The following is a 133,378-nucleotide window of genomic DNA, read 5'->3' as shown; positions in this document are numbered from 1 at the left end:
CCGCGGGGGGCCGGTCCTGGCCCGGGGCCGCCTCCTTCTCCGGCTCTGCTGGAGAGGAGGACCTCGCCTTTCCCTTTCGCTCCCCGGCTCCATCGCCAGGATGTCCCCACCCACCGACCCCCACCTCTTCCTATCAGGATCCGTCCGCCCCACCCTCCCCCGATTCGGGGTGTGTTTCTGCCCCCCCCCCCCCCACGCCCCTCGCGAGCTTCGAAGGGAAAAGCGAGCACGAGCTCTTTTGTCTCCGGCCCCGGGAAGCGGAGAGGCGGGCGAGAGCGAGCTCCACCTCCTCCTCGCGGGGAAACCCTCCTTCCTGCCCTGCCAGGTCGTCCTGCCGCCGCCTCCTGCAGGTGTAGCCGCGCCAGGGACCAGCGGGACGGACCCCCCGGACCCCCCGCGCTTCGCACACCGCCGGCAGTCGGCAGGTGGGTACGTATCGCGCCCGGATCGCTTTCTGCCTGGGCTCTCTCCTCCCGCGGAGCCTCCTCCCCACCAGCGGCGCCTGCAGTCCCTGCGCGCGCGCTCCCGCCCCCCGCCCCGAAAGGGCGCAGCCTCCTCCCCGGGAAGCCTGCGGCGGCCCCGGCGTCACCCTGGGAACAGCCGTGATAGCATCATCACTTCGTGGCAACTCTGAATACTGGAAGTACGTGTGTTTGTGTGTGTGTGGGGGGGGGGGCAATTTCTGCAGCCCCCCCCCCCGCCGCTCAGGAATGTCCTGGATCTGGACGAGATTCCCAACTGATTTGCGCCCCCCAGCCCCCAAAGGGCTCTTCTCCCTTGGGTGCTAGTCATTATGTTTGGACTGTATATTTTGCGCGACGCGTCCGAAAGGCGGCCTTATTTCCTTTGCTCGGGACTTGGCAAAACCCGTCCGCGCTTCCTCCTTCCTGCTGATATTTGATTTCAGCACTCTCCACCCCCCCCGCCCCCAAATACCCACCCACTTACAGGTGCGGCAGTCGCCTTCTCTGCAATCCATAAGCAAGCATGTGGATGGACGGTATGTTCAGGCTGCCGCTGCAAGCCCGTGCGCACCGAGTCCCTCCGCCCCTCTAAGCTTCTCCCCTTCCCTGCTCCAGTATCTCTATCAGGCTGCAGCAATTGATGCTGCTTGGACAGCATCATTCAGCCATATTCACTACTTGGGTGCGGTGGGGTGGCGGGGGGAGTTCTACCTGCTTGGGGACACTCCCCAGCCTGGATTCCTAACCCTTTCCCTGACATGACGGTTGCCGAATGCCGTTTAAGTGAAGCCCCACGTTTTTAAACGCCTAGGCAGCATCCCCCTTTCGTTTCAGCCCCATAGAATATAAGAGCTCTCCCTCTTATCACAACCCCTCAAAACATCAGATGTCTCTGGATGTCTCTCGTTTTACATTTTTGCATCCCGGCAGCCCTAGGTGGTGATTATTTTAATGGTTCTGCAATAACAACAACAACAACAACAACAACAACAACGTGATTTCAGCTGTTTCTTTGGGGGATGGGTAGACCGGCTAGTGACAGAGACAAAGCTATGTGGATGTTATTGTTTCACTAGCAAAATGCCCATGGTTATGACAGCTGGTGTGTGTGCTGTGGGAAAGCTTGTATTGCAAGGAGACATGTTGCATACTGCAGGCTTCTCTCCATGAGTGTCAAGCTCCCCAGTGCCTAGAATGGGCGAAGGAAGGTTTTGCTTTCCTTGCAGCAGAGTCTCCCAAGTTCAGACATGTTACTTTTGCCCAAAGGAGTGAATGACAACCATTTTCCTTCTAAGCAAGAAAGTAAAGGGATGCCTTTGGGGGTACAAATGGACTGGTGGCTAAATGTGCCACAGATTGCCACAGATAATGGTATGCACTCTTATCTGCATAGGATGTATCTGGCTACAGAGAGTGGCATAGTCAAGCATTTTCCAGGGATCCAGAGACTGGCGAAAGGACGCAGAAGTCAAGCAGCATGGGAGAATTCTCAGTTCTCTGCTGGGGGTGGGGGGCAAGGGGGTTACTCTGGGGCTTCCAAAGTGTTGGAGCCAGTTTCTTGGTTACACTTGCATTCTGGCACCCTCCTGATGTGTTGGGACTCCAACTCCCATGCCTATAGTGTGATGCAATATCGGGAACTGGATTCATTCATACAGTCACAATGTATTTACATGGTGTACTCTATGTACATGGCACTTTACAAAGAATGAGAGGGCAGGTCCCTGCTTCAAGGGAATCTAGGGGAAAGAAAGACATAAGAGAGACAACAGAAGAAGGGGCAGGAAATGGAACTATGACTTAACAGCAGAAGAACATGTGATTATTGCGGTTGATTTTTATTAAAAAGCACTGTGTGTGGGTTGATACGAAAGTTCTATCTGTGATGGCCAATTCACACAGGAAAGGCATCAGTAAGTGCTATGGTCAATGACATGGGGTGGGAAATGTTCCATTTCCAAAAATGCATTGTTTCATAAAATTAAGTAGTAACATAAGGAATGAATACAATACCAGTCAAACTGGGTAGTTTAAAAGTTGTCAGTCACTTCTTTTAGGTGGCCATTCCTAGGACATATGCAAGTGTATATAACAAATAAAAATCCACAGTTCTTTGGGCATACTAAAATTACAGGGAATCCTATACATGTCTACACAGAATTAAGTCCCACTCAGCTCAACAGGGCTTACTCCCAGGTAAGTGGGTATAAGACAGCAGCATCTGTACATTAATAGATTTCAGTGCTTTCATTTTTTTCCTTAAAATTTAAACAATGTACAGAAAGTGCATACTGTTAAATCACTATGTCCTAAAAATATGTGCAAGTATTCCAATAAAAATAATTTCCAAGTAAAGTTTTGAAGTTGCTTGAATACGACATTTAAATCACAGGAAATCTGCTTTATTGATCCCCTGCCCCCCTCAGTTCTACACTTTTGGTTACTGGAAAATAACTGTTAAGAATAACATTCCAATCCCATATTACTGGCTGCAGTCATCAAGTGATAAACATACATGTATAAACCAGCTTTAGTGTACAGTAATCAAAAGTGCAGAAATCACATTTATATGCATGTGTGAACCAGCCCAAAGCCTCTCACTCAAACCTGCATTTTAGACCTGTCAAAAGCAGATCACAAAAGCATCACTGGCTACCGATCTCTTTCCAGGCACAATTCAAAGTGCTACTTATGACTTATAAAGCCCTATATTACTTGGGACTGGGCTGTTTGAAAGGCTGCAGTCTCCCTTATGAGCCTGCCTGGGTTTTAAGATCCTCGGAAGAGGTCCTTCTCTCTATCCCACCACCATCAGAGGCACATTTGGTGGGAAGACAGGGCCTTCTGTGTGGCTGCTCCCAGGGTCTGGAACTCCCTCCCTTGCCTTCTATCGGCAGGCAAAAACATTTGTATTCAGCCAGGCTTTGGGCTGTTAAGCTAAGAAAGAAAGAAAAAAAGAAAGAGCTCTTTACCCCCCTACAACAGTCTTTTTTGCCCTTTTTTGGCTGTCTGGTGAAATTACTGGAGATAATGATAATACCCAGGGAGAATGAAGCTGAATGGTAGGAGATTCAATCAGGACAGATAAATGGAAGTACTTCTTCACACAGCACATAACAGCACATAGTTAAACTATGGAATTCATTACCACAAGGTGTAGTGATGGTTGTCAGTTTGGATGGCTTTAAAAGAGTATTATACAAATTCATGGAGGAAAAGGCTATAAAGGTGCCTACAGTGTAGGCATTTACCCTCTTACATCAGTCTTCACTCACTCCAAGCCATGCCCTGTACTGCATCTTCTAAAAATGAGTAACCCTTCAACTGAAGGGTTCAGCTGCCCCTGTTCACTCCCAATCCTCAGTATCCAGCCTTCCCCAGTCCCAGCCATGATTCCAGAGCATCTGAGTCATTTCATATGCTATAACTTCAAAAGTTGTCCATATCTGGAGGCCATATCACCCTGCAGCCCTGAGATTAGCTGAATTATAGAGCCAAAGCTTGGTGGTGGAATGAGGCACATTTTCACTGGTTGGTTTTGCTTGTACCTTTGGATAAACAGGGAAATTAAGCAGGGAGCATATCTGAAGGGCTGTAGCACAGTGACAGAACACATGGTTTGTATGCAGAAAGTCCCAGGTTCAATCCCTTGCATCTCCAGGGAGGACTGGCAAAAAAACCTCCTGTCTGAAAACCTGGAGAGCTGCTGCCAGTCTGTGTAGAGAGTACTGAGCTAGATGGACCGATAACGTGACTCAGCAAATTATTATTATTTCTATTTCTATACCGCCCCATAGCCAAAGTTCTGTGGGCGGCTTACAGAAGTTATCTGGCAAGTTCTTATGCTCTTAATTGCCAGTTTTTAGCGCCACCCAGCCTTTCTTCCTCTCCTGCGAATGCGAATTTTCCACATTATCACTTGACTGCTCAATCCTATGGATGTTTACTCAGAAGTAAGTCCCACTAAATTCAATGGGGCTTACTCCCCGAGTGAATGCACGTAGGATAGCAGCCTGGGAGCTGGGCAGATGCATATACACCTATCCACATTTTCATCCCTGGCACTCTCGTTGCTTAGGTCACTACCCTGTTTGTGGTACCCTTCTTCTTATCTTGCTACCTGTGAAGGTCTAAGATGCTAGTTAGCTCAGATCTAAGGCCTCGCAAGTAAAACTAGGATCTTGCTGGAGATGCCTACCTCAAAATGTAAAAAGTGACTTTCATCTTGAAGGGCAGCAGTATGCAGCACCTTCATGCTTTTGTGTTTTGCATACAGGTAAAAAAGGATCCAGGTGAAGGCAAGCAGCAACATATGTAGCATAGAGGAAAGGGGTGTGGCCAAGAAAGGGCACATGGACTTCTGGGGAACCCCAGGGGGCCAGATTTGGCCCATGGGTGTGAGGTTACCCACCCCTGCGACACAGCCTAAATGTCAGTCTTGGATTTTCCAACCGCTGGTGCACATGGGTGCTTGCTGCATTGATTGGTTGCGGCATATCTAAGATATTGTAACTAACATGTTGTCCTCTGTTAAGCAGGCTGGGAGCGAAGTGTGACCTTCAGTAAAACTCCATATATGCTGCAGTACTTGGATGCTTCAAGGTGAGTTTAGTCCTTAACGGTGAACTTCCTGACACTTGATAATGGATACAAATCAAACAAATACTGGAGCTATTTCACAAAGGGTTGATGTGTGGCAGTCTTCCCCAACCGGTCACCTTCCAGATGTGTTGGAATATGAGCGCCATCATCCCCAGGGCTGGGGATGATGAGAGCTGTAGTCCAACACATCTGGAGGGCAGCAGGTTGGGGCGAGCTGATGTATGGAGTTTGTTGGGACTTTGAGTAGGTATGGGACTTCTGCTGACTGCCATGTTTTGCTGTCCCTGTACACCCCAATCCAACTAGAGTTAGTCACGAGTAAAACTCATTTAAATCAATGCAACTATGACTATATTAAGTCTTATTGCTTTCGATGGGACTTAGTTATGACCAACTTCAGCTGGATTGGAGCCACAGTCTGCTACCCTCAATGTTGTAGTATGTCATTTTACTCCTTACTACACTGCAAAAAAATTCAAAACAAGCACATTTTTCAATTGCGATAAAATATTGAGATGAAGCCAATGTCATCGAGTAGATGAGGTTGTGCCAGATGTGCAAAATTCAAAGCACAAAATGTGGTGCTTCTTGGTATAGCATTCGGGGTGTTTTAGTGTGGAGAGCTGAAGTCCTCTTGGCCATAGCCATGAATAAAGTCATCATCAGCTGCATCTTTTTTTGCAACTAAAATCCATTAGTCATATCTGTAACTTGTTCTTCTTTGCCCTCCATTTCTTCTCTTCTATTGTTATCCTTGGTGATGTCTATGAAGGGGTGGGATTCTCACTTTCTGTTCCAAGGACAGCAGTTAGAATTGGCAGATATCATTTTATTTTTTAAAGCCTGCTTTATAAAGAAAGTGTCACCATGTGAATGGCTGATTAACAGGTCTTCTGAAACTATTCTTTAACTCCCAAAAGTCCTGAAACTTGTGTGTTTGAACTAGACTCTCAAATTTGGAATCACCCCAATATTTGTGTAGAACACAGCTATTCAGGTGATCAGACCATCCCTTTAAGTGCAGAGGCAGTGAAATATAAGCCACCTCCCGGCTGAGTCTAGTATCAATACACTATTCGTTAAGGAAAATATACAATAATAGGGCTTAATTTGTGCCAGAGCTCAGCCATCCAATCTGTTTTTCAACAACAGGGCTCATTCCTAGGACATATGAAATAAGAATAGATGAAAGTGCCCCTGAACAGATTCAGAATGCACTTCCCTCACCACTGAGGAACAGGACACATCAGGGATTAGGGGAAATGAGATGGTGGGGTTTCCAGATAGCATTGAGTGAGCAATCTCTGCATATTAAGCACTATACAATAGTGGAGAAATACTTCAGGAAGTGTAAAGAGGGCCTAAAATTACATAAATCCTATGCTTACCTGAACCTGTATAGGTCATCAAATCAAAAAGAGCTTCCAACAACAGCCCGGTGCCCTTTAAAATGCAGATTGGAAAGATTATCTGTTGTCATGGTTATGTGGTCAGGTGGCCAGCTATGGTCTAGTCTAGAAATGCATGCAAGGATCAATAGACCATCCTCTAAACAGACGTATATGTCCTATGTGGACAATATGAACAGGGCTGATCTCCCAATTCAGAGGCTTAATTGGGCTGACTTGGGGGTGGGTGTACTTTCAAAGAATTGTCATTCTGAAGTGGTACAGTCATATGAGGGGGCTGTTCCTTGTCAGCAGCTGCATATTTTTGAATCGGTAATTCTTTCATGCTGCTGTCCCTTTTTGCCTGATAGTCCTGAACTTAAAAGGAATGGGGGTGAAATCCAAGCCAACTGGGATTCTGGTTGGAAACTGTTACTGGTTGGGTAGAATAATCTGTGTGCTGCACCTGGGTCCCTCTCTATTATGGCATGTTCTAGGATGGACCTGAAAAGGTATATGCAAAGATCCTGTAAAGATATGCCTAAGGTGGGTTAGTCCCTGCATTAGGCCTCTGTGATTATGCCCCAGAGAGGATTCCAAACCGTTTTCTGGATTCTACATTCTGCTCCAGAGTTTTGTCAGAGCAGAATCCATTCGTTCTAGGAACTGCTAAATCACCGAGTAGTGCTGCTTATCCCTTCCTAGGACAAAAACCCCGGCGCCTGACGTGCCCAAAATGGGTCAGTGGCCCACATGCAGCCAGCCAATGTTTTGCAGATTGCCCGGCCTCTACCTGCCTGTTCTTGCTTCAAGCACTGTAACTGTTAACGCTATAACATTAACTCATGTGCCCGCGCAACTCATGTGCCCGCGCAAGAGTTCGTTTGTCAAATGGAATATTTTGGAATATTTACGGAGCAGAATTAAGCTTGAAGTCCTGATCACTAGCTCGAAGCTGCAAAGTGAGCTCTGCCAGCTAGTAATCCTGGCGTAATCAGTTGCCCTGATTCTCTTGACAATCCATCTGACATGAGACATTTGCTAACACATCCAAGGAGAGCCCTGTGGTTAAGAGTGGAGCCAAAGATGTGTGTGCAGTGACATACCTGTTACCCTTCTATACGTTCTTGTTTCTATGCTGCAGTGGGTGTGCCTCCAAACATTGGTACTGTTTGGCTGCTGAATTTGTCACTGCTGCTTGTCAGGGCTTCAGCATCTTGCTATGGAATGGTCCCCGGCTTGCTGGATGTGAAAGGAAGCAACTTGTTTATAAGGCAGGTGCTGCTGATGGAACACCACAGAGGGATGCTCAAAGTCTGTCCTGTCCTAGTAGGCAGCCCCTGCACTTGTGCTAATGTATTATAAGGTGACTTTTTGCATGTTGTCACATCATGTGATAAAGCATTTCCTAGAGACTTCCGAGTGTTGGGTGTGTATGTGTCACATTTTGAATGCTAGCCCACAAATAAAAGGCCCTGCATGCAGAATGCTAGTATGTAAGAGAGAAGGGGCTCTTCTCCCTGACATGCTGGTTTTCTAAGCATAGGGAGAGGTAGGTATGTGTATGTATGAAGAGCATTCAAATGTGCAATCTGCCACCTCTAACCTAAAGTACATCCTGCTTGCTAGTCAGGTTTATTCTGGCCTGTTCGGAGACGGGCGGGGGATAGTTTAGTGGGAGGGGTTGTAGCTCAGTGTCAGAGCACGTGCTTGGCATGCAGAAGGTCCTGGGTTCAATCCCCAGCATCTCCAGGTAGGGCTAGGAAAGAACCTGGCCTGAAACCTTGGAGAGCCACTGCCAGTCACTGTCGACAGTACTGGGCTGGATGGACCAATGGTCTGGCTCAGTATAAACCCCCAGTTAAGGAACATGAATGTCACCAATTAAAAGTGTTTAATGTTAAAGAGAACGAATATTAAAAACCATGTAAGAGAGACGTATGTGTCAACATCTACAATTAAAACTTAAATATATAAAACCTAAATGCTGAAATGCGGTAACAATATAAAGAAGGCACATATGACAATACATAAAAGTTAAAAGCAGAATATATAAAACTTTAAAAACTACACATGGGCCAAACATGCTTCAGCATCCATCTTTGTCAGTGGCCTACAAGAAACAATTTGGTCTAAACTCTAATTGAAAAATCTTCCATCGGAGGATCGAATGAATCCATCCATTTATCTTGAACAAATCTTCATTCGAGGTAAACAGTTGCTTGATAATATGATCATCAGAATAAGTAAGCAAAAGCTAAACAATGTAGATGGAAAATAACAACTTATCTTTGTTATCTTAAAACCCTTTCAAGGCCAAGTGTGAGTAATGGGTTACTCAATTTTAAACAGTTTTAATTGATGACATTCATATCAGTTTTTTCTGACTCTTTACATTGTTAAGGACCGTTTTTGCTTTGTTGTTATTGTATCTGACTCAGAATAAGGCAGCTTCCTATGTTCCTATATCAGCACCCCCTTGATGGCCTTTATCTGGCTGGAAGCCCCTGAGCAGTAGGAAAAAGGGGTTGGAAGGAGGCAGCCTCAGCCCTCCCCATTTTGTAAAATGGCATGCCTGATGCTTTGTGATGGCTGACAGAGAGGGTAGATTTCCGGGAGAGTTACTGCCAAGCCAAAGTAGACTTGCTCATACCTGCCCAGCAAATTCCCCCCAATTGCCAAGTTGCTGGGACCTGAACACCTTGCTGCCTCCACTCCTCTACCATCCAGTCACATTGGCTGAGAAGCAGGGCTGACTCTCTCCAGCTGGAACTCTTTTGTTGCCAGTCAGCCGGCTGCATAGCTTCTGCCATCTGAGATCTCATGGTTGCCACTTTTGTACCTGGACCCTGCTGCATAGCCCTCTGGGAGGGGAGGCTCTGGCAGCACTGATGCCCATATGGACAGGCTTGGAACAAGACATTTTGCTGCCTCAGGCGAAGGACAAGATGGCATCCCCTCCCCATTATTCCTACAGAAGTCAACTGGACTGGCAGTTCACAGGATAGTATCCTCAACCACACCTAAGGCAGAAAAATAGTTTAATATTACCAGAACAGGCCATGGAGCATATGTAGTTCTGCTCTCCAACAGATGGGCATGGCTGGGGGGCTCAAGAGGAACAGCTGTGGGGGGTGCAGGATGCCATTGGCCATGCAAGCTGGAAATGAAGGGTGTTGCAACCCAACACATTGGGAGGCATGGGGAAACCTGCATCACACCTTTGTTCTGGGAAAATTCAAGCACCCCCTTCTATTCGTAAGCCCCCCACCCCCGGTTGTTCCTTGGGGATTGATACTAAAACCATCAATGTTTTTGATCTGGACCTCAGGCAGTATTTTGGGCCCTCTAGTGCTCATCAGCTGTAATTGCACAGACCATACTGTTAAATATGCTTTTAACGTTCAGCAACCTAATCATGTTTGCGTAGGGGTACGTCGCATTGATTCAGTGGGACTTGCTTCCTAGGATTTCTTTTTTAATTATTGTTATGGATTTATCATGTAGTTTCCACTACTTCAAAGAACTCTTCCGAAGTTTTACTACTGGTATATCCTGCCGGTTTACATGTTTCAGTTGCTCAGCCTACACTACCTTACAAGCTCGTTGTACTCGTCTGGGCAACTCCCATTTATGCTAGCCTGGCTTCATTAAGGGAAGGGTGATGAAGATGATTCCTTAGATGCCTTTTGCAAAAGAGACACAAGGCGACTTACAACAAAATTAAAACATACACAATTTAAAACTGCTAAAACAATTCACTAAAATACACCCCCCCCAAAAAACAACTAAAACATCAGTGACAGCCATAAACAATTCAACACATGCATTAGAAAGACCATCATATGCCATCAAATGGGATGAGATACAGATGTGATAGACAAATAAATCCAGTCCATTGTGAGATGAAACATGGGTTGCTTCCACTAGGATCTTTTAGTGGTAGCTAGTCATTGGTTTTTTGCAGTCAGCTGTATATGTAACTAAAACTGAGGTTCTGCATGGCAGTAGATGTGTGTGGACAAAAAGATGTGTGTGGACATTTCTACATCTAGAAATGTCTGTCCATTGTCCTGGTTTTTGAAAGAAACTCATTACTAACACACTACTTTCAGAAGCCAGGGCAAAGTGAATCGATAGCGTACAGCAGGCAGAGAAAAGTGTGACGGGGGTGTGACAGCTCAGGCCATGATTGTGAGTGTGAGAACAGGTGTTTACACAAGAGTGACCCTATTTTCATATGTGAAAACCAGTAGCTACCTTAAGGCTGTTGGCCAAAATGTTGGAGGGTATCATGTGGGAAACCCATATCATGCTATGAGAAGGACATTTTTGTGAGAAGTACCTACAAACAGAAGATGTATCTGGATTTTTCCATTTCAGACTGCGGGTTGGGACTTGAATGAATGAAATTTTCATTCATTCTCCTTCATTTAAAACTTTCTACATGTAGAAAAGTAGATGTCAGCAGCTGGAGTTCTAACCAAGTCTTCTTCCCATCATACTAGCTTTCTCTGTGTAGGGAACAATTTTTGGGAAGTAGCAGTTAATCATGTGTGCTCCCCCCTGACACACACCTGCAGTCTAAATTGGCAAAGTACAGACACAGGCTGACCAACTTGTTTGCGGTTTGTGAGGTCTAGGCCTGGGTGATGAGGATAACCACTGCTGATCAGATCTTAATGCGTTACCAAGGCAACGTGGACCCAGGCCAAGGGATAAAGCTTTTTCAGCAGCTACAACATTGCCTTGGCAACTCATGAAGGATTACGTCTCAGTCAGGACACTGTGGCGTAGAAGTTGTTTTCTTGGCCTGTAAAAGGCACTAAGTAAAAACAGGCTTGTTCTGCTTGATGACTGAAATTGCCCTCCTCTCCTGCCCCAATTCAGAGGCCTATTGTTTGGGGATCTAAAACACCTTTCTTGCGTGAATTTTTCTTGTTTCCACATTGTGTCGTCCATCTCTCCTGCCAACCCCCTTCCCCGCGCCTCAGTATTCAGGACGGGAAGCGGGGTACAAGGAGCAGGAGGCCATCAACTGGCTCCTGCCTCAGGTTAAACTTCACTCCCACATAGGCCCAGAAAAGAGCTGGTGAGGTGGTGTGCCATTTCTAGCCTTCCACACTTGAAGACGCTTCAGGGCCTCCCAGCCTGAACACAGACAGATGGTGGAGAGTGCTAAAGAGAAAGGGGCCCACCCACAGAGCCAAGGAGCAGCCACTGAGGCACGGAAGGGTGATGTGGCACCATCAGGGCCTCGACTGAAGAGGCGGCCGGGCTCATGTCTTCCATGTGAGTCTACCCCACAACTCATGCTGTGGTCCTGATGTGGTGCCCTCATCATAGGTTCCTTTCCCCTGGTCACCACCCAGACATCATGATCCCAGGAGTCATACAAAAGAACCACGTTAAGGTGTCCTTTGTACACGACAGTGGCAATGTATAAATGCTCAGCCGCTCTGTGAGACTGTGCTGAAGAGTGGCATATACATTCCATAACAAAAAAAACTCCATAAGAAAGAAAGAAAATTCCATGATGCCATTATAGATTAACAGCAGCAACGTGGGAGCTGATTTTCCCTGGCGTCATCCCACAGAGTTGATGAAATATTTAAAGCTGTGGTGCCACATTCGGGGCAAGCTGAGGGGCAATCAGATAGGTCATTCCCATGCAGTGGTTTCCTGGCTAAGATCTGGTGGGGATGACCTATGCCATTGGGCCTGTCCATGTGGTGCCTTTAAACCAAGGAAGTTGTGGTCCCCCAGATGTTTTGGCCCTCCAGATGATCAGCCCTAGTGAGCATAGCCAAAGGTGAGAGATTATGGGAGTTGTAGGCCAAAACATTTGGAGGGCCACAAGTTGCCTAACTGCTGCTTTAAATGTTACAGCAGCACTGTTGAGTGAAGTGAAGCAGCTCCTACACTGCTGCTTTACGTCTAGAACTGAAATCAGTGTAGAATAACAGGTTTGCATTTCCAAGATATGAACATTTGGGGCAGACCTAGCTACGGTTTCTTTTTTCACCACAAGAGGAAAAATCTAACATTTTTACTATGAAATTTGGTTCCTTTATGTGGCTTTTTGCGAAGGAAGTCATGTTTTTCTATGCATGCCCTGAACAAAATTGCTCACAAGAAAATGGGTTGGCAAGTTTAATTGTCATTTGCTTACTCAGAAGCTTGAACAACTGCAGACGTGTGGCAATTAATTGAAAGCAGTGCAGAAGCGGAAGGGATAGAGGAAGAGAAACGTATGGGGAAGGCAATTGCTCATTTCAGTACTAATGAACTTTTTACCCTAGGGTCTAACGGTGTCTACTGGTGAGACTCTCTCCTTGGGAGCATACGCAACATAATATGGTTTCTTTTAGTTACCTCCTTTACCTGTTCCTTTCTAGTGCTTCTTTGGATGCTCTTTCCTCTTAGAATTCTCCCTGGGGAGATACCATGAACAAGCCTCAGGCAGGTCTCCCCCCACCCACCCGCTGCGAACCCATGTGGAGAAATTAATACTTGAACTGGGAGATTCTGGAGTTATTTGAATGCAGGATTGGCCCTAACTTTGGACAGTTAAATCCTCTAGGGGACAAGGATATGTATGGTGTTACTGCTATAAGCTACATATACCCAGTCACAGCCATGTACTCGGTGTTAATAATAATTGGAGTGGTTCCGCACCCATTTCACTGAAACATATGCTGAAAGGATTCAATAGATTCTTTATCACTCTTTAGCCCAGTCTTGAATTAGCCTGGTAGCCATGGGCAATGAGGAATTACACACAGGTTAGTGAATGGGCTGGCAGAGGAGGGATGGAGCACTCTGATTTCCTGGTACGCCCAGCATAGAAATCAAGTGGGCTTCCAGAGGAGAGAAGCCTGTTCCTCCCAGCATAGAAATGCAGCAGGCTTCTGTGTCTTGCTGTATTGGCCCCAGGAGCGTAGCCAAGTCATTTGTAGTGTTAGAGTGGCCTAGAGATCTATACTGCTTGCTTAAGTTCATTATTGGTGCAATTCCCATGCTAGTAAGCCTCTGAGCATGTGCAGATGAGTCAAAAGGCCGATAACACCCTTCTCAGTGCATTTCTGACTAATGAGTCGAAAGCCTTATCAAGCTCTTTGCCTGGGAAGCGAAGTTTGTTTACAGGGGGCTGTGCTTGAGAACCAAACTAGCCTATGCGGGGAATGAACACTAGGGGTGCTTGCTAGTGTCGTGCTGCCTTATTGCTAACCTGTAGAGTATAAGACCCATTGTACCCCATGGCTCGTGGTTCAGAGAAGCTGTCTGATCCAACCACTGGGTACGCCTGTGCGCTGTAAGTTACCCAATAAAGTACTCCTTGTAAGCAAACCTTTGAGTCTGATTTATCACTGTCTTGGCACTTCTAACCTAAGAGTTCAGCTCCCACGGCCAGGGCAAGACACATTTGATGCAGCGAGCAGGGTGCCAAAAATACTGCTATGTTCAGATTCAAAAGGAAGGAGGATCGGGAGGCTGGCGTGTTAAACTGATTCCCAGGCTGGCCACAGGATGGCCTGTGGGGTCCAGCCGCAAAGCAATTGGCGGTCCTGAGTGGCCCGATTGCATAGCCAGAGGTCGAAGAGGACTGCACCCCAGTGGATCTGGAAACTGCGTTAGAATCTCTGCAGCTGGGAAAGTGGTCCTCTAAAGAGAAGCAGCGTGCAGGACCTCCAGCATGGTTATTGCTGACAGCTTTAGGAGCTGTCAGGCAGAAGGATTCAGAATGGAGAGGAAACCGCAGCAAAGCTCAAGACTGAGCTGAAAGAAGAAGATCTGAGGCTGTTAATGAGAGAAATGTTGCAGGACAGCTTGGCCTCTAACAAGGCATGGGAGCGTGAAGCCGAAGAAATAGCCATTAGCCTGGTACACGGGGGGCGGGGGGATTGCCCACAGCATCCCGGGGTGTGCAACCTCATCACCTCGCCTTATTGGGATGAAATCTCTAAGAAGTGGAAATTGAAAATGAAGAACCAGAAGATGAAGACACGGAATGGAATAAAGGTGAAGAATCAGCACGCCCAGAGCACGGGCTAGACCCCTCTTAGAGTGGGAAGTGCGCCAGAGGACGGTCCCAAGGCCGAATGAAGCAGAAAGACCACGTTGAAGATCTCTGTCAAGGTAACTGTGTTTAACTTTGAACTGTTCTCGAATTGCATAGAGCCTGTAGCTACTGACCATCAGCTATATGATTTCTGAAGAGTGTAACCATTAAGCTTTTGCTGTGGGATTCCCTGCAATGAAGGAATCTCACTGATTTGGGTGTCCATTGTTGGACTGCCTGAGTGTGTGTGCTGAAGAGTTCGAGAAAATGTTACTACCATGCTCCTGGAAGCTGCAAACAAACTGTAAGCTGGGAGACCGAACCTGATTGGGAAGGAAAAGAAGATACCGTAGTAGCTGTCTCCAAAGACACAGGGATCTGTGTAGCCAGCTGGCTGATGCTGTCAGTGATGTTAAAATTGTAAACTAAGACTGTTTTCCTGTTTCCCCAGCGAAAAAAGCTGACCTGAGTCATTTGTTGCCTCTGACAAGGCAAAGATTTGACTGCCCTGTATCTTATCGTGTCTTGTTTTGAATTTGGGATTTACAAATACAAATTTACTTTCAAGTCCTGCAAATCACCCCGCCGCCGCCTCCTAAAGAAGAGGAGGCTACATAAGCCTGTTAATCTTAATGGCTACATAAAGAATGCAAGTATGAAGTGACCCCCCCCCCACTTCGGCCCTTTGTTGCTGTGTGCCTGGTTAAGGGAGAAGAAAAAGAGTGTATGTGTGTCATGTTGTGAATCCCTGGCTAGCCTGTCTAGTGACTGATAGCCCCAAAAGCTTAGTCCTTGTTTGATGATGATATTACCCATTCAGTCGTGTCCAACTTTTGGCGATTCTATGGATCATCTCTCTCCAGTGTTTAAAAGCACAATTCTTGTTCTGTTGTTGTTAAGTGTTATGAGAGCGAACATAATGTAAAGGCCCAGCTTCAGCAATGTAGTAAGGCCTTGTATGTTATAGCCATGATTTGATTAGAAGTAGCCTAGAAGAGTTTAGGCCTATTCAGTTTTTAGAATGTCAGAGTCTGCGTGAGTTTATCTCTGTCAGTGTTCTCAGAGCAGAGCCAGGGGGAGTCACCCAACTCCCTGTCCGCCGCTGGTCTAGCCTTGGCAGGCAGGGAGGCTGGAAGATGTCTGTGAGAATCTGACAGAGGCAGAGTGAGATTTGCAGAAGTGTCGCCCAGGTTGAAGCGTCACAGCTGGAAAGCTGAGCAGTGCTGCTCTGTTTAGACAGAAGCCTTGCTGAAAGGCTAAAGGCCCTTGTCTGTCGAGGGATCTGGAAGGGGTGTACGGTCATACCTTCTCCCCTTTGAACTGATGCAAAGGCAGGGAGCCTTTGCTAGAAACATCTCATCTTCATTGCCCAAAGCCTCCTCTGTTTGGATCCATCATCATCTGAGCTTTTCAGAGGCACTCTGCACATGGACTGGAACTTTAGATTGTTAAAGACTTGCCATAGAAAGTACTGTGAGGCTTTTCATAGACTCGAACTCTCGTTGCTGGATTGTGTGTCTGTGCTTGTTGTCAGCTCAGTGTACAGCAGGCTGAGTTTGATCTATGGCTTTTGGACTTCCCTCTGCCAGAAATCATGCAGCATGGAGTTGCCGAAGCAAAAGCAGTGGCCTAGGACTCTTTGCATTTGTGGGTATGCCTGTCCCTTGATTTTGATGGGCCCTGCCCATGCAGCCTGGAGGAGCAGTATGATTGCTGGATCTGCTCCATCATGCCTCACCATGCAAGAAGTGTTTTCCAGTCGTGGTGTTAGATTTCAATGAAAGTTTGTTGTGTATATTTTATGATTTGTTAAATACTATGTAGTATTTGCAAACGTCTTTACTGCACTTACAACTCCAAATGACAGGGCAAAGACAAGAGAGAAGGGAAAAGCAGAGGACAAAAGGAAAGAAAAAGAGGGGGTGCCAGACCCCCTGGAAAAGCGTGGCTGTGGTTGCCCCCAGGGTGAATTGGAAGCAGCTGATTATGCCTGGAGCTTATTACCTGGGAGTGGAGTAGCCACAATAATGTAAGAGTTCATTAAGATGAGAAAGTGTGACTAGAAGGTGAAAAAGAGCCTATCCCAAATATGCATCATTGGGACTAGTGTAAAGCAGAAAGGTTTAAGTAAGTGAGTTTCTGTTAAGACGAAGGCAAACAGCCTAATTTGCAGAGAAAACAAAAAAGGGTTAAAGCTGGTGCATAGAGCAGAGAGTTTTATGTAGAAAAGTTGAAACATGATCTGCAGAACAGGCAGGTCAGAAAGAGAGAGAGAGAGATTTCTCTTTCCCAAGGGAGGGGGGGTAATAGCCCACCTCTGGGCTGTTACATACAAGCAAAGTGAGAAAATACATCACCTAGAAGAGGAGTTCCTCTTCAAACCAATTTCAGACTGGTTTCAAGGAATTGGGGGGTGGGGAGCAAGTGGTTGCAATAATTCTGACTGTTATTGGCAGCTTTTTAGCTTTGTGTGCTTGCTTATATGGCTATCACATTTAAAGTATACATTGAAGTAGATGTCAGCTCCCTGGTGATCAAGTGGCAAGGCAGACTGTTATCGGCCTTTGATCATCTGAGGGTGGAATGTATTGGCCGCAGGAGCATAGCCAAGTCATTTGTAGTGTTAGAGGGGCCTAGAGATCCATAATGCTTGCTTAAGTTCACTATTGATGCAATTCCCATGCTAGTAAGCCTCTGAGCATGTGCAGATGAGTCAAAAGGCCGATAACAGCCTTCTCAGTGCATTCCTTACTAATGAGTCGAAAGCCTTATCAAGCACTCTGCCTGGGAAGTAAAGTTTGTTTACAGGGGGCTGTGCTTGAGAACCAAACACTTCTAGCCTATGCGGGGAATGAAACGCTAGGGGTGCTTGCTAGTGTCGTGCTGCCTCATTGCTGACATGTAAAGTATAAGACCCATTGTACCCGGTGGCTCATGGTTCAGAGAAGCTGTCTGATCCAACCACTGGGTACGCCTGTGTGCTGTAAGTTACTCAATAAAGTCTCCTTGTAAGCAAACCTTTGAGTCTGATTTATCACTATCTTGGCACTTCTAACCTAAGAGTTCAATGCCCACGGCCGGGGCGATACACTTGCCACATCAAGAATTATGATGTACTATAAATCTTATCATTTTAGATAGAGTGGTCAACCTTATTAGCAGATGGTAAACATGGTTTGTTCTTAATAGCTTTGTTGAGTTTTTAAATAATTTTTATTTAAATCAAAGCTTTGTATTGGGAAAGGTTTCTTTCATTTTAACATTTTTTAACACTGTGAAGGCTTATGGCTATATACAATAAAGTCTGAAAATTGGAACTGTAAAAGGCATGGAGCTTTCCACCCCTTCTCTAGTAAACATTTTTGAAGGTGTGTAACTTTTGTGGGCTTATTTACAAGGCTGCTTAGGCACCCAGCCATATAACAGTCAAAATTGTAAAAGATGTTAAAGGTTAACTAATTCTTTGGTTATGTCAGAGCTAACCCAAACCCTTTTGATGACTGAAAACCCAAGTGGCACCTCCCTCTAAGTTAATATTAGGCTTTCATGCCTATTGGTCTTGAATCGCTGTTACTTTATATGGGTGATGAGGAGGGGTGTCTTTGTTCATCACTGTACAAAGACAATCTTTGGCTGTAGTAGTTAATGTGTAGGATTCATCAAGAACTGAATTTGCATGTGTCAGTTTACCTTTAATCACGGCCTTACTCAAGGCTGGCCCTAGGATAAACTACACCCTGGGCAAGGAGTGCTGTTGGTGCCCCCGCCCCGATCAGCTTTGCAGGGCCACCCAGAAGGTTTCTGTGGCCTGGTGGAGGTATGATGTTGGGGGCCCTGCTGCTGCCTCCTACAAGGACCCATGCACATATGTACAAGCTGAGAGCCACATGCAAGAATAATTGCATGCATAGACTACATCTGAGAATCCTCACCTGCAGTTCCTCCTTGCCCTGGGATCGAGCAGAATGATAGATATGCTTCATTTTGTCTTACACAGGGATAAGGGAATAGGGGATTGGTTTGTGCTTCTCCTGAGTACTCCTCCAAATTCCAAAAGCCTTCTGGCAAACTTCTTTCTGCTTCCTGGGGCTCAGTCTCACAGGTCTTCTGGTTGTAATCTGCTGCTGGCCTTCACTACTCAGGAAGGAAAGATTCCTCCCTTAAGGCCTGGCCTCATGCCACTCCTATGCCTTTCCCTGTGGTAACTGCCCCAGAAAATTACTCTCCAGTGGCATCTTGCCTGGAAATTGTCGGTTGCACTCACTCACTCACTCACTCACTCACTCACTCTTTGAACTCTTTCCCTGGCGGGCATGGAATTCTTTCTGTGACAATAACAGACCACCTGCTCTGCCACAGAATCCCTCCTGAAAGCCTTCCCTGTTCCTTCTCTCCTTACAGCCAACTGGGGCTACTTGTCCTGGACCAAACATAAGCCTGCCTGACCAGTCTTATCTCTATTGCTGCTCAGACATAAAGGAAGATTTTACCTTGCTGATGGGTTTAGACTCCCATACATCTGGGCTGCAGCCTTAGCTAATAAGCAGGCCCCTCCCTTCCAGCCTCCCAAAGATACATTTTACAGCCAGCTTAAGCCTCAGATTAGCATCTATTCTGTTTCAGGCACAACTATGTAAAATATGTACTTCATCATTTCTGGGGAGTGGTTCCATTGACTGGGATCTCATGACACAACAACCCATTGTGGGTAACAAGCCACAAAGCGTTGTCATGTCATCGGAACCCAGACCACTTCCTGCAGGGTGGCTTATTTTGGGGCAACAAGCCACCTTGATAATCCATGGCTTATTCTAGGGGTTGTTCTACCCACAATGGGTTGGTGTGTCATCTGAACCCGGCTAGCCAACCCATTGTGGATTGCGGTGATCAGGTACAGAATCAGGCAAGAGTGGCAAAAACTCCTGCCACTCTTCCCAATTGCACCTGCCCATACTGCCTCAAGCCTCCGTTGCCAGTGACTGCCCCCCCCAACAATGCCGAAACGACACTTTGGGGTGGCTGTCACTCGTTCATCAACCCTGTTTTTAAAATTATTTTTCAGTCCCCAGAATTTGCGCAAATGTGTTCATAATTATTATTATTTTTGGTCAGTCTTGCAGAGGTGCGCAAGTGCAGACTTACAGCTGTAAAAAATATATATCCTTGCCTTGTCAATGTCCTTGTATGTTTCAGCTGTCAGAGTATACTAGGAAACATGCAAGGAAATTGTATGGAAAAGGTATCCAGCTTAGTGCTTTATTTTATTATTATTTATATAGTGCTTATAGTGTTTACAGTATTTGAAGTGCTAAGTGCTCAGTAACATTGCCTCAAAGTAAAGCTGTGCTCCACTAGAGCAAATGACATCAAAGTGGAAATTGAAAAAGAAACATACTTTAAAGCTCATTGAAGGAAGATCATTTTTGTAGTTAGTACTGAAACAACCTGTAGAACTTTGGGAAAAAACGGTTACAGACACTTGACTTTTGTCACTGTACCACACTACAGACAGTACATTAAGGGTGCAATGCTATTCAGATAGGCGGCCGCCTCCGAACTCGGAGGCGACCGCCTATCCAATGCAGGGCAGGAGAAGCATAGAGGGGATCATTCCCTCTGTGCTTCTCTTGCCCTGCATTTTCAGCTAGACAGTCAATTGTGGCTGTCTAGCTGTGGGAGGATGGAGCAGGGGAGGAGGCTGCTGTACGACACATTGGATGTGTTGTACAGGCATTTCTGCCCTCCCCACCCTGGAACGCCCCCAGACACACCCCTTTTTGGCCACTTCATGCTCCTCTCACAAGCGCGGTGGATGGTGCTGTTCTGTGCTGCCTCCGAGGCAGCGTGGAAGTGGGGGGAGGTCAGTTCTCCATGAACTGACCTCGGAGTATGGGCTCTGAGATTGGTTCCCAGAAAAACAGATATCTTATGGCCGTCTAGCCACTGTCTAGGAGCCATAGGATTGCTTCCTAAAAAACACAGCCAGTGAGTTCAGCTCGGCGCCTCCCTCAGTTCAGCTCGACACCCACCTCAGCTCAGTGCCCTGGGCGACTGCCCAGTCCACCCATCCCTAAGACTGGCCCTGGTCTTATTTTGATTCCTAGCTTGCTCTTTTTCTGTGTTTGTGGGAAGAGAATGAATGATAGTAGTATCTGGTGTGAAAAGATTCTGTGGATATTAGTTTAGCTAGAATAAAGCTCAAGAATTCTTGGAAACCAGTTAAGAAGCTGATATGGATTCCCCCCCCCCCCGAAAATAGTCACAATGGTAAGAATGGAAAGTGCTGCATATCCCAAACTAGGTAGAAGTGGTTAAATTGCTGCAGTCTTGAGGGATGGCATTTAGCCTTTCCTGCATGGTGCTAAACTAAAATCCAGCACAGGCAAAGATTTCTTACAAGGAAGCTAGACGTGTAGAGAAATCAACTTTTGTCCCTGCTGGCATGTTTCCTGGTGCTTGAGTGACAGCTTCTTTTAACTTTATTTATGAGTTTGGAGGCTTCAAGGATTGGGGTCCCATTGCAGGGAACTGTAGGAGAGCTGTTTCCCAGAAAGTCCTCCATCTTGCATATTTGAGAACAAGCTTGAAAATTGCACTGAGAAATCTCAAACTCTGTGCTCATGATAAATCCTGCCAATGAGCCAAATCATTCACATATAAAATACAGGGGTAAGTCACCATCTCTTTGCATGCTTCTTTACCAGTATTTTTCCAGAATGTCGACATCTTCTGGCAGGGAGCTTTGTATGAAAAAATGCAGTTGGTGTAGATCAGGCCAAAACATAGGCCAATCTACTTGGCTTTATAAACATACAATCTATTATGATTTACGTGAAATATACTTTGAGTATTGAATCAATCACTTGTGTTAGGGCAGATTTCAGCCATAATCTGAGGCCATGAGGGTTGCCAACTGGATTTTATGGGTTTGGTGTACAATAAAAGAGCCACTGTAGTGTAGTGGTTAGAGCGTTGGACTAAGACTCAGGTGATTCAGGTTCTAGTCTCTACTCAGCCATGAAGCTCATTGGGTGACTTTGGTCCAGTCACTGACTCTTAGCCTAACCTACCTCACAGGGTTGTTGTGAGGATAAAATTGAGAAGTGGATCATATAAGCCACCTCGCAAGAGGAAAAAAGGCGGGATATAAATGAAATAAATAAATAAATGAATAAATGTGAGGAAGCTCCCATGAGAACCCATCTGGGCTCCGCAACAGTGGATTCACTTTTACTGTCCATATATGCTTCTCCAGGCATTTCACAGGACATTTTTGGAGGCTATGCAGAGTGGAAGGCTTGTATTTAAAGCGATCATTTTAAGGATAGGCATCAAGGAAGCAATCAGCCATTCACCTGCTTGCCGGCGTCTAACAGTATGAATACAAAAGAAACAGCATCTCCTCTCTCCTTTTGGAGGCTATAAAATTGTCATGATGGCATGTGAAGGTGTAACACAGAGGTTGCACCTTCACTATTTCCTCGTTAAGGCTGGGTGAAATGAAATAGTAGACCTTGCCCCAAATGTTCTTTTCAAAAAGGGTCATGTGACCAGCATCTCCTTAATTACCTTTTGCAGGTTGCCATGCTTTCCGAATCCAGCGTGCAGTGGGGGTGGCTTCTCACCCACCCCACAACCTGTACTGCAAGCCATAGGTTGTAGGGTGGGTAAGAAACCCCACTTCTTCTTAGAAGAAGTGCATCTCCACTGCACCCCAGGTTCAAACAACATGGCAACCTGCAATGCAGTGTGGGTAATTAGGGAAATGCTGGTTGTGCGACCAGCATGTGTGGGGGTGGGGGAGACAACCTATACTACATTATTTCCACTGCTGATTGTCCAAACCCAGTCACTGTGTCCAGTTCTGGACACCAGACTTTAAGAAGGATTCAGATAAACTGGAACAAGTTCAGAGAAGGGCAACAAAGATGATCAGGGGACTAGAAACTAAGTCCTACAAGGAAAGATTGAAGGAACTGGGTATGTTTAGCCTGGAGAAGAGCAGACTGAGGGAGTATATAATATCACTTTTCAAGTACCTAAAGGGTTGTCACAAAGAAGAGGGCCACAGCCTACCATTCAAACCGTAGGATATAAAATAATGGCCTTAAGTTACAGGAAGGCAGATTTCAGCTGAACATTAGGAAAAACATCCTAATGGTCAGATCAGTCAGACAATGGAACCAACTGTCTGGGGAGCTGGTGGGCTCTCCATAGCTGGAGATATTCAGGCAAAGCCTGGACAGCCATCTGTCAGGAATGCTCAAGACGGGGGTCCTGTACTCAGCAGGGGTTGGACTCAATAGCCTAAATGGCCCCTTCGAACTCTATGATTGTATGATAAGAATATTCCTGATGAATATTCTTGATTTTATTCTTGATTTTCTACTAGTGTTTCTAAAGTTTTTAGCCTTTTTTGTTCTTTTTGGCAAGAACTGTAACGATAGTTAAAGTTGCTTAGGATACAATCCTATGCATGTTTAGACAGAAGAAAATCCTACAGCTCTCAGCATTCCCCAGCCAGCTGGGGTGGCTGGGGAATGCCGGGAGTTGTGGAACTTTCTTCTGTCTAAACATGCATAGGATAGCACCCTTAGTTAATTTTTTTTTAATGTAAATTGCAGTATGGCTGCAAAATAAGGGTTAAATAAAACAGTTTATAGTTTTGTCTTAAAAAGGCCTGCAGACCAGCCAAAACTGCCCCCTGCTACGCCCCCCCCCCGAACATTTAGGCTTGCTACAGGTCTGCTAGGTGGGCAGATGGAGAGGTAGATGTGGTCAGAGTGGTAGCTTGGATGTAGCTTGGACAGGCTTGGATGTGGGAAACCTGGGTTCAAATCCTCGATTGGCCATCAAGGTCACTGGGTGACCTTAGCCCAGTCACTCTTAGCCTAACTTACCACACAGTGTCCTGAGGATAAACAGAATGAGCCTCATATAGCGGCTTGGAGGAAAGGCAGGTTTCAAATGGGATAAATAATAATACATTTGCAAGTTGGGTGAAGGGTATCACCAGCTATCTTGTATATGCAGAGCACATTGTATATCTGCTCTCTGTCTGAGATAAGGAAGGACTACTAGTTCTCAGCTAATACTTCATTGTCTCTCCCTGCCCCTTGCTTTGTTTTACTCCTGTTTTCTTTGTTTTTTTCAGGCATGGATGGGAAGAAATGCAGTGTATGGATGTTCTTACCTCTTGTGTTGACACTGTTTACCTCAGCAGGACTGTGGATTGTGTAAGTGAGCTTTGTAGGGTTTTTTTTTTAATGGTTTCTGGAAAGACTCATTCTTTGACACAACACAATGCAAGGAGTCTCAGTGTGCTTCAAGATGAAATAGCCCTTCGCCAGAGGAACAGTGTTGTGATCAAAAATCTTTCTTGAATTGCTCCATTCCTTTCAGCAGAAAACTCTTGGAAATGCCTCAAAAATATCTATACGCAGAAAAGGAATATATGCATACACACACAAGTAGGACCTACAGGTCTGACTCATTTTAAGTATGGAGTGCTCGTGTTCACTGTTCCAGTCAGCCGGCCATGCCCTGCTCCAGAATACTTCATTCTGTTTTTCCTCCCACCTGGTTTTCCCCACAACAGTTGGTCATCATTCTGACCATTGAACATATTCAGTCTTCTTTGGGCTGTTTTGCCCCTCGACCTCACTTTAGGGTTTTTTTCCCCTCAAGAGATTTTGTACTTTTGTAAATCTTGAGGTTCCTCTAAGCCTTCAGATGCTTCCCCCTTGTGTTTGTGTTATTTTAGCTATATAAGCAACAGCACTCATGCCTGATCATCTGAAAACACACACTGCATTAAAAAAAACCCAAACTGCACACAGACAATCCAAATTCTATGAAGAAGCGAATTAGTGATCTGTATAATTATGTAAATGGAGCAAATCTGTACACTCTACCCTATTCTGCATTATTTAGTTTGCAATTTTTACTTCTTGGAATATTTTGTTCTACTTTGGGAAATCATGAGAAAGCGCAAGAAACCAGGCAAGACTCACTTGGCACCACTTGAAATCTTATTCAGGCACCTTTGAAATTTCAGCAGGTGTTGCCCACACATTTTCCAAGTATATCTTTGCAGCCATAAGGGCCAGAAGCTTAAGCTGAAAAGAAAAACAAAGAGGAAGTTGAGATTCTCAGGGAACTGAATTTTATCTCCAGTACCACATCCTGCACTGTTTATGTGCTCTTGCAGAATTGTAGCATATGGACAGCCCTGAATATATACAGATCCTGTTGGAGTTTGTAAAGGAAGATTTTCAGTCACAGTAATATTCCTCTGATGAAGGAATAATTGAACAATTCTATCCTGTGCCCCTTTGAATTTTTATTTATTTTTGATTGCTAGAGTTTATTTTGTTTATTACATTTCTTTACTTCCCCATAGCCTAAGTTGGATTTTTGGCAGCCATTCCACCTTTCTCCTCTCCATCTCCCTTTGGGAGGCGCCATGGCTCAGTGGCAGAGGATATGCATAACATGAAGAAGTTTGGCTGGGGATATTAGGAATTGTAGAGCTTTCCTACACGAGGCTGTTAATCTGCTGTATCTACTTTTCGTTTTGTTGCAGAATTGAGTTCTCACCTCTACACAAAGAACTTTTCCTTTCCTGCTTTTCTACTACATAACCTCTAGGTGGTGCTGTGCTATAGCAGAGATGTCCAAATACACAAGTGGGAAACTCCCTTTTCTTTCGCTTTCAGAAATAATACCCCATTTTCCTTGCTCTTAAAAAACCCAGGAAAGTGCTCTTAAAAGGCAGAAGCGAAACTGGAGGCTCATCACATTGTCTAAAGAACCCATAAACAACCGTGAGTAAGGAGTCATGAGCACACAATAAATGCATCATGTAGAAAAGCTCATAATCCAACACATCTGGAGGGTTGGGGAAGGCTGCCATAAGACACCAGCAGAAGAAACTACTGCGGCTGATCTCTGCTGCACTGCCAGAACATGTACTGCCCAGTGGGGAACAGGTGACATGAAGAGCCAATAAGAGCCCATCTGGCATGATAAAACTGACTCTGGACTAGCTGCTTATTTATTTTTATTTATTTATTGCATTTATACCCCGCCTTTTTTCCTCTTGCAAGGAACCCAAGGTGGCTTACATTATCCTCCTCCTCTCCATTTTATCCTCACAACAACAACCCTGTGAGGTGGGTTGGGCTGAGAGTCTGTGACTGGCCCAAAGTCACTCAGTGAGCTTCCATGGCCGAGTGGGGACTAGAACCCGGATCTCCCAGCTCCTAGTCCAACACTCTTGCCACTACACCATACTGGCTACTTAGTCTGAGATGCTCATAGGCAGACTTCTTGCTCGATTCCCTGCTGAGCTGGTTCCTTATCTGTCTGCTAAACAACCTGCCTGTTTCCAAGCCTCCAGCCATGACACTTACCTTCTCCCTCCACCACACCCCAAGATAGTTCTATTAACGTTGCCTAAGCTTCTCCTTTCTTGTTTTGGCAGATATTTTATAGCAGTAGAAGACAACAAAATTATCCCGCTAAATGTGCTAGACAGGTAAAATGATTTCTTAAAATCTAAGTATTTTCTAGTGACATGGTCCTTATTATCTGTCTGTCTGTCTGTCTGTCTATCTATCTATCTATCTATCTATCTATCTATCTATCACTGTTGAGAGCTCTGCTCCATTGATATCTGTGATGAAACAGAATTAGTTTCCCTCAAGCCTGGAATGCAGTATATGGGCTTTGAAAATTTATTCTATGCCCCAGGGTACACACAAATGCTCTCCACTAATAGCCCTGTGTCCAGGGATAGCCTTAGCCTTAGGAGAGGCATTCCAAGCTTTCCTAACTGGGGTGGGGGGGGCAGACTGCACAAAACCCGGCAAACCACCAAATGATTGGTGGTTGGGTGAAGGGGGTGGGCCATTTGGGGAACCACAGAGAACTGGATTGGGACCCTAGGTCAACCCGATTTGGCCCATAGGCCTGAGGTTCAACACCCCTGGTGTAAGCCACATGTGTGAGGTGATGAAAGAAATGAGAGAATTTAATTATGGAAAATTATTCAGTAGTGGTCTGCATGCTTTTGCAGTTTGCTACGAGCATCTTGCTACTAGGGCATTTTTAAGCCCTAAAGCAAAGGCTGGGACAGGCTTGAGTGAGCTTCCTTTTTTCCTCCCCCCCACTCTTTTTTTTGACCAGAGCTCTGAGGTCCATTGCAATATGGAGGCACTGAAGGCAGAGCCAATCTTAATTTTCTGTTTTAGAAAACAGCCTTCCCCAACATGGCGTCCTCCAGATATGTTGGGACTGCAACTCCCATAATTCCCAGCCAGCATGGCCATTGGCTGGCTGGGAATGTGGGGAGTTGCAGTCTCAACACATCTGGAGGGTGTCAGATTGGAGAAAGCATACACTGGCCTGTACAGGTGTACATGGGCCTCCCATCCAAAGGGTTACTAATGCCCAAGTGTTGAGACTATTGCATAAATATGACAGCTAAAACAGAAGATATAGAAACCTGAGGAGAATGAGGACTAGGGGAAATGCAAATATGTTAAACCAGAACCTGGGGAATAAATTAGCAGTTTCTGGCATGCCTGGGGATGCCACCTAACAATACAATTCAAATATTATATCAAGCCTGCACAGATTATAACACAATTTAGACAACTGTGCCACAACCAGAAAGCAGGCATTTCATTTCATTTATTACGTTTCTATACCACCCAATAGCCAAAGCTCTCTTGGCACTTTATAAATATTAAAACCTTAAAAATACATTTTAAAAACTATTTACATACAAACAGACAGCACACACAGAGACACACATATATCTAAAACAATGTTAAACAATTAACAACAAGAAAGATCCAGGAGCTGATTAAAACCTCAGCATATGCTGCCAAATGCCTGAGAGAAGAGGAAGGTCTTAACCCGGCACTGAAAAGATAATAATGTTGGCGCCAAGCAGGCCTTGTTGGGGAGATCATTCCACAACTGGGGGGCCACCACTGAGAAGACACTCTCCCTTGTTGCTACCTTCTGAGCCTCCCTTAGAGGAGGCACCTGGAGGAGGGCCTTAAAAGAGGAACGTAGTGTGCGGGTAGGTTCATGCCAGAATGAAGGGGATACTTGTGGAGTAGGTAGTTCAAAGAACTGAGTGAAAGCACAAGACAACTCATGTAGAAGAAAGTCTAGAAAGCATTTACCCTTTTTACAGATGGGAAATGCCAAGGCTGAGACAAGCCCAAGGCAGTCTGTGAAGCCATGGCAGACAGGCTCCAGTACAAACACAGACACCCATTTAGCTTTATTATTAGTCCTCTTTTGCAACAGACAGACTCAGAAATGTATGTATGCATTTATGACACTTGTATGCTGCCCAATAACATAAAGTTCTCTGGGTGGCTTACAATAAACAAACAAAACAATTTAAATCCAAAATAGAACATAAAACCATAACATCTTCACCAGACCACCTCTCTGGGAGACCAAGGTTGCTGAGTGCATGTACTGGAGGTTGGGCCTGAAGGGCAGTCTGGGGATTCTGCTCATGTACCGTCCACCCTGCTGCATGACTGACTCCCTGGCCGAGGTGCTAGAGGTGGTCTCTGATGTGCGTGTGCAGTCCCCTAACTTATTGGTGTTGGGGGACTTCAATGTACATTCAGAGGCCATCATCACGGGGGCACCTTGGGACTTCATGGAAACCATGGCTTCCTGGGAGCTGTACCGTATTCTAACTGGGCCCACCCATGTAGCCAGTCATGCACTAGACCTTGTGTTTGTTTCTGGAGAAGCACTGGAGAAGCGGGGAGTGATCTGGAAATTGGGGGTATATCCACCACCCCCTTGTCATGGTCAGATCACTATCTGGTGACGTTGGACTTCTCGGTTCCACAACCCCTCCACAGGGATGGAGGACCCATTAAAATGGTCCGCCCCAGGCATCTTATGGATCCGAATGGATTTCTGAACACGCTTGGGAATTCTCTGGAGCACGCAAATGGCCACTCGGTTGAGACCCTGGTGGGTGGGTGGAATGCTGCAATCACTAGGGCATTAGATCAGGTGGCTCCGAAACACCCTCTCCCCCTGAACAGGGTTTGAACTGCACCATGGTCCAATCCGCAGTTATGAGCCCTGAAAAGGGAGGTGAGATGGCTGGAGTGCCAGTGGCGGAAGTCTGGCTCCAAAGGCGATCAGACATAGGCTAGAGCTGTATCTTCAGCCTATCATGTGGCGATGAAGGCAGCAAAAAAGGAGTACTATGCTGCCTCTATCGCGTCCGCAGAGTGCTGTCCCAGGCGGCTGTTCCAAGTGGTCCGAAGCCTGGTTGGTCCAGTGGCTCCGGAACTGCTGGAGCATTCTAAGGCCTCCTGTGAGGCCTTAGCAAGGCACTTTGCAGATAAAATTGATTGGATCAGGAGTGTTATTCCGTGTGCCGTGGATACAGTTAGCGAGTGAGAGGTGGCCTGTGGCAAACTGGTTTTGTGGGATCAGTTCCAGCTTCTTCCTTCTGATGAAGTGGACAAGGTGCTTTCATCTGTAAAGCTGACCACCTGCTTACTTGATCCTTGCCTGTCTTGGCTCATTGTAGGCTGCAGAGAGAGACAGGGTGAGGGGATCAGGGCGGTGGTGAATGCCTCCCTTGAGGAGGGAGTGATGCCATCAGCCCTCAAGGAGGCAATGATAAGACCGCTCTTAAAGAAGCCCTCCTTGGATCCCCAAGTTCTGAACAACTTTCGCCCAGTCTTGAATCTGCCATTTTTGGGCAAGATCATTGAGCAGGTGGTGGTGATGCAGTTGAAGGCACACTTGGAAGAAGCCGATTATCTAGACCCATTTCAATTGGGCTTCAGGCCTGGGCATGGGACAGAAACGGTCTTGGTTGCTTTGGTGGATGATATGAGGAGGGCTTTGGATAGAGGTGAATGCTCCTTCCTTGTTCTCCTCGACCTCTTAGTGGCTTTTGATACCGTTGACCACGGTATCCTCCTGGACTGCCTGGAGAGGATGGGCACTGGAGACATCGTATTACGGTGGTTCTGGTCCTTTCTGTCTGGCAAGTACCAGAGGGTAGCACTGGGAGAGGAGGTGTTGGACCTGTGGCCGCTCACGTGTGGGGTGCTACAGGGTTCCATCCTCTCCCCGATGCTATTTAACATCTATGTGAAGCTGCTGGGGGCTATCATCAGGAGGTTTGGGGTGCAGTGTCATCAATATGCAGATGACACGCAGCTCTACCTCTTGTTCAAATCTTCACCAGGGTTGGCCATGGAATCCCTGTCTAAATGTCTGGAGACGGTGAGTGGCTGGATGGGGAGGAATAAGCTGAAGCTGAACCCTGACAAGACCGAGGTACTTCTGGTGGGAGACAAGAGGAGGGTGGGGGATGTTGACCTGATGTTGCATGGGGTACGGCTACCCTTGAAAGACCAGGTCCGCAGCCTGGGGGTCATTTTGGACTCCCAGCTGTCCATGGAGGCTCAGGTGTCAGCTGTGAGCCAGACAGCGTTGTACCAACTCCATCTGATACGGTGGCTGCGCCCCTACCTTCCTGACCATTTGCTCCCGTCGGTAGTACATGCCCTGTCTCCTCTTGTCTTGACTACTGTAATGTGCTCTACATCGGGTTACCCTTGAAGATGGTTCAGAAGCTGCAGCTGGTGCAGAACATGGTGGCTTGCCTGATTAAAGGCAGCCGCCGGTGTGATCACATCACTCCGGTGCTGAAGGAGTTGCACTAGTTACCAGTTGTTTTCCAGGCCAAATTCAAGGTGTTGGTTTTGACCTTTAAAACCCTATACGGTTCCAGCCCAGCCTATCTCAAGGAACACCTCCAGCAACACCAAACAGGCAGCTCAACAAGATCAGCCTCGGATGGCCTTCTCTCTGTCCCATCAGCCAGGACAGATAGGCTGCTGAGGACGAGGGAGAGGGCCTTCTCCGTGGTGGCCCCCACTCTGTGGAACTCCCTCCCTAGGGAACTCTGCCATTCCCCCTCTTTAATGAGCTTCCGCCACACACTGAAAACCTGGTTATTCAGGCAGGCATTTGGGGTGGGTTAGGGTATTTTTAAATAATGTTTTAATGTATAATTTTACTGTTTTAAATTGTACTGTTGTACATCACCCAGTGTGGCTGGGTGACTGGCCAGATAGGCGATTAAGAAATCTAATAAATCAAAAAATCAAAAAATCAAAAGCAACATAAAATGCAGCAATAAAACTTAACAGCACCCCAGAGCCAGACTACATGACTAATTTAAAAGGCTTGGGTGGACAGAGAGGTTCACAAAAACCACAGGGATAGCACCAGAAGAACCTCTTTGGGAGGGTGGTTTCATCACTGGGGTGCCACCACTGAAAAGTGTTTAGGCATCAGGACAGATGGAGAAAACAAGAGAAAGACAAATTGAAACAGAAGGAGGAGGAGACACCAGGGTGTTGGAGGAGGGAGAGAAAGCAAAATCGCATGGAGTAAGAACAGCAAGCAAGCAGAAGGAGGGGTCAAAGACAAGATGAAAGAGGCATTTCAGTCCCTAGCCTAATTCCTGCAGCTGTTAGTGCCTTGGGAAGACGAACAAGAGCCATCAGAGGCTGGAAAGAGGTCAGAGAGAAAGGGGTGGAGAAACCTATACTTTCCTGGCAGGAAGAAACAGAGCCCAGGGGTGCAGGCGAAAGGATACTTAGCAGAAGAACTTGCTCATCTCCAGATTGGGCAAGCTATGGGGAAAAAGACACAGGCACCTCCTGCCACAATCCTGTGGAAGATGACTATCTGGGTCCTCCGTGGAGGTGGGAGGTTGTTGTTAAAAATTCCTGTCTCAAGGAACAGCACCAGGGTGAGGTCAAGGAGAAGGAACTCCTGGCCCAGAGCTAATTTTCCCAACAGTCCTGGAAGACAGAGAGACAGAAGGAGCTTATCTGAGTGCAAGCCAAGTCTCACAACCTTAAAAAGGATTTTGTTATAAGGAACTTCTCTGAAGCATTTCTGGAGCATTTCTCTAGTTTGGGGGTTTATACTTTATTTTGTGTTGGCTGTCAGTGATGTAACTTAACACCTTTTGAGTAATAAATAGAAGGTGCAGAGTTGGTGGTCATGTGATCTATGGAAGTAAGTGAAAAAGTGGGATTTGATATGCCTCTTCCAATGGACCTGCTGACATCATCACCATCCGCCTCCATTATTTCTATGCCGCCCAATAGCTGAAGCTCTCTGGGCGGTTCATAGAAAATGCAAGCCACAAATGCAACATAATAAACGCATAATATAAAATCTATAAGATACAACATTTAAAAACAATTTAAAACAGCTAAAAACAGTTACAGCAAGATACTGGGCCTGATAAAAACTGACATAAATGCCCCATCATATGCCATCAAATGCCTGGGAGTAGAGGACAGTCTTAACCTGGTGCTGGAATGGTGCGGACCTCATTGGGGAGAGCATTCCAGAATCAGTGGGCCACAACAGAGATGGCCCTCCATATTGTCACTCAACCCAGAATCTACTGGTAGATCGTACTCAATATTCTTTGCATCCTTGCCTTAATGCACAGCACTTGTTTAAAGGTGGTTACATCTAAGCTAAACATAACGTGTCAAGTTCTATAACATCAAATAACCAAGGCTGTAATTCTGACTTGTATGTGATTGGTGTTTTTTTTTTATTTTCTTAGGAAATCAAGTCCCCTAAAGCCACCTTATATAAGGTAAAAAGGTCACTTTCTATTCTTTTGTTTTCTTTTGTTTTCTTCTTTCAACAAGGCCCATTTTTACCAATGGACTTTTTATCGATTTATTTATCTTTGTTGCAGGCTTAGTAGAGTTACAATGATACGCATTATATTTTTGAAGTATTGCAGGTGATGCCCCTCCTGCAAGCTGTGTGTTTAGCCAAGTCATGAACATGGCAGCATTTCTAGGTAGGCGTTGCATGAAGATTGTCTGGCTTCTTTTTTGTCTCTTCTATTTCACATTAGACAATCACCAGATTCAGACCAGTAAATGTTGTCAAGGTCAGGCTCTAGAGATCCAGTGAGCTGCAGCCACTATGGCATAGTTCTCACTGAGGTGGTAAGCCTATGTTTGGGCAGTACAGCTTAAGACTGTAGGTAGGAATCCACATGGCTGATAGCTCTTCCATATAAAAAAAGTTCATGCACATAGAAAATTAGCATGTCAAGGAAAAGGCTAGGCTAGATCCTTTCCCCCTGACATACTAGTTTTCTGTGTTCAGGGATTTTTTTTTTTTTTGTATGGAGGAGCTCAGTGATGTGAGCCCTTACTTGTAGTCTAAAGTTCTTCAGCATAGGCACAGATTTTAGGCCTGGCATCAGCATCTTTGCATTGATGCCTGCCCTGGGACTGAACCTGTCCCCCCCACTACAGGTTAAGGTTTACTAGCAGCAGAAGATGGTTGTTAGTTAGTTTAAAAACTGTTTTAAATTTCCCACGATGCCCTGGAGCAACACTACATCGGGGCATTGTGGGTAAGTAAGAGGGTGGGAAGATCACAGCCGCATGTTGCAGATCACGCTGCTGCCTGCCACTGCCACTGCTCGAAAGCTTGCTACAGGGGCAGAGGAGGCGGCAATAACGTTGGGAAGGGAGATTAGGTTACACTTTGCCAGGAGTCCTCTGAAACCTGGAGCTGGCCATGACAGATTTACTACCTGAGTGAGAACTAGGCCTCTGAAATAACATGTGAAAGATTTGTAAAATAAACAGATACTGAAACATTAAAGCCACCTTGTTAAAATTTGTTCAGTTTTTTTCTTTAGAAAAATCGTCTCATCTTAGCCATTATTTTTGCTTTGCATGACACTTTTACTGGTTTCTACTGCTTTAAAATCTTGCATGCGCGTGCACATTACACAAAAGCGATTATGCGTATAATGATGATAATGTACCATTCATATGTAACTTGTTTACAATCCTTGTCTTGGATATAGATCGCTATTCCCACATTAATAGACAGCAACTGGTGCGTTGTCGATTTACAAAGCAAGCATGCGTACTCAGGGCCCCTTAAGAGTTAAGGCATAGCTAAGCTGTGTGACCCTGAGTATGTAACCCACAGGTATATACAGCCAGTCATGTGCTTGGTTCCTCGGGTCACCTGGTCTACTGGGGTCGAAAAGGCTGTAGAACAGCTTTCCCCAACCTGGCGTCCTCTGGGTGTTTTGGACTTCAACACCCATCAGCCCCAGCCAGTATGGCCAATGGTCAAGAATGCTGGGAGCTGTAGCCCAAAACATCTGGGGGGAACTAAGTTGGGGAAAGCTGCTGTTGAACAATCCCTGGCCAGCACAGTAAAGGTGCTGCAGTGCAGCACTGATCAGGCTGGAAGCAATCTTTGCCCTAAAGCTGCTCCAGGGGCACAGGGAATAAGGTGCCTGGGCCTGGCTGCCAGAATCCCCAGTTCAACATCCCTGGCGGCTGGCAAGGATCAGGCCAAGATCCACAGGGTCCGTCATCCATTGCGAGATTCCCCACAACCAGCAGAATACGGCGTTGTGCTAAATTTGTGGTGTACTTGGTGCCTTCCCTTGCTTTAGCTGATCATGTAGGGCAGCCTTCCCCAACTGGGTGTCCTCCAGATGTGTTGGACTGCAACTCCCAGCATGCTCCAGCCAGCATGGCTGGCTGGGGCATGCTGGGAATTGCAGTCCAATGCATCTGGAGGGCACCAGGTTGGGAGAGGCTGGTGTAGGGAAAGCCTTACAAGAGAGTTTGCCACAAATGACTCATGTAGGGATAGCTGGCCAGGCTGGCTAGTAAAAATGTGCATTGGCTTTTAACTTCTGTGGGCTTATCTGCAAGGCTACCATGTGGTGAAACCACAACTACGACGAGATCTGGATCCAGTTTCAAGGCTAGTTGTGTCTTATTCACTGGACCATCTAAATTCTGATATAATAAGAATTGTGCATAGTTCTGTTTTTTCCCCTCATCCTGATTAAAATTCTTCCAAGGTAATTGTGATTCTGCATGATCCCCATGCTGTGATGTGTAGATATTATGCAAATGAAGCAAATCTGCACATATTTCATATTTTGCAACATGCACTCTGCTTCTGCAAAGAGCCATGCAGAGCACAGATGGCTGTCTGTGCTCATTCCATAAGAAATCCTGCTTAGCCCTTTTACCGCTCTCACCCATCCCAGAGTTCCTGAGATTTCACCTGCTATTTCCTAAGAGCTTTTATTTTTTATTTTTAAAGGGTTTTTTTAATCACAGAGTTGTGATTTTAAAGTACAAAACTAATAACAACAAAATCTGTAAATACAAAGAACACAGCAAAACCAAGCCAATCTCAGTGTACCATTTCACATAAAAATAACATCCGCAGTTGTTCCAACTTTGAACGAAAAAGACACTGAAGCAGGAACTCCGAAAATACAGATAAAGGAGTTCAGATTAAGATAGTTTGCAATCTTAACAGCAGGAAACTTGTTTAAACAACAAACTGAGAGGATGCTTTGTTTTGCACACAGTGCCAAATTCTGTACTAACCCATGATAGTCACAGAATACACACAGCCTTGAATATATGACATTTACACTTTTACAAATTCAGTAATTTAGGGCACAATCCTATGTGTGTTTAGATAGAAAAAGAAGTCCCACAATTCCCAGCATTCCCCAGCCAAGTGTTCAAATGAAACCAGTGCAAAAATGATGGCCCCTCGAGCCACTGCCACGGTAGCTTTACCTCCGCAGTGGGAGAAGGTGCAGGGCAGGTGAATCAGCCTTGCTGAGGTCAGTGGGTGTGGCCATGCCCCCTTTGATCTGTGGATCCCACCCAATTTTGGTTTCCCACCCCTGCCTTAGGCCGACCAAGAAATAAGCCATGTTACGCCGCAGCAGGGAGTGCGTACAGACCTGTCCCGTCCTGTGTCACTCTCGATATAGATAATGGGGCCCTGATACATTTGGACCGCTTAGTGTGGCAGCTCATTCAGCCAGAAACCACAGCACTGAAAGAGAGTGGAAACATTTGGACTGCTCAAGTTCTGCCAGTATTTTCCTGGTGGCAGGCTGTGGAGGGTGCTTTTGTAAAAGTGGCTTCTAGACTTCCACTTGGATGTATAATGGTATGTATATTTGGAGTGATAATTGCATGCCTGTGTCACCTTGTCTTTCCCCATTTCAGCGCTGGTCGTGGCTGTCCTCCGCTTTATTCAGCTAAAGCCAAAGGTCCTGAACCCCTGGCTCAATGTGAGTGGCCTGGTGGCGCTATGCTTGGCCTCCTTCGGAATGACTTTGCTGGGCAACTTCCAGGTACCTTTCGGTCTCTCCCTCCTTCCCTTCCCAGTTAATCAAGGACCGATCCACTTGTAAGCTGCCTTATATTGACTCCATCACTAAGCCTGAAGTCTGTCTACTCGCAGGGTGTTGAACACCTTTCAGCCCAAAGGCTGAATTCCATTTTGGAGAAACTCGGGGGGGGGGGGGCGCATTCCAGTGGCGAGCAGAGGCAAAAGGGGCAGGGCCAAATGCAAATGAGCGGGGCCAAACTGCCCCAAATACCAGCCTATTTTAGCTTAAAACTCTTACTACTAGTCACTAAGCTTTAGGGGAAGCACTTCAGCATTTCAGAATGGAGAAAAGGCTGCACAAAAGCTGGGGAACCACCAACGATTGGTGGTCAGGAGGGAAGGGTGGAGCCATCTGGGGAACCCTGGAGGGCTGGATTGGGACCCCAGGTGAGGCAGAATTGACCCCTGAACCTGAGGTTTTGCACTCCTGGTTTACCCTGACTGGCAGTGCCTCTCTAGGGACTCTGGCAGAAGCCTTTCCCACACCTGCTTCCAGATCCTTTTGGCTAGCGATGCCAGGGCTTGACCCAGGCACCTCTTGCAGGCAAAGCATGTGCTGTTCCACAAAGCTAGGGCCCACCAAGTGTACAAATGCATGCCTTTATTAAGGTATCTAAGCCATTTTTCTTTGAAAGCAGGGTGGAAACGTATAAAATCACATTTTGCTGTTACTTGTTGTAAGCTTCGCTAGCTATACAGAATACTGTAGTCAGTTTCACTTTATTTGTTTCACCCATTTGCCATAACAAGTTATGTCAGCTACATATGGCAGCCTTCCCCAACCTGGTGCCCTCCAGATGTGTTGTGGGGGTGCAGCTCCTTTCATTCCCCAGCCAACATGGCAAAAATTTCGACAGAAAGGTATCCCTTATACATGGAGACAGAGGGCAATCAAAAAATAGGGTCACAGATTCTCAGCTTGGTTCTCAGTTTACAACCCCCTCCCCCTTGCTCAAAGGAAAGGGGGGAATAAAAAGAAGAAGAAGAAGAGGAAAAAGAGGAGGATGAGGATGAGGAGGGAGTGCGTGACTGCAAGGCTTGCCGCTGCTTGTTCTTGTAATGACAAACCACGGTTTTGTTTGTTACTATTTAACACAGAAACAAATACAGTTTGTCATTATGTCTGAACTGGGCCATTGTCCTATTATCTAATAATCCTGTAGTATGTTAGTAATAATTAACAATCAATTTTGAGACCATAAATGGCTGGGATGCCTCTCCTTCTGTTTCCTCCTTCTCTCTCGCACTCTACTCTTAATTCCACTTCCTTAGCTGACTCTCCTAACCGTGCTGTAGTGCTCTTGTCTATCACATGCAGCTCCTGACCCATTTTCTAAGGGGGCGAGGGCCTTACATGTGCTATCAGCCTGGAGGCTGATGTGAATCCTACTTCCTTGTCTTAAAATGATCTCTTGCCTATGTTCGTCTGGCCACGAGAGGGCAGTTTATGGAAGCCTGGTGTTTTATATAGCAGCTTTGTTTCAGGCTTTCTGATTCATACTATAATCTGTCGGCTGTGCTTGCTTTATACGAGCCTTCCTCAACCCGGTTCCACCCAGAGGTGTTGGACTACAACTCCCAGCATCCCCTGGCCAGCATGACTGCCTGGGGATACTGGGAGTTGTAGTCCAACACCTCTGGAAGGAAATGGGTTTGTGAAGGCTGCTTTATACTTTCAAGTGAGTGGATAGCTGGTATTGTGAGCCAGTAAGAACTGACTTGAAAGCAGAGAGAGGTCCCACATGCCCCATCATTTGCTCATCCCTGGGGGGTTATAGATGAAAATTGGTTTTGTTGAGGCAAGCTGTGATTTGGAAATTGCTGAAAGAAGGCAGGAGACATTGTCCCCTTTGGACAAATACCTCCCCAGAAATCAGTAGGTTTCTGCCACCACAGACAGGGTTTTTGGTGGGGGGGGGGGGGAGAGATTCCATTAAAAAAAATATTTTATTTGTATTAAGATTATTTAATAAAATAGCATACACTGCAACATAATAGATTGCTTGTATACATATTTTTCATAATTTGCCCTTATTTAAGATATACTCTCTATCTTCTTGTCTCTCTCTCTCATTAAACTTGTTTTTAAATTATTACAGTAGATGTATCCAAATAGTTCTGCAACTCCAATCATGCTTTAAAAATATAGAGACGTATCAATACTGTAAGACTATATCTATAATAGTAATATTGAATAAATATATATCTTATAAATGTATATGTTTAAACAACATTAAATCATACCCAGCAATACATATGGATCAATAATATCCTGGACCTTAATATTTCAAAAGGAGGTGAACAGACCCCATTTTTCTGTAAACTTATTTCCCTGTTCACCACTAATGGTTTTGATATTGAGCTACTGAATCAACTGGGGAAATACGTCTTGTGCCGTCTGGTTGTATCTAAGATCAGAAATCAAGTACCTGGCTCCCTCACCACTGCCGTTGTGGGCCTGGTCCTATTTATACTACTCTGGGAGGAAGAATAGAATAAAAATATAACAATCCACAAAAGGGAAGGATCACCCACAAATATTTTTTTAAAAGATTCTTACAGAAACAGGAGGGTTGTTGTGCTCTCCCAAAATCCCTACCTACCCCCTTGGCTGTGGATCTGCTTTCTGTTTATATTGTGCAAGCGTGGAATATAGTCTTAGGTACAGAACTGTGCATCCTGAGAAAAACAGCTTTCCTTTAATTTTTAAAAAAAGTTTCTAGTCCTTAAGTCTGCAAAGTTTGGGTTGGGCAGTGCCTGACAAAGCTGGAGCTTGAGCAGAATGATTATCTGCAGTTCCGGTTGGGCATGAGCACTTGCTCTTTCCTGTGACAAGCAGATGTCGAATAAAGGATGTATGTAAATATGCTAACTTCTGCTTTTTTTGGCACAGAATTGTGGGAGGCAATGTATATGGCTCTTCCTTTAGACAAGGGCTCTTCCTTTAAACATTCCTCAATGTTTTTTGGCCTGATTTTGAGTTTTAAAAAAAGTGTTGTGGCTGTGATCAGAAAATGGCTACTGTGGGAGGAATGGCTAGTCTGAAAATGTTGAGAGTGCTTCTTGCTCTCTGAATGTGTGTGTCTATGAGCTTCTTCACATGGGGCTTATATTTTGTGATCAAGATTGGTTGCTCACGGAAGTTTGTGGGTCCTTTACACAATGTCGTCAACCTCCAGGGCCTCTCCCACAGTTTATGTTCTTTATCCCACTTTTAAAAAGATCGGCGATAATGTGAAAGGGGTGTTGATCTGATCTGACGGCTGTGTGTAATGACAGCATTGCACTATAATCACAGCACCATCTAGTGAATGTAAAATGAAACATAGAAACATCTAGAACTTGCTGAGAAAGGAAGTCCTTGATTCAAAGCATGTGTGTGCCTGTGTAAAAGAGCCGATGTTAATCCCGCAAAGTATCTGGAAACAGAAAGCCCCGGTAAAGAAGCGGAATTTCAGCCTCGTGTGATGAACCGCTATGTGTACTTCCCCTGTTTTCTCTCTGAGAAAACAGAGAGAGAAAGGGAGAACACACACACACACACAGCATTCTCCCACCCTCCCCCTGCTATGCATGTCAATGAAGTGATGTCTCCACTGACTTGCGTGGGGACGAGGGGGAGCTATGCCCTGAAAATGCCACTCCAACACAAATGACCCTGTTGCCCCAAGAATGGGGCAGAGTGGGAGAGAGTGGGCTATCCACCCCCCATGCAAATTTTGGAAGTGCAGAAATAACCTTCCCCCCTGTTCCCATCTACAGTATTATGAAGTACTTTTGAAACTCTTCCAGTTTTCATAAGCTGCCTGTCCTTAAGCTTTGTGGAAGGAGGACGAGATCTGTTGGGCATACGCAGCTAGCTGCACAGTTCTCTGGACTGTGTTCAAGCTGCCCGCAGGTCACTGCATAAACATCATCAGTGTTTGCGTGGGCCAAAATCTCGACTCTCCTGATGCCATAAAAGCCTAGCCTAGATGCTATTCAGCGTCGGATCCCTGGTGCTCCAGGTGGTGGAGATTATTCTTTGGCAGTAGGGGATGGTGATACCTCCATAAAAGGAATAGGAGACTCTGAGGCAGGAGTGATGCATTGACAAGAGAACAGTGCTGAGGCACGCTGAACTTACCAGGACCTCTCCATTCCTATAAATCCCAAATCCAGTTATTGTGGTCCGAATGTAAGTGGCATGTAGATTAATTTTTCTCAGTAGATTAGCATAGGGATGGGCAACTGGAGGCCCGTTAGCAGTATCAGGCTTGCCAGCCCCAACAACCTGTTCTTACTGCTCACCGGGCTTGGAGTAGAGGAGGGGATGTGAGGGCGAAGTACCTTGGCTGTTTGTTCGATCCACTACAGAAAGGGAGGGAAGCATATCAGCGTCCTCTTCTGCCCTGGCATTCAAGAGCCATCAGGCTTGGAGGCCAGGGGAGGGTGAGGAGAAAGCTGGTTGGAAGAGGAAGGCAAAGTCCTCCAGCCCCTCATGGTATTCTCCACTGTGTACCGAGTTTGGCAATGAGATCAATGCTTTTTTCACAAGACATGGTCAAGGTGTGTGTGTGGGGTGGGGTGGGGGTGGGCAATGGGCACATTTGTGCTCCCCCATGCCTTGATTGTGCATATTATTATGCACACAGTGCTATAGTTTCCATGGTATTTATTCACATAAATTATTTTGAATGCAAAATCTGGATTGCCTGTGTACAACATACCTGCGGCTGGGGAACACGAGCAGGAGGGGGCTGTTGCACTCGTATCCTACTTGGCTGGTTGGCTGCTGTGTGAACAGAATGCTGGATTAGAGGCAGGGCCGGCCCAAGACGTTTGGCTGCCTGAGGCAAAGAACGAGATGGCGCCTCTCCCATTCCACGTACAGAAGCCAACTGGGCTGTGTCTTCAACACTGACGACGGGGAAGCATCTCCACCACACCTGAAGGCAGCAGGCTAGCACGGGGGCACAGGGCACGCAGTTCTCTCCTTCAAGACCTTGCTGCTGACTCCCAGCATCTGCTGCCTGAAGCGACTGCCTCACTTTGCTTAATGGTAGGGCCGGCCCTGACTAGATGGGCCCTTGGTTTGGTTCAGCATGGTCCCACTTAGCTTGTTATCAATGACCAGGGGCTGGATCCAGATTCTGCCTTCTGTGAACAAAAGGGCTCCACTCGCAGAAGGTGCCTCTGACCAATTTTCAGGGATTTCCTGTTTCATCCCGCATCACAGCTCATCCCATTCGGCAGGGTCCCCTGGTTTCAAGGGGATGGAGGGGCTGCCATCGAGTGTGTGTGTGTGTGTTGTCATTTGTTTCCGCCGGCCCAAGTGCATGCACCTAAATCTGGATCCAACCCCTGGTATTCTCTGGACAACATAAAGGAGAATCATCAGGTGCTTTGAGGCAAGTGTTTTTTCCAGTGGTTGTATTGAGGAAGGTCACCAGTTCTGTTTTCTGTGTAGCTTTCCAATGATGAAGAAATACATAATGTTGGCACATCCCTGACTTTTGGTTTTGGCACCCTGGCTTGCTGGATTCAGTCTGCACTAACACTCAAAATAAACTTGAAGAATGAAGGAAGAAAAGCAGGAATCCCACGAGTTGTCTTGTCAGCAGCGATAACCCTCTGCGTGGTCCTTTGTATCCTTTAATTCTATACATTTCTCCCAAATACAACCTTCTGATTTCAAAAGTGGAAAGCTTGCAATGTGAATTTTAAGAAAGCAAACTATTTGGATGAAACTTGGATGAAATTTGTCCCTGAAATGGGAGCGTTGGCTCATGGGCCATGAACCAAAGTCTTAATGTTTAAGGTTTTAAGCGTCCATGAGCCAGATGGGCAACCTCTGCTGGCCAGATTAGCCCCATGGGCCTGAGGTTGCCCACCCAGGTCTTATTGTCAAAACCGAAAATTCACTCAAATAGGTATTTCTGAAACTAAAAATTACTTTAAAATTAAGTCTGCTAAGTTTAATGCTGACATTGGTTGTATTCAAAGCATTACATTTTGGATTTTCAGTGCAATTCTATAAATTACTCAGTTAGTCCCACTGTGTTCAGTGAAGCTTACTCTCGGATATGTGTGTATAGGATTGGAGCCTTAGGCCACAATCTATACCCACTAACCTGTGAGTAAGCCCCATTGAAATTAATGGGATTATTTTTGAGTATACATGCATAGATTGCACTATTATGCTGCAATCCTGTACACACTTACCTGGGAGTAAATCCCATTGAACTCAGTGAGGCTTACTTCTGAGTAAGTATTGACACTGCATGAGTTGCAAACAAGTAACCTTATTTAAAAAAAAAAATTTCCAAAGCAAGGCTGTATAATATCAATATGTTGCTTTAGTAGAGTTCTGTTTTCTCCAACTATACCTGGCCTACAGAATTTGTGATGCATCAAGCCAAAGGTATTCCACCACATGAGTATTCTGGCCTACCAGGAGCTTGGTAACTGCATGTGCAATCAACATGTGGAGGGGGGGAGCAGGATCATGGTCACTAGCCCTCCCCTCAGCCTCTTTACATTGATTTGGAACTTGTAGACAGTGTCTATGTATGCCTGCTTTCTTCACAGGACATGATCAAGGGGTGTGTGTTGGGAGGGGGGCACAATCGTGCTCTGCCTGCTTTGACTGTTGTGTGCACAAGGCTATAATTTCCATAATATTTATTTGCATAAATTCTTTTGAATGCAAAATCTGAATTGCCTGCATGCAATATGCAGATTCTTTTGTGTAGCCATGAAATTAAAAGACGCTTGCTCCTTGGGAGGAAAGCTATGGCAAACCTAGACAGCATAGTAAGAAGCAGAGACATCACCTTGCCAACAAAGGTCCGCCTAATCAAAGCTATGGTTTTCCCAGTAGTAATGTATGGCTGTGAGAGCTGGACTATAAGGAAGGCTGAGCGCCGAAGAATTGATGCTTTTGAACTGTGGTGCTGGAGAAGACTCTTACGAGTCCCCTGGACTGCAAGGAGGTCAAATCAGTCCATCCTAAAGGAAATCAACCCTGAGTGCTCATTGGAAGGACAGATAATGAAGCTGAAGCTCCAATATTTTGGCCACCTAATGCGAAGAGAAAACTCCCTGGAAAAGACCCTGATGCTGGGAAAGACTGAAGGCAAAAGGAGAAGGGGACGGCAGAGGATGAGATGGCTAGATAGCATCACGGATGCAATGAATATGAACTTGAGCACGCTCCGGGAAAGAGCGCAGGACAGGAAGGCTTGGCGTGCTATGGTCCATGGGGTCACGAAGAGTCGGACACGACTGAACGACTGAACAACAACAACAACAATGAAGCTTCTGAATGCAACATTGTGGGTACAAAGGCAGAGAATGGTCATTATTTGGAGCTAGCTAATCTATATTTAAAGGGCATGATTTTTACGAATGTGCCCTCACTTGCACACCCAGAATTTGTTTTCTTTTCAGATGTCTTGCCTCCTTGTTTTACTTACAGAACATTGGAAATTTGCCAGGCTTAGTTAGCCCTTTCGCATGCTTTTCTTCCAGCTAACGCAGTTCTCAAAAGATGCATACTTCACACGAGGTGAGGTTCTAATAAAATAGCAGTAACAAGTTTAGTCTGGTAAAAAGCGTCATTTGAAATCTTCTTGCACAAGCATTGCTGATGTCTGATAAACTGTTGCTGGATCAGTGTACCAGTGCAGTAACAGTTCGGACCAAACTAGATGTGCATATTCACTACAAAGTGGGTGTCTACAAAGAGGGTGTCTGTTTTTAATATCAAATGGAACTAATGAAAGAGGGGAGCGAACCCCAACTCCCTTCCCTGTATGGCCTGCTTTCAGCTGGAGGTGCCCTCCAGATGTTTTGGACTACAAAACTCATCATCCCTAACCATTGGCCTTACTGGTTGGGAACCATAGTTGAAAATTTCTGGAGGGCACCAGGTTGTGGGAGGCTGGCTTAGCCATTTTTTTAATACCAAAAGTGAGCTGGGTTGGGGAAAACAGCCAAGAGCATCCCTGGTGCCCTCCAGATGGTTTGGCCTACAACTCCCAGCATTCCTGACAATCGGCAACAACTCCCATGGGGCTGATGGGAGTTGAAGTGCAAAATGTTTGGAGGGTAGCAGGTTGGGAAAGGCTGTTCTAGGATAATAAATTGCAAAGTTGCAGACAGGGCGTTACCTTTGTTTGGTAAAAGAGGAAATTTCACAGGTGTGGCTTTTCTCAACCTTGCAGTGTGGGAATAGCTTGATTCTTGACTCAATGACAACTGAATCCCATGTGGGGAAGCAAAGCTTCACTAGCTTCAGGAGGTAGGTACATATGTCTGTCTGAACCCAAAGTCTCTTAAGCTTTCTTTGCGCAAATAGAAATGGCTCTTGTAAAATGTCCTTCCCTTAGAATGGGTGAGCAACATGTAGCCCTCCATCTTTTGGGCCTTCAACATTCATCCTCCTTCACCATTGGCTCTGCAGACTAAGGCTGTTGGGAGTTGTAGACCAAACATCAGGAGGGCCACAAGTTGCCCATCCCTGCCCTAGAACTCCTACTGCTTGGGGGAGTGGGGAGCAAGCAATGTTATTTTCCTCTTGTTCATTTTTGAAGCAACCACTTTCAGGGAGGCGCTGTAGCTCAGTGGGACAGAACATGCTTTGTATGTAGAAAATCTGAAATACAATCCCTGTCGTCTCCAGTTAAAACAGTCTCAAGCAGCAGGGTTGAAACCTTAGACAGCCACTACTGTAGATAACCTAGTTCTTATCTAGCTCAGTAATGATCCTGTATAGGTAGGCTTGTGGACCTACTGCTAGAGCTCAGAAAAAGCACAGAATGTGGAATGAGCTGGCACAGAAATCAGCCTCCTGAGAATTTTAATTTGAATATATTATGTATGGTTTCTAGTCCTCATGGTTCATGAAGATATGCTTAGAAACTACATGGGCAATACCTTCTGAAACTTCTGAAGCCAGAGAACAACATTTTCAGTGGTTGGGATGAGGATTCAGTAAACGTGCTCCTCCCGTGAATAGGAAAGCTGGAATACATTATGCAAAGTGGCAAATATGGCAGAAAAATTAAGCAAAATAAGCCATTAAGTTGAGCAGGTTGCAGAATTCTGATTTTTGTTTGAGCACAGACTTTATATGGTCCTGAGTATAAAGCAGCTTCATGGCCGCTGCTTCCATTGCTTTGTCCATGCGCTTGTGCCTCCCCGTGTATGTTCCTTGACTCTTCTTCAGATTTCATCTTGATGGCCCAGAAGTTTCACATGCATGCGGCGCGGATACAGTGGGGCATGGTGATGTGCTTCCTCTGCTACTTCGGCTCCTTCGCTGTGGAGTTCAGACATTACCGCTTTGAGATCATTTGCTCTGAGTACCAGGAGAATTTCCTCAGCTTTTCCGAAAGCCTCTCCGAAGCTTCCGAGTACCAGACGGATCAGGTTTAACCCATCCTGCCCCCTTTCGTTGTCATGGTGTTGGGCGCCTGCAGTCACACGCTTGGCCTGATTTCCCACTTTTAAAAAAAATACTCGTTCATTTTTCACACCTGCAATCACAGGCAAGTTGCCAAAAGGGTCTCCTGAGGGCAGAACGAGATGCTACAAGAGATGTGGAGCTGCAGCTGCTCCGTGTCTCCTTGCCCCGCCTTTCTCATCTTGTCTTTTACAACACGGCATGTGATGTTATGTCCTTGGGCTGTGCGTCTCCTCCCCACACACCTCTTAGAATTGGCTGGCAAAAGTGGGGAATATACACTGTCTGACTACGTCACATCCTATGCCATACTGTAGTATACCTTACAAGGAAGAAGCAGACAAGGGATACAGAGCAGCTGTAGCTCTCATAAAGTCTGGTTCCACCCTGAGGGTGGCTGTCTTGTAAATTCCTCGGTGAATCCGTAATGAATTCTAGAACAAGATCGCACCAGCACCTCTCGCTCTATGCTCTTGTCTGCATATCAGCTTCCTGCATTCCTAAGTACCAGCTTTGAATTGCAGGATGTGCCCCTAAAAAGGCAGATGCTTTTTCCCCATAGAGCACCAGGGAATCTGGTCACACAGTGTGTGTTGGTACCAGTAGTTCTAGAATGTCTAGGATGCAACCCAGAGGTTCCTCCTCTGCCTTTAAATCTGATGCTAAATTGGGAGACTTGGAAACTGCGACTTCATCCCGTCCCTTAGCCTGTTGTAGCCAGTAGATCTCCCTGTATACCACACAGCAGGTGGGAAGGTGCTGACAACAGGTCCAGGTGTATGTGTGGGGATGTGGAGAAGCCAGGACAGCTTTGTCTCTTGATTCAGCTGTTGATTTAAAGCAGGTGTGAGAAATCTGTAACCCTGCAGATATTTTGGCCTACAACTCGCATCATCCCTCCTTACCATTGCTGGCTAGGACTGATGGGAGCTGTAGGCCCAAACATCTGGAGGGCCACAAGTTTCCCACCCTTGATTTAAACAAAATCCCCAGGTTGCAGTCTGCTCATCCCTACTGGATTTCCTCCCCACTTTCTGTATGTCAGGCAGCTTTTAAAAGCCCAGGAGCCCTGCTGGGGGAAAAATCTTGCAATCCTAGAATCAGCTTAGTCCACTAGAGCACCAGGGCGAAAGGGAGACAGAACCTCTCTCTCTTCTCCTTAAACTCAGGGTTAGGATTGTCTGGTTTTTTTCCTGTTGGGAGTCCTGTCCCTTTAAGAGTTGTCTGTCATGCTGAAATATAGCAGCTGGCATGGAGGGAGAGCAAAAATTTCACCTGCAGAATGTCCACATGTCAGGCAAACCCTGTTTTGGTGGGACATTGGCAACTAGGTGCAGAAGAGGACAGGGATCCTTCACCTTTCATGGATGTGTAGAAGAGAGAATATCAGTAAGTCTGCACAAGTGTTAAAGGTTCACCAGCCCTGTCCTCCTCTGCATGGCCACAATATTGGCAACTCTATTCAGAAAACACCAGGCACCTAATTTCAAAGCCCCTCTGGTCCCTGCAGTCCAGGCATGTTAGTCCACAGCTGATCATTGCCAGGCAGGTTTGTCGGCTGATCAGAGAAAACAAAAAGAAAGCCTAGCCTGGTCACCTCTTCTGCCTTTAACATTAGTTGATGTGCAGAAATCAGCAGAGGAAGCTTTTCATGGCATGCAGATAACCTACATGATCACCTGCTAATGTCTGCATTTCAAGTTGCTATTAAAGGCACAGCTACAGAGGCTGGTTGGAAACCCAATTGCAGACAGAGGTCTTTGAAACTGAAACATTCACAGTGCACTCTTATGCATCCTTACTTGGGAGTAAGCCCCACTGAACACAGTGGGACTTATGTCTGAGTAAAGATGCATAGGATGGCAATGTCAGAGGTCTTGGTTTCTCCCTTTTTACATCAATATATCCCATTCAAAACATTCAGGAGACTAGAGAAATAGTTAGAGGTGGAAATGAGACATCGCCATTGGTAAAAAGGTAGAATTTTTTAAAAATGCAATAAATAAATAAATAAATAAATAAATAAATACAGCCAACACTACTTAGTTCTTTTCTTCTGTTGTTGATGGCCATAACAGGAGATTTGTCAAAATAGTAATATGTTTGCTTTGGGCCAACGTTTGCTGTTTGACATGGAATATTTGATACTGGACTAAAAAATCCCAAACCACTTCAAATGGTAAAGTACACAAATGTCTCAAACAATAGAAAGATAGGTAAGCAGGGGGAGGCTTGTGGGAGGCCAAAGGTGAGCCCAAACCAAATGTGTTTTACACACAGCTATGGCAAGGACAGCATGGAAGAAAAATACAGATACTGAGACGCACACAAACATGCATAGCTCAAATAGGTTTCTGTTCAAATGTGATTTACTGTAAATAGTTCACTGTGTATTTTTTTTTAAATAGATGTTTATGTTGTATCATTTTATATTTTGAAATTTATTTGAAAACAATCAGTTTGTGAATGATTTTTCTTCTCTTCCCTCTTGCCCCCCACCTAATATGCAACCCAAGCTTTTTGGTGTATATTGCACATTTCTTAAAAGTATTTCTTATGGCACATTTCAGTACAGCTGAGTAATGATTAATAATTGTACACTGAAACATGACCACTAAATAAATTTCTTTTATGGAGAGTATGCGTATTATTGCACATATTGCACAAACATGCATCAAACCGGTGGTACATGGAGCAGGAAAACTGCCCCGGGGCTGTGGCATTCTAATGAGTGGAGATGGAGACGTTTGCTTATAACTTTCCTAGTCTGCCCGATCTCAAGAGACTAGGGTAGGCAACAAAAGCAAAGCAAAAACACCCCGGCCAAAAACTCCACAGCAAATTCATTGAAATATCTCCACCTTTGTCTGCTTCAAAACCCTGAGCCCAAAGTCCAGCCTAAACAGGTAAGAACATAAGAAGAGTCCTGCTGGATCAGATCAAGGGTCCATCTAGTCCAGCACTCTGTTCACACAGTGGCCAACCAGCTGACCACAGGAAGCCTACAACCGCACCCTGCCACCCATGTTCCCCAGCAAGTGGTGCACATAGGCATACGGCCTATGGTACTGGAGGTAGCACAGCCTTCATTACTAGTACCCATTGGTAGCCTTATCCTAGATGCATGTGTCTAATCCCCTTTTAAAACCATCCAAGTTGGTGGCCATCACTACATCTTATGGTAACGAATTCCACAGTTTGTGCTATGTGACGAAGAAAGTCTTTTCTTTCTGTCCTGAATCTCCCACCAGTCAGCTTCATGGGATGACCCCAGGTTCTAGTACTGAGAGGGAGAAATGGTCTCCCTGCCCACTTTCTCCACACTGTGCATAATTTTGTACACTTTTATCACGTCTCCCCTTACTTGCCTTTTTTCCAGCTGTTGTAGCCTTCCCTCATAGGGGAGATGCTCCAGCCCCTTGATCGTTTCGGTTGCCCTATTCTGCTCTCTTTCCAGCTCTACGATATCTTTTTTTTAGGTGCAGTGACCTAAAACTAGAACTGTACACAGTATTCCAAGTGTGGCCGCACCATAGATTTATATATGGGCAGTATGATATTGGCAGTTTTATTCTCAATTCCTTTCCTAATTATGCCTATCATGGAGTTTGCCTTTTTCACAGTGGCCGCACACTGGGTTGACATCTTCATTGAGCCGTCCACCACAACCCCAAGATTTCTTTCTTGATCGGTCACTGTTAGCTCAGCTCCCATCAGGTTATACTTGAAGTTGGGGGTTTTTGCACGTTATACTTGCATACATTGAACCGCATATGCCACTTGGCTGCCCGTTCCCCCAGTTTGGAGAGATCCTTTTGGTGCTCACCGCAGTCCCTTTTTGTTTTAACCACCTTAAAAAATTTGGTGTCATCGGCAAACTTGGCCACTTCACTGCTCATGCCTAATTCTAGACAATTTAGGAACACATTGAAAAGCATTGGCCCCAATAGCAGGCCTTTACAAAGCTTTCAAAAGGGGCTCAGTCTTAGCATTTGCCAAGCCTGTCATAGCAGGGAATTCCAGCCTTCTGTACAGCCGAGAATGGCCTTGTTGCTTGAACCTCACACATTACAGCAGTCAGCAGGGGCCTTTGAGGGAGCTTGATAGTGGGACGTGTCTAAGTAAGCACTCTCTAAAGCAGCCTTTCCCAACCTGGTGCTCTCCAGAAGTTCTGAACTTCAACTCTCATCAGCCTCAGCCAGCATGGCCAATGGTCAGGAATGCTGGGAGTTGCAGGCCAACACATCTGGAGGGTACCAGGTTGGGGACAGACCCTCACACAGGGCTTGCATATATAAGTCTCTGGTTTAAGTCCCAGTCCCCAGTTAAAGGACCTTGAGCAGCAGGTCTCTGAGAGACCTCTGCTGAATCCGTGGCTAGCAACCACTCAATAGATAGTACTAGGCTAGATGGATCAACACTTGGCAAATACGTATGTTCAGATACTCCCAGTGCCTGGAGCAGGGGTGAGGAACCACTTTCCTGCTGATGCCCACATTACCTCACTCAAAAGCTCTGTGTGGGGGAGGGGTTCTGCATTCCTGCAGTGGGCACGGCCCGAGCCCAAAGGGGGCAAAGTTACAGTTGTTGTTTTTACCTTAGTTTGATATGCAACCAGGTTGGGGTGGGGAAGAGACATTTACATCCAGGCATTCTTCTTCCCCAACCTTTGCAAGGTTTCCTCCATCAACCTTGTAGCTGAGGAACAGGTGCAATGCAAGGGTCTTGAGCTTCTTTTAGCCTGAGGTCTGGATTCAATTTCAGAAACACATTCCAGATGGAGGTGAGACTGAAGGCAAAAAGGGTGGGGTTAGCGGAGGCTGGTGGCTCTGATGTCAGTGGGGCAGTGAATCCAGTCCAGGTTTCAGTCAGAACTCTAAAGGAGCTATCCAAGGTGCTTAGATAGCTTTTAGAGTTCTGACTGAAACCCAGAGTGAATTCACAGCCCTACTGACATTGGAGCCACCAGCCTCCACTGGGTGGGGCCAAAGTACTAAATGTACCAGCATACAGGGTGGCCCAAAAGTAGGTATACAGTTGTTTAGAATGTTGATGGGAGGGGGAGAGAATTTTCAGACTTCCAGTACTGCTTTAGAATCCACTTTGTTCTTGACTCAAGTTCGCTGCCATCATTCACAATATCAGTAAAAAAAAATAACTGAACAACTATATACCTACTTAAGGGCCTCACTCCCCTCACTCTCTACACTTAATTGATTTAACTGTCACTCCCTGTCACTCCCTCTTCCCAACTGTCATTCTGACTCCACCCACACATCTTCTACTCACATACCCTCTCCCCCTCCCATCAACATTCTAAACAACTGTATACCTACTTTTGGGCCACTCCGTATTTTAGCTTAAACCTCTTACTACCAGTAACTAACCCTTAGGAGAAGCATTTCAACCTTTTAGAACGGTGGTGGGGAGAACATGTTTGGTAGTTTCCCAGCTTTTACAATTGGTGGTCAGGGCCGAGATTCTACACCCTCGGTGTAAATAATATCAATAACACAGAACAGGACTGGTGAAGAGGTATGGGCTATGGAAGTCCAGAAGTTAAAACTGAGAGGCCTGGAGGCCTACATTTGGCCTTCAGGGCAGAGGTTCCCCACTGGTCTAGAGTGCCCCCTTCACTGGCACACTTTGAAAGTTTACTGGCGGTTGAATTTGCACTCCCAGCAACTCCCAGACAAAATTCTGACACTTATTAGGCACTTGTCAAGCAACAGAACTAGGCCTTTATTTACAAGTGCACACTGCATGGGCAACAATCTAAATCGGAGCTCACTCAGGCAGATGGTAATTGGTACAGGGGCTTCCATTTCAGCAACAGGTTTGTTAAGACAACACATGCACCACAACGCAAAACGTCATATTGACATTAAGTAAGATCTACAATAAGGGAGAATTTTGCACAACCACTCACAAAGAAAACTCTATTGCTAAGTTACAGGGGGACAGATTTTTGGATGAATGTTAAGAGACATTTCTTAATGGTAAGAGCATTTCAACAACAGAACCAATGAGAGAGAGGGGTGGGGTGGGGTCTCCCCCTCCCTGAAGGTCTTCAAGCAGAGATTGGACGGTCATGTCAGAGATGATCTAGTTCTGGAGTGAGCGGGGGAGCTGGGCTAGTTGGCCTACAAGACCCCTTCCGGCTCTGTGAAATGGCATGTCTACTCTACCAACTTAAACCAGTTGAAGTGTTCTATGCAGCCCCCACCCCTCCTGGACTTCTGGTTATTCTGCAACGGCAAATTGGCAGCACTTAAGGCCTCAGGGCTTCAACTGCTAATTGGAGACATGAGGTAAACAATGCTGTTTCAAGGCACGAAACCAGCATGAAACCAATTATTAACATCCGTTTCATGCCTTAAGCAACATGGCTGCCACCGTCACCACCAGCCCGCGCTTTGTTCTTCTACTGTATCTGTGAAAGACACTGGTGCCAATAGCAAACGAGCAACTCAGGAAGCACAAGCAAAAGGGCATCTGCCCCAGTTTTCATGTGCTGAGCCTCACTCCCTTCTTTGTTCCCAGCTTATTTGCACTGCTCAGTGTGTGGAGAGCAGAGTAAGGTGTCACAGCTGGAGGTGGGTGAACCAAATCTCCCCCCCGCCCCACAACAGCTGTCCCCATGGTCCTCACTGCAACCCAGGCAAGGAGAAAATGCCACCTGCGGGGTCAGCTCCAAGTATCAGAGAGTACTCGCAAGGTGGGCCCTTCCTCCATCAGTGGTCCCCTGAGGGGAGGAGAGGTGTTACTTAGCTAGCAGTGATAGCAACAGGAAGGAGCACTCTAATCACTGCTACACTGTCCCTAGTTGCACTCTGGGGGTTGCCATGTGAATGTCCCATAACCTTCCAGGGTGATCGTACATTGAAGGCATTATGGAAATTCAAACAGTGGTGTAGTGTTAGGGGGGAAAAGCAGGTTAGGGGTGGGCCTAGGGTGGGTGTCAGTGGGGGCCCCTTGGTAGGGTGCCGGGAGCCCAGCAGCTGAGTATTTTGGGCACTGATGCCAGGCTTTAGCACCTGTGGCCTCAGGCCTTTACTAGTCATATTCTTAAGTATCAGTCACTTCTCAAAGGGGCCTCCAGGTAAACTAGTTATTGACCAGAAGCGTAAATCATTCCTAGCTCAACCGATGTCATTAACTTCCCTGTATGTCTCAGAAAAGAACCACTGTCCCCCCGACCCACCCAATGGACACAAGCTGGGAATACAAACCTTCCTCCAAACCCTGTCATCGTGTTTTCAAGTCACACACAAGGGTGTCATTGCACTTAAACATCTCTTTAACAATACACGTATCGCGCTTCCTTTTTGCATCTCATGCAAGTGGTATGATTAGACTGAAGACAAAAAAGGAACATTCCTCCCTTCGAGCTCCTCCATGCCACTCTGTTAAGCAGCAGTTTCTCCATTAACCTTTAAAAATGTGGTTCCAGTGAAGTCATGAACATCCAGTGGCAACAATGCTCTCAGAGGAGCATTGACTGACCTACTTAACTCCAACTTCATTGACTGATGGGACTACAAAAACAACTCGATCCATTTTGTAGTGGAGCTAGCACTCACAGACACAGCACCGGCAACTTATTAGCTGGGATGTTGACCTCATCTGCCACCACCCTCAGAATTCCATTCCCTCTTGAGTTTAGCTGAAGTCCTCACACTAGCTGGGGGGAAATTAATTTAGCAGCAATAAATTCTTCCCTGTTGTAATGCCAAGTATTTTGGGGCGGCTTGGTCTTGAATGGCAATGAAAACCCATTAGCTTTACAAGATACTGTTTCTTGTGGAGATGAAAACTGCTAGAACTGGTTGATGTGGATCTGCCTGGACTTTTGGACTCTCCTTGGATATGGGTACTGTCATGATGAGCACCTGCACTTCAACATTTACCACGACCCCATTGAACTCAATGGATGGTCACTGTCATTGTAGCCAGTTTTGGCTATTGCAAGATGTTTTCCAACTTTGTAAGTAATGCAAAGCCATGCTAACAAACCATGGTTTATTAACCACGAACCCACAGTTCACGACTCAACAATGAACTGTGGGTTCTCTTTGTGGGTTGTTTGTGGTTAACAAACCATGGTCTGTTAGTGTGGCTGGGTTCACACAGCACCACAACCCACGTTTCAATGACAACCCATGTTTGAACCCATACTCAAGCTTGAGTGTGTGTTGTTGTGTTGTATGAATCCAGTCAACGTCTCAACAGCTGCAGGGGTGAGATTGCATTTACTCAACAACACAATCCAGGGAATATGCAATTCCTCCCCCCCCCCCCCCATGGGTGTGCTAGTTATGCAAACATCCTACAGATCTCCCACACCGTCCCTGTGTACAGGATTGTCCTCCCCTGGAAAGGCCTCAAATGTGTTTATTATAACTTTGGTCTGCAATTCAGTTGAAACTGTACACTCTCACCTCCTTTTCTTTCTCAGAGCAGGAGAACTAGCAAGCTTGCCACAGTTTGCAATGCTTTCAAAAGGACTCATCCAATAAATAGTATGAACTGTCACTGAGGAAAAAAATGGAGAACAGAAAAAAACCTCAAGAGATTTTCTTTTTTATTTGCAGGACAGACTAAAGCTAAAGGAATGTGTGTTTGGGGTAAACATGCCTCACAGTCCACCGGAGGAGGGTTCTTCAGCGCAAGCCCCTTTTGAGATGAATGGGAGGCGCGCAAGGGTACTGCTGGGCTCTTGCACACTTTCTATTCATCTCAAAAAGGGCACGCGCAGGAGAACCCTCTGGCGAATTGTGCCCACTGGCTCTTTCATGTGCAATTCCAAAGTAAAGGTGCCGACAACCCAGGGGCTTCACGGCTGCTCAGTTTGAAACGCACTTGCAACACCAGCGGACGCATCAATCACACCAGGCTCAATGGCATGTCACCAGAAGGTCAAGGATCCAATACTTTCTCTGCCAAAGTTCTTATCACCAGCAAAACTACCATAAATTATAAGGAGAATTTTGTCAGGTGCTGTTCCATCTTAAAAAAACTTCCTATGTAAGTTTGCTTCTTAAGTGGATGATGGCAGGAACAGTTCATCAAAGGATGTTATGAGTCTGTAATAGGATTTCTCGTCATCTGTCAGTCCAGCGTTGCCTGGCCGGACTACTATAGCCACGTGCATGTCAACTTCTTCTGCGGCATCCGCCTCTGAGGGAAAGAGAGACAAGACTAATCAATTAAACTGGGTGTACCAAGACACCCCCAATCTAGGAACATAGGAAGCTGCCTTATACTGAGTCAGAGCGTTGGTCCATCTAGCCCAGTGTTGTCTACACTGACTGGCAGTGGCTCTCAAAAATTTCAAGCAGGAATCTTCCCTCACCTTATCTCGAGAAGCTGGGGATCAAACCTGGGGCCTTTTGCATACAAAGCATGTGCTCTATCATACTGAGCTACGGCCCTCCCTAATACACCAGGACCATACTTTAGAGCAGAGGTGTAAACCCTCAGGCTCAGGGGCCAAATCTGGCCCATGTGGGATCCCAATCTGGCCCATGTGGGATCCCAATCTGGCCCACCAGGGTTCCCCAGTTGGCCACATCCCTCCCCATCCCCTTCCCGCAACCACTGACCTTTGGTGGTTTCCTGGCTTTGCGTAGTTTTTTCCCCGTTCTAAAAGGTTGAAATGCCTCTCCTAAGGCTTATTTATTGGCAATAAGAGCTTTAAGCTAAAATATGCTGGTATTTTTGGCCCCACCCCCTTTGCCTCTAGTCCCACCCTCCTGCATTTGGCCCCACCCACCAGTGGAATATAGCCCCCAAGGCCTTCTGCAAAAAGGAATTCAGCCCTTGGGCTGAAAGAAGTTCTGCATCCCTGCTCAATACCAATCTTCCACATTTTCTTAGGGCAACTTGGGGCTGATCTACATACACACACGAGATGTGAAGAATTGGGGGGAAAGGACAGAAAAAAAATAGAGACCCCCCCCCAAGTCCGTGTGTGTGTGTGTGTGTGTGTGTGTGTATGTGTGCGTGTATACACACACACACACACACACACACAGTCAGGGCCAGAAATATTGGAACAAGGATAACTGTTCTGGCAGTTGGCCTCTGTATACCACCACATTGAAGTTGAAAGGAAATACACCCAGATGGGACCGAAGTCAGGACTTTCAGCTGTAATTCAAGGGGTTTGACAAAAGTGGGGCACTAACCATTCAGGAAGGACAGCCAGTGGCATACACACACCCCCATCGTTGGTGGCCCATAAGTAATGGAACAAACCAACATCATTTCAAACTTAAGGGTCGTCTTTAATACCTGGATGAAAATCCTGTTCAGTCAATGACTGCCTGAAGTCTGGAACCCATGGACATGACCCAATGCTGAGTTTCCTCCCTCAAGATGCTTTGCGGGGCCTTCACTGCAGTTGCCTTCAGCTGCTGCTTGTTTGTGGCTCTTTCTGCCTTCAGTCTTGTCTTCAGTAAGTGAAAAGCATGCTCTATTGGGTTGAGAGCAGGTGACTGACTTGGCCATTGGAGAACATCCCACTTCTTTGCCTGGACAAACTCTTGGGTAGCTTTTGCTGTATGTTTTGGGTCATTATCCATCTGCAATGTGAAGTAGCATCCTATCAGTTTGGCAGTATTTGGCTGAATCTGAGCAGAAAGTATAGCCCTATACACTTCAGAATTCACCTTGCTGCTTTTATCAGCAGTCAGGTCATCAATAAACACCAGTGACCCAGTTCCATTGGCAGCCATACATGCTCATGCCATAACACTGCCTCCACCATGTTTGACAGATGATGTGGTATGCTTTGGATCATGAGCTGTTCCTTTCCTTCTCCATACATTTCTCTTCCAATCATTCTGGTACAAGTTAATCTTGGTCTCATCAGTCCAAAGAATCTTATCCCAGAACTGGGCAGGCTTTTTTAGGTGTTTGCTGGCAAAGGCTAATCTAGCCTTTCGGTTCTTGAGCATTACCAGTGGCTTGCACCTTGCTGTGAAGCCTCTGTATTTACATTCATAAAGCTGTCTCTTGACTGTAAATGTTGACAGTGACATGCCTACCTCCTCAAGAGTGTTCTTGGCTAGATGTTGTGAAAAGGTTCCTCTTCACCCTGAGCAGAATTCTGCGGTCATCCACTTTAGTTGTCTTCCGTTGTCTGCCAGGCCTTTTGCTGTTGCTGAGCTTGCCAGTTAATTCCTTCTTTTTCAGGATGTTCCAAACTGTTGTGTTGGCCACTCCCAATGTTTTTGCTGTCTCTCCGATGGGTTTGTTTCCTCAGCCTAATGATGGCCTCCTTCACTCGAATGGACACCTCTTTGGACCTCATGTTGGGAGTTCCAGTGAACAGCTACCACATGCAAATGTAACACTCAGAACCACCTCCAGGCCTTTTATTTGCTTGATTGGTCATGGGGTACCCAGGAAACAGGCCACACCTGGCCATGCAGCTGCTTGTCAGCCATTCATTCCACTACTTAGGAGCCACCAACGATGGGGGTGTGTGTATGCTACTAGCTGTACTTCCTGAATGGTTAGTGGCCCACTTTTGCCAAACCCCTTGAATTACAGCTGAAAGTCCTGACTTCGCTCTCACCTGGGTGTGTTTCCTTTCAACTTCAATGTGGTGGTGTACAGAGGCCACCTGCCAAAACAGTTATCCTTGTTCCAATATTTCTGGCCCCGACTGTATATATTAGGATTTCCTCCCATTTTTCTGGATTGTTTTTCCAGCCCTTCACATCTACGGGTACAAAATTCCTAGATTTGTATCATTTCATATTGCAGGGGAAGGAATCACATGGTTTTGACCTTCCCATTAATATCTTCTTGCCCATGGAAAACAAGTACTTCAGGAAGATCATTCTAACGTAGCCTTCTCCTTGACATGCTTCTTTACTACAACCAGGATTTTTTTCTCTAATGTAGTGTATCATTAAAACATGGAAATCCCACCGCCCCCCATTTGCAGTTTCAAATAGTAAAGCACTTGGGCCCTCTTTGCTTCAGAATAAATCAATTTTGGAAAACAGCAAAATGTGCTGAATTATGCAACGTAAGGTAGGCTATGCAAATGAAATCTATATAACCAAACACATTTAGAAAATATCCATAGGAAAGACAGGTTGGAGAATTCAGCTATTCTTTGTACAGAATATGGATTACCTTGGTGAAGAATGTTTTAAAAAATAAAAGTACACAGGAAGTTGCTATACCGACTCAGATCATTGGTCCATCTAGTGTAGTATTGTCAATACTGACCGGCTGAGGCTCTCCAGGGTTTCAGACAGGGGTAGGGCTGGCTCCATGTTTGAGGACAAAATGGGCAAAATGCCCTCTGGGGTGCCCCCTGTCACCTGGCAGTGGCAGCAGCACTCCCATGGATGGCTGGGAGCTGCCCTTTTAATTCTAGCATGCCCCACAGCATCAGACGTAGTGTCACTCTAGGGCACTGGGGAACTGGAGGCTCGAAGACCCAGCTTTCTGATGTGGAGGGTACAGGGCAGGTAGGCCCAGGAGGATGCCAGGTGTTGATTCTGGGCCTGGATAACGATCTTTCCATGCCCTATTTGGAGATGCCAAGGATTGAAACTAGGGCCTGTTGTGTGCAAAATATGTGCACTACTACTGAGCTACAGCCCTTCCCCAAAGGGGAAGCTTTGATCATGTCAGATAAAGGGCATTTATGTAAGGAACTTCCAACTCCTTGCATTGATCTCCTTGCATTGATAAGACTGAGGGGAGACAGGATAGCGCTCTTCAAGTACTTGAAAGGCTGTCACAGAGAGGAAGGCCAGGATCTCTTCTCGATCATCCCAGAGCGCAGGACATGGAGTAATGGGCTCAAGTGGCAGGAAGCCAGATTTCGGCTCAACATCAGGAAAAACTTCCTGACAGTTAGAGCAATATGACAATGGAACCAATTACCTAGGGAGATGGTGGGCTCTCCCACACAGGAGGCATTCAAGACAAGGCTGGACAGCCACCTGTCAGGGATGCTTTGACTTGGATTCCTGCATTAAGCAGGGGGTTGGACTCGATGGCCTTGTAGGCCCCTTCAAACCCCACTATTCTATGATCTACATTGTACTTGTACTTTATGGCCTCTACTTGATGCTTGGCATCAGAGAACCTCAGCAGATCTGTTCCATTTTTTCTCCTGTTCCGTAAGACACGCACACTGTTGAATGGACAGAAGCCGAGCAAGTGGCTCAGACAGTCACCTTCTGGCACCAATGACTCTGCAGCAGTTCGCAGTGGACAAGTCCGGCCACACCTGCTGGAACAACAGTGAGGTAACAACCATGAGCTCTCTTACCTCGAGTGACATCCGTCAGGAACAGGATGTTGTTTGTGGAACATCCAATGCTTGTGGCAATCCGCTGGTAACTCTCGCTGTCAACTTTAGGGCCTATTTTAGTGTCAAAGTGGCCATCGAAGAGCTGAAAGATCGAGGGAGGACATTTGAACAAAAACAAGCAAGCAAAAGAAGAAAAGAAAAGGAGGAGAGGTTTGTTCATAGGAGGAAGCAAGTTCAAGGAATTAAGAAACTGAGAAAGGATAACCCGAAGGACCAAGTGTTCATGAAACAACTGCTCCATGAAGGCCACTTTCAACTGCTCTCATGATGTAGCTATCTCCACACAGAAAGTTTCCGTGGAGGGACTTGCTATGAGCATTGAACAGGATTTGTAGTGGTCAGTGGGTGGAGCTTCACTGCCCTGTAGCTTTTTGTCCCTTCATGAGACTCAGGGCTGACTCCAAGTTTGAGGAGGCCCTCAGCTGTGGTGGGCAGAATCAGCACTCCAATTAGCGCCTGGTGGGGCTCCATGAGCTACCATTTTAATTTCTCACAATGCCAGTGGAGACTGGTGGCTTCTATGTCAGCGGGACGGCGAATCCGCTCCAGGTTTCAGTCAGAACCATCCAGAACTCTAAAAGAGCTATCCAAGGTGCACCCTGGATCGCTCCTTTTAGGGTTCTGACTGAAACCTGGAGTGGATTCACTGCCCCACCGACATCAGAGCTACCAGCTTCCATTGCATAATGCCCTGGAGCAACACCATGTCAGGGCTTTTGTGGAAAGTTAACATGGTGGCCTGGTGCTGGAAAAAGTGTTTAAGGGAGGGCCAGAGAAGCACCAGAAGACTGAAGGAGATTGTGACATAACCTTCCCTCAGGTCCGATTGCCTCTGCTTTGGGACAGCTGTCCTTACAGTCCCACAAGCTTCAGCCCCTACATTCACCAGGTAAAAGAGACACCCAGTATGCCTAATTGGTTCCCTTTACCCAACCAGGAGAAGTACCCAGGAAATAGGAGCACCACTGGTAGCACAGAAAGATGGACAAGTCACGGGATTTTATAATTTAAAAACAAATTAAAGTTTATTTAATACAAGAGAGGCTATATCTTATAATTACTCACCCTGGTCTCGGTCTTCCCGGCCTACTCTACCCCTTCTAACTCTTATTCTCACAATCCCACTATCTAGATGTGGCTTAATGAAACCCTAAGGCCTTGTCTCTATCTCCAAGCCCTATCCCTGTCTAACCAACTGTCTGCTCCTGCCATTTAGAAACAGTCTCCCCTCCCTCTCTCACACACATGTCCCTCCCACCTTTCACTCACTCACTACCAAACAATTAACCCTCACTTACCTGGGTTCTATTTAACACAGCAAACACATATAAACATTAATATAAACTCCACATGACAAGCGTTGTGATTTTGTCACAGAGGATTTTTTAAAAAGTGGTGCTGCTTTTAACTTATAAAAGCTCTACACGGCTTGGGACCACAATACCTGATGGCACGCCTCTCCTGAAATGAACCTACCCATACACTACGTTCAACATCTAAGGTCCTCCTCCGACTACCTCCTCCAAGGGAAGCTCGGAAGGCAGCAACGAGGGAGAGGGCCTTCTCAGTGGTGGCCCCCCATCTGTGGAACAAACTCCCTGATGAGGTCCGACTGGCACCAACATTATTATCTTTTTGGTGCCAGGTTAAGACCTATCTCTTTTCCCAGGCATCTGGCAGCACATGATGAGTTTTAATCGGTCCTGGATGTGTCTTTCGTTATGACTGATAGTTCAATGTTGTTTTTAGTTATATGTTGTTTGCATATATTGTCTGTGTGCTTTTTTGTAAATGGCTTTTAAACTTTTTATATTGCATTTATTGTTATCTTTGAGCAATAAAAAATAAAGGAAAAGAGGTTTGTTTGTAAGAAGCAACACATTCTAGAAATTAAGGAGTTGAGAGATGATAACCTGAAGGGACAATGGGCTTTTCTTGTTGATATGTATAATGACTGAGGATGCAAGATGCGAACACCCAGCCTGTTGGAATTTGCAGAATTATGCCTAAAAACCATGTCCTCAGAATGGTCTGAGGGCTGAAGCTAAGCAAGTCTGACCCCTATAAGCTGCCTGGATGGGAGACTGTCTGGGAAACGTCAGCTGCTTTGAGCTCTTCAGGGTATAATAGCTAAAATAATGTAACAGAGAGAGAGAGAGAGAGAGAGAGAGAACCACCCCAATCTGTATACCTACCTCTGAAATATCACCTGCTGTAGAATTCCCAAACAAGAGCTTTTGTGCCTCCACGCTCCCAGAAGAATAAATATAAACCTTCATTCCTGCTTCTCTCCACTTTCTCACTGCTGGAACCACATCCTCAAAGAACCTATAATGGAGAACAAAAGGAGATCGTGAGAAAGGCAACCTGCAGAAATTCTGAAGATGCAATTACAGGACTTTCCTCACTGATAAGTATAATTACTGGATATTCCCGAGGTATTGTAACTTGGTTCCATTACAGAAATGTGCAACATGAAGATTGTAATCCGATTCAGCTTTGGATCGTAGCAACAAAAATTGTGTTGCCTAATTATGGAAAGACATGAATATATCAACAGTTAAGAGTTGGTTTATTAAATTATGGGACATAGCAATAGCAGGGAAAAAGTACACATTGTGTAATATCAAGAGTCAAACGCCTCCTGAAAACATACATGTTCCTTCAGGTTTTCCCTGGCTTATAATTGATCATCATGATGCCGCTCTGTTTTACTGTCTCTTTTTATTGTTCCCTTAGAGTGCAATCCTATCGATTGTGCTCTTGGTGATTGGAAGCCCCCAAACTCAGAGGCTTCTGATCATCCAATGCAGGGCGAGAAGAGCACCAGAGGCAATCTTTGCTTCCTGCCTTGCAGATTTCGCTAGACAGGCTGTCTCCATCCTTGGAGGGGGAAAATCCCCACTGTCCTATGGCCCTTCAGACAATGTCTAGGGGACACAAGATTGCTTCCTCCCTTTGTTGTAAGTTGAAATTTGTGTTATATTGTATAATGTATGTACTTTTAACTGCAATTTTTAATATCTTTTGTATGTAAACCACTTAAGAAATGTTATTATATTAAGCGGGATTTAAAGACTACTACTACTAAATAAAATAATATATAAGATTCCTAGAAACTAGCTACTCACTCTCCCTTCACACGGCCGTTTTCATATGCTGCTCTCCATATGTGGCCCTGGAGCTGTTTTAAGGCTGTGGTCTTTCTGTCTAAAGACATCTGCCAGCGGACGTTGTCTACGACTGCCTGGATGATGCGTTCGACCTCTGCTTCCCCATCCCTGGTTTCCAGTGGGATGGGCACAACTCCATCCATGTGCGAATCTTCTTCAGCCTTCAGAAGGTCGAATGGGAGAGGAAGCAAGGAGACAACGTCAACAAGGGTGGGGACTCTGAATGCTCCGCTAAGGTGGTGACATTTTATTTTGTATAATGAAACACTAAACATGGGGCAGACAATAGAGATCTACTTAAATAAATAGTTGCAAGCTAGGAAAATATCTGGAGTCTATTTCGCAAAACATCATGGAGAATACTTAGAAAGAAAACCTTTAAAGCCATCTATATTAATAGCCCACGGCATGAGCTGAAGAAAGGGCTGTAGAAGGTCCCAGGTTTGATCCCTGGCATCTCCACGTAGGGCAAGAAAAACTCATGGAGAGCCACTGCCTGCCAGTCAGTCAGTATTGACAATACTGAGCAAGATGGACCAATATTTTAACTTGATATAAGGCACTTTTCTATGTTTCTATCTATGCTGCCTTGAGTTCCATGATGGAATAAATATGGGATATAATATTTTTAAACAATATTATTTAATGCATCAAAGGCCTCTTTTTTAAAATCCCTCTGTGTGTATGTGTGTGTGGGGGATGGATTTCGGGAAGCAAATGGTATGCTGGGGGAAAGTTTAATCCTCCCCTCCTGGTGCATGCTGGTCCTGATCTAATTTGGGGCCATGCACACTTACTCTAGAGTAAAAAACCTGTTGAGTCTCACACAGACTCTACACAATTAACGCTGTGTGACGTTTGACCCTTAGCCTCCCTGAATTCAATGGCTTGGAGCCATTCTTGTTCTAAGATGACTTTGAGTAAGCACTGCATTGAAAACAATGCAGTGATTACTCAAAGCCAACATGGATTTGTCAAGAACAAATCCTGCCAGATGAATCTGATCTCATTTTTTGATCAAGTACCCTCCCTTGTGGACTGTGGGAATGTTGTAGACATAATATACCTCGACTTCAGCAAAGCTTTCGACAAAGTGCCCCATGATATCCTGATGAGCAAACTAGCTCAAAGTGGGCTAGATGAAACAACGATCCAGAGGATCCACAGTTGGCTACATAACTGGACTTAAAGAGTGCTTATCAATGGGATCTTCTCAAACTGGGGAGAGGTAACGAGCGGGGTACCGCAGGGCTCAGTCCTGGTCCCAGTGCTCTTCAACATTTTTATTAATGACTTGGAGGAGGAGGTGCAGGGAATGCTGATCAAATTTGCAGATGACACAAAATTGGGCGGGATAGCTAATACCCTGGAAGACAGAAACAAAATTCAAAGTGATCTGGATAGACTGGAGCGCTGGGCAGAAAACCACAGAATGACATTTAATAGGGATAAATGCCAAGTTCTGCACCTAGGAAAAAGAAACCAAATGCACAGTTACAAGATGGGGGATACGTGGCTCAACCACACATGGGGGATACGTGGCTCAACCACACTACAAGCGAGAAGGATCTTGGAATTGTTGTCGATCACAAGCTGAATATGAGCCAACAATGTGATGTGGCTGCAAAAAAAGGCCAATGCTATTTTGGGCTGCATTAACAGAAGCATAGCTTCCAAATCCCGGGAAGTACTAGTTCCCCTCTACTCAGCACTGGTTAGGCCTCATCTGGAGTACTGTGTCCAGTTCTGGGCACCACATTTTAAGAAAGATGCAGACAAACTGGAGAGGGTTCAGAGGATGGCAACAAAGATGATCAGGGGACTGGAAACAAAGCCCTATGAAGAGAGACTGAAAGAACTGGGAATGTTTAGCCATGAGAAGAGAAGACTGAGGGGAGATATGATAGCGCTCTTCAAGTACATGAAAGGTTGTCACAGAGAGGAAGGCCAGGATCTCTTCTCCGTCATCCCAGAGTGCAGGGCAAGGAATAATGGGCTCAAGTGACAGGAAGCCAGATTCCGGCTCAACATAAGGAAAACCTTCCTGACTGTTAGAGCAATACAACAATGGAACCAATTCCCTAGGGAGGTGGTGGGCTCTCCCACACTGGAAGCATTCAAGATGAGGCTGGACAGCCATCTGTCAGGGATGCTCTGATGTGGATTCCTGAACTGAGCAGGGGGTGGACTCGATAGCCTTGTAGGCCCCTTCCAACCCTTCTATTTTATGATTCTACTATTCTATGATTCTATAAGAACCTAAGAAGAGACCAGCTGGATCAGACAAAGGTCCATCCAAGCCAGCATTTTGTTTGCTACAGTGGCCAGTCAGATGTTTCTGGGAGTCCACAAGCATGAAAGCCACAGACCTCTCCTGTGGTTGCCCCCATCAACTGGTATTCAGAAGCACACTTCTGACTAGTGAACGTGGCAGTTCTGTTTAGCTATCATGGCTACGACAGACCTGTCCTCCATGAATTTGTCTAATGCTATTTTTTAACAAGGTGTATAGATCACACATTTCCCAGACTCTATGTTCTGAAGTTTCACAAAACACCCATAGTCTGGTCTTGTAAAAAGCCACTTGCCTGCTCATATGGGGCAAATAAAAATAACCTCCAGATGATCAGGCTGGGAAGGTTTTGTAATCCAGGACAAGAACTGGATTTCGTTATTTCATTTTCCAGCCACAACTAACGTAGGCATTCATGGGCAGTTGGGCTAATGAGAATTTGTGAGAACTAGTAACTTTGTGTGGATTTTTTGTAAGGCTGGGGTAGCCCTACGTCTAAGAGTTATGTTGATATACAGACTGATACAAAACAGACTATAAGAACAGAAAGAGACACCAAATGCTCCACCTGTTTTCTCAAAAGGCCGACATCTTGCTGACACTCCTCTTCTTCCCAGTGTGTTCGTAGATAATCTTGGATGTTGTCTTTGATATACGGAAACAAGGTGTCCTAGTGACACATAAAACACATCACAAGTTAATGCTGCAATCCTATGGACACTTACCGGGGAATAAGCCCCATTAGACACAGCAGGACTTACTTCTGAGTAGACAAGCATGGTAGTGCGCTGTAAGTGACAACCTTCATGTACGCCAGGGTTGGGAAACTTGCAGCCTTCCAGACGTTGTTGGATTACAACTCCCACCAGCTCTAGCCAGCATAGGCAATGGTTGATGCGAGTTGCAATCCAGCAACATCTGCAGGGTGACAAGTGGTATACCCCTGATGAATACCAGCAATGTGGGACAGACGTTTTTCTACTGTGGTATTTTTTTCCATGAAAATTTTTCAATTTTTAGAACTATATCGACCTGGTTCATACAACACAACAAGCCAGGGTACAGGTTAAGTATGGGTTGTTGTTGAATCATGGGCTGTTGTGTGAACCCAGCCATACTAACAAATCATGGTTAATTAACCATGAAAAACCCAGAGTTGACAACCCGATAACAAACTATGGGTTCTCCTCATGGGTTGTTTGTGGTTAAGACACCATGGTTTGTTAGTGCGGCTGAGTTCACACAGCACAACAACCCACGATTCAACGACAACCCACACTCAGGCTTGCTGTGTGAACCCAGCCATTGTTTCACTAACATTAATTAGTAACATAATGAATGTGACAACACCAGTCAAGTTGGGCAACTGAAACAGATACAATGCCAGTCAAATCTAAAATCAAAGTTTCAATTAACCTTTTCTTCAACTGACTATCACTAGGAAGTGTGCATGCATATATAATAAATAAAAATGCATGGTTCTTTCAGTATGCTAACTTATTAAGGGAGCAATCCTATGGCTGCTGCACAGCGGCTAGATGGTCATAGGATATCTGGCTTTCCAGGAAGCGACCTCGGACCCCATGCTCTGAGGTCAGTTCCCGGAGAACCAACCTCCCTGCACTTCTGCACTGCCTCACAGGCAGCATGGAACAGCCCCATCCTCAGTGCTTACAAGAGGAGTGCGGAGCAGCTGAAAAGGGGCGTTCCCAGAGGGCGTCCCAGGGCAGGTGGAAATGCCTGTACGACACATCCAATGTGTCGTATGGCAGCCTCCTCCCTCGCTCTGCCCTCCCACGGCTAAACAGCCGCAACTGGCTGTCTAGCCGAAAATGCAGGGCAGGAGAAGCGCAGACGGAACGATCCCGTCCGTGCTTCTCCTGCCATGCATTGGATAGGATTGTGCCCTTCGTTAAGAGTTTGGTGTTTTCAGTTTTCCCCCATAACCAATGTAAGGAAAGTGTATGCAATAGAGTTTTCATGTCTTATAAATATTGATAACTATTCCATTTTTTTTCTCCCAAGTAAAGCTTTTAGATGTTATAGTCAAACAAATTCAACAGCACAATCCTATAGTGTTTACTCAGAAGTAAGTCCCACTGGGCTCAATGGAGCTTACTCCCAGCCCAAGTGCACTTTACTGCTCCCCCGCCCCCCAATCAAATATTTCAGTTCAACTACTTTAGACTAATGGGAAAACTGAGATATGTATATAGCACATAAAATCAACATGGAATATATTCAATATACATAGCTAAAAACAAGTCATATAAACACATTTAAATAAGATGTCAATCAATTTAGGGTAGTGAAAACATTCCCAGAAAAACCTTCAGGAAACCCAGATCAGTGGTGTATACTGAGATAGGGTGCTCCAATTATCATCGGACACATGACTATGACGGATATTTTGAAGTTCAAAAATTGGTAAGAGCCAACTCGCACACTTAGCAATATTATGTGGTACAATGCTTCCTGGACTACTACAGACTTCTGAGAGGTGTGTGTGAGAGAGGATATCTCATGTTTGAATGGCCAAAGACTCTCTGCCTGTAGGAATTTAATGACCTGGTTCGCATGTAACGAGAAAATCACTGTGGGTGAATTTCCCCATGGGGCTTCTTGTTGTGGTGGCGACAGCCATTTTGAATATTAGGGGTGCAGCAGGGGTATACCGTAGCTTCCTGTTACATGCAAACCCGATGAGGGTGGGTTGTAGGGGTGGTTCACAAGCCACCCACAACCCTAAAACAGCCCATGGGTTCTAGGTGGCTTGTGAACCATCCCAACAACCCAACCTTGCCGAGTTCGCACATAACGAGAAGCTACGGCGCGCCCTCGACATGCCCTGAATATTCAAAATGGCAGCTGCCAATGCAACAAGAAACCCCACGAGGAAATTTACCCATAGAGGCTTCTCATTACATATGAACTGGGCCATCATGTCAAGGAGCATAGGAACCTGCTTTATACCTGGTCAGGACATTGGTACATCTAGCCCAGTATTGTCTACCCCAGGTTTTCAGGCAAGATCCCTTCCCAGCCCCAATAATTGAACCTGGGACCTTTTGCATGTGAAACATATGCTTCAGCACTAAACTAGTCTGTCCTACTCTTGAACTTGTTTCTATATGTGGGAAGTCTGTTTTTGTTTTATTGTGGAGGAAATGGTACCATCTGGGAAGCACTATACAATGTGTTATTATTTATGATATTTATATCCTGCCCTTCCTCCAGGGAGCCCAGGGCAGTGTGTGGAAAATCAATTAAAACCCACATGATTCATGAGCTAAGATTTCTTTAAGTGGGTAATAATGGATGAAGGTGAACAAATGCTGTTATAGATATCTAGGATTTTGTTACAGTTAGGTAGGAGCAGGGTACCTGTAACCCTCCAGATGTTGTTGGGTTCTAACTCCTATCAGCCCCCAACCAGCATGGCCAATGGTCAGGGCTGATGGGATTTGTAGTCCAGCAACATCTGGAGGGCCTCAGGTTCCCACCCCCTGCAGTTAGGGATGGGGAAAGGATCTTGGGTAGAGATCTGAGAGAGAGAGATGTTTCCCTTCCTTTTGACCACAAAAGGTGGGAGGGAAGAGAAAATGGCAAGGGAAAATGGGCGTAGTTATCTAAGACAGCCTTTCCCAATGGTCATGCTGGATGGGAACGCTGGGAGCTGCAGTTCAACACAGCTGGAGGGCACCAGATTGGTGGAAGGCTGGTATAAGTCAACAGGAGGCTTAGGCCTGTACATGGATAGTGCAAGGTAAAGCTATAAACAGAAAATATCCCATGAACGTTCAACTGATATCTAATTCAGCATGTAAAAACAACACAACACATTTGTTTCCTCTATATTGTCATCCCCCCCCCCCCCCCCGCCGCTTAGTTGTGATTTCTGGCACTACCAATGAGAACAGAATTTGTGAGGTCAAAGCTTTCAGACGGCAACTGTTGAAGTGGAGTGAGCACCTTTGAATAAAGCGCATAATTGAATTCGGAATTAGCCAAGTGTGGCTGGATTGTTGCTATAATTGAGCACTAGAAAAAGGGCCATCTTAAGCAACGTCTATATCGGGCACTGTCCAATTATACAGGGAACAAAAAGGGGTTGTTATGCCTGACGCTTCAGCTCATGTCCAGGAACAACGGACTTGCTAAACGACAAATGAAGCAACCTTCATGGTGTGTAAGTAATGAAGTTCAAGGTTGGTTGCTCATGCTTTACAAATCAAACTTGGGGGAAATAAATCTCAAAAACAGAGATTCCTGGTCCTTCTAAAATTATAAGGTCACCCCCAAGAACAAAGACTAATCTGGTTTGGAAGAGTAAAACTCCTCCCCATTCAAGTAACTTATTTTATTTAAAATATTTTTAGGGTGCCTTTCAGAGCAGGAGTCCTCCCAAGGCAGCTTACAACAATACAATCCCATATAGTAAAAACCCATCCTGTGATAAGAGAGAAAAAAATCGTAAAACCAACAAATACCTGCTATAAAACCTCTGGCTCAGATATTATTAAAATCTAAAACATCGTTGCAGCTACAAACCAGGAAAGTCCAATGAAACATAACCAGGGGAAGGCCAGAGAAAACAAGTAAGTCTTCAGAGGCTTCCTAAAAACTTGCAATGATGGGGTCTGAAGGACCCCCCAATGGCAACACATTCCAGAGGTGTGGTGTGAATGTCTACGGCTGGAAAACCTACTCATGTTCTGAAATCCTGACAATACAGCGTTTCAGAACATGTAGAGGCCTATGTACATGGGCTTCCCTGCTGCTGACATGCATGTTCAACACATGGAGGTTTGGGGCTGAGTTAGTAAGCACACACATCAGGGGTGGGGCCCTTTATGTAAAGGGGTGTGCAGCTAATGTGTGAACTTGCCCTTTTCCAGGCCACCACCATTCTGATGCCAAGATGTACTCCTACAGACATTCATCTTGTCTCCTTGCTACCACAGACGCCCAGTTCCGCTACTTCACTATAAAGATGTCCTATTATGAATGTAGCCCTGGGATTTAGCCTTGGTTTAACTTTCATGGCCTCCCCAAATAAGCTCAGGAACTGCAGTTTTGTAAGGATGCCAACTAGTAGAGGCCCTCAACTCGTTCCCAGAATGGGAATTCCCATGGATATGTGGCCAGGAGCCATTCCAAATAAAAACAGGCTTGAAGCTTGTTTAGGAAGTATAGTGTAAACTTGCCTGCAGGCTACAGATATACTACAAACCTAAGTGTGTTTCGTTATCATGGATCTTTCCAAGAGACACTAGAAGTTGTAGTTTTACATTAAAATTTATAGGATTAGACACATCCTTTAGCCTCTACTCCTATCACTTGTGTGACCAGAGAGTTCTCCAGAATCAAAAAAATTATTTATTACATTTACATTCCACCTAACTGACCGATACCCTTGCAGAGGTTTGCAATCATAAAAAAGCCAAAACAATAAAACAACAGCCAAAACACTAAATACAACAATGAAAATATACAAATATTAAACATTAAGGGCGCAACCCTACTGATTGTGCTCTCGGTGATCAGAAGCCCCCAGACTCGGAGGCGTCAGATCAACCAATCCAGGGCAGGAGCAGCAACAGAGGTGATCTTCCCCATCCTCCCACCCTGAAGATTTTGCTATATGGGCCTTTTAGCTTAAAAAAAAAAAAAAACTTTTTAGTGCTTCAGAGGGGGAGGGAAGGAGGCTGGAAGTGGCTTCACATAACTTGCCCACCAGAATGCCCCCTTTCCTCCTCCTCTGAGGTCACTTTTCCGACCTTGGAGGGCGGCCGTTGTGGTTCTTTTTACACTGGGTGAGAACAGTTGGTTCTCTGACTCCCCTTTCTGAGGTCGGAGTGCTCTCTTTGACCTTGGACGAGGGACTCTAAAGAATCCTATTGTCCCTGAAACGCTCGCCCGGGGACCATAGGATTGCTTCCTAAAAATATCAGAAAGCCAGTTTAATATCCAGAGCAGATGATTAGAAATTAAACGTCTGCTGAAAGATTTCCTCTTTGACACTGGTGTGTTCTTGCCACAGCCCCTTCTGATCCTTCCGCATATCAGGTTCAGTTATCTCTCTGCTGTGAACGGAGTAAGAATAGGGCAACCCTCCCCTACCTGGTGTCCTCCGGATGCACTGGCCTTCAATGCCCATCACTGCCAGCATGCTGGCTGGGAATGATGAGTGCTGCACTCCAACATATCTGAAGGGTACCAGGTTGGGGAAGGCTGGAGTAAAGAATGTACACACACAACCATTTAAGCATCCCACTTTACATAATATACTTCTTCTGAATACTCGTGGGTATGCAGAGGTCTTTTGGGTGTGTGTGGACAGGATAAGGAACACCTTAGAGCATATATTTAGCATAAATAAAGAGCAAAATTAATTCCCTAGCATCCCCAGCTTAACTTTTTTTTAAAAAAAAGGTGCTAAGATTCCAGATATCAAAGACCTCAGAGAACTACAGTGGGTCAGCAGAGTGACGTGGGGCGGAACATTCCCCAGTGCTTTATTTTTCTGTGGAAATTTTTTTCCCCATTGCATAGGTTTATTAGTAAAAATAAATGTATGCCAATTGAAAAGACAATATTAGGGAAACTTCATTAATGTTGTATTAAGTTGTAACTAATGTTTTTTCAGATGATTATCCCTAGCAAGAGTGTGATACATATATGTCTCAGAGTAAAATGGAATTAATAAGTAGTGGCGGTGAAACTGAAGGTACCCCATCAACCTTGGTGGAAGACAGTTGAACTCTGCTGAAATAGATGAGAGGTTGTCACCATATCATGCTGTGAAGCCTGCACAGGCAAAGGGAAAAAAGATCAGGCTTAGAAACCTGGAGTTTTCAGCTGGGAGGGGGTAACCCTGAGAGGGGTAGTTTCATTTCTCTGGTTATGTGGCAGTTCCATTTCTCCACTTAAGTTTCATTTCTTCAGGTTTGAAGCAGTACTTTCGGTTTTGAGGAAGCAGGGTATATAAAGGGAGCAAGAGAACCGGTAAGGGTGGAGACAGCCAGAGCCTGAAGTGAGAGCAGAGTCTGTAGAGTGAGCAGGAAGAAGCAGCCTAGAAAAGTCTAAGGGCAGTTAGGTTGTAAACTGTTTACTAGTAAACTGTTTTGGTTAAGCCCTGTGTCTAGAGTGTCAGTCAACCCATGTCTACAGCCTAAACCCCATGTTACTGGGAAAGGGAAGTTTAAAAGAAGGAAGATGGGACTCTTAAGGAGGCAAAAGATCCTTAAGGAGTTGTTCAGGGGAACCTTGACACATGCACAGTTGTTTGAGTTGCTAAAATTAATTAGGGCGCAATCCTATGGGGATAGGTGGCCACCTCCGAACTTGGAGGCGACTGCCTATCCAATGCAGGGCAGGAGAAGCATGGAGGGGATCATTCCCTCCGCACTTCTCCTGCCCTGCATTTGCGGCCAGGCAGCCGATTTCGGCTGTCTAGCCGCGGGAAGGCAGAGCGGGGGAGGAGGCTAACGGACGACACATCAGATGTGTCATACTGGCATTTCTGCCTTCCCCGCCCTGGAACGCTCTGTTTAGGCTGCTCCGTGCCCCTCTTCCGCGAGGGGCCATTCCGCGCTGCCTACGAGGTCGGTTTTGTGGGAACAACCTTGGAGCGCGGGCTCCGAGGTCGGTTCCTGGAAAACCACATATCCTATGGCCATCTAGCCATTGACTAGCAGCCATAGGATTGCGCCCTCTGTGTTTCAACCATTTCAGTACCTTTGTTTTTTCTTAAATATAAATATTGTAAGGGAAGTATATGCTGTTTTCCTGATATTTTTTACAAATGGTCCAATAACAAAATTCTACACAATATAACATTTAAATCATGTTACGGGTGCTTCACACCAATATTTGTGGTGTATTGGGACAAAAAAATAGCACGAGGTACTTTTCTGAGCTCTGCTGTTTATTTATTTAATTATTCATTTATTGCATTTATGTCCCGCCTTTTTTCCTCTTGCAAGGAACCCAAGGCAGCTTACAGTCTCCCCATCCTCCTCCTCTCCATTTTATCCTCACAACAACAACAACCCTGTGAGGTAGGTTGGGCTGAGAGTCTGTGACTGGCCCAAAGTCACTCAGTGAGCTTCCATGCCTGAGTGGGGACACTAGAACCTGGATCTCCCAGCTCCCAGTCCAACACTCCAGCCACTACACCACGCTGGCTAAATACAAGTAAAATAAACATACAAAATTGGATCTCTCTGGGGCATCAGAAAGTTTTCCAATGCAAATTGAAAATTCACCTATGCAAATTACTGTAGTTTGCATTGGGAAATTTTCCGGAAAACCCACATCACTACGCATCAACTCCTCTACTAGGGAACCCACCCCTTTGGAGTACCTGCTGTGGAACCTCTGCACATTACGATTCTGGAGCATGGCAATACAGAGCATTGAGCATGCCTACTGGATTTCACTGTTGAAAAAAAATGAGGAAATTTATGCACAGAATAATATAATAGAGCAGGGGTGGGCAGAAGGTATATCTCCAGATATTCTGCACTTCCAACTCCCAGCTTTCCTGACCACTGGCCATGCTGCCAGGGACTTATGGGAGTTGAAGTCCAAAACGCCGGGAGATCTACCGACCCCTGCAAATACAACATATAAGAATCAAGGGTGTTTTATTGCAATGTTTGGTCACGATAGATTACTTTTGGGTATTCTGCTATGCATTCTTATACATTCTATTGTATTATTCTGTGCATATAGTTCTTCATTTTTTTCAGTTGTGTTCTGACTTTTTTATATTGAACTTTGAGTGGTCATGATAGTAGCCCGCTTTATTTAACTCGGGAATATTGTGGTTGCCCTGCGTCAACTGACTGTGCAATTTAGAAGATGGCCAATATTCAGCTGCACGATAGAAGTGGCAGGCAAGCTATCTTTCAAGCCAAACTTCCGCTGTATTCCATCTTCTCAGTCAGCAACAATCACTATGCTTCTTGAGGGACTCCTGGACTCTCCAGAACAGATTTTTAATCATCAAACACGTTTCACAATAAAACATACATTGCAACCATAAGACAATCCAATTTCCCCAAAGAGAGCTCAGAGTGAGTATTGGGAGCAAGTCCCGTTTAAAGTTAGGATTTACTGAGTGAACTAGCACAGAAAAAGAATGTCAGTCTAATAGCTAAGGTGGGCCGGGCATTTTTACTGGGGCCCCCACACTCTGGAATTCTTTGCCACGAAGAGGGTTGCTTGGCGATTTCCCTGCCTGATGCCAACAAGGCAAAGACGTTTTCATATCAAAAGGCCTTGTGGGGTCAGAATGCTAAACTGGTTTGTCCATTTTGATTTGTCTGGCATTTATTTATTTATTGCATTATATCCCGCTTTTTTTCCTCTTCTAAGGAACCCAGGGCAGCTTACATTATCGTCCTTCTCTTCATTTTATCCTCACAACGACAACCCTGTTAGGTAGGCTGGGTTGAGAGTCAGTGACTGGCCCAAAGTCACCCAGCAGGCTTCATGGCTCTACAGGGCAGAAGGAGATACGGAGTGGGGAGACAGTCACACTCTAAAGGCAGAGTCCGTAACAATAGGGTGCTGACTGTCCCTAAACTGTCCCCCAACTCAAATAACCTGGATGGCCCTGGCAACAGACCCCCTGGGTTGAAACTGCTGCTGCTGAATGCCAGGTTGGTGAATGGTAAAACAACTGTTATCCAGGACTTGTTCCTGGATGAACACACTGACCTGACTTGTATTACAGAGACCTGGCTAGATGAAGCTGGGGGGGGGGGGAGATCTCTCTCAGCTCTGGCCTCCAGGGTTCTCTGTCCAGAAGCAGGCAAGACCTGGGGGGGCAGGGAGGTGGAGTGGCAGTGGTCTATCGGGATTCGATCCCCCTCACCAGGTGCCCTATCCCACAGTCTGCTGGGTTTGAGTGTGTGTATTTGAAGGTGGGTGCCCAGGACAGAACAGGGATTCTGTTGGTGTACCGTCCACCCCGCGGCTCAACAGTCTCCCCTCCTGAGCTAGCTGGGGTAGTCTCGGGGTTGGTGTTGGAGACCCCTCGGCTTGTTGTGCTGGGGAATTTCAACATCCATGCTGAGGCTGCCCTGTTGGGAGCGGCTCAGGACTTCATGTCCACCATAATAATCATATCTGGCCCCACTCATGCTGCTGGGCACACTCTGGACCTCGTTTTCTGTGCTGGATGGGGTGATAGTGATCTTGGAGAAACTCTCTATAGTTCAGTTGTCATGGGCAGATCACTACCTGGTGGGGTTTAGATTTGCTGGCACTCGGAACCTCTGCAGAGGTGGAGGGCCGGTTAAGATGGTCCGCCCCAGGAGGCTAATGGATCCATATGGTTTCCTGACGGCTCTTGGGGATTTTCCTGTTGCCTTGGCAGATGATTCTGTCGAAGCCCTGGCCGATCTCTGGAATGGAGAAATGACCAGGAAACTAGGAACCTAGAAAACCAGGGCCGTGGACACAACTGCTCCTGAGTGTCCTCTCTCATGAAGTGGAGCCGCACCAGCGCCCTGGTTTTCTAGGGAGCTGGCAGTGATGGAATGAGTGAGAAGACGACTAGAGCGACGTTGGCAGAAAACTCGGAGTGAATCCGATCGAACACGGGCTAGAGCCTATTTGAAGGCCTACTCTGTGGCAATACGGGCAGCAAAGAAAATATTTTTTTCTGCTACTATTGCGTCTGCAAAGAGCTGTCCAGCGGAGCTGTTTCGAGTGGTATGGGGTCTTTTACACACCAGCCCACAAGAGGATAATTTAAACCTCTTGACAGCTCGCTGTGAACAATTTGCTCAGCATTGCAGACAAAATTGCTCAGATCCGATCTGACTTGGACGCTATAGTTGATACAGACCCAGTGGATGTAACTTTGGCCCCTGCTTGTCCAGTGTTGTTGGATACTTTTCAATTTGCACAGCCTGAGGATGTGGAGAGGTGAGAGCCACCATGTGTGTTCTAGATCCGTGCCCTTCCTGGCTCATAAAAGCAGCCAGAGGTGGACTGGCCAAGTGGGTAAGGGGAGTGGTTAATGCCTCCCTTAGGCAAGGCAGAGTTCCAGCCTGCTTGAAGGAGGTGGTGGTGAGAACTTTGTTAAAAAGGCCCTCCCAGAACCCCACCATATTAATTATTGGCCAGTCTCCAATATTCCATTTCTGGGCAAGATATTGGAGCGTGTGGTGGCCTCCCAACTCCAGGGATTCCTGGATGAGACAGATTATCTAGAACTATTTCAATCTGGCTTCAGACTCAGTTATGGGACAGAAACAGCTTTGGTCACCTTGGTGGATGACCTACACCAGGAACTAGACAGGGGGAGTGTGTCCCCGTTGGTTCTGCTGGACCTCTCAGCGGCTTTCGATACCACCGACCATGGTATCCTTCTGGGCCGCCTCGCTGGGATGGGACTTGGAGGCACTGTTTTACAGTGGCTCCATTCCTCCTTGGAGGGGCGGACCCAGAAGGTGGTGCTGGGGGACTTCTGTTCGACTCCCTGTGGATTCCCTCAGGGTTCTGTTTTGTCCCCCATGCTATTTAACATATACATGAAACCACTGGGAGAGGTTGTCCAGAGTTTTGGGGTTCAGTGTCACCAGTACGCTGGTGACACCTAACCCTACTTTTCTTTTCCATCTAATTCCAAAGAAGCTGTTGGGGTGCTGAACCGGCGTCTGTCGGCAGTAATGGACTGGATGAGGGCAAACGAATTGAAGCTTATTCCAGACAAGACAGAGGTGCTCCTGGTCAGTCAAAAAGTAGATCAGGGAATAGGGATACAGCTTGTGCTGGATGGGGTTACACTCTCCCTGAAGACACAGGTTTGAAGCTTGGGTGTACTTCTGGATTCAGCCCTGAACCTGGATGCCTGGGTTTCAGCGGTGGCCAGGAGTGCATTTGCACAGTTAAAGCTAGTGCGCCAGCTGCGCCCATTCCTTGAGATGTCTGACTTGGCTACAGTGACAAATGTCTTAGTTACATCCCGTTTGGATTACTGCAATGCGCTCTACACGGGGCTGCCTCTGAAGAGTGTTCGGAATCTTCAGCTGGCTCAAAGAGCTGCTGCCAGACTGCTGACTGGGGCTGGTTAAAGGGAGCATACAACTCCCCTGTTACAACAGCTTCACTGGATCCCAGTCTGTTTCCGGGCACAATTCAAAGTGCTGGTCATGTCCTATAAAGTCCTATACGGCTCAGGTCCAGGTTATCTGAAAGACCGTATTCTCCCCTATGAGCCTACTCATGCCCTGACATCTTCAGGGGAAGCCCTTCTCACCGTCCCGCCACCCTCACAGGCACGCCTGGTGGGAACGCGGGAGAGGGCCTTCTTGGTGGCTGCCCCAAGGCTCTGGAACTCCCTTCCCAGGGAGGCGAGAGTGGCACCCTCCTTGATATGCTTTTGTAGGCATGTAAAAACTTCTTTTGTTCCAGCAGGCCTTCGGGGATAACTAGTCTGGACCTGTGAAAATATGATGGATGGATACTATTTTTCTTGTTGTCTTTTAATATTTTTACAATTTTAATATTGATGATTTAATTATATTTTTAACTTTTATACACTTGTATTTATATTTCTATTTATAGGTTTTAATTATGTAAGCTTTAATGTTGTAAAGCCGCCTTGAATCCCAGTATTGGGGGAAAAGGTGGGATACAAATAAATATAATAACAATTATAATGGCTGAATGGGGACTAGAACCCAGATCTCCCGGCTCCCAGTACAACACTGTCACCACTACACCACACTGGCTCTCTTTGTAGGGTTGTAGGCCAAAACACTGGGAGGTTTTGCTCACCCCTGACCTATAAGCATAGTGCTTTACAAAATATGAGAATAGACCCCTGCCCCAAGTGGCTTACAATCTATAGATCAACACAAGGGAGACAACAGAGGAAAGAGATGGAAACGGAGGCAAGGGTACACAGGGGAAATATATGCAATTATTTCAGCTACAAGTCAGTATGAGGGCTTGGGAGTTGTGCCTAAAAACATGCGTTAAGCTTTTAAGGTACTTGTGCTGCAAAAACAGCAGATTCACATGGCTACTCCCTTGGAAGTTTCATTGAAAAAACAAGCAAGGTAACCTACTTGCAACCTATAAATGTCACGATTCCCAGGAGACAATTCAGTTAAGGCTTCTCCTGCCCTGTTCTTCCATTGGTCCTCAAACAGAACCCCAATTCTACCCCACAGCAGGCAGGGGAAGAGGGGAGGCAAGGTAAGGTAACAGATGCAGGAGTGAGGCTGAAGAAACTAGCAGTGTCTCTGGCAGACTGTTAGCCTTTAAAGGAAAATGCAACATGCCCAGCTTGCAGTCTGGAAATCCTACATGAAAGTTCATCAGGCGATTCCTTTGATCACATCTGCATCCTCCCCTTCCTCCTCAGAACAGCCAACACGGGGTCTATCCCATTTGATCCTGTCAACAACACTTTTGTGGCTGGTTTGGAAGAGAGACAGCGAGTTCTTCAAACCCAACCTGGAGAGCTTTATGGTTTTGTAAGTGTTTGAACTCGGATCCCCTTGGCCCAAACTGAACACACTACCAGCTACACCACGCTGGCTCTTTAAACCACTCTACAGTGCAGTTCACTAGCCACCAAGCCCACACTTATTCAAAGGTAAGTAGCCTGGAGCAGCATCCATGCAAATCTAGGAGGACACTCCTGGATTCATTACGCTATAAATATTTTGCAAACAACCCAACATCATAGTCCTATGCATATTTATTTGGAAGTAAGTCTTGCTGTGCTCAGTGGAACTTACTCCGTTCAGTGGAACTTACTCCCAAGTAAGTTTAGGATTTCACCTATATCCACTTACCTGGGAGTAGGCCCCACTGAACATTGCAGGACTTGCTTCCAAATGTAAGACTATGGTGCTCCCTCCCAAGGAAGGCTAGGTTCATTCCCTCTCTGGTGTTCTTCCGCTGACAGGCAAAGACCACTTTATTTAAGAAGACATTTAGCCTGTAAGTGGGTCTGGTGGGTTGGGTGCTGTTTTTAATATTTTTTCTGTAACTTATGTTTTTATTGTATTTTAATGTATTGTTTTAATCAATTTTAATAGGTCCTCTGAGCTGCCTTAAGTGCCATTTTTTTGGTAGAAAGGTGGGGCACAAATAACTAAATAAAAACCCCCAAATTATTTCTATCCATTTCATTGTGAAAATACTGGTTTCAAGCCTAAGTATTTCTGCTTAGCTGGGTTGTGGAAGGGTACTGTAATACATCATTGGGAAATATTTAGGGCGTAATCCTATGGGGATAGGCGGTCGCCTCCAAACTCAGAGTCCAATGTTATCCAATGGAGGGCAGGAGAAGCACGGAGGGGATAGATTTCGGCTGTCTAGCCACAGGAAGGCGGAGCGGGGGTGGAGGATGCCAGATGACACATAGGATGTGTCGTACTGGCATTTCTGCCTTCCCTGCCCCAGAATGCCCCCTGGAACGACCCGTTTTGGCCGCTCCACACTCCTCTTCAGAGCGCGGGGCTGTTTCGCGCTGCCTGCAAGGCAGCGTGGAAGGGGGGGAAGTCGGTTCTCCAGGAACCAAACTCGGAGCGCAGGCTCCGAAGTCAGTACTCAGAAAACCCGATATCCTATGGCCATCTAGCCCCTAAGTAGCAGCCATAGGTTTGCTCCCTTAATGACTCAGTGCAAATAGTTTATAAAGTACGGAAGCAAACACACGAAAGGGAGTATTTAAAAAACCCCAGTGCACATTGGTAAAACTACTTACATTTAAATCCACACACTCCCAAGATTAAGTCACAAAGTAGTGGATCTTTTCCAGAAGATTTTTTTCTGCGAAATAGCACTGGATAAGCCCACTGTCATTTTACAGTCAATATTGCTATACAGTAAGACAGCACAATTAGTTAACTGGAGGGGGGCCGCCTTTAAGATCTACCTAAATAAGAATTCTGTCTAAAACAAAAGTCTTCACATGCCCCCAACAACAAACACTAGCCCTACTAAAGATGGGTAGGGGGTAGCCGTGTTAGTCTGCTGTAGCAAAATCAATGAAGAGTCCTGTGGCACCTTAAAGACTAACAAATTTATTAGGCCATAAGCTTTCGTGGGCACTGTCCACTTCATCAGATACAAGCGGATAGCATCCACAAAAGCTTATGCCGTAATAAATCTACTAGTCTTTTAAAGTGCCACAACACTCTCTGTTGTTTCTACTATAGATGCTATCTGTAGTTGTTCCCATTTCATCGCTACAGAAAAAGAAATTGGGATTCTGATGTTAGAGGGTTTTGTTTTTTTTTTAAAAGAAGATGCACTTGCATTTCAAGTTTTCCTGAAGCCACACTGAATGAATCTGCGTTGTACAAAAAAGTGCCTGTCAACAAAAAAAAACCGCAAATGACCCCCCCCCCCAATGTTGGAGCTGTGCCCCAGTCTACACATAAATGTTTACTCCAAGGGAAAGCACCCTCCTCAGAGTACAATGGGATCCTCTCTCACGAGGAAAAGTGCACAGGATTGCAGACTCCCAAGATTCAACAGCCATATCCGAAACGCAGATTGCAACAGGAAACCGCTGAACCTCAATTCCTCACGAGGTTCGACTGTATCTCCTGTGGTCTGAACAGGGACCAAGGGCTGTTTTATTAAAATACATGTGTTAATCAACTCAGCAATGCAAAGATGTCTGGGTTATCACCCAACGACTGTCTTGTGAATAGCAACTGTTAACAGGGAAATAATGATCTGTACTTTCTGCATTTCATTTCCCTCTGGCCTCACTGTTTGCAGTCCGCCTCCCGCACAACCATGCATGTATAATAAGCAACTCAAGAAACGCTTCATGCATCTGCTGAAATGCACTATAGTGCACGAAAGCTTATACCGTAATAAATGTGTTAATCTTTATGGAGCCAGAAGACTCTTGGATGGCTTAAAAACAACAACACACCCTGTATCAGGCGCGCATCCAATTACAGGGCCTTTTGCTTCATGCGCCCCACGATTTCCCACCAACACCCCCCCAGAACTCACCTTGACAAACGCGATCGGAGTCGTCGTGCCTTCGATATCTAGCAGGAGCACGCTGACTTCTGCGGGGACCGTGAAACCCACCATGTCCACCACTGGGCAAGCGAACCCGGAGGGGCCGCTGTGCGCGCGCACGATCAAGCCAGGTGCACACGAGCCCCGGAGCGCAGCTCAGAGACGCGGGTTTAAGAAGCGCAGCGACAAGCTTGCAAAGCCGTTCGGATTTCCAAAGAACAACACGCCCCGCGCACAGGCGAGGGAGGAATAACCCACGTGGCTGGAAGCGAAGTCGCCGCTACATCCGGATCGTTAGGACCTGATTGGCGGCCAGAAGGGGAGCGGAAGGCAGGAGAGTCATCATGCGCTGGGCGGTGGGGAGAGGGGGGCGGAGGGGCCGGGCGGCCCTCCCCCGAAAGATGGAGGCGGGTGGCGTGTGGCCAGCGCACGCCGCCACCGTCTCGGGTGCAGCCCTGTGCGCAGTGCAATCCCATCCATGTCTACTCCGGAGCAAGCCCCGCTGAAGCCAGCGTGTGTAGGAGCGGACACCCCGCGGACGGCACGTTGCCTCGGAAGCAAGCCCCGCTCCAGAGCTCAGCCGCGCTGTGTGTGGCTTTCTCGGGAGCAAGCGCGCCCGGCGAAATGCGAGGGTTTTGCGCTTTACCGGCCACGCCCGTCGAGGGAACTCCCGAAACGCGTGCCGAGGCTTGAGGGTGCGGCGCGGGGAGGCTGCGGGCTTGCTGCGCCCCTCTCCGCGGCGCCGCGTGAAGGTGCAGCCCTCCTGGCATTCTTGCACGGGAGGGAGAAAACAAGGGCGAGCGTGTGTGAGAGAATGCGGGCTCTCGCTCGTGCCCCAGCCGGGCGCGTGGTCGTTGCTCCAGTTCTGCCCTCGACAAAAGTAGTGCTTAACCGTTAGGGACGTCTTGAAAACCTTGTGCAACACACACACCCACCCAACCGACCGTGTGGTGCAATAAAGCCGAGCGGCCATTTTCCTCACTATATATATAGTGAGGAAAATGGGTGCATTCACCCGTCACTTGGTCGAGATATACATATATTTTCCCATATATCTATATTCCTATATATAGAGAGAGAGGGGGAAGGAGGAACACACACACACGCACAAACACACACACGTACGTGATGGGTGAATGCATCAGTCTGCAGCAGCAGCAGCAGATCATTTCCCTGAAGATTTATTGGTAGGACAAGCTGCACGAGCCCCTTATAGACGCATCGCCTTCTGGTTAACTCGACATCATCATAGACCGTGGCTGGGGAACAGCCGGAATCTGCCCGCGCTTTCCCGACCTCTTTTAGGCAGAGGCTTCATTTGCGAGGTTTTTAGCGCCCGCTAAATCTGGCACTTTGGGGCACTGGGCGGTTGGGGTAGGATTTTTCGTGGGATTTATCAGAATTTAAGAACATAAAAAGAGCCCTGCTGAATCAGACCAAGGCTCATTGGTGCACTTAGGTAATTTTAGACTCTAGACTTAATGGTCTTACGCTCCCACCCACTTTTCTTAGATGCTAATGGGTATTACTTCGCTTCAACACGTTGCAAGGCTAGCCCTGCGACTTTTGGAGGCCCGCCTCATTCTGCTGAGTGGAGCCCTGGACTTCTGCCCCAAAGTTCTGCCCTGACGGCACCACTCCCAAGAGGCTATCTAGATTCTTAAGCTAGTGGCTGATTATGTGCTGTGTGAAGAAGTGTTTCCTCCTTATGCGCGAGTGAGGGCTGTTTTTCATAAACTGGCTGCTTCTTTCTTTTGTGCATTCTCTGAAACAAACTGGGCAGAGCAAAAACATCAGAGTGTCCTGTGACACCTGAGTCACACGTTTATTGTGGCATGACACGTTGTGGCATAAGCTTTTGTGAGTTAGAGCCCACTTCATCAGGTACATGAAGTGGAAAATTAAGTTTATTGGTGTATATTATACACACACGGATATATACATCTGGAAAAATCATACTGCAACAAACCAATTAAACCCTGAAGCAGCCATAGCATTTTTGAGTCTAATAAATATGGCATTCATGGGGCTTAGTGATGTGACTTAAATATTTTTTTTAATATTTAATTTCAGAATACATACGTTAACTACATTCCAGGCAGAAAGCATCCCCCCCCACACACTCACTTACTTTGGTGGTACCAAATTGTACACGTTTGAATGTTCTACACAGCATTTCATTTATATGAATAGGTGGCAGGATGCAATAATGATGTCTTTAGCACCATTTTATCTTCTGTTCCTTCAGGTCTTTATCTTTTTTGAAGAAGTGGGTCCTAGCTTTAAACCCAGCCTGCTATCTGCAAATCCGTTTTCATTTTTTGAAAATATACATGCCTGTTCACCTCCCCCCGCCCCCCTTGCTCTCTTTCTGCCTCTCTCCTATGCTCTGCAGTTGTTCTTATTCTTTTAAAAATATTTTAGGAAAAATTGCGTTACTCGCCTTACACCAGACCATGGCCTGTTCTCAGTAACAACCCACAAATTGTGTCCATGGAAGATCTGTGATAGGGGAGTCTCTTACAGTCTTTCAAGCAGAGAATATTTTTTTCTAAATTCCTTTCTAGGGACATCTGCTTTCCATTCCTTTGTAGGGGGAGGCGGTGTGTCAATTTGTCACTCTTTTCCAAGGAGAACAGCTGTGTGAGGGATACATCATTATTACATCCCCCATTTATTATACAATACCAATTCAGCCTGAGCTCCGTATTTCTACTTAAGCGACTCTCTAGGCCCACTGAAGGTAGGGGGAGGACACTTTTAAAGTGAAACAGTGCAATCCTATTCTCAAATTATTCCCACTAGGTGGGGTAAGATATCTCCTAAATTCTCCTGGGTCAACTTGACATGTACTAGCACTGTGACACCATTATGTCTGTGGTACACTACTTGCAGTGAAACTCTTATGCCAGTGGAGCATTTTTAGCACAAACCTTGGGTTTGATGCTTACAGCTGGGAGGAGGAAAGGGATCATGTGGTGGGCTAGGACCCGGGGAGACTACAAAGGCTCCATCACACATCTTTTCTGTCTGTGGCTGTGTAGTAGGATATTGCTCCCTGGACTGGGAGTTTTGAGTTCAAGTACTGCTGCCTCTCCCTTTTCTCTCTGATTTTATTACTACCAGTGGAATTCTTAAATTTAGATCCTATGGTTTCAGATAACACCCAGTATAAAATTTGCCATTCTTGGGCAAGGTGTTGGAGCGTGCGGTGGCCTCACAACTCCAAGCCGTCTTTGATGAAACTGATTATTTAGATACATTCCAATCAGGTTTTAGGCCTGGTTATGGAATGGAAACAGCCTTGGTTGCCCTGGTTGATGACTCACGCCTGGGAATGGATTGGGGGAGTGCAACCCTGTTGGTTCTTCTGGACCTCTCAGTGGCTTTTGATACCATCGACCATGGTATCCTTCTGGCTCATTTGCCTGGATTGGGCTTGGGAGGAATGGTTGTAAAGTGGTTCTGGTCCTTCCTGAAGGATTCAGGAGGCGGTGCTGGGGGACTTCCATTCCACCCCATGACCGTGCTGCAAGGTTCTATCTTGTCCCCCATGATTTTAACATCTATGTGAAACCACTTGGGGAAGTCATCAGGAGGTTTGGGCTGAAGTGTCATCAGTATGCAGATGATACTCTGCTCTACCTCTTGTTTCTATCTGCACATCCAAAGGAGTGTCTGGAAGCTGTTTTTGAACCACTGTCTGGGGCTGTTTTGGGATAAATGAGGGTGAACAAGCTGAAACTTAAGACAAGACGGAGGTACTGCGGGCTGGTAAACCAACTACTCTGGATGGAGGTTTACAGCTGGTCTTAGACAGGGTTGCACTCCCCCTAAAAGACCAAGTGTGCAGACTGGGAGTCTTCCTGGACTCTGCACTAACTGGGGAAACTCAGGTGGCTGCGGTGTCCAGGAGTGCATTTTACCAGCTTAGGCTGATACGCCAGCTGCAGTCCTATCTGGAGAAGACAGACCTTACCTCACTTATCCATGCATTAGTGATGTCCAGGCTGGACTACTGTAATGTGCTGTACGTGGGGCTGCCTTTGAAGATGGTTCAGAAACTTCAGCTGGTGCAGAATGTGGATGTCTGAGTATTGGCGGGGGCAAGGTGATTCGATCACATAATGCCTATACTGTGCCAGCTGCACTGGTTACTGGTGTGTTTCCGAGACCGATTTAAAGTGCTATTTTTGACCTTTAAAGCCTTAAAACAGTTTGGGACCAAGTTACTTGAAGGACTGCCTACACCTGTATCAGCCTGCCCGCACTTTAAGATCAGAAAGAGAGGTCCTTCTCATTTGCCCACTTGTGAGAGCAGTCAGGTGGGTGACCACACATGAGAGGGCCTTCTCTGCAGTGGGCTCACACCTTTGGAAGAAGTTGCCATCGGAGGTCCACGATGCTCCATCATTGCAGGCTTTTAAGAAGCCCTTGACAACATATTATTTTACCTTGACCACCTCTTGAAATGATTGCTGCTGTTGCTGTTATTATTGCTATTTTATTGTGTTTATGTTTTTATCGCTTTTAATATTTTAACTGTTTTTATGTATCTTATTGCCATAAGCTGTCTTGGGAGGGCTTCTGCCTTGAAAGGCAGCCAACATATATTTTAAATAAAGAAATGAAAAGGAAGACTGTAAAGTGGAGACTACATTTGCTCTTCCCAGGGATGGGACTCAAACCTACATCTCCAGTTTCCCCTTACATTACTCTCTTGCACTGAGCTACCATCCACCTCACTGTACTGTCTCCTGCGATATTGTAGTGTGCATTCTTCCTTGTGAAAGTACACCCCACCCCACTTCCTTGCAAAATGCTTGCTCCCCTCACATAACCATCATTACTAATGTTTGGGGTGCAATTTTATTGGCATTTTCTGTTCAGAATCCTTTGTACCATAGCAAGCCTCAAACACCCTCCGATGGCCTTTTAACTGCTGGGCTATGTAGTTGGCAAGTTGGTTCAGATGGAGTGTTACTTCTTTCTTCACTGACTAGCCCTGGATTTTTACCTAGCAAAAAGGTCATTTACTGTTTGGGGTGCCAGGGGATTTGAAGCGGTGTCTGAGGGAAGCCTGAGTGCTTGTGACAATATGTGTCAGTTGCTACACTCACCTATGGTCTCTTCCTGGCAGTCCCGTGTGGAAGGGGGATGTAGTGATTAGTGCAAAGTCACTGTAGGGTTCCTGTCATTGTTATGTATTGACTGATGCCTTCCATGTATGGCTGATGTGGGAACGTTAGTGGTGGTGTTGTGATTGGTGGGTGATGGTGGAGTTACCAGGATCGCTGTGGGTGTAGCTGAAGTATTCTTGTTTCTGCAACAATTCTTGTGCTTTTTACTTCGCTGCTGAATGCACAGGATCACAGCTATGCTAAGATGGCATTAACTATGGTCTGCATGTGCAGACAGCACATGGGGACCATAAGCTCAGGCTACCTAGAAGCTTGTGGATGTGCCTGGTCTCAGCACCAAGAGTAATTGCAAAGCCAGAACTCAACCCTGTAACAGGTGAAAAAGAAGATGGTGCCTTTGAATATATAATGCTGGAAAAACTTCCCAGTCATACGATGTGAAATCCAGGCAGGCCTGTGGTCTCATTTCAAAAAGCAGCATTCTGGCCAGCATATCACCAGGATAGGTTTCCATTTGGGGACTGTATGTATATTAGGGCACAATCCTATGCATGCTGGCCGGGAAATGCTGGGAGTTTGTAGGACTTTTTCTGTGTAAACTTCCATAGGATTGTACCCTTAAGCTCTTTCAAAGCTGGAGGGAAGGAGGTAGTTGTCACTCACTGTGCCATCCCTCATTTTAAGACATTGTTTCCTCAATTTGTTTAGACATTTCTACCCTGCTTTTCTTTACTATCAATAAATTCAAACTGGCTTAAAAATTACTAAACCACATCAAAACAGTAAGTACAATAGTAAAAAACAATCCAGAGACCTCAGTGGAAGAAAGCGCTCTTAACAGTAGACCCGAAGCTTCAGAGTGTGTATGTGGGTTTCAAGGAAACAAAGAAGTTTCATAGTTTAGGAATAATTCCAGTTGGTTTGGGTTGAAGGCTAAATGTTTTTAAAGACTGGTATTGGAAATGAGGGATGTTTATTGCGTCCTAACTATTGGTCTGTGATGGACCTTCAAAATAAGGATGCCCTTTACAGGGCGTACAAGATTCCATCCACTGTGTTAAGCTGATGGAAAAAGATTTTAAAAACATAGAAAGTGGGTAGGGATGTGTGTTCTTGAACAAATGGAAAAACTGTGTTCCTATGACAACTTAACTGGGAGTAAGTGAAAACGAACTCAATGATTTATTACATTTTTTTACATCCCACCCTTCTTGGAAGGTCAGGTTCTTAAGAGTACCAATCTTCCCCAACCTGGTGCTCTCCAGATGTGTTGGGCATCAACTCATATTATCCCCAGCTAGCATGGCCAAGGCTGGAATACAAAATTCTCCCTTTAGCAACTCTGTGAGGTAGGTTAGCATGAATAGCCAAAGATCGCTCAGTGAACTCCCAGACATTTGAACCAGGGCCGCTCTAGTCTGACCCTCTTAACTACTCCATCACACTTGCTCTCAGTAACTAGGTATAGGATCAGACTGTAGGATGCTTCTCTGTGAATGAGTACTATAGATGCAGTGCTAGGCACGTGTGTATCCCATCTATGCTTGCTGACTGGAAATGTCCCACTGAGTTCAGGGCATGATTGAAGTACTTGGAAGAAGTACTTAACTTCATGCGAGAATTCAAGTCCATCTGGAAACACCTTCATATGCAGAAGCCCTTTGCTTTAACGGTTATTGCTCTAATGATTAGTATCTAATCCCCGAGGACTCAACTTCCACCACATGTGTGGACAGTCAAGGCACGTGGCATAACGTGTGAAAGAGACCAGAAAATTACAAACTACGTGAGTAGGATGTTTGCATGGGGGGCGCTTTTGGAAAGTACAGAGCCAAAAACAAAGCTCCCGATAGTGCGTACCTTACATACGCACTTTCACAAGTTATGCCGAATGCGGGTCGGGTCGGGTGGAGCCCGCGGGCATGACCCCCCCCCAAACACTGTGCAGACATGCAACGTGCGTCCCACTCTTCTGTTTACTCATGATGAAAGAAATGCACTCTGCACTTTCTCAGGGGCACCTCCACTGATTGTCGACTATATGGAGTAAAAAAAAAAAAAAAAGTGATGCCAGGTGCGGGCCCTGGTAAGTTCCCTTGACGCAAATTAAGGCCAGCTTGCAAATAAAGCCTACGGCGGTCGAGAGAATCAACTTCTGAGGAAGTTTACTCAGAGCTACAGCCTTACTCAGAAACGAGTCCCACTGAAATCGGCGGGATACATTTCCGAATAAGCACCCGGGGGACCGAAGCGGCAGGCAGGGAGAGGCCCTTTCTGCTCTCCGCGCCCCGCTCCGCTCCCCTCAGCCGCCGCCATCGCCCTGCCGCCACGGCGCCCTCGTCGACTTCGGAAATTCCTCCACCCTCCGCGCCTTCAGAAGTCTCCACTGCGGCTGCGCCGCCGAACGCGGCTGATTGGACGAGAGGCTCCCTATATAAACGCAGCGCAGGCTCTGCCCGGATCTCTTGTTACGGCCGCCATTTTAATACCCTCTCTGGGTCGCTAGTGCTGACTCCTCTTTTTTGTGTGTCTGGGTGTGCGCGCTTCTTCTCCTCCTCAGCCCGTTCCCGCTATGGAGGACAACACCGACTATGGCAGCAGCAATAACAACAACGCCGGCTCCGGCGGCGGTCAAGACGACTTCGCCGAGGGCTCGAAGATCAACGCCAGCAAGAACCAGCAGGATGACGGGTACGAGGGGAGGACAGGCAGGTGGAGGGAACAGCCTCGCAGGGGGGGGGGCAGAAGAAAAAGAGATGTCTAGCCGGGCGCCATTTTGGCCTGCGAGAAAAGTAATGGAGGGGGAGGAGGGGGAGCTCGGTAAGGCCCTCAGCCTGTCGGCCGGCACGTGATCTCCGGCTCTTCCCTTGTATGCGTCGCCCCCCTCCGTCCGGCGCCTTGATTCCCTTTGTGTCTTTCCTCCTCTTCCCCCGCGCGTGCTGGCCTTAACTTCCAGATAGGCGGGACCGGCAAAGCTGCCAGTCAAAGTGCCATGATGCAATCGGCAGCCTATCGCAGCCTGGCGGGCGCGGCGTAGCCTTGGGCGGCCGAGAGCGAGCGAGTGCCGTGTGCGCAGGGTGGGCGGGGCGATCTCAGCCAGGCGAGGCCGGGGGAAATAGGCAGCGAGCGGGTGGTTTTCCGGGCTGGCGAGCAGAGCTGTGCGCCAGGCTGGCCGCCTCTCTACCAGGTGGTGCCAGCATAGAATTACCATACGGCACTTTCTGACATGCATCGTGGAGGCCCAATTTTAACCTCGACTGTAACTACCCTGCCTGTTGGCTTTAACGCAGCCTTCCCCAACCTGGTGCCCTCCAGATGCCTTGGACTACAACTCCCATAATACAGTAGCCCACCCTTCCCCAACCTGGTGCCCTCCAGATGCCTTGGACTACAACTCCCATAATACAGTAGCCCACCCTTCCCCAACCTGGTGCCCTCCAGATGCCTTGGACTACAACTCCCATAGTACAGTAGCCCACCCTTCCCCAACCTGGTGCTCTCCAGATGCTTTGGACTACAACTCCCATAATACAGTAGCCCACCCTTCCTCAACCGAGTGTCCTCCAGATGCCTTGGACTACAACTCCCATAATACTCTAGCCAACATAGTTGCAGTCCAGCACATCTGGAGGGCAGCAGGTTGGGGAAGGCTGCTTTAGCATAGCCAGAGGCAAAAAAAAAAGTCCAGGGTTCTTGGTCTCTAATTAGCTATGTGGAAGAGGGAATCTGACAAGTTCGGTAGGCCTTCAGGGGAGAGCCTTTGTTGTGGCATACGCAGGTGCTGCGATGTGAGACTGACTGGGAGACTTGGCCTGCTCTACTGTGAAGCTCTCGTTATCATCATCATCATTTGTTTTAATTGTTGGCTTGACTGCTCTTCATACGGCAGTTGAGAGAGCCTCTATCAGGATGATCAGGTTTAAATTGGGTGTAGATTTATTTTGTAGTTTCTTGTGTGTACAAAGTGATTGTAACGTAGTGGCTAAAACTGACTGGAAGTTAGGCCCAGTTCAAATCCATGAACTTGCTGGCTGCCACAGGCAAGCAGCTTTCTTGCCCTAGTCTCCCACTAACAGGAATCTGTCAGGGTTGTTAGGATTGCTGAAGAACATACAGGTTAAGTGCTTTGAGCTCAGTGCAAGAGCTTATTGGCATGGTTTTAATTTGTAACGTGTCTTTTAGTCTTGTGTGTTACATTTTCAATAGACTGTGTAGTAGGTTGTCATAGTCTTGATTTTAAATAGGAAGTAAGGCTGAGAGTGATTATCATCTAGGTAGTTGCCTGCAAGGTCTCACCGCTTTGAGAAGTTGCGCTGGAGTCTGTTCTTGCTTTTTTATAAGTGGCTTGTTTCAAGACTATTCAAAGCTGACAATTTTCTATCTATTGTTATAAAGTGAATCTTGTGTTTAAGGAAAGCCAATAATTATACACTTAGCTTTTGAGATACGGTGGGCTATAAATCAAATACATAGTGTTGTTTCTCTCTCCCCCAAATGGCAGACTGTCTTAAATCAAGATGGTCTGCATTTGCTTGAGAGTAACAGCCAAACCTTTACGTTTACTTAGAAAGAAGTTCCTTTGAGATCAATTGAACTTTCTAATTAGTATGGTTAATATTTCTTGAGTGTGGCTGAATGTAACATCAGAGTTCACAATCTCTGTTTATGTATTTTAAACTGTATAAGTTGGCTTTTGGGTTGAGGCAATTGCATTGGCAGAAGTTTGTCATAATCTTGGAACAGGTTCAGAACTGTTCTGGGATCTAGAAAAGTATATAGCTTAGTGGTAATGCTTGGTAGTATTTGTTATATTTTTTTGAGGGTAAAAATCTAGTACTGTAATTTTCACAGTTGTTAACATTGCACCCATCTGTGGACCGTGATGGAAATCAGTTGATTAATATCATGAGGGATCCCCCCCACCCCCAGTTAAAAATGAGGTTTTGGATTTTTCTAGCATTACTTGTGGTTCAACCAGAAGTGTGAGAGCTTTAACTTCTCTTATTTGTATGGTAAATAATTTGGTCATGCTACAAGATGGGGCAATCCAACTTAATAATTCTGTTGTATTGGTTTAGTTTAACTGCCTTATAGAATTTCAGTTTTGCTAGTCACACTGAACATGTTAATGGATATACGCTTATGTAATGCTTTGGGGTGGTATCATTCACTAAAATCCGTGTTCTTCCTTTGCAGTAAAATGTTCATTGGGGGCCTGAGTTGGGATACAAGCAAAAAAGATTTGACAGAATATTTGTCTCGCTTTGGAGAGGTGGTGGACTGCACAATTAAAACAGATCCTGTCACGGGGAGGTCAAGAGGTTTTGGGTTTGTGCTTTTCAAAGATGCTGCCAGTGTGGAGAAGGTATGTAGCCACAGTGTACATGGCCATAAGGAGCATCTCCAAATATTTGTGTGGGTCCTCCTACTTTTGAAGCTAAATTTGCACTCAATGTCTTTTTAGGTCTTGGAATTGAAAGAACACAAATTGGATGGCAAGCTAATAGATCCCAAAAGGGCAAAAGCTCTGAAAGGGAAAGAGCCACCCAAAAAAGTATTTGTTGGTGGATTGAGTCCAGATACATCTGAAGAGCAAATAAAGGAATATTTTGGTGGTTTTGGAGAGGTATAATTATTTGTTTAATAGTTGCCTCTGTCTAACAATTTTAGAGTCTTTGGTCGAGGGGCATTGTATAGCATAGTGGCTAGTTAAAAAGTTGCTTGCTTATTCTAAACTATAATATATCTGCTTGGAATGATTTTGAGTGACCTTGACCACTTTCTGTTGATGTAGTTGATCTGTACAGCTTCTAAAGCAGAGAAGAGGGTGGGATAAAGGCAAAAGAGAAAAGATTGGGATAAATACAAGGGTTGCATTTACATAGTAGGTAGGGGGGATAGAGTTTTATTTCTACAACGTTCCAGTTTAGGTTTGATTCTTGGAAGTTGCCTAGAAATACTAATTAGTGGTGGTTTCACTGTTAATGTGCATGCACTTAAGAGTAACAAATAAAAAAGATAATCCTTGTCCCAATGAGCTTACAGTCTATACAACTTAAATGGGGGAACTAGAGAAGGAAGAAGTTAACAAGAGAGGATCTGGAGAGATGAGGGTGATGAGATGAATGTGAATAAATGTAGTTAAAACATAAAAAATATTTTGGTTGGTTAAGGTTATCTTAAAAGTTTTGAAAGAATGCATGGTACCGTATAAGTGAGATGGAATTCCAGGCATAAGGGGGTAGAAAGGGAGCACTGGTTGAGAGGGGGAGCTGGAAGACGGAAAGTATAGACAGGGTATGCTGGGAAGCACGGGCAGAAAAGATGAGGGAAGGGGCAGGGACTTGGTACTGAATCAGTATATGCTTATAATTTTTTTATGTGGATTTCAGATTGAAAATATTGAGCTTCCCATGGACACAAAGACAAATGAAAGGAGGGGTTTCTGTTTCATCACATACTCGGATGAAGAACCAGTAAAGAAATTGCTGGAAAGCAGATATCATCAAATTGGTTCTGGCAAGGTATTGCTGTTCAGTTTAAAGAATTTGTTTGACACTTGTATCTGCTCTTACCTGCAAAAACAATGATAGCGAAGCCCCTCATAAACTTTGTATTAAAGTTAAGAACTCTGTTTTCTTCTAGTGTGAGATCAAAGTAGCACAGCCCAAAGATGTATATAGGCAGCAACAGCAGCAACAGAAGGGAGGCAGAGGTGCTTCATCTGGTGGGCGTGGTGGTTCCAGAGGACGTGGCAGGGGTAAGTGTGTGAAACTGGAAACTTAAATCTTGACTGCTGAAATGTATGTTCAGAAACAAATTGAAATAGGAAATTGCAACTTGAAGGAGATGTTATTGAGTTAATGGGCATGAGTGCAGGGAAGATGAGTGGCCTTGCTTATGGTCTGTGTCATGTTTTTGCAAAAAGGCACAAGTCCTATTATGAAGGCTTCAGAAGTCTGAAATAGTGGAGTGGGAACCAAACTGAGAAATCTACTAGTAAGATGGGTATCTTGCATTTTCATGCCTGTAGCAGCTTTTAATTTTTTTCACTAATGCAGTAAAGGGTCTAAAGATGTAATGCCATGGTCACTTCATTTTAGGTCAAGGCCAAAACTGGAATCAAGGATATAACAACTATTACGATCAAGGATATGGAAGTTACAACAGTCCTTATAGTGATCAGAGCTACAGCAGCTATGGTGGATATGATTATTCTGGGTACAACTACCCAAGTTATGGCTATGGACAGGGATATGCTGACTACAGTGGTAAGAATGTTGTCACTCAGTTTTGTATCTAATCTAAACCATATATTTAACTGATCTTGCTGTCATTCTTTCTCCCCAGGGAGCCCTGGTACCTCTCTTTGTGCATGGGGAGGGGGGAGGGGGTTGGTATTTCTTAACCTCAGACAGATTCTTTAGATTCTTTGGGTTAAAAATTACAGAAATTAGTGTAAGATATTCTGTAACTTAAATATAAATCTTAGGATGGATGAATACCTTCTTTAATATCCACCAGAGTTTTCTGTGATGTTGTGTTGGACTTTAAGGCTACAGGTTTTCTCTCTTCTCAACAGGACAGCAAAGCACGTATGGAAAGGCATCCCGAGGTGGCGGTAATCACCAAAACAACTACCAGCCATATTAAAGAAATACTTGGGAATAAACAGGTGTGTACTGAATGAAAGCGTCATCTCCCATACAGCTAATCTAATTTAATTTAAAGATCAATAGACAACGAGTAAAAACCACTTTCTTGGATAGCCTGAATTTTTTAAAATTATACCTACCTGTGTTTAAAAATGTGTGTTAAAAACTCTTTGTTTTAAGTGTCTATAGATCTTTAACTCTGTAAAAGGTGGTTCGTCGTCCTTAGTACTTCAGAGAAACATAAGAGTTTTTCTGCTTACAATGTGTGCCAGGTGGTGTTGAGGAATAATTAAACTTAATAGAAGTATTAACCAACAGGTAAAGTACTGAAATGGGTACAACTTAAGCAAAACAAGATTGTTGTCTTCTAACTCTGACATTATACCTTGTTTGTACCCGCCAGCGGGAACTTCATTGCAGGCCGTGTGTCACCCTGACCACGTCTATCTCTGGGGGTCGCACGTTGCAGGCAGAGCGCAAGGCATACACCAGAAAACGCTGTCCTGTGGTATGGTCTCTTCCAACTTCATGTACCAGCGTAAAGATTAAAGTGGAAAACTTCAGACTTTGGCTTCTTTTTAAAAATCTTCTTTGAAGATTTAAGTGTCTTAACTTAAAATGGTTTTTTACAGGAGTTAAAGTGCATAAATGCCTTTACAGCTTAATCATTTTTGGTCTTCTGTTTAGTGTTGTATATCAATTGTGGAACCTCATTTTAAGTGTTCGTTCTTTAAGATTTAATGCTTGCTTTTTTCTTTTATAGCTATTAGTGAAATCTACAAACCAAAACGAACTTTTAAATCTGGGAACATTAAAGATCATATGCAAATAGCAGTTTCTATTTTAATCACCTGGCTAACAATAATTTTCCTTGGTGTATTGCCACTTTCTCTTTCCCACTATAGCAGTTGAAGCCGTGAAAGGCTCTTCCGCAGCTTGGTTTCTAGCAAACCAAGAACTTCTTTGCTGAGTTTCTACAGTTCTTTGACATGCTCCATCATTCGAGCTGAACTGGTGCATCTGGGCACGTAAAGTGTAATTGGGTCATCAAAAGTATTTCATGTTGACAGATATGCATATGATCTTTAACAGTGAAGCGAGGAATAAATAGAGGACTTAAAGCAGTTCATGAAAATGGACCTTTTAAAAATGCTTGAAAATGTTGCACAGGTCTCATAATTATTTTGTCTTGGTTTTGTAGGTAGAGACTCTACAGCAAAGCCATCTTGCAGAACATCAGGACTGACTGGAGGGTGGTCTTCGTGACATGAGATTATTTTGTAAAAGACTTTTAGTGTATGACACAACAGTGTCCATCTGTACATAGTGGCCCGCTAGTTTTCTTTATGGTTTTTACTTTTTGTCTTTTTTGTCATCTGTGTTATGATGCCAATGTGGTTCTTGTGTTTATACAATTTTTATTTGTATAATTTCTTGTTGAATGACTCAAATAAAAAACTTACCTTCTGTGATTGCTGTCTGAGGATGCTATGGCCTGCCTTCGTTCAGAAATGAGAATATTGAAGGAGCAGTGTGGTTAATGCTTTCCTGTCTCCATCCGTATATACTGTGGATATTGTGTGACTAGGGTAATATACTTGGCTTAATACTTTGTGCAGATATTGACAATAATACTAATGAACATAAGAGCTATTAAATGGAATTAAGAATGTGGCCCTGATTATTTAAAAGTAACTAAAGACAAAAATAGTCTCTGCCCACTCCTTTAAATTTTCTGGTTCAATAAGTGATCTGTGTCTGAGCAACTTTTCATTTCCAAAATCCAGAACAGTAACAGAAACCTAAGATTTGATGGAATGTTGCAAAATCAAGTACTACTTAAGCTTTTGCCAGAAAAACACTGAATTTCTTACTGGGAATGCATGAGTATGAGAAGCTAGGACTGTTGTATCATTGGTTTTGAAAGTTGTTGGCATATCAACATGGGATTATGCAGGGAATCCTGTGTAAGAGCAGTATTTCAAAACAACTTATTTAACGTCTCATTCAAAGCTTGACGTAATCTTCCAAAAAGACTAGTTTCTGCATGTAGCCAGGAGCAAGAGTTGATTTTTAAAGCTTGTTTCTTCTAGGGTGTACCTACAAGTCTTAAAGCCTGTCCTTCAACTGATGTGAACAAGAGACCTATGGAAACTTGCTGATGTATTTTGATGTGATAGGCATGTGATTCTATTACTGCCAACTTGCTGCTGGAGCAGATCCAAAATCGTACCTTTGTCTTGGATCCTTCCAAGATTGAGGGCCCTGTTTTATTTAAAAAGTCTCTCGTGCCATTTTCCCTTGACAGAGGTGGGCATCCTCAAAATGGCAGTTCTATCAGCTCTGGAACCAGGGCTTTGCAAAATGTTAAGTCTTGTCAGAAACTTCTGCACCCAATTCAAACTTCAGACCTGCTTTCAATGACAGTATGTGACTTCTTTTACTTAACTGTACCAGAAACCACTTGCAAGCAATAAGTAGATACTTTTATTGAAGGAGAGAAGAATGGAGAAGAACTTAAAGAGGTAGCAGTGTTAATACTGCTGTAGCAATTGGATAGACGGTTACTGCCGAATGATGTGCTGTACCTGTAAGTTTGTGTATGTGTTTACACGTTTGCCAAGATGTGATTAAGCTGTGTGCTGCCTTAGAGGTTTTTTTTCCAATCTCTAGCCCATCCAGGAAAACGTTTTCAGACAGCATCTTACTACTGAATCACTGCCACCCATTGGATCATATGTGCACATCCTTTCTCTGAAGTAATTGCATCTTGTTTGACTTCATACATTTTTGATAACCACTTTCCTGCCTTCATTTTCATGAGCATCTGATGGATGAGGAAAATGCATCTGGTCTTGGGGTGCTCCCAGATGTATGTTTGTTATATTTCTGTACCATCCAATAGCCAAAGCTCTCTGGGCAAATGGAAGGTTTCTAGCATGTGCAGTTATTCTGTCTTCCTCAGCTTTTTCTTTTTGCAGAAAGAAAAGACCGAAGAGGATTAAGTACAATGCAGTTACTACAAGGTCCTAACAGAGCAGAAGCAAAAGGGTTATGTAGTTGAGATTCAGAATTGCTCTCTAAGGAGGCATCTAGACAACCTTTTATCGTAATGTTGCCCTGCCTCAGTTCGTTGAATTTTATTCACATGAATTATGAATAAATTCATGTCATCTTCCACATGTAACCCTCCTTCCGCAGCTTATCTTTTTGCAGAAAGAGAAGGACTGAGGGCAACAGCCCTTGATAAAAAGCTCGTCGAGCTGCCTCCTTGGAGGGCAATTCTGAATCTCAACTACATTTATTTATTTTACTGCATTTATATCCCACCTTTTTTTCCTCTTACAAGGAACCCAAGGCAGCTTAAATTATCTTCCTCCTCTCCATTTTATCCTTGCAACAACAACAACAACCCTGTGAGGTAGGTTGGGCTGAGAGTGATTGGCCCAAAGTCACCCAGTGAGCTTCCATGGCTGAGTGGGGACTAGAACCCGGATCTCCCGGCTCCCAGTCCAACACTATAGCCACTACACCAGCACTACATAATCCTTTTGCTTCTGCTCTGTTAGGATCTTGTAGTAACTGCACTGTATTTAATCTTCTATTACAGAAGTGTGAATTCTGTTTTAAGAGCCTTTCTAGTATAATTGCAGTGGAAAAAGCTAAAGGAAGTTTATGTAAGACTTGGTTTAGAGTAGGATTAAGCACCAGTGTGATGGCAATTTTTATATACAAGGGGTGTCTAGATGGCCTTAGGATTTTTCTGTTCCTAGAAAACTCACTCCCTGCTGCCTCCCTTGCTGTCTTGTAGGCAGCATGGTTTGTCCCTGGCTCCATGCTTGTAAGAGCAGTGTGGGCAAAAAGGGGGCGTTCCCCCCGGGAAGGGAGGAGACGGCGGAAGCATGTCTGGCCTCTCCTCCCACACTGTTGATGTGCCCTAGCTAGACAGCCAAACTCAGCTGTCTAGCTGCAAATGCAAGCTGGCCTGTGCATGGAGGAGAGGATCCCCTCCGTACTCTGCCTGCCCTGTGTTGGATCGTTGGCTGCCTCTGAGTTCAGAGGTGGCTGATTATTCCCATAGGATTGTGCCCTTAGGTGCATGCAACTGGGCTGGCTAAAGCAGATTTTCCTGCCCCCCTCCCTGTGGTAGACACAATCTGGGTGGAGGTGGAGAATGCGGCAAGGAAGTCTGCTTTGGCCAGCCCAGTGGTATGCATCTAAAATTGGATCCTTGTATGGATCAGTGTCAAATTAGTTTCAGTAACTTTAATAAATTTAATAAATAAATAAATAAAATTAATCGCCCATCTGACTGGGATATAATCTAAAAAACAGTTGGTTTCAAGTCCACCAAAATGGGTTTAAGGATTCTTGGCTGAATGTTGGATTGAAAGCTGGAGATTTTGTTTGGTTCCGGATCCACTGCTGGCATACAATTCATTGCTTTTATTTGTCTGATCCCTGTTTCATAACTGAGTGAATAGTTCAACATAACAAGGAGCTCTTTTAAGTCACCTCTAAATGTCAGGGTGGAAAAGGCATGAACAGATGTCAGAAGAGAGACCCTCTCCTGCTGTGTGCCAAAGCAATAAGAAAGTCTTCAGAAATTTAAAGTTCCCAAGCAGGTTCATACTATGATGCACTCATACACATACACAGTGGCTTAGCCAAGATGAGTACATGACAGATGCAAGCCGGGGTGGTGGAGCGGAAAAGACAGACTTCCTCATTTGTAGTTCAGTCACATGAGTTCTTATTGTGATAGTGATGTCTTGAGTTAGGCTTCTGTGGCTCAGAGCATGTACTTTGCACACAGAAGTTCCCAGATTCCCTGATACCTTCAAGCAAGGCTGGCTTAAGTCATGGGCTATCTGGGTGAAAGCCCAGGCCTACTGTTGGGAGGTCAACCAATATTCTAGTCCCAGCTCCGAAAGGTCATAAATGTTAATTCTTACAACGCAGTTTTTTGTTTGTGCCGTGTCTTCCATGCTCTATCTTTGCATTTGCTGCTCATGTACACAAAATGCCTAAGATGTGTAGACATCTGCTGTGGAGCCAGGGAAGCCATGTGATATGGCCCCACAGTTGCTTGTACCCAAGGAGACTCCTTCATGTGATTAATGTGAAGGGGACACGAGAGTCTCTTGCTTCCAGGAAAGCAGATTTTGTTCCGCTAAGACAGTAATTCTTCCCTGCGTTGTACAAAACATAGTTGTCTTTGTGCGTGCATGTGTGTGCATACATTGTGTGAGTTTGGGGGGTGGGGGCTCACTACAGCTTGCTAGACCAGGATTCGTGGTTTATTTCTTACAATTATTTATATGGCTTGATCATGGCCTTGATTGGGCCTTGTCTCCAGGTAGTGCTGGGGCGGCCTCTGTCTAAAGCCTTAGAGCAATGTTTCCCAACCTTGGGTCCCTAGATGTTGTTAGACAACAGCTCCTATCATCCCTGGCTGTTGGCCATGGTGGCTGGGGATAGTGGGTGTTGTAATCCGTCAGGATATGGAGGGCACCAGGTTGGGAAAGGCTGCTCTAGAGGGCCACTGCCAGTTATTAAACCTTTCAGCCGGAGGGCCAAATTCCATTTCCGAGAACCTTCATTGTCAGAATGCATTCCAGTCGTGAGTGGGACCCAAAGGCAAAAGGGATGGGGCCAAAATACTAAAGATACCAGCATATTTTAGCTTAAATCTCTTCCTGCCAGTAACTAAGTCTTAGGAGAAGCATTTCAACCTTCTAGAATGGGGAAAAAACTGCACAGACCCCAAGAAACAACAAAAGGATCAGTGGTTGAGAAAAAGGCCATCTGGGGAACTCTGGAGGACCAGATTTGGCCCTGGGGCCTGAGGTTCCCCATCCCTGCTATATACAATAGTGAGCTAGATAGTCTGGCCAATGTCAAACAGCTTTCTATGTATTATAATCAGTGGAGGCTGGAGGCTTCGATTTTGGTGGGGCTATGGATCCATTCTGGCTTTCAGTCAGGAGCAGCCAGTACTCTAAAGGAGCTAGCCAGGGTGCTGAATCTGTTTTGGGGGGTAGGGTTTAGCACCTTGGATAGTGCCTTCTGCATTCTAGCTGATTCTGCCTGAAACCCAGAATGGATGCACAGCCCCACCGAAATCGGAGCCACCAGCCTCCACTGATTATAAAGTTTATGGTGTGTGTGTGTTTTTGCAGGGCCTTGCAAACTGTTGACTATAAATATATGTATTTAAAAATACTGCTTTAATGGCACACTCCTCTTCCATATAACGTGTGGTCGAAAGGATGAGAGAACTGCCCTTTTTCCTCTGCCTTTCCAGGTCGAGCCCCCTGAAACCGCTCCGTTTTGCTTCTGCTGCCTTATCTAGGATTCAGAAGCTTCTCCTTAACTGCGCACGCACGAAATGGCGGCGGATGAAGGGCTGTTCTATCTCTACATTCTTAGGTCTATGAAGAGGACAGAATGGCTGGGCGGGGCCGGGGCGTGGTTAGGATAAGCAAACCATAGATTTCAGAAACCTGTGGAGCGACTCAACAGCTTGACGTCCGGGCGCTGGATAGACCGTCTCCATAGGCCAGGTTGGCGTCGCTCTAGCTCCCTCTCTATGGCGCAGCAGCCGAGGGACGCGCGGGCGAGTGAAGACGCGCGGGGAGAGGGGGCGTCGGTCACGTGACTGCGCCGCCGCATTCCTTCCGTCAGCCATTTTAGGTTGGGATCATCGAGGCGGCGCCATTAAAGTGAGAAAGGAGGGAAACCGCCAGGAGCCCGCGCTTCGCCGCTACGCAGGCGTCGCAGCTGGAGCTGGCGGAGCCTTGATCCCCGTCGCGAGCGGCCGGCCTCCCACCGCCAGGTTCCTCCGCCGCCTTCTCGCAAGACCGGCCGGCCGGCCCCACTCGGCGGCCGCGATGTCGGACCAGCAGTTCGCCGGAGACGCGGAGGGTGCGGAGGGTGCGGAGCAGACCGAGCAGCTTGAAGGTGTCGCGGGCAGTGGCGGCGGCGGCAACAGCGCGGAAGGCGGCGGCGGCGGGGGAGGAGGCGGCGGCGGCGGCGGCTCAGGCGAGTCGGAGGGAGCCAAAATTGACGCGAGCAAGAACGAGGAGGACGAAGGGTGAGTAGACGGCCTGCTGGGCGGCGGAGCGGGGGGAGTGGCGGCGGCCCCATCCCGCCGAATGTTACTCGGGGCAGTGCTGCTTGGCTTACTCCCGAGTAGAAGGGTGCACGCTGTTACGGGGAAGGGATGGAGGCTGGCGGCGTGCGGCAGCGGGCAATTGCTTTTTACGGGAGCTTGCTCCCAAGCTGGGGCGGCTCGGCCGCTCGCGCATCGCCACCGTCGCCTCTTCCATCTCCTCTCCCCCCGCGCCCGGTAGTGCTAGGATGGCTGCGCCGGCGGTGGCGGTGCTTGAGGCTGCCGTACAGGAAGGAGAGGAGGAGGTGGGCGATGCGGTATCTTCTCCTTATCTCATTGTGCATCTTTCAAATTAAACTGGGAGCAAAGAAGCTGAACTTGGCGCCTGAGGCAACGTAAGAATAGCTACTGGGAAGGCCTACGAGCAGTTTGTTCGGTTTTTTTTGGGGGGGGGCAAGATGTGGCCTGGAAATAGTTTTATGGTAATAGAGTACATATCTTTGTAGTCTATATTAGCGAGTCCCGCGTAACCGCCCCCCCCCCCCGTGGTGCCGCCTGGAAGTCGGATCCACTTCACCCGGATGCGCGCTTAAAAAAAAAAAAAACACCTGCTGTCTACCCGTTTTGTAAATCAGGAGGGTTGAAAGGGGACTATTAAGGGGTAACCGGATGAAGTGATCTAGAGTGTGTGCTGCTGGATGGTTTTCCACACCTCCACTGAGAATAGTGGAAGAGCAGTGAATTCAAATTGTAAGGTCCTTGGGGCAGGGAGGGACCTTTTATTTTAAGTTACTTTGAAAAGTAGCACGTATGTTGATGCTGCTATAAAAATAGCATACGTTTTATAAATTTATAAATGTAAATTTTCAGGGGGAAAATTGCAGTAGTAGACAAGCTCTGAGAAAGTTGTAGTTTTTTTTCTTGTTCTTAGAAGAAAAACCTAACGGCTTTTGGAACTTGCTTTAGATTTGGGAGTTGTGTTTGAATTATCTTTGAGATGAATTACTGGTTCCTGGCCATATGCAAGGCAGCATTACTGACAAATGTAGATGTGTGTAGTCACAGCATTTAAAAGAGGGGGTATGCAGGGAGTCAGTTGATTAAGTAATTTTGGGGTACTGTACAGCTGTGGTCTTAACCATGTAAATGGAAGACGACTGTGATTTTAAGTAAATAGTCCTCGATATTTATGTGTGTGTGAGATAATATAAAGACTAGTAGTGCAGCTGTGACTGTCAAATACAGCAGTTAGCTAACAGGTTTTTTGGGTATATCCACCAGTTTTTTGAAGCCTGTGTATGCTATAAGGATTGTCCCTCCTGTGTGAAGTCTAACTTGTGCAGATTGTACAAAAGACAGTCATAGGTTTTTACATCTTGTCTAGGAAATCAGTAGCGTAGATGATTCTGAAGTTGAGGAGAGGGAATTTTTAGCTCTCAAAATGAACGTGAAACTTTCCCTTGAATCCACATCTGTTCCATCATGAAACTTACCCTAGTTTCCTGTGACCCCATGGCACTGTCATCTGTATTCTTTAGACCCATTCCTTATATTAGGAAGTTCTTCTTGAAGATAATACTAGAGCTCATTGCCATTTCTCATAATGATATCAGCAAGATGCTGTATTGCTAAATTGGCATTCAGTCAATTAAGTTGTCCACCTGCAAGCAGCTTTCTTATTTGATGGCTTTTGATCCTTGTTAACGATGACTGTGTGGTGTATAAGTATAATACCACGTTCCCTCATAATGCATATTGTACACCTTGTATAACACATGAAAAAATGCTAAGGTTATGTAGTGAAGAAGCTTAGCACTGGCTATCCATAGCTTTTTGTAGCTTGTACATAAACAACTAGCTCTGGTGATAGTCATTCATGCCTTTGTAAGAGCATTGTAATCTGCTCTGCAGGAGGGCTGCCATAGAGCTTTGGCTGAGATAAAATGTTTCAAGGTCTCTCCTATTGGGATGGATCACTGGGATCATTAACACCAGTTCTCTTGTACATTCATTGGGTCCCTGTTTTCATTCTGGTTCAATTTAAAGACATCTTAAAGAGTTAATAATTGGCACCAGCATAAAGTGAGACAGCCTCTGCCAGTATTTTCTGTAACTAAGTTCAAATGTGGGAACACTTGTGAGCACTCACTTGCTATCTGTAGTCAAGCTAGGGCTATTGAAGCATGCTCAACTATGGAACCTCATCATCCTGGAAACTTGTCAAATCCCTGTGTGCTACTTTATATGTTAGAGTGATTGTCATTAGCATCCTGAATGCTTAACCACTTGTGTGAAGCTATGCCCACATAGATTGAACCAATTTCTGGGTATCAGTTGTACTGCCCTGATAAAGAAGGCCTCAGTGCCTTTATTCTAGCTGGAGTTTCACCACAGATTTTTGGAAGGGTTGGGATGAGGGTGGTTTTAGCATTTGTAATGGGCTTTGACTTTAAAATACTACTACCTTCCCAAAGCTTTGGTGTGGGTTAGGCTACAAATTAAATGTATAATGAATGAGCATTCATGCATATGAGAAGCTTTTTTTAGTAGCTGTCTTTTTCTGTCTATAAACATACAGTGTCTGCATTTGGACAATCTTATTGCAACTTATTAAGCTGTGATATGAATCTTTTGCCAATGCATCCAGTCCCCTCATTTCTTGTCTTGTGTGAGCCACGATTAAACTAGCAAGTTAACCATTACATAGTCTCTTGTTTCAGAAGAAGCCAAGATCCTAAACCACGGTTTGAAGTTTGTTTGGATCCTGGCTTGCTCCAAAGATGGTAACTTAGTTTCCTGGTTCAACTGGAACAGGAAACTGTGTTTAATTGAATACTTCTTTATTGCATTCAGGTGTGCTGAGGGGCTACATGCATAAGAAAAAAGGCTCATTTCTATCATGGCTTAATAAGGCAAGATATAGTCATCCAAACTGGGCCACTGTGTTCTACTGTATTCTTCCTAAACAGAGCAGGCAAAAATCTACAAGAATATGCATTCATGCTCTACTAACATGCCAACACTAGACAAGACTTCTCTACGCACGTTACTACTTTGTACCACTGGACTGTGTTCATTCTTAGAACTTTGAGAAACCTTGCTGTTCTATGAATGCGTTTCTAGTCTTGTCTTTCCAATTTAGTTCTTAATGTCCAGAGTTGCCACTGGAAAAATATAATAGAGGCTTAGACCTAGATTTGAGCCTGGAACTTCAAATTTAATATTAGGAAGCTATTTGCCTCAAAAATATTAATGCTTTTTGTGCAAGATAGTATCGTCAATGTAATAATATGGTAGGTAGGGTGTTTAGATTGTTTTATAATTCTGCTCATATATTAAGACAAGGTTTTGCTCTAGTGTCTGAATAGTATTTTCTAGAGGAAGTGAGCTATGCCTACAGCCCATGGAAGCAATAGTGCCTTATATTTCTGCCTTTCACTCTCTGTGGTTATAAAAGCCTTGGCATAATTTTTAATTGGCAGGGATCATCTTCTCCTGTAATACTCACGTTGTGAAATGTTTAATTCTTGCATCACTTCATGGATAAAGAATGTAATATATTAGGGGAGCAATCCTATGGTCGCTAGACAGCAGCTAGATGGCCATAGGATATCTTCTTTTCCAGGAACCGACCTCTCCCCACTTCCGTGCTGCCTCGGAGGCAGTGCGGAACAGCCCTGTCTTCTGCGCTTGCAAGAGGAGTGCGGAGCAGCCAAAAAGGGGTGTGTCTGGGGTGTTCCGGGGTGGGGAGGGCGGAAATGCCTGTACAACACATCCAATGTGTTGTACTGCAGCCTCTTTTTCTGCTCTGCCCTCCCGTGGCTGGATAGCTGCATTTGGCTGTCTAGCTGAAAATGCAGGGCAGGGGGAGCACGGAGGGAACGATCCCCTCCATGCTCCTCCTGTACTGCACTGGATAAGCAGTTGCCGAGTTCGGAGACAGCTGCCTGTCTGGATAGGATTGCGTCCCAGATGTACAAGGTAGCCTACAAGGGGATCTGAAGACATATCGGCATTGCAGGTAATCCTGTTTGTGTTTGAGTGGCAGCACATGGGCTTTTGGATGGCTGTTCTTTCATTGTTGTTACTGAGAATTGTGTCCATTGAATGCATGGTTTTTCAGAGTTGATAGAAGAACTGTTCTCCGAGAATGTTGGCTGGGGCTTCTGGTAGGCTTGTCTAGGCCCTGCCAGCTTCTAAAAATGTCTGGGTATTGGTTGCCTCTGCATTCAGGAGGGAAGGTGTTGATGCTGAAATAATGCAAGTGTGAAAAGTACAAGGAAAGAAAAACGATCTCCTGTTCTGCAGTTCTTGGCTTTTTGAACAAGAGGTTCAAAAAGCCAAGGTGTTGTGGTAATGTTACACTATTAAAACCATAATGATATGACTTTATTGTGTAAACTGCTCTGGGTTGTTGTTGCTTTTTTGAAGAAGTGTGTGGTATTAAAAGCAAAAGAAATTAGCGCCAGTGCAGCATACCAGGTATTTGTTGCAAATGCCTCAAATCTATTCCTGATCCAAGAAACCCTGATTTGTCTTTGTTTCTCTTACTGTGTTTTTTTAGAGGTCTTTTTTGGTCTGGCTGTGCACATGGTGGTTCCATAGTCTAGTAATTCAGATGCAGAATTTGACAACCTAAAGGGGAAAGAACCAAATGTTTTGGTTCAGTGTGGCACACATTACTACATAAGCAGGCTAATACAAAATGTTTTGGGCTAGCTACTTTTGTCAACTTTTTGCAAGGCTATAAAAAGTGTCTAATGGGGGATTGTAGGGGGAGTATTTTCCTTAGGTTCTACAACGCATCATTGGTCAGAGTCAAAAGTTGTCTTTGGCGCCAGATTCAAAACTAGTACCTTTGTCCCTCTGCATAAACTTAAGTATGTGTCTACACAAGCTTACTTTTCGCATGAATCACTCCTGAAAATAGCTTCAGGAAATGTGCAACTTGTCTGATTTCTCTTACTGTTCTCAATTAGCACTCAGTTTCATTGTTTCTTTCATGTGTTCAGGCCCAGCAATGGGGTGCTACTTCTAGCAGTGGCACATTTTGCACCACATGGTGCTTCAGGGAAAGCCGCTGTATAAGGTCCAGCCTTAAGATAAGGAACTCCCTGGCTGCTTGGTTGGAGGTAAAGGGGCAGACTGATAAAGAAGACTGGTGTATACCTTTTTTGAGTAGAGTTGCTGGAACTGACAGTATTTTTCTTTCCTGTTTTCATCTTGGAACTATTTAGCATTACATTTTCCCCAGTGTTTGGGAAGTTTTGGAGCAGGTAGTGCATTCAATAGTTCCCTGATTGTAGATGCCTTTTGTCTGTCTCTGCTGTGCTGGGAGTGGCTGAACACGTCTTGCCTTTTGATTTAGAAGTTGCTGTTATGATATATATTTGACTTGGTCTGTCATCACAATATCCATGCATGACAATCCTTCATTATAAACTAGTTCATACAGGAATGAATTCAGTAGATTTCCTTGTTGAATTTTTTGTCTTGGAACCTATTGCCATAATCAACCCAGCTAGTTTGTGCAATACAGCCTTCATTCACAGACTTGTGGAACTGAAACTGACATGTTGATACTAGCATGTTTTACTTGGTGTAAAACTTTACTTTTGGCATGCTGCATTTAGACAGACTGGTTTATGTTTGCAGTAAGCTCTGAGAAACCCATCACTGTGTTTTGTTGCAGTAGAATAGAAGCAACTTTGGATGTGAATATGTAAGCAGAACCAACCAGTTGTGTGGGCCATGCCGAGATGGCAGTGTGATTTTATCTTGTGTAGGGAAGCTTGCAGCTACGGGAAGTATATTTGGGCGCAATCCGATGTATATTTAGACAGAAAAATTTATTTATTTATTACAATTATATCCTGCCATTTTTCCTCTTTAAGAAACCCAAGGCAGCGTACATAATCCTCCTCCTCTCCATTTTATCCCCACAACAACAACCCTGTGAGGTAGGTTGGGCTGAGAGTCTGTGACTGGCCCAAAGTCACCCAGTGAGCTTCCATGGCCGAGTGGGGACTAGAACCCGGATCTCCCGGCTCCCAGTCCAACACTCTCGCCACTACACCACACTGGCTCTCCTAGCCATGCTGGCTGGGGCATGCTGGGAGTTGTAGTCCTTTTTTCTGTCTAAACATGCATAGGATTGTGCCCTTAGGCTGTTAAGGTGCACATTACTTTTGTCAGGCTGTTAACAGAATGGAGGAGGGAGTGTGGTTTTGCTGTGGCCACAGCACTTGAGCTGATCGTAATTCTGGTTGGTTTCAGTATTCAGTTCACTAGAAGGGTTATGTCTGGCACCATCTGAGAGAGCCTCCCCAGGCTGCTTGGCTGGGTAGTTGGGTTTATGGGATGGGAGCGATCACTAGGCTTAGGCCACTTGTGTTTTGGGGTGAGGTTTCTAATGGCTGTTCACATTGCTCTGCTACTGTTCTAGCAAAACCCATTAAATCTTCCCTTCATGCAGTGATAATCTTATAATGGTGATCACAGTAATGTAAATAGCCTATCTGTCCTAGGAACGGCTATTAGGGCATGGAATGTATGTCAGACATTGCATTTAGTTTTGTAGTGCACACGGGTCACAGTACAAGGTTGTGGAATTGGACTACTTGTTCTTAAAGGTATTCCTAATCTAGTAACCTTAAAGTCAACTAACACATTTCTCAAATAAATAGATGGAGTATTGGTAATGGCTAGCATACTGAAGTTCACAATTTGAACAATTATTAATGGTTAAAATTTTAATATTTATTTGTGTCTGTAGGAAAATGTTCATCGGAGGCCTTAGCTGGGATACTACAAAGAAAGATCTTAAAGACTACTTCACAAAATTTGGTGAAGTTGTGGACTGCACCCTGAAGTTAGACCCTATTACAGGCCGGTCAAGAGGTTTTGGCTTCGTGCTTTTCAAAGAATCTGAGAGTGTGGACAAGGTATGTTTGTTTTTGAGGCATTTTGTTACTATTGAAACAATGCCAAATCATCTAGCATTAGTTCTTGCATAATGAAAAGATTGTTTAAGATGCTTTGTTTGGAAAGGCTTGTTTTTTTTAAGTTGTAACTGCTTACAGGTCATGGATCAGAAAGAGCACAAACTGAATGGCAAAGTGATTGATCCCAAAAGAGCTAAAGCAATGAAAACAAAAGAGCCAGTTAAAAAGATTTTTGTTGGTGGCTTGTCTCCAGATACACCTGAAGAGAAAATAAGGGAATACTTTGGAGGTTTTGGTGAGGTAAGTCAGTTACCCAGTCTGTTTGTGTAGTGTTGTCATCCTATTTAAAGAAATCTTTATCAGTTTATTAAATCTACCAAATTTGAATAAGAATAAAACTGAAAATACTTGTATTTAGCTTTTTCGCACATGTATTTCTGTTTTGATTTTTCACTTGCTTTAATCTCCACGGTTTTAATTTTTATTGATAACCTTCCATAAAACATCAGTTATTGTGTTGTATACAAGTACCATATGTAAATAAATACAAGCGTTTCTTCATGTGTGTGAGAAGGGGGAATGCCTCTTCTAAGATGGTGTGTTCCAACAGTTTCTGTAAATGCATTAAAAATATTATTTTTAAAAAACCAGCCAGGTTAAAAGGAGGGCAGGTTTTTTTAGTTGGAAAGGGGTTTTTTAGTTTGTTATTCAAGCAATTAAACGTTGCAACTCATTTTTTACATCATTTTAGCTTGAGCATTTTATAAACTGCTCTTACAAGCATACTAGCACAATAGTTTAAGCCAGAAAAATGGTCTCCATGCCAGCATTACATGAAACTTGAAGCTACTATATGAATATTGTGACCAGATGCCACTGTCATAATCTCCTTGGTCATCTACCGTGCAGGAACAGCTTTCTTTTTGGACAGCCGGGATATTTGTCCAGGAACTTGCTCTAAGGGGTAACAAGTAGTTATTTCTTCACTATGCCCCAGCTTCATTTACTGTGTTTCAGACCTAGCCATTACCCTCCAATAATGATGTGTCCACATCTGGGCAGAGGGGACCGGACCAATCAAGGATGCTTTTTCCTTAAGGCTTTCTGCTGTTCCCATTAGCAAATTCAGAACGTATTTGGGGATAAGTTGTTATACTTTGTACGTGGAAAGCTGGTCCTCAAACGGTTGTGCAAGCTGCTTTAAGTTCTTGGCTTGCTGTCTGTAATGGAACAATTGACCTCCTTGGCAAATGTGGGAAAGGAGTCAGCAAAAAAGCATATTTGGAAGATTGGCAAGCCATGAAAATCTGGAGCCTTCCATTTAGAGTCACCACAAGAATTGCAGTATGGATCGCAGTTAGGAGCTGTTGTAGAACCAAATGTAGGGTTAATAATATTGCAATAGAAAGAGAATAATGCAACAGGCTATATTTAATTGGTCCCTTGAAAGGAAGTGTAACCAATCTGACTGTAGTATTACATAAAAATATGAGAGCCCTACTGGGTCAGAGGAGGGGTTCATCTAGTTCAGTGTTCTGTTTCCAGCAGCGCCAGCTGGATGCGTTCATGCTCTGCTTGTGGCCTACCTCGAGGCAACAGTCCTCTCCCTCCAGCATCTGGTCTTCAGAGGTATATTGCCTCTGAATATAAAGGTTCTACTATATATGTCTTACAGATCTTTCTAAGCTATCCAGGGAACCTTTTTCAGCTAAGGGAAAGGTTCCTCCAGTGCAAGCACCGGGTCATTACTGACCCCTAGAGGGATGCCACTTATGCTGGCGTTTTCATGGCAGACTGTAGTGGGGTGGTTTGCCATTGCCTTCCCCAGTCGTGACCACCTTTCCCCCAGCAAGCTGGGTACTCATTTTACCGACCTCGGAAGGATCGAAGGCTGAGTTGACCTGAGCCGGCTACCCGAGACCCGGCTTCTGCTGGGATCGAACTCAGGTCGTGGGGAGAGTTTCAGTTGCAATACTGCCGCCTACCACTCTGCGCCACACGAAGCTCTTTTTTTCAGCTAACGAGCAGGGTAAAAATGCATTTAATCACATAAAATAATAGTAAACTAATAGCAATTTCAATTTTGACGTCAGTTCTTACGTAGCCAGAATGGCACCATCCATATACATGAGGGAAATATTAGCAGGTTTGCAGAAATACAAAGGTATTTAGACAAAACCCTCTAAGTTGCTGGGTGGGTGGAAATCCTGAAAATAGCTTGGTGAATCTGAGTATGCTCTGTTGTCATGAAATGCTGACTGACTGTTAAGGGGAGCGGGTGGGAACAGGAAATGGGGAGGAGGAATAGAATGTTTGGTATCCTGAACAGGGACCACTCCATATAGCGCTGTAATGTTTTATTGTAGGTTCCACTTGTTTAGCTATAATGGCTAATAGCTGTTGATACACTTATTCTTGGTCTATTCCCCTTTCTTAAAAAAGCCATCTAAACTAGTGGCCATAATCACATCATCCAGCAGTGACTTCCATAAGTGAACTGTTGTGTAAAACAGTGCTTTTGCTTCTTACCTACTGAACTTTGGAGAGAAGTTAGATTAACAGGTCTGTCATTTCCTTGATTTCCCTTCCACCCTCCTAATCCCTTTTTAAAAATTTTGACATTGGCGTTGGATGTTACTTCAGTATATTCCATAGTGACAGCCAATACAAAGAAATCATTACTCCTTCAGTAATCTTCTTTTCTCACCTCCTAATGGCGCAGTCCTATGCATGTTTAGACGGAAAAAAACTTTTTTCCATCTAAACATGCATAGGATTTCACCCTAAATGACAAAAGATCCTATGACCTCTGGCTAATTTCTTGCTCTTGATATATTAAATAAATAGTTGCATGTATACATCTAACAACTTGCTCCTCATTTCCTCCTTTGCTTGCCTTACATCTATTTTGCAGGAGTCAGGAGCTTTAGTTAGGGGGTTGGATCCAGAGTGTCCCTTCCGTGAATGGAAAGGCTCCTTCCATTTTCAGAAAGGACTGAGATCCAGTGGAGGCTGCTCCTGGGGGAGGTGACCATTTTAGACATTTAGTTATTTTTACCCATAATGATTCTGTGACAGAATTTTCCCCCCTAAGATTTGTAATTTATTGTACTCAGTTGCCATTACCTCTTGCGTTGCCTGTTCTGTCCTTTCTATAGCTTTCATATCCAGGAATATCTGGTCCCTGTTGATTACTCATTTCAGATTCCTGATACAGTGGGATTATAATCTACTGTCTGCTGATACCAGGCATTTTAAGTCGTCCATCCTGGCTTTGAAATTTCTAACATTTGTATACAGACATATATAATTTTTTTCTGTCTTGTTTGCATACAATTTTTGCTCCGGTACGTTTGACTGTTTGGCACTCTATTGTCTCTGCATGCCTCTTACCGACTTCAATTTGAGGTCATCCCTAAATGAGGTCATCATTCACATCATCATCCCTAAGGGGATGAGCTACCAAAACCACACACTTCTTGGCTCTTGTTGGTTTTCCCCCAAAAGGCCATTGAAAAAGTCATCGGTGGCTTTTTGGATGTTATGCTTGTGTTGGTGGTAATTAGTTTCCAAAGCCTTAGGCTACTGCCAGCTCTGCTGAAATCAGTGGGAGCTTTGCCAGTGACTTCAGTGGGATGTGGAGTGCACTCTTCATCGTTTCAGTACAGAAGCGTAGTCCAATAAGTGACTCAGACAAATTCAAATTAAATATAAGAGTAGTAATGTCCGTAAGGCAAATCAGTGGAAATTGTTCATTTGCGGGTGAATTTCTGTCTCTTGTCAAGGGAGCTTGAGATTTGATAAGTATTCAAACTTCTGCTGAGTAGGTCAAATGTGGGTCACTTTTCCGTAAGAATTAAACTGGTTTTTAATGACTTACATTCACAGGCTTTTCTGGGTTTAGCATAGCTGTGTTCACTTTAAATTTAGTAATATGGGTTGGGTTCAGTTACCTGTTCATGCACTTGCCCTGAGGCACAGAGTCAATTCAGACATTATGCCAGACCATGGTTAAGGAAGCTTGCTGTGGCTTGGGATGTGTCTGAATTAACAAATGATAGTATACCCTCTCGAGGCCTGTGTGCCTAAAGACTGGAATCCTAAGCAGACAAGCGGCTCTAAACTATAGCTTGTCTATACGTGATTTAGGTTCTAAATTCTAAATCATGGTTAATGCAAACCATGGTTGGGCGTGAGGTCTGAATTTGAGCCAGACTGTTTGCTATCTGACTGCTCCCATCCTGTAGAGCTCTTGCTTTGAATTTTCAAAATGCACTCATCATGTGCTTTGAGTTACTGTCAACTAAAATGTAAGCTTTTGCTTCAGGGTGGGTGGATTTAAATCACCTTTCCTGTTGATACTTCGTATATTTCCTAAACAATGGTGCAACCCTGACCACTAAATCATGTTAAATTTGCAGCAAAATAGTGTTTCTTACAATAGGTGATGGCTTGTCTTTGCACTGTGTGCATTTTGTATGCTTTTTTAATTACAGAAGGAATGTCTTTTAAACCTTCCCATATAGGAAGGTTTAATGTCCAGTTGTCATGCCAGTTTGTGATTAAGAAGGGGATTATAGGGACCTGCACACTGGAAAGTTTTGCCTTCTTTCCAGTATTGCTTCTTGCTCTTTCACTCATCCATGGCCTATCTCCACTCTTACAAGAACAAAGTAGCACAAAATTAAATGTCCATGACTGATAGGTCAGAGTAAGATCTAATAGTTACTGGGCAAACTAGAGCAGTTTATTTCCATTGGGTGAAAATGAAATGAATATTTGGATGATAGAGTGTAAATATTCATATTTGAGAAATGATCAGATTGATTCTGCATTGACATAGAAAAGCCTACTTTAACTCAAGGTATCTGAAGGCATTGATACAGTTTGTAGAATAATTGTAGTGCTAACATGCTTATTCAGATTATTTAATAACTTAGTTGTTTAACAAGAACTTATATTTACATTAACTTTTTAAAAAACAATCTGATCTACATTTGTTAACTATTTAAAAAACACACTGATTTCATCCACCCTGTTTAGTTTGTTAATGCATGTATTTCTTGTTCAGGTGGAATCGATAGAGCTTCCCATGGACAACAAAACTAACAAGCGCCGTGGATTTTGCTTCATTACTTTCAAAGATGAAGATCCAGTGAAGAAGATTATGGAGAAAAAATACCACAACGTTGGTCTTAGTAAAGTATGTTTCAAGCTATGATTCCAGAACACCTTTGTTTTAGAAAGGGAATCCTGGTTTTGCTTGGCCTATAACATTTACTGCTGTATAAGTGTAGACAGAAGACAGTACAAATAGAATAGCTATTGATGGATGCCAGGAATGAAAAAACACTTGTAAAATCTGTGAACGTACCAGTGCAGCTGTTAGAAACATTTAAAACTCTCTTGTTTGGTGAACAAATAATTTGGATTTACTACCATCACACACTAATAGCAAACTTATTTCTGTGAGTCTTTATGTAGCCAAAATGGCACAAAAGGAAGGTAGCAGCAGGCTTGGGAGAATCCCGCGGTCTCTAAAAGAATACAGAACTCTCCGTGAATGGAATTTCCAAAACAGCCCCGTGAGGACTGAGTGAACATTCAGTGGGCACAGAATGCTGACTGACTGGAGGGGGAAAAACACCAGAAAATCAGGTGGGAGGGAGAACAGAGTAGAGTGGCTGGAAAGCTGAATCTGAGTGCTCTACGTAGCAACGTTCTGTGGTATATATTGAGTCTAATTCTGACATTCTTCTCTGACAAAAGTGTCTGGACTTTTAAATATTTATAATACTGTTTGATAGATGTGATGGTCATAAAGAAGCCTTTTTCTTAAGTTTATACTGGGTTATAATTGTCCTTGGTAACAGTGTTTATCTTCTCTTAATACAGGGCTGAGTAACATCTGAGGTCCGGGGGCTACATTTCACCCCCTGGAACCCTCTGGGTGTTGCACTCCCTCCCTTCCACCACCACAGAAACTGCATTTTCCATTTAAAACTGTGTGCAGGGAGCATGTGCCTTGTTTTCATGCAGAGGCACACTCCCAGAAGCTGTGGGGGAGGTTGATTTTGCATTTAAACAGAAAATGTGGCTTTTTTGCTGCTGCCACATCACTAAAATTCAGTGCCAACTTGGTGGGGTGGCAGCAGCTGCAAAAAATAATGGGGTGTGCATGCATGGTGCCCACCCCTGTCTTAATAGCAATTCCCCCCTTCTCTGCCAATAACTGGAGAGGGGTTTCCTTGGAGCATGCATCACTCTGCTGAATAGGTCATACAGTTTCTGGAGCAAAACTAGTTAGCTCTTATCAGCAAAGTTTTTGCTGCGTAAAAAAAATAATACTGAAGACCACCTAAAATATCCCTTCAATGTTTATAGTTCTTACTGATGTGTTTGTGAGAACTTGGCATTAACACATGGTCCATACGTAACAACAACCAGGAGGATGGGTTGTTGCCTTACCCTGAGTTTACCGATGATTTGTTTGCCAGACAATCATGCAAAGCCCAGCTTGTTCTTTTCAATTCCTGGGTTGTTCGATTCTGTCCTCCCTCCCAGTATTGCAAATGCCTTAGTGGTGCTGTAGTACTGGCATGTAGAGTGGCTGTTGGGTTTTTTTTACCATTCTTGCCTGCCACCTCTGTAGCCTGGCACAACAACCCATGGTTCTCTGGGTTCACACACAAGGACAGTCCAGAATTCACAACCCAGCAACGAACTATGGGTTCTCTTCCTAAGTTGTTTGTAACAAACAACCCAACATTCCAAGTTCTCATGTAACAACAACCCAGGATTCAACAACTTCTACTCAACCCATACTCTGGGTTGTCACTATGTGCGAACCAAGTCTAAATCTTGCATTGTTTGCTGTTGCAAATTATTTTTAAAACTGCATTACCAAATCTCATGATGATGCGATACCATATTCAGATTAATTCTGAAGAATGTAGAGTAGCTGCTTACAAGCACTTTGAGAAACAACAAACTACTTGTACAAGTTAGTTCTCATTCTTTCAGTGTGAAATAAAAGTAGCAATGTCGAAAGAACAGTATCAGCAGCAACAGCAGTGGGGAACTCGAGGGGGATTTGCTGGAAGGGCCCGTGGCAGAGGCGGAGGTAAGTTTATACATAACCGGCACTCTGATACTAAGCATAAATATCTGATGGAGGGGAGAAGGCCCCATGAGTGGGTGAGTATGTGTGCCTTAGAGTTGGTGCATGCCTTGGTGTTCTGTCATCAAGCATGTGTTTCTCAATTATTTTTAACTCACCAAACATATTTGTGAATTTAGGCCATCCACCTGAACACTAGCTTTGTTTCTTGGTGAAGATATTATTCTGTGTGTCACTTCTAGAAACTACTAACTGTCAGTCTTTTTAAGATCTTGAGGATCTTGGTTGCTGACAGGGGAAAGTTATGCTAGAACATAGTGGAGAGTTGGTTAACACAGTCCATTGTTTAGCACAATGAGGCCTAGTTGCTTGTGAATCAAAAAAACCCTAATCCTACCTACTTGCCTACCTACCGGAAATTAAACACATTGTGCTTGAAAATAGGGAATTTGCCTTCAGTTAAGTGGGAGTTTGTTTCCAGGCATTCTTGCAGTGATCCTCTCCTACTTCTGTTGCAGGCCCCAGTCAAAGCTGGAACCCAGGATACAGTAATTATTGGAATCAGGGGTATGGCAACTATGGATACAACAGTCAGGGATATGGTGGCTACGGAGGCTATGACTACACTGGCTACAACAACTATTATGGATATGGGGATTATAGCAGTAAGTATAGAGCTACTTAGTATGCCTTCCTGGGTTGATATTTTAAATACCAACAAATGCAGTGGGTTTGGGTGGTGACTGTCCAATCGAAGTCTAGAGTGTGCTTTTCTTTTGGTAGTTGAAAGGCACAGTTGAGTAGCATCTTAACACAAAATACTAGACCTGCTCTTAGCAGAGGAAATCTGTTCAAGACATTTGAAAGACTGACTACTTCACTAATGGAGTGTTAGTTGCATTTTGAAGAACTTGGAGCCCCCAACTACTTAGACTTCTGGGGAACAATTCTTAGGGTATGTCTGCACCAGAGCCCCTCTGCAGTTTATTTTTTTTGTTTTGTCCCTCATTTTGTTCCTATATTGCTCTTTGTGCGTTCGCAGTACACTGCACAAAGAACAGCCAAGGAACACTGAAGGGACAAGAGACGGAGGGAGAAACATGCTGGCTCAAGCAGAAAGCTGGTGCACCTACTCGCAAGTAAATTTACCTTGAAGTTGGGGAGAGTGGCAGGCAGTGTTCCTTACAGTGTCTATGCAGACATTTTCAGAGACACTAGCAGAAAGTTAAGACCTTTTTAATGACCTACTGACTTTCCTGTGATGTACCACTAATCAGGCATACCACCAGGGCCGTAGTGCACAGTCACTTGTGTATGAGAAATGCCATTCCTGTTTTGAATAGACGTCCTGTGATGGCAGTAAGACTGGGCTTTTAGTTTGCACTTGAATTTAAGTTGCCTTTAAAGGCTCCTTTGACGCTATAATCATTCTAATTCCAAAAAAAGTCCATATTGAAGCTCTGTCCTGGCCCTGCACTTCTGGTCATACGCTTGAAATGCTTGCTCCATACTCTCCTGCTGTGCTGTGAGACTCAAATCTACCTCATTATTACTACCAGCTTCTGAGAGATGCATTGTTGGAGTACCACCTTTTAACCTGATGCCTATCTGGCTGTATTTTGAGGATCTTAGATAAAGAAGTCTTTAATGAATTACCTTGTTGGGTTTGTGAAGGATGCATGGCATGCTGCTTCAGAATTAGAGTTTCGTATCAATGTATCTTGAATTGATGAGTTTGAGAAGACTCTGCTGTTCCAGATGTGTATACGTGATTCTAGTATGATGTGAAGAGCTTGCTTTTGGGTATTCTGATCTTGTATTTACAAAATAGATGATTCCCAGTGGCTTCTATAGTATTTGAGTCTTAAGCCTCTTTCCTGCATTTAGATCAGCAGAGTGGTTATGGGAAGGTGTCTCGGCGAGGAGGTCATCAAAATAGCTACAAACCGTACTAAATTATTCCATTTGGAGCCTATTCCAGACAGGTATGTTCTGCTTTTGTAAACTGCGTCCTAACTTTATAATTAATAGTAGTTTTCAAGTACATTGTGTAAGATATTGTAATGATTGATGTTTTAAAATTTCACAGCACCCAGAAGTGCTTACCGTAATGTAACGTAATGACTTTGAAGATAAGTAACACAGGTGCTCTTAAGCTTTTGCCTTTTGCCCTATAAATTAACAAGTCAGTAAAGTTAACAGGTAAAGTACTGCTAATGGGTACAAATTAAGGAATTGCAGCGAAACAGTATTGCCTACTAACTCTGATATTATACCTTGTTTGTACCCGCCAGCGGGAACTTCCTTGCAGGCCCTGTGTCGCGCTGACTTCCCGATTCTCACAGGCCCGCTCAATGCGGACAGGGTACGAGATGCTCACGCTCTCGAATGCTGCCGTTTGGTATGGTCTCTTCCAACATCCTGTATCAGCATTATAATAAAATGGATACTTCAAGCTTTGCCTTCACTTATTTCTTTGCTTGTAAAACAAACTACTTGTAATGTAATTTTAATGCATTTTTTACAGGCCCAGTAATGGTTAAATACATCAGCTTACTGAATAATTTTAACTGTTTGTTCTTCTAAGGATACAGCTTGTCTCTGGATTTTCCAGTCTTAATTTTATATTTTATTAATCTATTTTAATGCTTGCTTTTCCCATTTTTATAGACGTTGTAGCAGTAATTGCAAGATGTTCTTGAGCTGAAGTCCTGTTGTGTCAACGCCTCTGACTTTTCAATATATACCTATTTATAGTAGACACTTAACCCTTTCTCCTTGTTGTATTTCTTTTAATGGACAAGTAGTGCTGTTTAGCCGGCCAGTATAAGTCTTTAACAGAAGTGTTTGGGCCGAAAATAGCCACTCGCCTACTACTTGGTGGTGGTTGAGCATAAGGATTTGGGGAGATGCTTAATGGCATTTGGTGAATAAACAAGTATTTCTTAAATAATTTCAGATGTGGAAAGATCCTTGTTCAAACAGTGGTGCACATGTGGATTTCCAGCTCACGGACTCTCCTGTTCAGCTTTAATATAAAAAGCATACTTGATTAATGTTGATACAATATTTACGTAGTGGGATGTAGGGGTATCTAAACACTTTCTGTAACTTTGGCTAAAATTCATGTTCTTCACAAACTAAACTCTCTTTCTTTCTCTCTAGGTGGACAAGCAGTATTCTCATTTGAAGATTCATTTTGAGGTGGCTCATGCTGCCTGCTAATAGCAGTTCAAACTAAATTTTTTGTATCAAGTCCTTGAATTGGAAGTAAGATGTTGGTCCCTCTGAAGTTTGATTGCGTTCTCATTACAACAGAATTGCTTTCACCGTCTTATTTTTTTAATTGCTATGCTTAAAAATCAATTTGATTTATGCCCCACACCCATTTTGTTCCCCAGTATTGTAGAACAAGTCTTGTGTTTAAAGCCCAGTGTGACAGTGTCATGATGTAGTAGTGTCTTACTGGTTTTTTAATAAATCTTTTTGTACAAATGTGCATTGGCTTTCTTTTTCTCAGGAACAGAGAGGCATTTGGAAGTTCTGAAAATTATTGTTTCTTGTATTTCAAGTATTAAGCGGCTTCTGTATCTGCCTAGTGAAAGATTAAGGATGGCTTCGGCAGCTGTACACATTGGTTGTGGGCAACCACTTAGCACACGGCGCACATTCTTCTAGCAAAATGTAACTCCTTCCTGATTTTTTAATTTGGATTCTGCTGGAAGTAGAAGATAGGAAAGACTAAATGTATGAGCTGTTGGGCAGGAATCTGATTTGCTCCCAACCTTTTAGAATCATTAATGCTCAGCAAACTGAAGGGAGCTATAGCACACAAGCTAGACATATGATCACTGTATTAAAAGCATTACGTTTTTTTCTAGATTCCAAAAAGGTTGCCCTATTAGATAGGGCAGGATAGGCAACCCAGTGTTGTCCAGATACTTTGGACTACAACTCCCTGATTCCTGACTATTGGCCATTCTGGTTGGGGCTGATGGGAGTTGAGATCAAAAACATCAGGAGGTTATCTGCTTTCCTACCTCTGCTTTAGGGAATGCTGGTGGACATGTTGATTATTTAAGAGACTTTAATTCACACTTAAGGCTTTCAGGGGTGAAACTTGCTTACTGATATGTACTGCCAAGTGCAGCGTACCATTGAGTCCATTTCCCTAAACAAGTTCCTTCCAGTGTTGCAGACTGCTTAGGATCCAGTGTGACTACAAGTTTTCTATTCCTCTCTCCCTGAGCTTGAGAAACACTGTAAAAACATACACTTCAGAGAACAGAGTGGGAATAATGCCATGCTTACATTTTGACAGCCGTAATAGCAGTGCCTGCCAACAAACTGTTGAGTTGCTGATGTCAGCCGCATAATGCAAGTATTGGCAGATGGTACATAGGTATCAACATTTTTTTATATTTAAATTTATCAGAATACATTAGTATTTCTATGGGAAATAAACACTTATATAACCAAGTGAGCAGCTGAATCAAATAGGGCAACACTTTTAAGGTTGTCAACATTTGCTTCATTTTGTATTGATGATGGGTATAGCTGGCAGTTGGGAAAATCCTCTCAAATCTTGGAGTGAAAACTAAGTTCCTGATAGTCGGTTGTAAAATAAGGCATTGCATCCTAGTCCTTTAAACAAGGGGAATGATGAATGGCTGTGCTTCCACAGTGGCTTGTATACACACAATCCATCTCAAGAGAAGATCTCATGACTGAATAGATGCTTCTTATTTCAAGGTTGGTCTACCTTCTGTCATCAGTGGCTGGTAGAAAGCCTCGAAGTGAAGCTTTCTAGCAAAGGCATCCTCAAGTATTCCTTTCCCAAATCCTTTATTATAGACGATGGGGATCAGTATGTCTTAATCATATGTGTGGCTGTGTGGACTGTGTAAACTTGGATGTATATCTATTGGCTCAAGTACAGCCACCTTAGTAGTTTTTCAGCTACAGAGGCTGCAATTACAGAAGTGAGCAGACAGACATACAAAAGGGCTTGAAATCCTTATAATGCATCAGGTTGTTACCAATTTGACAGGAAACAACTAGAGAGAAGAATCAAGTAATGTGAGTGATTAAATAAGCACAGAGGATAGGGCAGTAGATTCAGATTGAGAAACAACATACATTTATTGCCTCACTTTCATCTTTATTAAAGAACATTGTCTACTTAGTCCCATAGGTAAAAATGAAGATTCGGCAATGATTTTAACATGTGGCTTTAACCCACAAGGATACAAACAAACAAACATGTAGGTGAGAAAGCTTGGGGCTAGAACTCAAAAGTAATTCTATTCCACACGTTTTGATCATAACTGGGAAAACAAGTTCCTTTCAGTATGTATGCTTCTGAGGATGGGTCCAGATTGGAACTTTTGCTCAGGATTTTGTGTCTAAGGTTCTAATTATAGCCTGTCATTGAAATTAAAGTTTCAAAAACGGGGGGGGGGGGGGAATAGCTCAATCCTCTATTGCCAGCTGAAGGCAAGCACTGTATGTAAACATATAGTAGCTGTTAATTACATTTATTGTATAAAAATTCGATAAAACAAAAATATTTCCGCTTTCGAATGTAAAACATTTTTTAAAACTTTCTGTGTTACTTTTAGCTGCTTAAAAGTTCTTTATGTTGGAATAACACCTGTGGCCAGAAGAATGATGAAAACTACAATGACAAGGAGAATTACTAGGATAATTATGATCATTTTAGCGTTTTTCCACCACATCTTCCTTGAAATCTTTGTAGTAGTTTTTTGGAAACCATGAGCCTGAAATCAAATGGGGAAATGTGCAAGTTAGTAATAGAACATGCCAATTAAGATGAAGCTGCGTCTTTAGAAGCTGCTTTGTTAATTTATATACTACACCAACAAGTGGTAATTGACATGCTTGAAAATAAGGGAGTTTAACAGTGTGGGATAAAATTCGGGCTTCAGTGAAATATGATTTAATCACATTTAGCCTGAGTGATGGGAGCAAGGAAGAAGGGTGGGGGGAGGATAGAATATTTCCTGGTATACAGTTAGATGAAGCTGTTTCATTATTCAGTTCATGCTGTTAGGTACTAGTACAGTTTTTCCAAAGCAATGAAGGCCTTAGTCACTGGTTTTTTCTCAGAGGAACATTCTGAGGGGAGTACTGGTTGTGGGCCCTCTCAAGTGGACTGCCTGCTAGTCCTTTTGCTAGAGATACCACCTTCTCTACATTTCTTGTCTCAACATCGAGAAATTGGGCCCAGGTGCCTCCCCTGTGAGCTGGGTTTCCTGTGCAGCTCCATAAATTAAAGGGTCGGCCTAAAACCTTTCTACTAATGAATATTCTTGCACACACTGAATATAGAATTACCGCTGTTTCGAGATCATCGCTTCGGTTTGCCAGTTCACTCAGTCGTTCATCTCTTTGCAAAACTTTTTCAATATTATGAGTCATGACATTTTTCACATCGTCCACTTGAACTTGAAGTGTAGAAATTGCAGTATCACTGTGCTTCTGATTATATTCCATTTGCCTAGTAAAAAGTTCATTTCGTTCATTATACGTAATATGAATTATGTCAACTACTGTCTTGGTTATCAAGTAAATTAAGATGTCTCTTGATGTTCCCTGAAAAAAATGTACTGGTGAGTTAAATATAAGTGACTTTTAAATTTAATGCTAAATTATTTCTTTGTTTCCACGAGACCTGTTTCATTCATAGATTTCTATCCTTTTCAATCACATAGAGTTCCCAGAGCAGCTAACAACTCCAAAGTTAACAAACAATTGCAAATAGAACAGTAAAACGATATTAAAATTGGAACCAGCTAAGATTAAAACAGCATATCTTTAGTAGGCATTTATCAGTGTTCTGTGTAATGATAAATACCTCTTAGTATTTTTATTTTAAAATACTGCTTTTCTACTAAAACAATCCAAGCAAGTTATAAATTTCAGTATAAAACCAGCAGCAAAGTAGTCTAAAATCATGTAAACCTTACAACCCAAAACGAAACAGACAAGACAGCCAAACAGCAACCATTTATTTCTTATTCTTTAGGGAGGTAATTAGATTTTTACCATAGTAACTGCACAAAGCAGATTGAGAGAAACATTAAATCAAAGCAGGTAGAAAAACATTTAAACTTTTAAAAGCCAGCTCTATGGAGTTGCAAAAATAAAATTCTGAAGGGCAAGCATAAAACATTTAAGCAGCAAGGTGTTCAAGATTTTTCTAGCCTTCGGGTGCAATGCGCTTGGGTTGCTACTTGCTAGCCCAAAGTCTCCAGTCTCCAAGGCTTCCGAGATTCCTATGCCCTGTGAGGCTATTGCTGGCAGGAGCAAGGGACGCCATTTTCACCTCTGTCTTCCTCTTTAAAATGTTTACCTCTAGATGGGCCTCTGAGCTCATCTAGAGGAGTTGAGGGGCAGCAGCTGGAGAGGCCACAGGATTTTGCAGATACCAGCCTCTCTTCTGGAATGCCTCCTTTTTAATCTCAAGTAATCCAAAGTCACTTCTGCCATCTCAGAAAGCAGACACTGTGCAACCGTCAGAATCAAGCAGCCAGGTAGTTTTTGGATGTGAAGGTGTGTCTTCCATTTGTCTGCTTTTAAAAACAAAGACCCTGATGCTGGGAAAGACTGAAGGCAAAGGGAGACGGGGACAGCAGAGGATAAGATGGCTAGATAGCATCACTGATGCAATGAATATGAACTTGAGCACGCTCCGGGAGAGAGTCGAGGACAGGAAGGCCTGGCGTGCTATGGTCCATGGGGTCACGAAGAGTCGGACACGACTTAGCGACTGAACAACAACAACAATGGTAGGAAAGGCTACTCCTACATCCTAACAATTTCTAGAGGGGTAGCCATGCTTTTTGTTTATTCGTTCAGTCGCTTCTGACTCTTCGTGACTTCATGGACCAGCCCATGCCAGAGCTTCTTGTCGGCCATCACCACCCTCAGCTACCCCAAGGTCGTGTTCGTCACCTCCAGAATATCCATCCATCCATCTTGCCCTTGGTTGGCCCCTCTTTCTTTTGCCTTCCACTTTCCCTAGCAGTAGCCATTCTTCTTGTTGTTGTTCAGTCGTTCAGTCGTGTCCGACTCTTCGTGACCCCATGGACCATAGCATGCCAGGCCTTCCTGTCCTGCGCTCTCTCCCAGAGTGTGCTCAAGTCCATATTCATTGCATCGGTGATGCTATCTAGCCATCTCATCCTCTGCCATCCCCTTCTCCTTTTGCCTTCAATCTTTCCCAGCATCAGGGTCTTTTCCAGTGACTTTTCTCTTTGCATTAGGTGGCCAAAATATTTGAGCTTCAGCTTCAGGATCTGTCCTTCCAATGAGCACTCAGGGTTGATTTCCTTTAAGATTGACTGATTTGACCTCCTTGCAGTCCAGGGGACTCGTAAGAGTCTTCTCCAGCACCACAGTTCGAAAGCATCAATTCTTCAGCGCTCAGCCTTATAGTCCAGCTCTCACAGCCATACGTTGCTACTGGGAAAACCATAGCTTTGATTATACGAACCTTTGTGAGCAAGGTGATGTCTCTGCTTCTTACTATGCTTTCTAGCTTTGCCATAGCATTCCTCCCAAGGAGCAAGCGTCTTTTAATTTCATGGCTACAGTCACCGTCTGCGGTGATCTTGGAGCCCAAGAAAATAAAATCTGTCACGGCTTCCATTTCTTCCCCTTCTATATGCCAGGAAGTGATGGGGCCAGATGCCATGATCTTAGTTGTTTTAATGTTGAGTTTCAAACCAGCTTTTGCACACTCCACTTTCACCCTCAACAAGAGGCTCTTTAGATCCTCTTCGCTTTCTGCCATTAGGGTGGTATCGTCTGCGTATCTGAGGTTGTTGATAATTCTCCCGGCAATCTTAATTCCGACCTCTGATTCATCCAACCTGGCGTTTCTCATGATGTACTCTGCATATAAATTAAATAAGCAGGACGACAATATACAGCCTTGTCGTACTCCTTTCCCAATTTTGAACCAATCGGTTGTTCCATGTCCGGTTCTTACTGTTGCTTCTTGATCCTCGTACAGATTTCTCAGGAGACAGGTAAGGTGGTCTGGTACTCCCATCTCTTTCAGAATTTGCCAAAGTTTGTTGTGATCCACACAATCAAAGGCTTTAGCGTAGTCAATGAAGCAGAAATAGACGCTTTTCTGGAATTCTCTTGCTTTCTCCGTGATCCAGCGAATGTTGGCGATTTGATCTCTAGTTCCTCTGCCTCTTCCAAACCCAGCTTGTACTTCCGGTAGTTCTCGGTTCACATGCTGCTGAAGCCTAGCTTGTAGGATTTTGAGCATAACCTTGCTGGCATGTGAAATGAGCGCAATTGTACGGTAGTTTGAACACTCTTTGACATTGCCCTTCTTTGGAATTGGAATGTAAACTGACCTTTTCCAGTCTTGTGGCCACTGTTGAGTGTTCCAAATTTGCTGGCATATTGAGTGCAGCACTTTAACAGCATCACCTTTTAGGATCTTAAATAGCTCAGCTGGAATACTGTCATCTCTGCTAGCTTTGTTGTTAGTAATACTTCCTAAGGCCCACTTGACTTCACTCTTGAGGATGTCCGGCTCATGTTCAGTGACCGCACTATCATGGTTATCAGGGACATTCAGATCTTTCCTGTATAGTTCTTCTGTGTATTCTTTCCACCTCTTCTTAATCTCATCTGCTTCTGTTAGGTCCCTGCCTTCTTTGTCCTTTATCATGCCCGTCTTTGCACAAAACGTTCCCTTGAGATCTCCAATTTTCTTGAAGAGATCTCTAGTCTTTCCCATTCTGTTGTTTTCCTCGGTTTCTTTGCATTGTTCACTTAAGAAGGCCTTCTTGTCTCTCCTTGCTATTCTCTGGAACTCTGCATTCAGTTGGATATATCTTCCCCCCTCTCCCTTGCTTTTCACTTCCCTTCTTTCCTCAGCTACTTGTAAAGCCTCATCAGACAGCCACTTTGCTTTCTTGCATTTCTTTTTCTTTGGGATGGATTGAGTTGCTGCCTCCTGAACAATGTTACAGACCTCCGTCCATAGTTCCTCAGGCACTCTGTCTATCGGGTCTAATCCCTTAAATCTATTCCTCATCTCCACTGTATATTCATAAGGGATATGATTTAGGTCATACCTGAATGGTTTAGTGGCTTTCCCTACGTTCTTCAATTTAAGCCAAAATTTTGCAATAAGAAGCTCATGATCTGAGCCACAGTCAGCTCCAGGTCTTGTTTTTACTGACTGTAGAGAGCTTCTCTATCTTTGGCTGCAAAGGACATAATCAATCTGATTTCGATATTGACCATCTGGTGATGTCCATGTGTAGAGTTGCCTCTTGTGCTGTTGGAAAAGAGTGTTTGCTATGATCAGCATGTTCTCTTGGCAAAACTCTATTAGCCTTTGTCCTGCTTCATTTTGTACACCAAGGCCATGCCTGCCTGTTATCCCGGTGATTTCTTGACTTCCTACTTTAGCATTCCAATCCCCTATGATGAAGAAGACATCTTTTTTTGGCGTTAGTTCTAGAAGGTGTTGTAGGTCTTCATAGAACCGATCAACCTCAGCTTCTTCGGCCTCAGTGGTTGGGGCATAGACTTGAATTACTGCGATGTTGAATGGTTTGCCTTGGATTCGTACTGAGATCATTCTATCGTTTTTAAGATTGTACCCCAGTACTGCTTTTCCCACCCTTTTGTTGACTATGAGTGCTACTCCATTTCTTCTAAGGGATTCTTGCCCACAGTAGTAGATATAATGGCCACCTGAATTAAATTCGCCCATGCTTGTCCATTTTAGTTCACTGATTCCCAAGATGTCGATGTTCAATCTTGCCATCTCATGTTTGACCACCTCCAGCTTACCTTGATTCATTGATCTGACATTCCAGGTTCCTAAACAATATTGTTCTTTACAGCATCGGATTTTCTTTTCACCACCAGACACATCCACAGCTGAGTGTCCTTTCGGCTTTGGTCCAGCCGCTTCACTCTTTCTGGCGCTACTTGGAAATTCCCTCTGCTCTTCCCCAGTAGTATATTGGACACTTTCCGATCTGAGGGGCTCATCTTCCGGCGTCATCTCTTTTAGCCTTGTGATACGTTCCATGGGTTTTTCTTGGCAAGAATACTGGAGTGGGTTGCCATTTCCTTCTCCAGTGGACCACATTTTGTCAGAACTCTCCACCATGACCTGTCCGCCTTGGGTGGCCCTGCACGGCATAGCTTATGGCTTCACTGAGTTACACAAGCCCCTTCGCCACAAGGCAGTGATCCATGAAGAGGAGTAGCCATGCTAGTCCACAGCAAAAACAACCAAGTGTCTTGTGGCACCTCAAAGACTAATGCATTTTATTTTGGCAGAAGCGTTCATGGCCTAGCACCCACTTCATCAGCAAGGTAGTTTCTGTTCCATGAGAGCTTATGTCAAAATAAGATTTGTTAGTCTTTAGGGCTCCTTGTTTTTCCCACATTCTAAGAAACCCCTGTGCCCAAAGTTGAAGGAATGACAGTAAACAGTTTCACTGATATTCCAAGAATTGAAGCCACTTGATCATTTGCCCTGGAAATGACAACTGAGCCACTTTAGGATTACAAAGTGCTCCCTAAGGAATTTTTGATGGCTCCCATCCCTCAGCTGTAAGATAGATACATTTTCCCTGGGGAGCTTGTCCGTCCTGGAGCCTAGCATCTTTTGGAAGTCGTGGCTAGGAATTCATGCTCATGGCTATAATGGTATAAATAACAGGTTTAAATATTTGTAAGAATTCTGTTTTAACTTTCTGTTGGTTGCTCTTAGTGTTTGGAGTGGGGTAGGCTACAAATAAAATCCTATATACCAAGAGCAAACTCATTCTGAAATGGCACCACGCATACACACGAGGGAAGTATCAGCAGACCAAGCGTTGCAAATTTAGGGGGGGAAATCATAAAAGGTGGCAGGGTGGGGGAATAACTCAGTGATCATGCTTGGAATGCTTATTGGCTGTTGGAGGAGAAAGGGGGAAACTTGTGGCAGGAGAAATGGGGTATCCCGGAAGAGGGAATAGCTCGCTAGCTGGCAGGCAGGAACACTGAACGGGAGCATTCCATATTGCCGGACCTACTTGCAAATACATATGGTTAGAACCAGACTTAGTTATGCTTAGAATAGGCCAATGGAATATGTTGTCCTTGACTGACTTGTCCTATTGGTTTCTACCTTTAAAAAGAACTTTTATTTTGTTCCTTTTACATTCATGAGCCCAGTATATGAGTGATACCGGTATATCAGTATTCTTGGGATTGTGTACTCCTTCTGCAGCACAACTAGTTGGCCACTAGAGGTCTCCCAAATACTTCTACTAATTAATAATGGGGGAAAAACTCCACATGAGACTCCGTGGTTTTATCGTCCCTACAATGAAATGCATACATAACACTGAAGCTCCAGTTCTGTGCACATTTACCTGTAAGCCCCAGTTTTCAAGGGGGGGCTTAATTCTAAGTCAACATGTCTAGCGCTGTGTTGCAAAAGTGCCTTTACACCGTTTTGTGTGCTTTTGAGAATGTTTAATGCTGGATAGAAAATGGAAAGGAGCCATTTTAAAATCAGAGACGCATTCTGACCAGTGTGTAGGTATTGCATTCAAATTACAGACATAGGAAATGCTAGAACAATTTAGGTGGAATTTTCCAGAAATGCCCAAAACAACTCCTGGTCTCAGTCAGTTTCATGGTAGCCTTATCTGTGGCATGAGGTGGTAAAGAGGAATAAAGATATCCAAGCATGAATTAATTGGGGAACACACTTGAGATTCAATATGAAATCATGGTTTTAAAATGTCATTTCTTTATTGTGCCAGCACAAGGTTAACTGCAGTATGCAGCCTGTGTGGGAGTGGGATTGGCAGTTCAGAAATCTACTTTTATGCCTCCTCCTCTTCGGAAATCTACTTTTATGCCTCGTGCTCTTTGCGCAAGAGAGAATGAAAGTGGGGAGGGATGTAACTGTGTTGTGCTTGCGTAAGGTTCCTTTGGATTAAAGACTGGGTGTATACACATTTAACTAGAATTAATCTAGTCATGATGTTGAGGCCTGTTCCTGTGTTATTATCCCAAAGTTTAATATGCAAAACTAAAATTTTAATCCACAAGAGCTGTAATCCAAACAAAACAAAACCCTTCCTGCAGAGCTTTGGCCTTTTTTAACCTTGTACAACAGCATCCCAAGTTACACAGCAAACTACTTTTGAAATGTGTAATCTCAAAAGAGTTGTGTGATGAGGCATGAGGGTCAAATAAAAGAAGCAAAAACTGCATTAGGGAATCTGCTTAAAGTAGGGAGTTCTTTGAACTGTGACTAAGATGGTAAGACACAGGGAAAAAATGGATTTGAATCCTTATGGAAATGCATGAAACATCTAATTCCTTTCCCCACCCCGGCTATCTACCTCCCATTTTAGTACATAAATCATTCTGGATGTACTGATAAGTACCACAGATCTCAAGAATATAAATGGACTCTGATAATTTTTTCCCTCCAACTCTATTGAAACAATGCTAACTTCAGAATGATCTCTAAAAAGCATATTGTAGAGATTAATGTTGCACTTGCTCTCCCAGAAGGGTTTCTCAGGTCTGTTTGCTTTTTCATTCTGTATTCATATTGTTCCTTTATCAATCTCAGGAGTGCTCCGAGGAGCACAATAAAGCAATGAGCCTAAATACAGTTGACTCTGGTTTCCTGAACTGTATTAAAAACTCATGGAGAATAAGCAGCAAGAGAAAGCGAGAGAAGATAATCTGTCCTTTTTATAAGCATCTGGTTCTTATATCTGTAATTCCATTCAGAGCCAGTTATTATTGATTGATGAAATGTTACCAGTGTAACGCAGTGTAATTTAAGACTTCAAATTTATTATTAGCTACCCAACCCTCCGTTTTTGTAAAACTTCAGCTACATTTCTAGTAGATTTAAAATATATATTTTTACAGGTAACACAACGATACAGTACTGTAGAAGTCAACACATTACTTGCTTTCCAGATATAACATGTATGAAAGCTAAGAGTTGGATCCAGACTTAGTTGCATATTGAAATCAATGGGACAAGTTAGTTATGACTTAAGTCCCATTGTGTCAGGAGCGCCCTAGCGGCCTCTTTCAGTACACTCCAATAGCCAACTCAAGACACAGACGAAAGGATTCTTTTCAAGGCTTTAATCCTTTTACAACTTAATGACTCTTTCAGATGCTAATCACCAGGGACTAAGCAAGGAACAGCAGAGTGGCATATGTGCCAAGTAGGCAGTTGATCCCCATTTGAAGGAGAGTCACATGAAGACCCTGAACTTATGGGCTAGGGAGAGATCCTCCCTCTTTCCCTTGGGTCCACAGGAGGCAGCCGTTGCTTGAGTGCCGAACGGGCGTTACGCCTCCTTTCTGCGCCCTCCATCGCTCGTCGCTCTCTGCGTCTGCGTTGAGCGTCTAGCAAGCCCCCCTCCCGCACTTTCTCACTGCCAGGATCGCTATCTATCTCAGGAATGCCGGCAGGAGGAATCTCTGCCAGCTGCTGTGCCTGTGAGGGATGAGCTGGCTCCTCTCCCATGGATTGCTGATCCTCCTCAGAATCAGATCTGCTCTGGGGTTCTATCGGCTCCATTTCCACCCTGACACATTGAGTTTAAGAGGGGTTAAGTGCAAGTTAACAGGCAGAGCAATCCTAATCCCCAGATCTGCTGGTTGGTGGGTTTTAAAGTGTGATGGAGGCACCCCTCCAGTGGAGTGAGTATGTCTGTCCCAGAGCTCCCAGTTGTGTCCGTGGAATCTGTGTTGTCTTAAATCTACTGCCTGCAGTAGGCCTCGAAACAGGGCATGCTGGGGCTTAGGTGGAGGCAGCATTTGATCCATTGGATCTAAAGGCCCTCAATTTCCCCCAAGAGGACCCAGGATAGGGTCCCTCAGCTTCACCAGCCTTTGGCTGACATATAATTCCCCCCGCCCCACCCCCGGTTTCAGTGCTATGTGTTTTTAAAGATCTTCTGAGGAAAAAGGCAAAGAAAAGCTGCCTCTTCACCTCCTGCCCTGTCCCATGTGAGCTAGTAAGGCTTTGGAAGTGGTGGATAATCCAGCAGTTCGCTCTGCACCCCCTCAAGGAATATTCTCTTAGTCTGGATCCAACCCAATGTCTGTGTTAATATAACCTAGTTTGAGATTACAGATACAGTCACTAAGGGCTCAATCCTATGCATATTTAGACAGGAAAAATATCCTACAACTCTCAGGGTTCCCCAGCCAGCATGCTGGGAGTTGTAGGATTTTTTTTTCTGTCTAAATATGCATAGGATTGCGCCCTAACATGTAATTAATATATTAATTTCAGTCTAGAGTGGTTACTGTGATTTAAAACCTCAGTAGCATCTTGTGGCAATCATTCCAATTAACTTTTGCTACAGTGAATATAATAAGATTATTTTACCTAAAGCGGCTTTAGAAGATCCAGAAGTTGAGTTAAAGTACTTCAAATGTGTGTTTCCCTCTGTTCTTTTGGAAGGTATCTGTCTACTCAGATGACGCAGTGGAAAACAAGTATTTAACCTTCTAGTTAATATTTTACTACAGTGACTTATCTTCTTGGATAAGCTATTCAAATATGAAACTCGGAATGATTCTGCCACAGAAATGTTGTTTTACAGACACAGTAAGATTTAATGGTTTATAAAACATGTGGAGTAGTTCTTATCCCAGACCTTATAGATTGATCATCTACTTGTTTTCCTCAGTAACTTTTATTAATGGCTTTCAATAAAGTTTAATATAACGTACCATGAATTTTGCGAATACCTCTTGAAAATCTGCACTAAACTCAAGACTGAGCAAAAAGTGCTTGTGATATCAAGGAGCTGCTGTCAACAGTCTTGAAAATCTAGGAAAAAATGTGAAGGAAAGTTTAACAGGGATTTCAAGAAGCAATAAATCAACATAATTAAAAACATTTAAAATGCACCAGTATGAATATACTGTGTAATATCTGAATTGCCTGGAGCCAAGAATTTAGTAAAAGAGGAGAGTTAAAATAATATAAATTACATGAAGGAAAGAAGTGAATCCAGCTATCAGCAGATTTGGGCTGCAGACCCGCACAGTGGCTGCTTAAATCTCATTAAAACCTCTAGTGTGTCTCCTAAAGTACATAAGGGCACAATCCTATGCATGTTTAGACAGAGAAAAGGCCTACAACTCCCAGGCTGGCTGGGGAATGCTGGGAGTTGTAGGCCTTTTCTCTGTCTAAACATGCATAGGATTGCACCCTTAATTGAGTTGTGAGCCTGCTATAGGAGCATGGTCATCACACTTTGTTCAGATTTACTATCATACTGTAAGGACTGAGCTTGAGGGAAACCGGTTCCTATTTGAAGCTGAAGCTGAGTGTGTATAGCACGGTTTGGTTGGCTCCCTTTCACATGCTTTTCATGATTATGTGAGTGTGTCTGTGTCTCTGTGTGAGAGGGAATATGGTAGGCTTTTCCATGTATTTTTTCTTCTTTCAGCAAATATGTGCTTATACATCTCAACAAATACTGTGGCTGTGTGTGTGTGTGTGTGAGAGAGAGAGAGAGAGAGAGAGAGAGGCTGCATTTCGATGTAAGAGCAAACAGTTGTTTGCCGTTATGTGCCAGCTGTGAGCCTTGAGTGGCATGCTCCCTCCTCTCCTTCCTTTGCAGATGTGGGGAGATCAGAAGCTTCATCTTCTGGCTAATGGCAAATCTGTTTGGTGTTGTGTCCAAATGTGACAAACTGGTTTGTGCAAATCAGGAACCCAAATTGCAGTTTGATCTCAGTTTCAGATCCTGCACTGTGAGCAAACTGAAACATAGCACAGGAAACTGCCTTAAGTCAGAACATTGGTCCAGTATTGTTGACACTGGCAGTGGCTTTCTAGGGTTTAATGCAGAATTCTTTCCTAATCCAACCTGGAGATGCTGGGGATTGAACCTGATACCTTCTGCATGCAAAGCAGGGGCTCTAACACTGGTTTACACACTCCATCGTTTTCCATGTTCAGGCTATGATTTGCTGGTAACAAGAAGCAAAAGCGTCTGTTCTCCGTTTGTAACGATTTCCAGAGGGTAGCTGTGTTAGTCTATTGCAAAAAAATCAACAAAGAGTCTTAAGGAATTTTAAAGATTAACACATTTATTCTAGCATAAACTTTCGTGGATTATGGCCCACTTCATCAGATGCCTCTGATGCATCTAACGGACTAGGAGTCAGGAGATCCGGGTTCTAGTCCCTGCTCGGCCATGGAAGCTCACTAGGGGACTTTGGGCCAGTCACAGACTCTCAGCCCAACCTACCTCACAGGGTTGTTGATGTGAGGATAAAATGGAGGAGAAGGATTGTGTAAACCGCCTTGGGTTCCTTAAGGAGGAAAAAAGCGGGATATAAATGTAATAAATAAATAAAATAAATAAATTCTGATGGTGGACTATAGTCCACAAAAATGTATGCCAGAATAAACGTGTTAGTCTTTAAAGTGCCCCAAGCCTCTTTGGTGTTATAATCTCCCCTTGTGTAGGAGAGAAGGGAGCCTGAAACCAAGGTTTATGGCTTCTCATGCACATAGCATGATTTGGACTTATGGCTGAGTGCAGACACACAGAGAGACATGACTACAGGTGTCAATTATTTTTAAGTGCTAGTAAAAGATAGTAGCATCTTACTGTGAACTTTGTTGAGTTTTAAGATGAGTTTTATATGCATCGGTCAAATATTTTAGGAGTAGCAAATTACTTGGATAAGGGCAAGAGCTTGGTGTAGGTGAGCCCCAATAATTTCTTCCCATTCTTATGTTTATGACTGTATGAAACAACTCATGGGGCAAATGGAATATACCAGGATGATTTTTTTGGTCTTAACTATGGCATGTGTCTTACATTAGCACTGATTACTGGAACTCTCATGTTTCTCTTATAATTGTATTAGTGTCAGAATTTTATATTCCATTGGTGGTTAAGACATAGTCCTCAGTCTAGTTATGATAGGACATTGTGAAAACCTCAAAATAGATGCCACAAGATATTGTTTTTTTCAGGAACAAAGGCTAACCCTTGGAAGGGACAGATATTTAGTTGTGTGTGAATGGATTTTGGACAAATATAACATGTTTTCTACAGCTGCTTTAGTGACTGTTGATGACAGTTTTAATAATCAGTGTAATCCAAAGAGCAAGAACAGAGCTTTTAAAAACTACCCATAATTAGAAGACCTATAAGAAGAAATTATGAGTTATAAAAAATCCTACCCGTTCAAGAAATTCAAATGGTACTTAACTACTTACAGTGTTGTCTGCAGCACATAAGTATGTAATTCCATGAACGATGACAGCATGGTGTATGAAGCTTGAAAGAAAATGTAATTAAAAAAACACACATTAATGCTTGTCTTTATATTAGTGCATTGTTTTATTTTTTTTTAAGTGAGTCAAAGCCAGAAAGATAAAAAACAACACAGTTTTAATAACATTAAAGTGGATGCAAAACAGCAGTTAAAACATGTAATATTATCTTCCAAATTACTATAACTGTACTGAATACTACAGTTCAACAAATGTTTGTGGAAAGCTAAAGAATTTTACACACACACAGCTGCAATTTTAGCATACTTCTGAGAAAACATGGTCAAGAATAAACTGCTTTTGATATGATATTATCCATTTATCTATTATTACTAATTTTAAAAATGTCTTAGAGACACAACAGCAACAACAACAACATTGTTTGTAATTCTTCTGACGTTACAGTTAATTTTAAAACCTGGATTAGCCCTCTTTTGTTAATTAAAAAAAGCTGCAACACTTACCTTCCTATACAAATGGATATTTTTTCCAAGCCTTTCTTTAAAACTGAATTGGCAACTGAAGAAGCAGCTTCCTAAAAATAGGTTGTAAATGTTTAGTGCTTGTTTAGGAATGTAAGAAAAGCATATAGCATGAAAATGATTTACATATCACCAATCTTATTTGATTTGCACTGATTATTCACTGATTTCTTGTTTTTATTCATATTTACTGTTTGTATTTTATGTTTTTAATGTATTGTACACTGCCCAGAGAACTTTGGTTACTGAGCGTTTTAAAAGCTAAACAAATAAATACTGGTTTGCTTCAAGGTGCTGGTTTTTACTCCCAAAAGGCATAAATTGTTTGGGACCTGAGAGATTGCCTTCTCCTGTATGTGCCACCCTGTGCACTCCATTCAATATCAAAGGTCTTGCTGTTGGTGCTTTTGCTGACTGAGCCTCGGTGGGCTTT

The 133,378-nt window shown here is 44.6% G+C and overlaps 5 protein-coding genes across 14 annotated transcripts; 3 read left to right on the top strand and 2 right to left on the bottom strand.

Moving 5' to 3' along the window:
- Nucleotides 1-203: 203 nt before the first annotated feature.
- On the top strand, nt 204-47,919 carry TMEM150C (transmembrane protein 150C). 2 transcript variants are annotated; one of them, XM_084855459.1, is made up of 9 exons: nt 204-425; nt 5,003-5,066; nt 23,671-23,752; nt 26,002-26,055; nt 32,191-32,223; nt 32,369-32,436; nt 35,669-35,796; nt 41,284-41,461; nt 45,046-47,919. In XM_084855459.1, the coding sequence occupies exons 2-9, from the start codon at nt 5,057-5,059 to the stop codon at nt 45,252-45,254; spliced, it is 762 nt and encodes a 253-aa protein (XP_084711585.1). In that variant the 5' UTR covers nt 204-425; nt 5,003-5,056; the 3' UTR covers nt 45,255-47,919. The 2 variants fall into 2 exon arrangements, with proteins under 2 accessions (XP_084711585.1, XP_084711584.1); XM_084855458.1 differs by having other exon boundaries at nt 241-429.
- Nucleotides 47,920-50,996: 3,077 nt separating this feature from the next.
- Nucleotides 50,997-80,335, bottom strand: ENOPH1 (enolase-phosphatase 1). Its single transcript, XM_084855457.1, has 6 exons — nt 80,111-80,335; nt 64,665-64,766; nt 61,762-61,964; nt 60,826-60,958; nt 58,589-58,712; nt 50,997-54,462 (listed from the first exon to the last, which is right to left on the bottom strand). Exons 1-6 carry the CDS (start codon nt 80,192-80,194, stop codon nt 54,323-54,325), a joined length of 786 nt encoding a protein of 261 aa, XP_084711583.1. The 5' UTR covers nt 80,195-80,335; the 3' UTR covers nt 50,997-54,322.
- A 7,387-nt stretch (nt 80,336-87,722) lies between these two features.
- HNRNPDL (heterogeneous nuclear ribonucleoprotein D like) lies at nt 87,723-94,390 on the top strand. 3 transcript variants are annotated; one of them, XR_014791961.1, is made up of 9 exons: nt 87,723-87,954; nt 90,460-90,628; nt 90,728-90,889; nt 91,656-91,787; nt 91,909-92,023; nt 92,367-92,534; nt 92,846-92,938; nt 93,322-93,426; nt 94,120-94,390. XR_014791961.1 is itself a non-coding variant. In XM_084855456.1 (8 exons), the coding sequence occupies exons 1-7, from the start codon at nt 87,836-87,838 to the stop codon at nt 92,914-92,916; spliced, it is 936 nt and encodes a 311-aa protein (XP_084711582.1). In that variant the 5' UTR covers nt 87,723-87,835; the 3' UTR covers nt 92,917-92,938; nt 94,120-94,390. The 3 variants fall into 3 exon arrangements, 1 of the variants encoding a protein (XP_084711582.1); XR_014791959.1 differs by having other exon boundaries at nt 92,846-93,426; XM_084855456.1 differs by lacking the exon at nt 93,322-93,426.
- Nucleotides 94,391-99,606: 5,216 nt separating this feature from the next.
- HNRNPD (heterogeneous nuclear ribonucleoprotein D) lies at nt 99,607-117,595 on the top strand. 7 transcript variants are annotated; one of them, XR_014791956.1, is made up of 10 exons: nt 99,607-100,014; nt 106,808-106,976; nt 107,115-107,276; nt 112,048-112,179; nt 114,000-114,099; nt 114,615-114,761; nt 115,139-115,235; nt 115,984-116,081; nt 116,391-116,497; nt 117,262-117,595. XR_014791956.1 is itself a non-coding variant. In XM_084855451.1 (9 exons), exons 1-8 carry the CDS (start codon nt 99,812-99,814, stop codon nt 116,033-116,035), a joined length of 1,062 nt encoding a protein of 353 aa, XP_084711577.1. In that variant the 5' UTR covers nt 99,607-99,811; the 3' UTR covers nt 116,036-116,081; nt 117,262-117,595. The 7 variants fall into 7 exon arrangements, 4 of the variants coding, with proteins under 4 accessions (XP_084711577.1, XP_084711579.1, XP_084711578.1 ...); XR_014791957.1 differs by lacking the exon at nt 115,139-115,235; XM_084855451.1 differs by lacking the exon at nt 116,391-116,497.
- A 1,623-nt stretch (nt 117,596-119,218) lies between these two features.
- LOC146343656 (vesicle-associated membrane protein 8-like) lies at nt 119,219-129,631 on the bottom strand. Its single transcript, XM_084855455.1, has 3 exons — nt 129,545-129,631; nt 120,454-120,616; nt 119,219-119,876 (listed from the first exon to the last, which is right to left on the bottom strand). The coding sequence occupies exons 2-3, from the start codon at nt 120,610-120,612 to the stop codon at nt 119,733-119,735; spliced, it is 303 nt and encodes a 100-aa protein (XP_084711581.1). The 5' UTR covers nt 120,613-120,616; nt 129,545-129,631; the 3' UTR covers nt 119,219-119,732.
- Between the last annotated feature and the right edge of the window lie 3,747 nt (nt 129,632-133,378).

This window comes from Heloderma suspectum, chromosome 5, assembly GCF_057233095.1.
Source record: "Heloderma suspectum isolate Gila_16-S chromosome 5, 16-S_ref, whole genome shotgun sequence".
In the NCBI taxonomy this organism is placed as follows: domain Eukaryota; kingdom Metazoa; phylum Chordata; class Lepidosauria; order Squamata; family Helodermatidae; genus Heloderma; species Heloderma suspectum.
Note: the sequence above shows the minus strand (reverse complement) of the source record. Positions and strands in the feature narration are given on the sequence as shown.

Excerpts from the sequence above, each read along its gene's own strand:
- ENOPH1 (XM_084855457.1), bottom strand. The coding sequence starts at position 80,194 with ATGGTGGGTTTCACGGTCCCCGCAGAAGTCAGCGTGCTCCTGCTAGAT. Across the intron at positions 61,965-64,664 it reads TCGGCCTTTTGAGAAAACAG|GCTGAAGAAGATTCGCACAT; the intron begins GTGGAGCATTTG and ends GACCTTCTGAAG. Across the intron at positions 60,959-61,761 it reads AACGGCCGTGTGAAGGGAGA|GTTCTTTGAGGATGTGGTTC; the intron begins GTGAGTAGCTAG and ends TCTCCATTATAG.
- TMEM150C (XM_084855459.1), top strand. Across the intron at positions 23,753-26,001 it reads TCAGCAGGACTGTGGATTGT|ATATTTTATAGCAGTAGAAG; the intron begins GTAAGTGAGCTT and ends TTGTTTTGGCAG. Across the intron at positions 32,437-35,668 it reads GAACATGGCAGCATTTCTAG|CGCTGGTCGTGGCTGTCCTC; the intron begins GTAGGCGTTGCA and ends TCCCCATTTCAG.
- LOC146343656 (XM_084855455.1), bottom strand. The coding sequence starts at position 120,612 with ATGGAATATAATCAGAAGCACAGTGATACTGCAATTTCTACACTTCAA. Across the intron at positions 119,877-120,453 it reads GCGATGATCTCGAAACAGCG|GCTCATGGTTTCCAAAAAAC; the intron begins GTAATTCTATAT and ends ATTTGATTTCAG.
- HNRNPDL (XM_084855456.1), top strand. The coding sequence starts at position 87,836 with ATGGAGGACAACACCGACTATGGCAGCAGCAATAACAACAACGCCGGC. Across the intron at positions 87,955-90,459 it reads AAGAACCAGCAGGATGACGG|TAAAATGTTCATTGGGGGCC; the intron begins GTACGAGGGGAG and ends CTTCCTTTGCAG. Across the intron at positions 90,890-91,655 it reads ATTTTGGTGGTTTTGGAGAG|ATTGAAAATATTGAGCTTCC; the intron begins GTATAATTATTT and ends TGTGGATTTCAG.
- HNRNPD (XM_084855451.1), top strand. The coding sequence starts at position 99,812 with ATGTCGGACCAGCAGTTCGCCGGAGACGCGGAGGGTGCGGAGGGTGCG. Across the intron at positions 114,100-114,614 it reads GGCCCGTGGCAGAGGCGGAG|GCCCCAGTCAAAGCTGGAAC; the intron begins GTAAGTTTATAC and ends CTTCTGTTGCAG. Across the intron at positions 114,762-115,138 it reads TGGATATGGGGATTATAGCA|TACACTGCACAAAGAACAGC; the intron begins GTAAGTATAGAG and ends GTGCGTTCGCAG.